The sequence below is a fragment of the Heptranchias perlo genome, chromosome 2, assembly GCF_035084215.1.
Source record: "Heptranchias perlo isolate sHepPer1 chromosome 2, sHepPer1.hap1, whole genome shotgun sequence".
NCBI lineage: Eukaryota > Metazoa > Chordata > Chondrichthyes > Hexanchiformes > Hexanchidae > Heptranchias > Heptranchias perlo.
The window spans coordinates 45,898,680-46,011,532 of record NC_090326.1 but is presented as its reverse complement, the minus strand read 5'-3'; the positions used below and the strand labels follow the sequence as shown (position 1 = coordinate 46,011,532).

Sequence of the window (112,853 nt, the reverse complement as noted above, 5' to 3'; positions counted from 1 at the left end):
TGCTTTATAATTTATTCCGCATTTTGTTATTAATTTATATACTTTGTTTTAATGTTCATTTTGAAATTAAAATGTCATGTGTTTTAATTTGCGTCTTATGTTTTCGTCTGCCCTTAAATTTGCTCTATATGCTTTATACAGTATTTTCATGAAAACTGCATTTTATACTTTTAATCTGTGTTTCAAAATGTTCAATGCATTTTATGCTTCAATATTATCAGCCATGTGACATGTAAGATTTATGGGGTAATATAAGGAACTTGGACATGCGTCACCATAGTAACTGAGTCAAAAGATCCTGCACTCCCGACCTGACACCATGGTGGAGGCAGTGTCACCGCAATGAGCTACAACGGGTCAAGGAGAAGGCACTTCTAAGGCAACTAGGTATGGGCAATAAATACTGGCCTGATAGCATCACCCACATCCTAAAATTTTTTTTTTTTAAAGAGACCCTACATTTAAAAAAAATGTTTTTAAGATGTGGACAATTAAAATGTAGGGTGTCTAAAAGTACATATTTGTAGTTACATTTAGCATATTTCCCTGGCTCTACGCTTGCTTAAAAGCTGTTCATCTCTTAACATCTTCCAGTTCTGATGAAAGATCATCGACCTGAAATGTTAACTCTGTTTCTTTCTCCACAGATGTTGCCTGACCTGCTGAACGTTACCAGCATTTTCTGTATTTATATTATATATTTGTAGTGCTTTTATCCGTGATTTTATTTGCACATAAAGCATAAAGATAATTCCCAGTAAGTCCATAAGCTTAAAGAATAGTGCACTTGAACTACAGGCTTTCCCTTCCTGCTATGGTATTAATCGTTTATCCTATAATTTGTTTCTGTTGCATCAGTGGTCGGGAAATTCTTTGGAGATGCTCCCACGTATAAGCAGGGTTTCGACACAGTAACGGTGAAGAAAAGATAGTCACTAATAAATCTAATAAAGGAATTCAGGAGAAACTTCTTTACCCAGAGAGTGGTAAGATTGTGGAACTCGCTACCATAAGGAGCAGTTGAGGCGATTAGCACAGATGCATTTAAGGGGAAGCTGGATAAGTACATGAGGGAGAAAGGAATAGATGGATATGTTGATAGGGTTAGATGAAGTAAGATGGGAGGAGGCTCATGTGAAGCATAAACACCAGCATAGACCTGTTGGGCCAAATGGCCTGTTTCTGGGCTGTAAAATTCTATGTAACATTGGTAGAGTGGGAGCAGCTCTGAGGAATTTTTCTGGCAATTTTTAAAATTGTGCACAAGTACATAATAGTGCTTTTAATGGCAAAACAGTACTCAAATGGATAAGTGAGCCTATGTAATTGTAGAAGCTGATAATAGAACCATAGAAAAGATACAGCACAGAAGGGGGCCATTCGGCCCATCTGTCCACGCCGGCTCGAATAACAATCGGGTGCCCATTCTAATCCCACCTTCCAGTATCTGGTCTGTCGCCCTGCAGCTTACAGCACTTTAGGTGCAGGCCCAGGTACTTTTTTTTTAAAGAGTTGAGGGTCCCTGCCTCTACCACCAATTCGGGCAGAGAATTCCATACTCCCACCACCCTCTGGGTAAAAAAGTTTTTCCTCATGTCCCCTCTAATCCTTCCGCCAATCAGCTTAAATCTATGTCCTCTAGTTCTTGAACTCTCCGCTGGGGAAACAGATACTTCCTGTCTACTCTATCTAAGCCCCACATAATTTTGTACACTTCAATCAAGTCACCCCTCAGCCTCCTCTGCTCCAAGGAAAACGTCCCCAGCCTATCCAATCTCTCCTCGTAGCTGCAATTTTCAAGCCCTGGCAACATTCTTGTAAATCTTCTCTGCACTCTCTCCAGAGCAATTACGTCTTTCCTGTAATGTGGTGACCAGAACTGCACACAATACTCCAGCTGTGGCCTTACCAGCGTTTTATACAGTTCCATCATTACATCCCTGCTTTTGTATTCTACACCTCGGCTAATAACGGTATTCCGTATGCCTTCTTCACAACCTTATCTACCTGTACTGCCACCTTCAGGGACCAGTGCACACACACTCCAAGGTCTCTCATTTCCTCTACCCCTCTCAATATATTCCCGTTTAGTGCGTATTCCCTTTTACTGTTTGCCCTCCCTAAGTGCATTACCTCACACTTCTCCGGGTTGAACTCCATTTGCCACTTTTCCGCTCACTCCACCAACCCATTGATGTCTTCTTGGAGTCTACAGCTATCCTCTTCACTATCAACTACATGGCCAATTTTTGTGTCGTCTGCAAATTTGCCAATCATGCCCCCACATTCAAGTCCAAATCATTAATATATACCACAAACAGCAAGGGACGCAACACCGAGACCTGTGGCACACCACTGGAAACGGATTTCCATTCGCAAAGACATCCATCGACTTTTACCCTTTGTTTCCTGTTACTGAGCCAATTTTGGATCCAATTCACCACATTTCCCTGTATCCCATGGGCTTTTACCTTTCTGAACAGTCTGCCATGTGGGACCTTGTCAAATGCCTTACTAAAATCCATGTAGACAACATCCACTGCACTACCCTCATCAATCCTCCTTGTCACTTCCTCAAAGAATTCAATCAGATTTGTAAGGCATGACCTTCCCTGAACAAATCCATGCTGACTATCACTGATTAAACCATGCCTTTCCAAGTGACAGTTCATCCTATCTCTCAGTATTGATTCTAATAGTTTGCCCACCACCGAGGTAAGACTGACCGGCCTATAATTGTTCGGCCTTTTCCTCGTACCCTTTTTAAACAATGGTACTACGTTTGCAGTCTTCCAGTCCTCCGGTACCTCCCCTGTATCTAGTGAGGATTGGAAAATGATCCTCAGAGCATCCGCTATTTCCTTCCTGGCTTCCTTCAATAGCCTAGGAAGCAGTCCATCCGGTCCTGGTGACTTATCAACTTTCAAGGATTCCAGTCCCTCTAGTACTTCCTCTCTCGCTATGTTTACCTTATCCAATATTTCACACCTCTCCTCTTTAACTACTACGTCCGGATCATCCCTTTCCTTTGTGAATACGGAGACAAAATATTCATTTAAAACCCTACCCACAAGTTACCCTTATCATCCCTGATAGATCCTACCTTTTCCTTAGCTATCCCCTTGTTCTTAATGTACTGATAAAACATCTTTGGGTTTTCTTTAATCTTACTAGCTAATATTTTTTCATGCCCTCTATTTGCTTTCCTTATTTCCTTTTTTACGTCATCCCTGTACGTTCTATACTCCTCTAGGCTTTCTGCAGTATTTAGCTTTCTGTGACAGTCATAAGCTTTCTTTTTCTGCTTTATCTTGCCCCATATACTTCTAGACAATCAGGGGGCTCTAAATTTGGCAGTGCCACCCTTTTTCTTTGAGGGGACGTGTCTGCATTGTACCCGTAGAATTTCACTTTTTAGTGCCTCCCACTGGCTTAACACTGATTTCTCCTCAAGTAGTTGTATCCAGTCCACTTCTGCCAAATCACCTCTTAGTTCTGTAAAATTTGCCTTCCCCCAATTTAAAACGTTTACTTCTGATTTAACTCTGTCCTTTTCCATAATAATGCTAAAACTAACTGAATTGTGGTCACTATCCCCAATATGGTCACACACTGTCACTTCACCCACTTGCCCATCTTCATTTCCCAGGACTAAATCTAGAATTGCATCCCCTCTTGTTGGGCTTGTTACGTACTGGCTAAAAAAGTTCTCCTGGACACCGATCAAGAATTTTGCGCCCTCTGTGCCCCTCACGCTGTTTGAATCCCAGTTGATGTTAGGGTAGTTGAAGTCCCCTACTATTATTACCCTCTTATTTTTGCACTCAGAAATTTGCCTACACATTTGTTCTTCTATCTCCCTTTCGCTATTCAGGGGTCTATAGTACACTCCTAGTAGTGTGACTGCCCCTTTTTTATTTCTTAGCTCAACCCATATGGCCTCGATTGATGATCCACTTAGCATATCATCCCTTCTCACAACTGTAATTGATTCTTTAACCAATAATGCTACCCCCCTCCTTTTTTACCACCCACTCTATCCTGCCTGAAAACTCCATATCCAGGGATATTGAGCTGCCAATTATCCCCCTCTTTAAGCCAGGTTTCCATTATAGCAATGATATCATGCTGCCATGTGTCTATCTGTGCCCTTAGCTCATCTGCTTTGTTTATAATACTCCTTGCATTGAAGTATATACCCTTTAACCCCATCAAATTCCTGTGTTGAACACTATTTAACCTTTGCTTCTTTTGCCTTTCTGAGTCGCTAACTACGTCACTAACTGCTTTTCTACTTCCTGTTTCCTGGTCTGAATCTGTACCTGCCCTTTGGTTCCCATCCCCCTGCCATACTAGTTTAAACCCTCCCCAACAGAACTAGCAAATGCCCCCGCGAGGATATTGGTCCCAGTTCTGCTTGGGTGCAACCCGTCCAGCTTGTACAAGTCCCACCTTTCCCAGAATCGGTCCCAATGCCTCAGGAATTTAAACCCCTCCCTCTTACACCATCTCTCAAGCCACGCATTCATCTGGTCTATTCTCGTATTTCTGCTCTCGCTAGCATGTGGCACTGGGAGTAATCCTGAGATTACTACCTTAAAGGTCCTGCTTTTTAATTTATTTCCTAACTCCCTATATTCTGTTTGCAGGACCTCATCCCTTTTTTTTAACCAATGTCATTGGTACCGATATGGATCACGACCTCTGGCTGTTCACCCTCCCCCTCCAGAATACCCTGTAGCTGCTCCGTGACATCCTTGACCCTAGCACCAGGGAGGCAACATACTATCCTGGAGTCACGTCTGTGGCCACAGAAACGCCTATCTGTTCCCCTTACGATGGAATCCCCGATCACTATTACTCTCTCATTCTTTTCCCTCCTCTCCTGTGCAGCTGAGTCACTCGTGGTGCCACGGTCTTGGCTCTTGCTGCATTCCCCTGATAACCCATCTCCCCCAACAATATCCAAAGCAGAATATCTGTTTGAGAGGGAGATGGCCCCAGGGGACTCCTGCTCTACCTGCCTAGTCCATTTACTCTGCCTGGCGGTCACCCATTTCCTTTCTGCCTGTGTAATCTTTACCTGCGGTGTGACCACCTCACTGAACGTGCTATCCACAATAATCTCAGCATCGTGGATGCTCCACAGTGAATCGATCCACAGCTCCAGCCCTGAAATGCAGTTAGTGAGTAGCTGCAGCGGGACACACTTCCTGCACACATGGTCGCCAGGGACACCGGTAGTGTCCATGACTTCCCACACAGTGCAGGAGGAGCATATCACGGGTACGAGCTCTGCTGCCATGACTTGCCTTAGATTAAGCTCGTTAGTTACTCCCTTTAAGGAGTTTACTCCTTTAAATTGCTCTTAATTTAGAGAATGTTAACTACACTAGGGACCTTGATTCATTAAAAAATGCTATTTGCTATAATTAAGTTTAGTTTTTTTTAAAAAAATTAGTTTTATGCTATAAGTTACTTAGCCCACAGTCCTAAGAAAGAAGAAAACCGAAGAGATACTCACCACCAACCACCTACCTGCCTTACCTGTGACGTCACACTGTACTTTGGTTTTGTTGTTGCTGTGACCCGCTCTCGGTACACTCCGCTCTGCTGTCTAAACAAATGCACCTCATCCCTTACTGCACTGAATCCCCTCACTCACCAAATTCCCAATTATAGATTGTCGAAACCAGACTCCGTCGATAGCTACTACGACATGCGTTAGAAAACCTTCTGAATTTATGCCAGCTAGAATGCCAATCACCTGAGTCAGCCCCAGCTGACAGTAGGTTACCAGTTCTAACCAGTCACCTAATTAACTAGGTGACCAACTGCCACTTCAGGCTGCTTGTTTATCACTTAATGTGGGACTTATACAGCAGCACCAGTGGTGGCACTGCTCAGGTGATCTGTGTCTGCAGGTGAAAGAGTGGACCTCATGCCATAATGCAGTTAGTTGATTGAGATAATGAGCCCCTTGGCACATCTCCCAAGGCTCACCAGAAGCATCAGGGCCACTTTACCAGGCACCAGCAGCCAGTGCAGTGCTTCTGGCTGCCCATTGTGTGTCATGCACTTTCCCTGCATGGGGGAGAGGCAAAGTGGGTGGGGGATATGGGGATGCAGGCAAGTAGAACACTGAAGGGGCGGGGCGGGGGGGTGGGGTGAAGAGTGGAGGAACACTTTTTTTAAAAAGGAGCCTCCACTTCAGCGTCTATGCCAAAATCGTGGGCCTCATAAGCCTAGCACACATCTTGTGCACTTGCGCTCAGCCCCCCTTTGTGTTTACCCCCTGCATTGAGGCATACTAAGCACCTTGGACACATAAGGCCCACGTCTCTATGCCCAATTTTCCAGGGAACAGGTACCCAATACATTCCACAGCATTGGGAAGCTGTCATATTATTAGCCCCTCCTCTGCTCTATTCATAGAACCTGGAGAATCCAGTGGCTTACAAAACAAACCACCAGTATGCAACATCACCTACACTTGAACAGACACTTTATAGTGTATTTATATCTTAACAGACCATTAATATAGACATTTGGGTAGAAAATACTAGTAATTATGTGGAGGAAGCACAGAGTGAGGTCCAGAGGTATGGTAGGGAAGGGGTATCAGTGGTGGGAGATGATATGGGTTGACAGGTACAAAGACATGAAGTTCAATTGTAGCACTCCCACCACTAGTCCAATTGAGAATAGTTAATGCAGCACAGATCTGGAATTGAACCTGGGACTCTTTAGGTAATGGTAGCTGAGTATCATTCAGGCACATGCATTTACTCACTGGGCCACCCTTTCTCCCCCACCTCCCACTGGTACAATTATTAATGCCCAAGGTGCTGTGATCACCAGTCACACTGCAGTTTCTTTTATTATTCTTATTAGAAAAGTGTCATTTTCTGTGATCTGTTCAAAAGTGCATTTGCTTGTGCACAATTTTGAATTTTTCCATCATGTTGATTAACAGAACTTGTAAATATAATGTTGGAATTATCCAGTATTTTATAAGAAAATTGTTAGGAAGAGATGTTTGGCATGTAATTTGTTTTTTTAAATAAACTTCTATAGAATATGCCATCTGTTCCAGGCCAACATAGAATCTATAGCACAGAACAGACCATTTGGCCCAACTGGTTTTTGCCAGTGTTTATACTCTACAAAACAACTTGCATTTATTGATATAGCACCTTTAACATAGTAAAATGTCCCAAAGCGCTTCACAGGAACGATTATCAAACTAAATTTGACACCGAGCCACAAAAGGAGATATTAGGACAGGTGACTACAAGGTTGGTCAAGGAGGTTTTAAGGACCATCTTAAAGGAGGAGAGAGGGGGAGAGGTAGCAGGGAGATTTAGGGAGGGAATTCCAGAGCTTAAGGCCAAGGCAGTTGAAGGCATAGCTGTTATTGGTGAAGGGATGAAAATCAGGGACGCACCAGAGGCCAGAATTGGAGGAGCGCAGAGATCTCGGAGGGTTGTAGGACTGGAGGAGGTTACAGAGATTGGGGAGGGGCCACGGTGGGATTTGAAAACAAGGATGAGAATTTTAAAATCGAGGCTTTGACGGACCGGGAGCCAATGTAGGTCAGCGAGCACAGAAGATGGGTGAACTGGACTTTTGTATAAGCTCAAGTTTGCAGAGGATGCAACGTGGGAGGCCAGCCAGGAAAGTGTTGGAATAGTCAAGTCTAGAGGTAATAAATGCACGGATGAGGGTTTCAGCAGCATTTGAACTGAGGCAGGGGCAGAGACGCACAATGTTATGAAGGTGGAAGTAGGTGGTCTTGGTGATGTAACGGATATGTAGTCGGAATCTCATTTCAGGGTCAAATAGGAAACAAGGTTGTAAATGGTCTGGTTCAGCCTCAGACAGTAGCCAGGGTGAGGGCTGGAATCGGTGACTGGGGAATGGAGTTTGTGGCAGGGACCAAAGACAATGGGCTCGATATTAGCAGGGCGGCGGGTTCTCAGCGGGGGGTCGACTTGGCGCATGGGTAACGCGCCCGGTGAAATCGGGGTGCTCCGCACGCAATTACAGGATAATTGGAGCCACTTACCTGTGGTTCCGGGTTTCCCGCTGGTAAGCTGCGCGGCGGACAGACTGCGCATGCGCAGTAAGGTCTATCAGCTGGAGGAGCCCTATTTAAAGCGGCAGTCCTCCACTGACTGATGCTGCAGAAATTAGGAAAAATTACAGCATGGAGCTGCCCAGGTGGAGGGCTGCTCCCACGTTTAATGATGCCTCACTCCAGGTATCATTGGATGGGGTGAGGAGGAGGGGGAGGGGGAGGACAGAGATCCTCCCACCCCGGCGGGCGGGATGAAGCGGCCTGCCTCTGCCACCAAGAAGGCCTGGCTCGAGGTGGCAGAGGAGGTCACCAGCACCACCAACATATCGCACACCTGCATACAGTGCAGGAGGCGCTTCAATCACCTAAGTAGGTCAGCCGAAGTGAGTACATTTATTCATTCCCCTCCACTCCGTCTGCCACATCACCGCCCCCACCCCACATCTCCTTCTGCACTGCCAACACTACTCTGTCACATCACCCCTCACACCCACTCAAAGCTCATCCTCATCTTACCTGCACTTACTCACCTCGCCAGTATTCATCCCACTACTACAAGTCAACCCAATCCTCATACAATCTCATGGCTCTATCTCATACTCACCCTCTGATGCATCGCTTTCACGGTCAGCCTCACTCAACCTGCCACTACCTGTGCTGCAGCCACAGGGCATGCATCACATATGTGCAGTAGGAAGCGTAAGGCAAACGTGCTGTAAGCATGAAGGATGTTTGAGGGTTTGTCATGGTGTTTACCTATATTTGATTTCTGATCAACTCACATTACATATTATATTGTCACCACTACTGCCACGTCTTTGCAAATTTTGTCTGGTTTGTGCAATAATGCCCTTTCCTGAGGATCACAATGAAGACCCACAACTGATGCCACCCATTGTGTCACTGCAGAGTGGGTGTAGGTGTATTTGCAGGGCTCTTTTGTGCAGACGACTGAGAGACGTCGGCGATGTCCCCGGTGGTACCCTGGAAGGATGCGGAGGAGAAGTTGTTGAGGGCAGTGGTGACTTTGACAGTGACAGGTAAGAAGATGGTGCTCGGGCCAGCCGGGAGCAGCTTGGCATGAAGGAGGCTGCAGATGTCCACGACTACGTGTCCACGGAAGCTGAGCCTCGGTCTGTAGACCCTGTGGCGAGGGTAGTGCCCGCTGCGAAGCATCTCTGCGGTTGCCCTCCCTCCTGCTGTGCAGGTGGATGTGTCACAGCACTGTGTTGTGGAGCTCCACGTGTCAGAGGTGGACGGCGTGGCCGGTGATGCTGTTCGCCCTCCGAGGAGGCCATGACTGCAGCTATGGCGCCCCCATCCGGAAAATGTACATCTGAGGGGGTCCTCAAGGTAGGTAAATGTGTCTGGACACCGGGGTAAGTGTGCAAGTTGGTGAATTTTATTGTTAGGAGGAGGGTGGTGGAGGCCAAACTTTGTCCAAAGTGACAGAGTGGCCTCCTGCAATGAGTGAGGGTCCCCCCCCCCCCACCTGTCAAATGGACTTTTGCAGCTGCCACAGGCTGCTGGATGCATCACGTCCATTTGAACTGGGAGTGTTTCCCCCAGTAAGGGAAACAGTCTCAGTTAATTGCAAAATCCGATCCCTTCTAAAATATCAGGTCAATCAGGTCTGTAAACAACCTGAAGTACCTGTTCAAGTACTTTAAGTGGTACTTTATGGAGCTGCGCGTGCATGTGAGTGCGTCACTGGGGAACCCGGAAATGGGGCGGGTTGGAGCCGGGCTCCGGACCCGCCCCAGGAATCCCGGATTTTCGCAGTCCCCCCGCCACGAACGCACCTGATTGCGGGTGCGAAAATAGAGCCCAATGGCTTTACATTAGGGGCTAACGTAAAAGGATACCCAAAAGTCTTTTGTAAACATGTAAAAAGTAAAAGGGTAGTCAAAGGGTGAGGCAGATTAGGGACAAAAAAGATCTTCTTGTGGAGGTAGAGGGTATGGCTGAGGTACTAAATGAATACTTTGCTTCAGTCTCCACTGGAGAAGAGGGTGCTGCCATTGTAGCAGTAAATGAGGATGTAGTAGTGATATGGGAAAGGATAAAAATAGATAAAAAGGATGTACTTAAAAGATTGGCAGTGCTCAAAGTAGAAAAGTCACCTGGTCCGGACTGGATGCATCCTAGGTTACTGTGGGAAGTAAAGGTGGAAATTGCTGAGGCTCTGGCCACAATCTTCCAATCCTCCTTAGATATGGGGACGGTGCACGAGGACTGGAAGATTGCAAATGTCACGCCCCTGTTCAAAAAAGGGGAGAGGGATAAACCCAGCAACTACAGGCCAGTCAGCCTAACGTCTGTGATGGGGAAACTTTGAGACACAATAATTGGCACTTGGAAAAGTATGGGCTAATAAATGAAAGTCAGCACAGATTTGTTAAAGGAAAATCTTGTTTGACTAACTTGATTGAGTTTTTTGATGAAGTAACAGAGAGGGTTGATGAGGGTAGCACAGTTGATGTTGTGTACATGGACTTTCAAAAGGCATTTAATAAAGTACCACATAATAGACTGGTTAGCAAAATTAAAGCCCATGGGATTAAAGGGACAATGGTAGCATTGATACAAAATTGGCTTGGGGACAGAAAGCAGAGAGTAGTGATGAACGGTTATTTTTCAGACTGGAGGGAAGTATACAGTGGTGTTCCCCAGGGGTCAGTATTAGGACCACTGCTCTTTTTGATATATATTAATGACTTGGACATAGGTAGAGAGGGTATAATTTCAAAGGTTGCAGATGACACGAAACTTGGAAATATAGTAAACAATGTGGAGTATAGTAACAGACTTCAGAAGGACATAGACTGGTGAAATGGGCAGACACATGGCAGATGAAGTGATGCATTTTGGTAGGAAGAATGAGGAGAGGCAATATAAACTAAATGGTACAATTTTAAAAGGGGTTCAAGAACAAAGAGACCTGGGGGTTCACATACACAAATCTTTGAAGGTGGCAGGAAAAGTTGACAAGGCTGTTTCAAAAAAGCATATGGGATCCTGGGCTTTATTAATAGAGGCATAGAGTACAAAAGCAAGGAAGTTATGCTAAACCTTTATAAAACACTGGTTAGGCCTCAGCTGGAGTATTGTGTTCAATTCTGGGCATCACATTTTAGGCAGGATGTTAAGGCCTTGGAGAGGGTGCAGAAGAGATTCACTGGACTGGTACCAGGGCTGAGGGACTTCAGTTATGTGGAGAGATTGGAGAAGCTGGGGTTGTTCTCCTTAGAACAGAGAAGGTTAAGAGGAGATTTGATAGAGGTGTTCAAAATCATGACCAGTTTTGACAGAGTAAATAAGGAGAAATTGTTTCCAGTGGCAGAAGGGTCGGTAACCAGAGGACACAGATTTAAGGTGATCGGCAAAAGAGCCAGAGGCGACATGAGGAAACATTTTTTTTAACGCAACGAGTTGTAATGATCTGGAATGCACTGCCTGAAAGGGAAACAGATTCAACAGTAACTTTCAAAAGGGAATTGGATAAATACTTGAAGGGAAAACACTTCCAGGGCTATGGGGAAAGAGCAGGGGAATGGGACTTTTTCCAAAGAGACTGACTGAATGGCCTCCTCCTGTGCTGCACCTCCTATAATACTAGATATCGGATAAGCAATGTGACAAATCAGGGGTAGTGTAGGGGTCGAGGGAGGTGATGGTGAGGTGGAGCTGGATGTCGTCAACGTACACAGAACCTGATGTGTTTTCGGATGATGTCGCCAAGGGACAGCATGTAGATGAGAAATAGGAGGGGGCCCAAGGATAGATCCTTGGGGGACTCTGGAGGTAACGGTGCGGGAGCGGGAAGAGAAGCCATTGCAGGTGTTTCTCTGGCTAAGACTGGATAGGAATGGAGCGAGGCGAGGGCGGTCCCCCACAGCTGGACGACGGAGGAGCGGCCTTTGCCTTCTCTCAATCTAATTACCCCTTCCCACTCTGTATGCATCAACACTATGTGCTTCAAACAGTCCGTGTGGCGGGGAATTCCACATTCTCACCACTCTCGCGGAAAGAAATTCCTCTTAAATTCTTTATTTGATCTGTTAGTGGTGATCTTATATCTATGCTTCCTCGTTCTGGACTCACCCATAAGTGGAAACAGTTTCCACATGTCCACCCTATTAAACCCCTTCATAATTCGACAGAACGCTATCGAGTCTCCTCTCAGTCTACCCTTTTCCAGAGAAAAGACCCCAATCCTGCTCAATCTCTATTGTGTAGAAAGAAGAATTGTAGCTGAAAGTATGTTAGAAGGACCTGCAGGACATTTGAGTATTTGAGAATTAGCAGTCTCCTTGTTCCTCTCTCCAACCTGAACCACATCACACTTCACTATATTGAATTTTTATTTGCCATTTATATGCCCACTCTGCAAGCCTGTTTACGTCTTCCTATATTTTGTTTAGGAGTGGGTCTTCACTCTTAGATTTTTAAGCATGTGAGGTCAACTCTCGAGCTCGTATGTCACGGCTATCAGCTGTCCTGTGGATTATGTATATTTGTGTTTGTCCACTCTACCAAGGACTGTATGTGTATGAACTCTGCTGCAGTAGCTGAGGGAATCAGCTACATTAAATCAGAAAAAATAGTTGCGGCTACATATATGCAAAATATGCTTTAGCTTCAATATACATGGTAATTTTTGTGTTTCTAAACTTACACACCATATTAAAAAAATTGCTTTGAAAAACTGCTTATTTGCTTTAATAACTAATACAGTAAGAAATACATAAAGTATAAAAAATGCTGCAATGGAACATTATTTTGTTGCAGCTCTTAATTTTAAACCACCTCAAATCATGTCTTAACAGATTCTGTCATTGAATACATTGAGTGTGCAAGATTGTTTTGGACATCGCAACAAAGGAAAAAAATACAAGGTATGGACAAAGAGAAAAGCTTCGTTAGAAACAGCAGGTTGTAACGTAGGAAATACATAGAGACGTGGCATAGAACACATAATTCTCATGTGGTTCTGTTTGGTCATTAGAAAATATATTCAAGCATACAGGGAAAACAGTATTAAAAATGTTACTTGGAAATTATGTAAATGCTGGGTTAACTTTGTAGACAGAAATTAGTTAATCCAACATTTTCAAAATAATTGAAAAAAGTTGAATCAAAAGCAAAGCAGGTGTGCAGCTTAATGCTGTGTTTGTTGTTGCCAAGTCCACAACTCACTTACCTCAGAACATAGTTCAGTATAATGATCATAACTTAATGTCTTCTACCACCCAGGCACATCTTTGAGCACCTCAAATATTTACTTTCCTCACCCTGAAAAATCTTAGGTGCTGGAGTTTGCAAAAGCATTGACAAAGTATAGTCACCATGCTACATCAGGGTTATTACTGTGAGAAATTTGAAGTGGCCAAAACCACCCACCTGCATGAAGTAATATTTACTGATACTGTGCCCTTTCCAGTATCACTCCCTGCCTTTCTGGTCTACTCATTTACAATTAAGTGTGGGGGGAGAGGCATGAGTAAGCATGAACACCTCTATTGTTCTTTTGATTAATCATACTTGAATATTTCAGTGGACAGAAAGATGACCTGTGTCAAACTGTTTGCTCATTAATGAAAATTACGTCAATGTTGTTATATTTATTATCTGAACAGAAGTATTGAGAACTGTTCTGCACCATTTTTAAAAAAAACAAAATTACTCTTGAAAATTGCGTTTCCCACCATCTAAATGGATTCCAAATTTAAATGGCCTCGTATTCTAGCTTCTCAACCTTGATTCATATGCAATAATCCACCAATGTGCTTTACACATGTAGATAATTTGCAATCTATATCTTTAAGTAAATAAAATGCTGTAACTCATGGTGCTAATTTGCTTTGTGCTTGTATAAGCATTAACTGAACCCTTGCCTCCATCACCAGCTAGTGTTTCACTAATTACTCAGATCAAACAACCACATCTCCCTAACCCACAGGAGCCGTTTCTAGAAAATCTGACACAAATGGATGTTAGTGCTGGGAAATTTTCATTCTGGGTACCCAGTGTCAGCATCAAGCACTGTCAGCTAGATATGGCTCCCTCTACTCGACCCCAATAGTGTTTCTCAGCCCTAACCTCAGAAGATCATCCTGATCAGTGTGACATTTTCCATTTCACACACCCGCCATCCTCTAAGTGACCATATTAACATAGTGCCCATGGGCCCATTCTAAATTCATTTGATGTAGGACCCTTACAGCCAGTAGATAGAAGAGGCTGGGCTGGATATGAATCCCAGTCCCAGAGATGGAAAGCCAAAGTCTAACTCACTGCACTAGTCCGTCCCCTCCACCTGTGTGTTTTGTGCTGGAAGAAAAGATAAGATGATTAAATCCCACCGACAGCACCAAACATTCTCTAACTGTAGTGAATTCTTATGCAAGGCCTTAGTTTATATTATTTCAGAGCAATGTCTTGTTTTGTCACACCCTCAAATTATCTCACTTTATGTAACTCTAGGCTTTGCCACGAACACAATTTGACATACTGAGCAAAACAGTGGCCCGCAGATTAAATAAACTGCGGGTGGATGGGTTTGAGGAAAATAAGGAAAGTCCACTCTCTGCTTCTCCCCACCCCCCAAACAAGAGATTAATGTTCAAAAGTACACAATGTGGTGATTTTCTGAGTTTGTGATACCGGTGGAGAACTTCACCCGCCTGCTTGCACACAGTGGGAAATTTTGGACACACTGCCTACTGTTGTCCATCCATTAAGATTAATGAACAGAAAATAGTGGGCAGCGTGCCCATGATTTCCTAAAACATCACGGCCAATTGGCATCAGAAGCTCCCCGCCAGTCGCATGAACTTGAAAAATTGGCCTTTATATGTTAACAGGTGTCATTTTGCTTAAGGTCTCATTATTCCATCAGGAAATCTACTCCCACTGAAGTGTTTTTTAAAAAAAAAATTCTCCCCTCCTAAAGGCACTGATTCATGTTCCAGACACTATCCATTTTCCAAGACCTCACACAGTGATCATACAGTGTTTCTTAGAAGTGAGTGTTGGCAGGCTATTTGATGGATAAAGGAGGGGATGTGCTTATAATCAAGCCTGATCCTTTATCTCAGCCAACAAATTCAGGCCAAGGGGATCTTTCTTCTAATACATTACCTCAAAACTACAAGAAACCCATCACATTCTTAGAGAAATACAAATAATTTATCACGAAGTACTCACGATGACTAGAAATGATGACAGGTGGAGATGTTAATAAAAAATGTAAAACCTACCATTCAGGATGGTGGTGTAGCAAGCCCCAGCCTGTTTTGCTATAGAGCAGCGGGACACCAGTTTGAGCCCCCCCCCCCCCCTCACACTGAATATCTGCTGTCATTGGGAAATTTTGTATAGGGTGGGAGGTTAAATTGGGAGGCAGTCATCCCTGTGCTGCTCCATCATACGCTGGGTAAGGAGCAGCAAAGGTCGAGGCCTGGAAAGAGCACAGCTGTCTTTGCAGTGTGTGGACTGTACAGGAAAACCAATAAGGAGAAAAAAAAACATAAACCTTATATAGATCTGCTCACCATATCTTGGACTGAGAAAGGTGGTGAGTGTTTACACAGTATTCCTAAATCAGAGTTCTTGCTAACAGAATAAAGGTGCCACAGACCCTCCTGGCATGCAAGTGAGTGTAGCTAAACGTACACCCCATTATCTGTGGTAATGTAACTTCAATTCACATGTAGCTGTTAGCTAATTACAGCTCAATTTTTAAACTCCCATGCCCTTTAGAAAAAGTGCATAGGTGCAACTTGCAAATTCAGTGGGACTAACTTGGAATAAACTGTAGTTATGCAATTATAAAAATATATATTTTTTTAAAAGTTGCATACTTGTGACACTAGCCCTGAATAATTGATTATGCCTCTGTGATGCACCTGGGGACATTTTTCTACATAAAAAGGCACTATATAAATTCAAGTTCTTGTTATTCCATCTTTCTTAAACTGCAAGAGGGCAACCCTCAAATCAATCTACTTCCAGAACATGGGTCCTTTACGTGTAACAAATTACACTTGAGTATTTGATTTCACAAATGTCTCTGCTAAGGCATGAGATAGCGACAATGCACACTGAACGTAAGTATCAGCACTCCATCGCACTGTGCTTTGGTGCTTCAATCTACCACTCACGAAGTTGCCAATCTTAGCTGCAGGGTGATGCTAAGTGGAAGTCACGCTAGCATTGTGGGAGTGAAAGAAAGTGAAAGGGGGGGGGCGCGCGGGGCGGGGTTGTCTGTTCTTGGTAGGTCATCTATGGAGTCTTTGGAGGCATGTGGTTCAATATGTATATCATTCTCCTCAGAGGTTGGGGGAGACTGAACCCTGTCTAGCCTTGCATAACCAACAGTGGTTCATTCTCACCGGATGGGACAAGGCCTTGGTGAGAAACATTCCTCGTCGTAGTGCTCATGGCAGCGGTGCTCGGCATAAAATGTACTAGTTGCCCTACTGCAACACCCACACCTACTGGGTCCGATACAAATACCTCCGATACTCAGACGAGAGAGGAGGTCATTCTACCTACCCAACCAATTGCAGTTACCAGTGACCGTGAACCGGAATTACCAGTTGGTGATGACAAAGGTCACGAGGATGAGCACCTCCTTAAGAATAAAAACCAAAAGGAAAAGCAAGTCATTCGAAGCTTAATAATCTATAATTTAAGCCTCAAAGATTCCAGGGGAACAGAAACTGAAAAGGATGAAAATACCATCCAGAGGGGCCTAAAAATGACATCCAATAATATCTATGGTACAGCCCCAAGGTGATAGTAGCCACCTGAACGATTATCACTATTCCACTACCCAGTCGATGGTCTGTTTTCCCTCCAGTGTACAGAGACTTACCATTCAGTCACTGTATTTAAGAAACAAGTGACTAAGAAAGGTCATATTTCGACATATTACCACTGCACCAAATGTAATTACCACACAATCGCCTGCCACTACAAAACGTAGGGGACAAAGACGCAACGGCAACGATAAGTGCTCACTCTGCAAGAAATAGTTCACAACCCAAAGTGGACCTGATTAGCATGAACGACACCAACACACTGAACTGAGGAATGAAACGAAGTGGAGGCTAACCTTTCTTCAAGAGTAAAACCAGTAAGAAGCCCGTCTGGACAAAGACCATAAGGGATAGGAGCAGGAGTAGGCCATTCGGCCCCTCGAGCCTGCTCTGCCATTCAATGAGATCATGGGTGATCTGATTTTTGCCTCAACTCCACTTTCCTGCCCTTTCCCCATATCCGTTGACTCCTTTGCTGATCAAAAATGTCTAACTCAGCCTTGAATGTATTCAATGACTCAGCCGCCACAGCTTTTTGGGGTAAAGAATTCCAAAGATTCACGACCCTCTGGGAGAAGAAATTCCTCCTCATTTCTGTCTTAAACGGGTGACCCCTTATTCTGAGACTATGCCCCCTAGTTTTAGATTCCTCCATGGGGGTAACATCCTCTCAGCATCTACCCTATCGAGTCCCCTCAGAATCATGTATGTTTCAATAAGATCTCCTCTCATTCTTCTAAACTTCAATGAGTATAGACCCGACCTGTTCAATCTTTCCTCATAAGACAACCCTTCCATACCCGGAATCAACCTACTGAACCTTCTCTGAACTGCCTCCAATGCAAGTATGTCCTTCCTTAAATAAGGGCACCAGAACTGTACGCAGTACTCCAGGTGTGGTCTCATCAGCACCTTGTACAGTTGTAACATGACTTCCCTGCTTTTATACTCCATCCTCCTAGAAATAAAGGCCAATATTCCGTTTGCCTTCCGGATTACCTGCTGCACCTGTATGTTGACTTTTTGTGTTTCGTGTACGAGGACACCCAGATCCCTCTGTACCTTTAGAGTCATAGAGTTATACAGCACGGATAGAGGCCCTTCGGCCCATCGTGTCCGCGCCGGCCATCAGCCCTGTCTACTCTAATCCCATATTCCAGCATTTGGTCCGTAGCCTTGTATGCTATGGCATTTCAAGTGCTCATCCAAATGCTTCTTGAATGTTGTGAGGGTTCCTGCCTCCACAACCCTTTCAGGCAGTGAGTTCCAGACTCCAACCACCCTCTGGGTGAAAAAGTTCTTTCTCAAATCCCCTCTAAACCTCCCGCCTTTTACCTTGAATCTATGTCCCCTTGTTATAGAACCCTCAACGAAGGGAAAAAGCTCCTTAGTATCCATCCTATCTGTGCCCCTCATAATTTTGTACACCTCAATCATGTCCCCCCTCAGCCTCCTCTGCTCCAAGGAAAACAAACCCAATCTTCCCAGTCTCTCTTCATAGCTGAAGCGCTCCAGCCCTGGTAACATCCTGGTGAATCTCCTCTGCACCCTCTCCAAAGCGATCACATCCTTCCTGTAGTGTGGCGACCAGAACTGCACACAGTACTCCAGCTGTGGCCTAACCAGTGTTTTATACAGCTCCATCATAACCTCCTTGCTCTTATATTCTATGCCTCGGCTAATAAAGGCAAGTATCCCATATGCCTTCTTTACCACCTTATCTACCTGTTCCGCCGCCTTCAGGGATCTGTGAACTTGCACACCAAGATCCCCCTGACCCTCTGTCTTGCCTAGGGTCCTCCCATTCATTGTGTATTCCCTTGTCTTGTTAGTCCCTCCAAAGTGCATCACCTCGCACTTTTCCGGGTTAAATTCCATTTGCCACTGTTCCGCCCATCTGACCAACCCATCTATATCGTCCTGCAGACTGAGGCCATCCTCCTCGCTATTTACCACCCTACCAATCTTTGTATCATCAGCGAACTTACTGATCATACCTTTTACATTCATATCCAAGTCATTAATGTAGACCACAAACAGCAAGGGACCCAGCACCGATCCCTGTGGTACCCCACTGGCCACAGGCTTCCAGTCACAAAAACAACCTTCGACCATCACCCTCTGCCTTCTGCCACTAAGCCAGTTTTGTATCCAAAGTGCCAAGGCACCCTGGATTCCATGGGCTCGTACCTTCTTGACCAGTCTCCTGTGGGGGACTTTATCGAAGGCCTTACTGAAATCCATGTATACCACATCCACTGCATTACCCTCATCCACACGCCTAGTCACCCCCTCAAAAAATTCAATCCCTCTGTACCTTTGTAGCATTTGTCCATTCAAATAATATTTTGCTTTTTTATTTTTGCTCCCAAAGTGGATGACTTCACATTTTCCCACATTATATTTCATCTGCCAAATTTTTGCCCATTCCCTTAACCTGTCAAATCCCTTTGCAGACACTTTGTGTCCTCATCGCAACTTGCTTTTCCATCTATCTTTAAATCATCAGCAAATTTGGCCACAAGACACTCTGTTCCTTCATCCAAGTCATTGATAGAGATTGTAAATAGTTGAGGCCCCAGCACTGATCCCTGTGGCACCCCACTAGTTACAGATTGCCATTTTGAAAATGACCCTTTTATCCTGACTCTTTGTTTTGTTAGTTAGCCAATCCACTATCCATACCGGTATATTACCCCCAACACCATTAGCTCTTATCTTGTGCAGTAATTTTTATGTGGCACCTTATCGAATGCCTTTTGGAAATCCAAATAAACTGCATCCATTGGTTCCCCTTTATCCACCCTGCCCATTAATTCCTCAAAGAACTGTAATAAATTTGTCAGACATGATTTCCCCTTCATAAAACCATGTTGACTCTCCTTGATTGTATTACGAGTCTCCAAATGTCCTGCTACTACTTCCTTAATAATGGATTCTAGCATTTTCTCAATAACAGATGTTAGGCAAAGGAAGACATAGCTCTCCTTCTGGGACTGAAGAAAAAGTTCCAGGGTTGTAGAAACATCAACATCTTGATAAGCAGCCAACTGAAAATTAAGACTAGCAAACAAATCTCAGATAAACGGAAACTTTTCTTTCTTGGCATCCTCTTTTAAGAGATGAGAACTATTAGCATCCCCACAAGTGGGGTGGAGGAGATCAGGGAATCTTCTAGCCAAGACCCAGTGACAAAACCAAAGAAACAAAAAGAGAATTTTTGAAGACCCATCAAAGAGCAAGGCAGACAATTGCAATCTGAAGAATCAGTTATTGGAAGCCAAGGCACTGTTACAAGATACAGACAGCAAAGTCTCACGCACAAAATTAGGGGGGCTCCACCTGAAATGAAGTGCCCATTCAAAAGTGGAAATGAAATGCAATTTGTAAGGCTAAATTATTCATGCCAAACAAGAAAGCCAACATGAAATTATTTGTTGGTTATAATGGACACAAAAACTACAGAAGTGTGATGACTTCAATAAGCAAGAAGGTGGTAAATGTGGCACTCGATGGAATGAAGGACAGGAGTGCAGTCTGTCATGATGGCATGAGTCTGAAAGACCTTAAAGAACTGGCAGGGACCCACAATAATCCTTAGATTATTTCCAAGGCTCTGGAGAGGATGGATATGCTGTAAAAGTTCATATACCTCACTGATGATCTTTACTCAAACAACCATAATAGGACACAATACCAGTCCTACCAGATCTAATACAGGTCAACAGAGGTATCACCATTGTTGTTCAACATAACAAATGGACCCACTACTCAGTTCATTAGAAAAGGAAGGCTCAGAAGTCGTTAGGAAGCAGAACAGCTTGTCCACCTAATACACAGCCCTCACATTTGCAGACAATATTGCTTTTCTGAGTGATTGTACGATTTTCAGGTTCATGGGCAATCATTCTACAACGAGACTGGTCTGGAGATCAACATCAAAAAGACAACAGGTTTCCATTTTTCCACAAAAACAAGATCTAACAATATAAGCATCTAAAGAAATGATCCATTAATGGCAATCCAATTGAGCTCAGAGCTCCTGGTGACATTGAGAAATACTTTGGTGCTAGAATAGACCATGGATGAATGAACAGATAAACTTACAGGATGGATCAAAAAACCTCAAATCAACCTCAGTCGAAATCCTAAAGACTTAGATTATATTACCACCTTCTACTGGCAGAGGTATCTCAGAAGAACTTGATAGAATAATTAAGAAACTAGTTAAAGAGATCCTGCATTTTCCCAGTGAAACATCTGACAACCTATTATACGCCAAACACAGAGACAGAGGCCTGAGATTGCCCATTAGAAGTTCAGATTCCATCTGCAATTATTCTGAAGCTTGAAGCCCTTGAGAAATCTGAAGACCCTATAATTAAAGCGTCATTCCAGGACAGAGGTCACAACAACAGAGCGAACGTCAAGAGACTAAGAGATTTAAAAGTGCTCAAAGACTCAATTCAATTAAAGAAAAGCCCACAAAAAGTGGATTCCAAGATAATCTGATCGCAAGCCCAGATATCAACAAGCAACCACAGATTGAAAAAAAGTGGCTACAGAACACAACAAAACAAACCGATATATAAAAACGCTTAATGAAGGAAACTGGAATTTCACAATTGGCTTTCTCTCCAATGCTAATGCTCGTGTTTCTATGCCTGGGCCCAGAAATTGCTCATAAAATAACGGCAATGCTAACCGGGCTCACCGTTATTTCAGGGTAAATGGAAGAGCAAGTTCCGGTGAGTGCGCATGCAGAGTCAAACGGGGAAGTTGCTCTACCATTTGCCATGTTCCTTTGAAAGCTGCGAGGGAAGGACAGCTCGCCGGCTGAATGAATGGACCATCATGAACTTGCTGCACTGCCCAGTTGGAAACGAACTAATCTCTCCATAAAAAATGTACGCTGGGTTTTTTAGGTCTAAATTAACTTTTAACGGCGTGATAAGTCTTAATGACTGCCAAACAACCTCTCTGGCACTGAAAATCAACTTTTAAAAATGTGGAGTCTCATTACTCATTTTTTAAAAAACATTTTCTGTGTCTCCTATCTCTGTCTTTTAATTCGATGTTTCTTACTCTCTCTTTATTTCGCTTTCTCTAACTGATTTTGCATTGAATTAACTGTTGGAGCTTTCACTTCCTGGTTCAGATTGCGTGGCTTGTGAGGGATGCTTCAATCTGATTGGTTTAGGAGAGAGAAATCCTTTCCCCACGCTCAAGAGCTCACCGAAGCCTGGGAAAAGATGCTGCACTTTTTGCAGCTCACCACTGAAGCAAGTTGTCGCCCAAAAGCCCACGAAGAGTTTGTGGGTGAGTTTATAACTAATGAGCAGCAGGCGAAGTTCAGTTGCCGCTCAGCGCAATTTCTGGCCATTGATAATGATAGAACATCTAACAGCTGGACGAATCTAAACAGTGGCATGAAGCAATCTCAATTTATCAATGCTTTACTGTTGAAATGTAAAATATACCCAAACTCGATGCACAGTTTCTCACGGAAGACCAAGTGCAAACAAGTTCTGCAGGAAATGGAACCTGGCTAAGAAAACTATTTCACATATATTTTCGGTAACTGTAACTCGGCCAAAAGCAAGGCACAAGATCCTAGACAGGCTGAAAGACAAAGTAAGTAAATATGAATGGACATCACAGTGAAATCACAGACCGTTCTCTCTGGAAACCTGATATCATATTCCAGGAAGGAGAAGAGGTAGCAGTTTTGATGTGACTGTATGATACAAAGAAAATAACCAGAGAAAGCCTGGAATGAGAAACAGAGATCAAAGGACTGACTGGAAGCAAAAATGTCAGTTTTTTTGGCTTTGTAACTGGCACCAGAGGTAAATGGTTAGAAACAAATAACTGGTTAATGTCTTCCTTAAAGATTGATCACTATAAATCATATGCTAACCAAACTAGCTATCCTACTAACTCTGGAAATCTGACTTTTTTGGACAGTTAAATATGTTAATAGTCATTACAAATTAAATATTACTTTATTATACTACTCTTGTTAATACTGTTGTCATTTAAACTCAGTGTATTTGCTTGAACAAACTTGAATAAACCGACAAAAATGCATCAATTGATGATTCAGGTAACATGGCAAATATATGCTATATAACTTCATGACATCTGGCTCAGCTCTCCCAATGCTAACCCATAGGTGAACTCCAACTCTTGGTTCTTTGAGGACGTTCCTCTCCTTCCCCTACCCTCCACAGACTGAAAATTTCGCTGGACTTGATCTTGTGGACGAACCACATAAAGAACATTCATTTAATGGAACTGTGTTCCACAGTGCATTCAAGTAGCCAAGAGTTGAATGACAGCAGGTCAGACCTGCAGCAAGCTTTCCCTGTAAATTAAAAAGCTCTACCTTGTACGGACTGTATCTTTGCAATATAGTAGCACAACTATTCTGTGTGGGTGAATGTCTTACATTAGTACATACTTTCATCTTACATACACAGCAGCCCAGAAACTCAAAATGGTACAGCACTGGATATCCAATTTCCACTCATACTAAAAAACATCCACACTCTGGGCAAGTGTTGCCAGAGCTTGGCTTGGACAAAAAAAAAATGTACTGCACCAATCATGGGGGTGTGGATACTTCTCGATCAGTCAATTAAGTGGCATCAATGGGGACTGTGGAGAAATCATGGTCTCAAAATCCCTCGTACAAAAAAGGCTACCAATGCAGCTGAAAATGAAAACGTGTTATTCTGATTGTTTAAAGCTGAAATTAGAAACTACCTTGGAAAGCCCAAAAGATCCATGTCCAAACTCTGCTCTTTTTAATCTTTTTCAATATAACTTGTGTTCTAATAAAATATTTAAATATTTAATATATAATTTTAATTTTTTAAAATTTAAATTAGTAGCAAACAAATGTAACTTATACAACAAACAGCAGCTTTTTCCTGAAATTTATCCTTTCCATTTATTGCAAATCCTCAAACCAGGGGAAAATTAGGAAACAAGCCACGAATACTGGAGATCTGTCTCTCCCCCACCCTGCTAGTAGATTCCCATGAGGACACAGATACGATCTGTTGCCAATAATGCGTTCTCATGCATTACTCAAGAACAAAAATACCATCAGAACAAAAAAAAACATGCAAGTATGTCAACTGGAAAATTCACAGTAACGTGCCTCAGCCCAAATTTAAACAATCATCTCCAACTGCACTAGTTTGATTTTTCTAATGTGTACATGGTGGCAATATTCACCATTTTGTGCTGTAGCTTTACATCCACCAGAACACCGTCCAAACCTCATTTTACACAGAACCCTTACAGCTAGGGGAGAGAGAGAGAGCGAGAGCCTGACTTTCATTCCCTCTGTTTGTCAATGTGAATTCAGATCCTAGAGATCAAACCCAGTGCACCACCCAGCCTCCAATTTTGAATGTTTTAATTTTAAGAAAACACAGGTACAAATAGCCAAAACCAGGGACACTATTTCACTACATGTAGCGCCATGGATATTTAAACAGTATTTTCTTTTTTTTGTCCTATTATTCATGTGCTGTTTTTGACCTATTGGTTACATGCTATTAATCTGCTTCTAATGAGTTTATTACTCTGTTATGGTTCCCTCAAATACAAATGCCTCTAATATGCAAGGAAAAGTTTTTGAGAATGCAATTCTCCAATTTTTTGTTCAGAGGAATTTCGGTACCATAATGACAGTTAAAACAAAAAGAAAATCATAGTTTAGGGACAGAAAAAAAATCTCCCCAAAAAGCTGAGCCAGTATGACTTTTTTTTTGGAAGGAGAGGCAGTTTATTTTTAAGCCTGTTTAAAAATTGTGAAAATAAAACAAATTAAAAAGCACATTCCACACAAAGTTTCTTAATTTAAAGGGAATTTTGATTTTAAATGTGCTTAATTTGTTTACGTTTCGACTTCAGATTTTTGGTCTGGAATGCGTTTAGTTTGTTTAAATTATGGAACATGAAAAAGGTGTTTATAAATCTCAGAACTGTGAAAAATACAAATTAAGCACATTCCAGAATTTATCCCAATGCTCAAAAGTCATCTTAGGACCAATATAATTTTTTTGAAAATCAGCTGGCCGCAAGAATTTTCTGGGGAGGTTTGGAGGACAGCAGTCAAACTTTAAAATTCTAATGCCACTCTGAAGTTGGAACAGCAGGAAATGGTTGGAATTAATCAGCAAAACTAATGTCCTGACTAAAATCAGGATAGTTGATAGATATGTACAGAGATTATTTTATGAGTGAAACACATTTGCCTAGAAAACAGTCTATGTGGAAGAGCAGAAAATATAGCACTAAAGATGACTGCAGATCCTTGGAAAAAGTTCTATTTCCATTACCGGGTTATTCATCACCAATGAGCCAGTCAAGTTAATCCCGCACCAGACCATTCTACACAGATTGTTTTCTCTTCTGTGAAATTAATCGTGGGACAAATTCTCTGTTTCAATGCATGAAATCTCGTAAAAAATGCGTATCCTTTAGAACGTTCATGTAAATCTAACTGAAATACAAGTTATTGCAACAATCGTCATCTGCAATATCACATTTTGGTAGCACTCAAGTTCAGTAAAATGGAGCTTTGTAGAAGATCAGCCTTTTCTGATCATTTACAATTAAGAAAAAGTATTTGAAAAATGTTACATATTGCTGCTCATTGAAATCTGAAGTTTTCCTGTTCTGTTCTGGTTTGTCCCTCTCGAATGCTCACAGACAGCCATGTGCAAAAATGTTACTTGGAAACCAGCCATTACTTGGACTTCCTTTGCTTTCCAGGTGCTAAAGTATGGGAGTTCCAAAGCTTCAGTGTCAATCAGATCAGACTTGTAATAGCCACTCATTGGAGGGCCTAGTATTTAGGCTGGTAGATGAAGCCAGGTGTTCCATTGTCAATGTGTTTTAGGTGGCAAGTGTGGCAAAGCAAGTGTCCATCCAGTGGATAGCAACGATGATCCTCTTCATCATTCAGCTCCATGCCACAGTCCTAGAAATGGTTGGAAAACAAGTATTAATATGACATTAGACTGGAAGAAAAATTACGATGGAGCAGGTCGAAAACCAATGTGGCATTTTGTGGTGAGGTTGCTAAAGAGAGACAACTAAAATATTCAAATGTATTGGATCAAGCTGAAAATATGATTCCCTGGTGGAATAATTTATGGGGTGCTCACATGCATTATGCCCCTAATTCTGCAGAGGAAATGCCCTTGACCTCAACTAGGCTGCCAGAGTGCCATTGATGCCACATGTTAACAAAAGCTTTGATAAAGTGCTTTCTCGCTCCATTACTACTCAGTCAAAGCCAATTTTTAATCAAAAATTAAATATTTATGAATCAAATGCCAGTTCACATTGTTATCACATGAATTACTGCTGAGGTGGCAGTTAGTTGAATATTGTCAGTAATGGTGGCACATCAGCCCACCCAGATGTTTATGTTGCAGATGCCCTAACTATAATCTTCCAAAGTTCTCTCAATTCAGGAACCATTCCTTTGGATTGGAAAATTGCACCTGTCACTCCGCTATTTAAGAAAGGTGAGAGGGGGAAACTAGGGAATTATAGACCAGTTAGCCTAACATCTGTTGTCGGGAAATTACTAGAGTCTATAATTAAGGATAGAGTGACTGAACAACTTGAAAATTTTCAGCTGATCAGAGAGCCAACATGGATTTGTAAAGGGTAGATCACGCCTGATAAACCTGACTGAATTTTTTGAAGAGGTGACTAAAGTAGTGGACAGGGGAATGTCAATAGATGTTGTTTATATGGACTTCCAGAAGGCATTCGATAAAGTCCCTCTTAAGAGACTGTTAGCTAAAGTTGAAGCTCATGGAATTTAGGGCAAATTATTGACCTGGTTAGAAAATTGGCTGAGCAACAGGAGACAGAGAGTAGGGATAATGGGCAGATACTCAAACTGGCAGCATGTGACTCGTAGTGTCCCACAGGGATCTGTGTTGGGGCCTCATCTATTCACTGTATTTATTAACGACTTAGATGACGGGTTAGAGAGCCACATATCCAAGTTTTCCAGTGACACAAAGATAGGCAGCATTGTAAGCAGTGTAGATGGAAGCATAAAATTACAGAGATATTAATAGATTAAATGAATGGACAAAACTGTAGCCAAGTGTGAGGTCATCCACCTTGGACCTAAAAAGGATAAATCAGAGTACTTTCTGAATGGTGAAAAGCTCAAAACAGTGGAGGTCCAAAGAGACTTAAGGGTCTATATACATAGATCATTAAAATGTCATGGACAGGTACAGAAAATAATCAAAAAGGCTAATGGAATGCTGGCCTTTATACCTAGAGAACTAAAATACAAGGGGGTAGAAGTTATGCTACAGCTATACAAAGCCCTGGTTAGACCACACCTGGAGTACTGTGTTCAGTTCTGGGCACCGCATCTTAGGAAGGATATATTGGCCTTGAAGGGAATGCAGTGTAGATTTACTAGAATGATACCTGGACTCCAAGGGTTAAATTACAAGGAGAGATTACACAAACTAGGGTTGTATTCCCTGGCACGTAGGATATTAAGGGATGATTTGATCAAAGTTTTTAAAGATACAACGTGGAACTGATAGGGTAGATGGAGAGAAACTATTTCTGCTGGTTGGGGAGTCTAGGATTAGGGGACATAGTCTAAAAATGAGAGCCAGGACTTTCAGGAGTGAAGTTAGGAAACACTTCACACACAAAGGGTGATAGAAGTTTGGAACTCTTCGGCAAACGGCAGTTGATGCGAGCTCAAATGTTCATTTTGAATCTGAGATTGATAGATTTTTGTTATCCAAAGGTATTAAGGGATATGGGGCTAAGGCGGGTATATGGAGTTAGGTCACAGATCAGCCATGATCTCATTGAATGGTGGAACAGGCTCAAGGGACTAAATGGCCTACTCCTGTTCCTATAAAGCAGTACTTGGAGAGAAATGTTACTAGCAACTCTACTTGCTGTTTTCTTCAGTTTCCCCCCGCCCGCCCTCCTTTCTCAAAAAGGTGCCGATTCATGCTCAGTGTGGTCTCTATCTGATGCGATTAATTTGATAAGAGAGCTTGGACTGGGGCAAAGATAGATCTTCAGATCGAATTATAAAGAATCCTGTTCTGATGGAGCTGGTTTGCGGTGGGTGGATTTAAATCTCTTGATTTGCATGGTCATACAGCTCTCAAAGAAGTTGTAAAAAGATTGTGCGTGTGTGTTATGGGAAAGGTATTACCACTGCATTTGAATAAGTTCATTTAAAACTGCTCTTTATAGTTCAGGATTTATTAAAACTGGATATATGGTAGGTTGGTCCCCCTGACTTCATTTTCCTGCCAATTTAAATTAGTAACACCTACCTCACATTGATAGCATTCCACGTGGTAGTCCTTATCCATGGAAACAACACGAATTGTTTCATCAGAGCCCTATGGATATATAAAGATTAATGTTACATACATAATTAATTTTGTTACTTCCACTCCTTTTCCCTTCTTTAAGCTTCTCATATTGCACAACATTCCTGGCCAACAAGGATGCATTCAAGATCTGCTTCTGGGCTTCCATCAGTAGCGATCAGCAGGTGAGAGTGTCCAATGTCCTTTCTTTGATCAGTCACTCACTGAGCAGATTGTGAAGCAAACACTCTGATTTTTATGGTTGGGTAAATTCAGAAGGTTAGCACCATCGGCACTGTATTTTCTCTTGTTTTCCTCACCATATGCAAGATGAACAGGAAATAACAGATATATTTTCCTTTACTAGAGTCCCACCATCAACAACCACTCCTGCAGCTTGAAAAGGAACAACCTGTGGTCTTTTCTGTGGCTGCTATCAATGACCCATTTATGTGAAATTGTTGAGTAGCGACCATTTTTCCACTTTCCAGTTTGTTGACGGGTTTGGCGTTTCAACAACTACATCACACCAGAACTGTAGCTGGCACTGACCAACTGGGTTTTATTGGGTTTAAAGCTAATTTTGGAATTTAGCTTTTAGGGGTTAATTATCAAGTTTAACTCTAAAATCAGACATTTTCCCTATTAAACTATGATGTTCAAAATTTTAAAAGCCTGGATGCACCCCATGGCTCAACGGTCTGCTTTTACCTGTTGACAATGAGCTGAACTGCTGATGTCATAAGCCAAATTACAGTAACGTTCCTTATGTAACACCCTTATTTAAAAAGGGTAGTAGGCAGAAGGCTGGAAATTATAGACCAGTTAGCTTAACATCTGTGGTGGGTAAAATTTTGGAGTCTATTATTAAGGAGACAGTAGCAGAACATTTGGATAAACATAATTTAATAGGACAAAGTCAGCATGGCTTTACTAAGGGGAAGTCATGTCTGACAAATTTGCTTGAGTTCTTTGAGGATATAACGTACAGGGTGGATAAAGGGGAACCAGTGGACGTAGTGTATTTGGACTTCCAGAAGGCATTCGACAAGGTGCCACATAAAAGATTATTGCTCAAGATAAAGACTCACTGGATTGGGGGTAATATTCTGGCATGGGTGGAGGATTGGTTGTCTAACAGGAAGCAGAGAGTTGGGATAAATGGTACATTCTTGGACTGGCAACCTGTAGCCAGTGGTGTTCCGCAGGGGTCGGTGCTGGGTCCCCAACTCTTTACAATCTATATTAACGATTTGGAGGAGGGGACCGAGTGTAACATATCAAAGTTTGCAGATGATACAAAGATGGGAGGGAAAGTAGAGAGTGAGGAGGACATAAAAAACCTACAAGGGGATATAGACAGGCTGGGTGAGTGGGCGGAGATTTGGCAGATGCAATACAATATTGGAAAATGTGAGGTTATGCACTATGGCAGGAAAAATCGGAGAGCAAGTTATTATCTTAATGGCGAGCAACTGGAAAGTACTGCAGTACAAAGGGATCTGGGGGTCCTAGTGCAAGAAAATCAAAAAGTTAGTTTGCAGGTGCAGCAGGTGATCAAGAAGGCCAACGGAATGTTGGCTTTTATTGCTAGGGGGATAGAATATAAAAACAGGGAGGTATTGCTGCAGTTATATAAGGTATTGGTGAGACCGCACCTGGAATACTGCATACAGTTTTGTTCTCCATACTTAAGAAAAGACATACTTGCTCTTGAGGCAGTACAAAGAAGGTTCACTCGGTTAATCCCGGGGATGAGGGGGTGGACATATGAGGAGAGGTTGAGTAGATTGGGACTCTACTCATTGGAGTTCAGAAGAATGAGAGGCGATCTTATTGAAACATATAAGATTGTGAAGGGGCTTGATCGGGTGGATGCGGTAAGGATGTTCCCAAGGATGGGTGAAACTAGAACTAGGGGGCATAATCTTAGAATAAGGGGCTGCTCTTTCAAAACTGAGATGAGGAGAAACTTCTTCACTCAGAGGGTAGTAGGTCTGTGGAATTTGCTGCCCCAGGAAGCTGTGGAAGCTACATCATTAAATAAATTTAAAACAGAAATAGACAGTTTCCTAGAAGTAAAGGGAATTAGGGGTTACGGGGAGCGGGCAGGAAATTGGTCATGAATTTAGATTTGAGGTTAGGATCAGATCAGCCATGATCTTATTGAATGGCGGAGCAGGCTCGAGGGGCCGATTGGCCTACTCCTGCTCCTATTTTTTATGTTCTTATGTTACCTTGTCAAAAAGCAATGTCAGTCAGTACAATAGTTAATCTGACAAGAAAGCAAGCAATGACATTTGGCCAGCAAGATGCCAGTTCAGGGTTTTATTTACTCTTTCAGCCTTCTCCCATCCTGATTTTGCTGGGGAATAATTCTGTGTGCTGCAGCCCTCCAGTATAAATTAAAATCATATTCCTGTGAATATCTGATGTCCCTTATTAAACTTACTTCTGTATCCTAACACTTCAAGCCTTAGATCTGGCTCCCACCCCCACCCCCCCCACCACCCAATGGCTCAAGAGATAAATGCACCTTGGAGCAGTGCTCATCCATACAGGTCAGGAGGTTTGATCCTCGTTCTCTGGTGTGTCAGCAGGTGATTTGACCATGGAGCACATCATAGCTGAACCCTATCCTGTCCTCATCCAACATCCAAAGACCCACCCTTTCCAGCAGAGTTGACTGGATAGTAATCAGGAGCTGCAGCCCTGACTTTTTTTTCTCCCCTCTTTAGCGCAGGGATACTCGTGGCAATTGAAGCAATTATTCCCCACCGAGATCAGCTAACTCGACAGAGAACGAGGATCAAACCTCCTGACCTGTATGGATGAGCACTGCTCCAAGGTGCATTTATCTCTTGAGCCATTGGGTGGTGGGGGGGGGGTGGGGGTGGGAGCCAGATCTAAGGCTTGAAGTGTTAGGATACAGAAGTAAGTTTAATAAGGGACATCAGATATTCACAGGAATATGATTTTAATTTATACTGGATTCACACACACGTAATGAAGTACAATAATTCCATTACGGGTTTTCTACACATTTCTGTGAAAGCCCAGATCTGTGCTTGAATCTATAAACACCACCACTCCGATAAGGGACCCAGCAGTTAGAACAGAAAATGGATGCTGTTAACTTAGGGGTTTGCCTTAAACTGAAGTTTACAAAAAGGCTGTCTGGGAGTGCAATGTGTTGATATATTGACATGCTGCATTAGGAGTGGTGGAATATGGCAAGTTCGTATTCTTGGCTGAGCTATCAAGAGAAGATGTAGAACTAGTTGCAGGTAATTGCCCAGCATGGGGGAGGGGAGGGAAGAAGAAGAAAAAAAAAATCAGTAGTTGAGTCACCTGAGGCATGGGAGAAAGCACAGGAAATACCCCCCCACCCCAACCAGCGGCCTGGTATAAAGGAGAGTGGATAGAGAGCGAGGGTATCTCTCCACCCCCCACCCCCCCCAGCAGCCAGGTAAACAAGCGAGTGAGCGAGCGAGGGAATCCCCCCCCCGTGGCCCGGTATAAAGGAGAGTGGAGAGAAAGAGAGAGCGTGGGAAACACCCCCAGCGGCCCGGTATAAAGGAGAGTGGAGAGAGAGCGTGGGAAACCCCCCCAGCGGCCCGGTATAAAGGAGAGCGGAGAGAAAGCGTGGGAAACCCCCCCAGCGGCCCGGTATAAAGGAGAGCGGAGAGAAAGCGTGGGAAACCCCCCCAGCGGCCCGGTATAAAGGAGAGCGGAGAGAGGGAAAAAAAATCAAGGAGTGATATCACAGGACAGTAGGTTGGTGATTGATGAGTATTACCTCTACCACCCAGAAGGACAAGGGCAGCAGGTACATGGGAACAACACGACCTGCACGTTCCCCTCCAAGTCACACACCATCCCGACTTGGAAATATATCGCCGTTCCTTCATCGTTGCTGGGTCAAAATCCTGGAACTCCCTTCCTAACAGCATTGTGGGAGAATCTTCACCATACGGACTGCAACGGTTCAAGAAGGCGGCTCACCACCACCTTCTCAAGGGCAATTAGCCTCGCCAGCGACGCCCACATCCCATCAATAAATTTTTTAAAAAATTAGCGATATAGGTAGAATTCGGAATGAGGTTCTACTGAGACAGTTTGAGGAGCTAGGGTCTAAATTAATAAGCAAAACCTCAAAAGGTAATAATCTCTGGATTACTACCTGAGCCACGCGCAAATTGGCATAGGGACACACAGATCAGAGAGTTAAATGCATGGCTCAAAGAGTAGTTTGGGAGACAAGGGATTTCTATTCATGGGGCACTGGCACCAGTACTGGGGAAAGAGGGAGCTGTTCCGTTGGGACAAGCTCCACTTAAACCGGGCTGGGACCAGTGTCCTGGCGAATTGTATAACTAGGGCGGTAGACAGGGCTTTAAACTAAAAACGGGAGGGGGGGGGTTCGGAGAAGGCAAAGGGTTCAGGTAAAGGTCAATTTATATATCTAAAGAGAAAAGTCAAGGCCATAGAGCAGTATAGCGAGTTGGATAAATATAAGCAGTGTGTTTCAGGAAGGTACAGAGTTCAACGGTGATAGCTCATCAGTGAATAAGGTCAAATCAGGAAAAAGTAGTAAAAAGTCAAAATAAAAAGGCGCTTTATCTGAATGCACGAAGCATTCATAACAAGATAGACAAATTAATTGCACAAAGAGAGATTAATGGGTTTGATCTAATAGCCATTACTGAGACGTGGTTGCAAGGTGACCAAGGTTGTGAACTAAATATTCCAGGGTACTTGACTTTTTGAAAAGACAGACAAAATGGAAAAGGAGTGGGGGGGGTAGCCCTGATAATAGGATGACAAAGACAGTAATGAGAAAGGACCTTGGCTCTGAAGATCAGGAAGCAGAATCAGTATGGGTGGAGATAAGAAATATCAAGGGGCAGAACACCAGTTTATAGGCCCCCTAACAGTAGTTATACTGTTGGATGGAATATTAATCAAGAAATAAGAGGAGTTTGTAACAAAGGTAATGCAATATCGTGGGGGACTTTAATCTTCATATAGATTTGACAAATCAAGTTGGCAAAAGGTAGTTTGGAGGACGAGTTCATGGAATGCATTTGAAACAGTTTCCTAGAACAATGTATCATGGAACCAACCATGGTAACAGGCTATTTTAGATGTTGTCTCGTGTAATGAGACAGGGTTAATTAGTAATCTCATAGCAAGGGATCCTCTGGGGATAATATGACAGAATTTCATCTCGAGTTCGAGAGTGACGTACTTAAGTCCGAAACTAGAGTCTTAAACTTAAACAAAGCCAATTTCATAGGTATGAGGGGCGAGTTGGCTAAGGTAGATTGGGAAAATAGATTTAAAAAGATATGACAGTAGATAAGCAATGGCGAAAATTTAAAGAAATATTTCATAATTCTCAACAAATATATATTTCATTGAGGAATAAAAAAATTCATGTGAAAAGTGATCCACCCGTGGCTAACTAAAGAAGTTAAGGATAGTACTAGATTAAAAGAAGAGGCTTATAAACGATGCCAAGAAGGTCAGTAAGCCTGAGGATTGGGAGAATTTTAGAAACCAGCAAATGATGACCAAAAAATTGATAAAAGAGGAAGAAAATAGAATGATAGTAAACTAGCAAGAAATATAAAAAAAGATTGTTAAAGCTTCTACAAGTATGTAAAAAGGAAAAGAGTAGCAAAAGTAAACGTGGGTCCCTTAGAGGCTGTGACAGGAGAAATTATAATAGGGAATAAGGAAATAGCAGAGATGTTAAACAAATATTTTGTATCTGTCTTTACAGTAGAAAACAAAAAACATACCAGGAATGGTGGGGAACTTAAAAGTAATTAATATTAGTAAAGAAAAAGTACTGGAGAAATTAATGGGACTAAAAGCCGACAAATCCTTGGGAGCTGATGGCCTACATCCGAGGGTTCTAAAAGAGGTGGCTGCAGAGATAGTGGATACATTGGTTGTGATCTTCCAAAACTCCCTAGATTCTAGAATGGTCCCAGTGGATTGGAAGGTAGCAAATGTAACCCCGCTATTCAAGAAAGGAGGGAGAGAGAAAACAGGGAACTACAGACCAGTTAGCCTGATATCAGTATTCAGGAAAATGCTGGAATCCATTCTTAAGGATGTGGTAATGGGGCACTTAGAAAATCAGAATATGATTAGGCAGAGTCAATATGGTTTTATGGAAGGGAAATAGTGTTTGACAAATTTATTAGAATTTTTTGAGGATGTAACCAGCAGGGTAGATAAAAGGGGAACCAGTGGATGTAGTATATTTGGATTTTCAAAAGGCATTCGATAAGGTGCGACAGAAAAGGTTGTTACGCAAGATAAGGACTCATGGGGTTGAGGGTAATATATTAGCATGGATAGAGCATTAGAGGTTAGCGGATAGAAAACAAAGAGTAGGAATAAAAGGTCATTTTTAGGTTGGCAGGCTGTAACTAGTGGGGTGCCACAAGGATCGGTGCTTGGGCCTCAGCTATTTACAATCTATATCAATGATTTAGATGAAGGGACTGAGTGTAATGTATCCAAGTTTGCTGACGATACAAGGTGGGAAAGTAAGCTGTGAGGAGGACACAGAGTCTGCAAAGGGATATAGACAGGTTAAGTGAGTGAGCAAGAAGGTGGCAGATAGAGTATAATGTGGGGAAATGTGAGGTTATTACCTTTGGTAGGAAGAATAGAAAAAGAATATTTTTTTAAATGGTGAGAAACTATTAAATGTTGGTGTTCAGAGGGATTTGGGTGTCCCTGTGCACAAAACACAGAAAGTTAACATGCAGGTACAGCAAATAGTTAGGAAGGCAAATGATTTGTTGGCCTTTATTGGAAGGGGGTTGGAGTACAAGAGAAGGCAAGTCTTGCTGCAATTGTACAGGGCTTTGGCGAGACCTCACCTGGAGTACTGTGTACAGTTTTGGCCTCCTTACCCAAGGAAGGATGTACTTGCCTTAGTGGCGGTGCAATGAAGGTTCACTAGATTGATTCGAGATGAGAATGTTGTCCTATGAGGAGAGATTGAGTAGAATGGGCCTATACTCTCTGGAGTTTAGTAGAATGAGAGGTGATCTCATTGAAACATAAGATTCTGAGAGGGCTTCAAAGGATAGATGCTGGTTGTTTCCCTTGGCTGGAGAGTCTAGAAACTAGGGGGCATAGTCTCAGGAGAAGGGGTCAGTCATTTAGGACCGAGATGAGGAGAAATTTCTTCACTCAGGAGGGTTGTGAATCTTTGGAATTCTCTACCCCAGAGGGCTGTGGATGCTCAGTCGTTGAGTACATTCAAGGCTGAGATCGATAGATTTTTGGGCTCTAGGGGAATCAAGGGATATGGGGATCGGGCGGGAAAGTGGAGCTGAGGTCAAAGATCAGCCATGATCTTACTGAATGGCGGAGCAGGCTCAAGGGGTCATATGGCCTACTCCTGCTCCTAATTCTTATGTTCTTAGGCCACTCTCACACTGCTGACCTGATAGTGGAATAGAGCAGCCAATTTATAAAGGAGCCTTATGGCAGGGGGGCGGGGGGGGGAAGAAAATCAGTAAAATGGGTATAAACTTGCTCACATTTTTCACCTGTCCCGAGTTAGATATAATCTTACCAAAACCAAAAAACCTTTTCAATGCAATACTGACCTCTGCTGGCAGGATGGCTTGGCCACATGCTGCACACTTTGGAGCTAACACTCTAAAAAAAGAGGAAGAAAGAGCAGATATATCATACACCACACAAACAAAGGGTTTTAGCTGTATATCCTAGCAGTGGATGGATCACATAGCCCATGTTACACCAGAGTTGTTTTTTAAAAAAAATATATATATCTTGCCTGTTTTCTCTCCTCCTCCTGAATCCGAGACACAGATTTTCAAACATGAGTCATTGGATAGTGGTCAGGAATGGAAACCATGGTTAATTTGGCTGAGAGCAACTGTGATGCCTCACTGCCACTTTGGCTGAGATCAGCTAACTCGGCACTGACGTTAGGAATTCTTAAACCGGTCATCTTCAAAGTAGGGCATACATTCAATTTACCAGATTATTAATAAATACTTCCTGTAATATGCATCAATCTGGGTAAGATTCACCATTTAATTTTGTTGTATAGTACTTTCCCTTAATAAACAGAGAATATGTCGTGGCCAGCAATACAGTACAATAAATAACCCAAAAGGGGATGATCAGATTACACACACACCTCACAAAGTCACAAGTGGGTTACGGTTAGCCTCATATTTAGCATATTATTCCGCTAGCCACTACACCATCTATTTATAACACATGTTGCAAATTCTCTGTTAAACAAGAAGAGAAATCTTATAGTGCAGCCCAAGAAACATGTTGAAGCTGGTTGTTGGTGTCACTTTGTCTTAGTGATATTAAGATATTCACAAGTATATGATTTTAATTCACACTGGACCCACACACATGTAATGAATTAGAATAACTCCATTACTGGTTTTCCACGCACCTCAATATGTAGAACCTCTGCGAAAGCCCAGATCTGGGCTTGAAACTATAAACACTGTCACTTTGATTAATAAGCTCACCATTGGGATTGACGCATTGGAAAAATCTAGCCTTAGTATTGTTGGAAAGTTATGGCATTAAAAAGTCATAAAAATACTCTCCAGTCTCAATGGTTTTCTAATCAGACCCAGATGCTGGCACCAAAGTTGCCAGCCTTGTGCTTTACTACAGAATCTTGACCCCTTCCCAGCTCTTGCGGAATTTAAACAAAGTCCTCCTTCTATGGTGTTTTCCCATCATCACTTTTAATTCAACAATCACCAGCATTTAAACTAGCAAAAGGGGGCAACCTTGTTGGCACTGGCACGATGGGCCAAATGGCCTCTTTCTGTGCTGTATCATTCTATGAACTCATTAGAGTCTCCCTCCTCCTCCCCCACCAAAACAATAAAAGCACTGATCACTAGAAAATTGCAAAAGTCATTCAACGCAGTCACAAACATTACATTAAGTTGAGAATCTTTCAACTGGAAATTTATGGAGAGTGTCTCTTTCTTTCACAGAGCAGACTATAGGGTAATCTTTACAAATTTGTGCACCTGGTGCGAAGCTTCGTCACCACGGAGCTCGAATCATGAATTTGGGTGCGGAGGTCAAAGGGCCACGCCGTATTTTCTATCCATTATGGACAGAACATCCTGCAGGGCCCACTGCCTCCATGCCCTAGTTTCTGATATACTTTCCTGGCATGCAAAGGTCTGTGCTGGGAGCTGAATTATCTAATCCCAATATCTAAATTCTTGCATTGAGCACACGCTTTCTCCGTCACATTTTGTGTCACAATTTGGTCACGTCTGGTGTCATGTGTCTTTATTCCAATCCTTTTACAGCCATTTTTCATATGCTGAGTTCACATTGGCCTATTCTGGCCAAATCCCTCCTTATTCATCCCAGCTAAGCCACCCAACTAAGTTGAGACCAATGTGTACCTGCAGCTGAACAGGTCAAACAAAGCAAGATTTCATAACGTTTTAATTTCATCTAAACTTAACTTTCACTTCATTTTCCATTGCTCCCACCAAGGAAGAAAAAAAATCAGATTTTATTTAATTTATTCTTTCATTTGCAATTTCAACTAGCCAGTGCCATTGCTGACTTTTCTCTTTTTTAAAAAAAATCGACACAGTCTTCCCCTCTTTTCATCTAAATTAATGTAGGATCAGCTGGGAGATACTGTACTGCTCGGCCTGCGACACGGCCAGGTTTGACTTCCCATGGATATTGAACTACTTATTTATCTTAAATGGGGCCAGAGGTTAACAGCAGATGGATGCAATCTAATGGACCATACCTAGTAGCAAGCATCTGACTGCGTATGACAGATATCAGGTTGACAACACAAGTGAGAACCAGGCTGAATCCAGAAATTTCAGAGGGGAAATGAAAAAGGAAATAAGAGGGGCAAAGAGAGAGTATGAGAATAGACTGGTGGCCAACATAAAAGAGAATCCAAAAGTCTTCTATAGGCATGTAAACAGTAAATGTGAGAGGAGGGGTGGGGCCGATTAGGGACCAAAAAGGAGATCTACTCACGGAGGCAGAGGGGATGGCCGAGGTGCTAAATGAGTACTTTGCATCTGTCTTTACCAAGGAAGATGTAATTGAGCGACTGGATGGGCTAAAAATTGATTTTAAAAAAGGAGGTACTGTAAAGACTAGCTGTACTTAAAGTAAATAAGTCACCTGGTCCGGATGGGATGCATCCTAGGTTGCTGAGGGAACTAAGGGTAGAAATTGCAGAGGTACTGGCCATAATCTTCCAAACATCCTTAGATACATGGGTGGTGCCAGAGGACTGGAGAATTGCAAATATTGCACCATTGTTCAAAAAAGGGTGTAAGGATAAACCCAGCAACTATAGGCCAGTCAGTTTAACCTCGGTGGTGGGGAAACTTTTAGAAATGGTAATCCGGGACATAATTAACACAGTCACTTGGACAAGTATGGATTGATTAGGGAATGTCAGCACGGATTTGTTAAAGGGAAATCGTGTTTAACTAACTTGATTGAGTTTTTTGATGAGGTAACAGAGGGTAGATGAGGTGCATATGGACTTTCAAAAGGCATTTGATAAAGTGCCGCATAATAGTTTTGTCATCAAGATTAAAGCCCATGGAATAAAAGGGGCAGTAGCAGCATGGATACAGAATTGACTAAGTAACAGGAAGCAGAGAGTAGTCGTGAACGGTTGTTTTTCGGACTGGAAGGAGATGTACAGTGGTGATCCCCAGGGGTCGATGCTGGGACCACTGCTTTCCTTGATATATATTAATGACTTGGACTTGGACATACAGGGCACAATTTCCAAATCTGCAAATGACACAAAACTTGGAAGTGTAGTGAACGGTGAGGATAGTGATAGACTTCAAGAGGATATAGACAGGCTGGTGGCATTTGCAGACAAGTGGCAGATGAAATTTAACACAGGAAAATGCGAGGTGATACATTTCGGTAGGAAGAACGAGGAGAGGCAATATAAACTAAAGGGCACAATTCTAAGAGGGGTACAGGAACAGGGCGATCTGAGGGTATATGTACACAAATCGTTGAAGGTGGCAGGGCAGGTTGAGTAAGCGGTTAAAAAAGCATACGGGATCCCGGACTTTATAAATAGAGGCATAGAATACAAAAGCAAGAAAATCATGATGAACCTTTATAAAACACTGGTTCGGCCACAACTGGAGTATTGTGTCCAGTTCTGGACACACACTTTAGGAAAGAAGTGAAGGCCTTGGAGAGGGTGCAGAAAAGATTTACTAAAATGATTCCAAGGCTGAGGGACTTTAGATACATGGATAGACTGGAGAAGCTGGGGTTATTCTCCTTGAAACAGAGAAGTTGAGAGGAGATTTGATAGAAGTATTGAAAATCATGAAGGGTCCAGACAGAGTTAGAGAGAAACTGTTCCCATTGGCAGAACGGTCAAGAACCAGAGGACATAGATTTAAGATGATTGGCAAAAGAACCAAAGGTGATATATTACACAGCGAGTGGTTAGGATCTGGAATGCACTTCCCGAGGGGGTGGTTGAGGCAGATTCAATCATGGCCTTCAAAGGGGAACTGGATAAGTACTTGAAAGGAAAAAAATCTGCAGGGCTATGGGGATAGGGCGGGGGAGTGGGACTAGCTGGATGGCTCTTGCATAGAGCCGGCACAGATTCGATGGGTCGAATGGCCTCCTTCCATGCTGTAACCTTTCTATGATTCTACGACTGCTAGGTGGGTGGTGTTTTATTAAATTTGTTCCGGGGATGTGGGCGAGGCTACATTTATTGCTCATCTGTAGTTGCCTTGAGAAGTTGGTGGTGTTCCTTCTCCTTGACCGCGACACTCCTTGTCCTGATGGTGCTCCCATGGTGATGTTATGTAGAGAATTCCAGCATATTGATCCAGTGGTAATGAAGAAACAGCTATCTATGTCAGGGTGGTGTGAGACTTGGAGGTGATGGTGTTACCAAGACATTGCTGCATTTGTCCTTCTCTGTGATAGAGGTTCCAGGGGAGGGAGGTGCTGTTGAAGTGTTGGGCTTCAGCTGAATTACCCCACCAGAGGATTGATCTTTTGCCTGCTTATTACATTAGAAGAGAGCCTGTGGCTCAAGGCAGTCCTGTGGCTTCCTTCACATGGGACTAACTGACTATCCAGGAGCTTCCTAACTTTCTGTTAAAATCCCCCGAAACACACAAGGATTTACTCAGCTGCACCCTTAACTCCAAAACCAAGCCTTTGACTTTCAATCTCAACTCAAAAGCTGCATAAATTTTGTAACAAAACTCTGAACATATGCTGCATGTTTACTTACCACATTTCATTCAAGCCTGTCCTATTTCTTTCAATGAAGACATCAAGTTTTTATTAACTTGTTCCCCACTTCATTTCATTCCTTTTTCTCCCCATCTCTCCGCTGAAGTTAGATAAACTAAGGGAGGACAAAATGCTGATATCTGGCAGCATACATCCGAGTATCCAGAGGGAAATGGGGGAAGAAATAAAAATAATGGAAATTATATTTCAGGGTTCCATTGAGAGTGGATGTGTGCCAAAGGACTGAGAGTGGTCAACGTAATACCCATCTTCAAACAGCAGCTAAAAAAGGGAGACAATGCTAACCTGGGTAATTACAGGCCAGTTAGTTTATCGTCTGTGGTGGGGAAAATATTGGAATTTTTAACTAAAGAGGAAATTATTAAATATCTAGATGAAGAGAAAATAATTAGAATAAAAGCAAAATGCTGCAGATGCTGGCAATCTGAAATAAAAACAGAAAATGCTGGAAATACTCAGTAGGTCAGGCAACATCTGTGGGGAAAGAAACAGTTAACGTTTCAGGTTAATGACCTTTCGTTAGAACTGGAAGAAGTAAAGGTTTAACAGTTTTTAAGCAAATACAGAGCCAGGGAAAGGAAAGAACAAAAGGGAAGGTCTGTGATAGGGTGGAGGGCAGGAGTGGTTAAATAACAAAATGGGATGATGGTGCAAGGCAAGGAGGGTGGTAATGGGACAAGTAAAGAAACAAAAGATGGATCTAAAGGAGCTGTAAATGGCAACAGCAGAACCATTACCAGCATCTACTGTCCGAATAAATGGGAACAGTGGTTATGATCTGAAATTATTGAAATCAGTGTTGAGTCCGAACGTTTGTAAAGTGCCTAATCGAAAGAGGTGCTGTTCCTCGAGCTTCATTGGAAAAGTGTAGGAGGCCAAGGACAGAGGGGTCAGAGTGGAAGTGGGACAGAGAATTATTGTATTACTATTTGTCAGTTTTTTTCAGATTGTGGGAATTTAAGTGAACTTCGTTTGTCATGTCTCCTGATACAGCCTATGGCCTTTATCAGTGTTGTAATTTCTATGTAATTCTGTGCTGCCTGTTGCCCTATTCCCATCACTGAATTACTTTCCCAAATATATGAACATAAGGCTATAGATGGCTTTAAGGGATTCCCTTAAATTCAATCTGTTATGGGAAAGGTAGCTAGAAATCATTCGCGACCCCAGGGGTTAGGGGTCAATGATAATATACTCAATGTTAGATAACATAAAGTGTATGCTCCAACTCAATGTGAGAAACACCATGGGAGATCTGCCAGTCTAAACAAGGATTGATTTACTGTACAAAAATTAACAGCGCTGCTTTCCATTAGTATCTGCAGAGTTGCCAAGATGCCAGCTGATTTCCAACCGTGCTCCGCTGAAAGTGATTAGTTTGATGCTGAAACATGAATAATCCAACTGAGAAGTTGTGGTGAGGGGGAGGGTGAGGGTGAGATTTCCTCTTCACTATTTCTAGTAAACTGCACAGGCATTCTGTAAACCCACGTTTACTAGTTCAGTAGATAGTAGAGATAATTTCCTCCCATGATGGCACAGCCACAGCAGTGACTAACAAATAAACCAGGCAGGAAGCAACTTGGAAACAAATCAACAAAATAAAGTCTCTCAGTTTAGGAGCTGGGAACAAGAGTGCTAAAATCAGCAGTTCTCTGTTTAAGTCAACAGCAGTCGAGAGGTATCTTGGCCAGTTCTTGCATACCTCCCAGTGGCTTATTATGGAACAGATCTGGTAGTGGTCCGACGCAAGGCAGCCTACCTGTACGATTTTCGGACAAGATGTTAAACCGAGGCCACGTCTGCCCGTTCAGGTGGACGTAATAGACTCCAAGGCATCAAAGAAGAGCAGGGGAGTTTTCCCTGGTATTCTTCAATCAACATCGCTAAAACGGGTTATCTGGTTATTTATCTCATCACTATTTGTGGGACCTGGCTGTGTGCAAATTGGCTGCCGTGTTTCCCTACATTAAAATAATAACTATACCTCAAAAAATACTTAATTGGCAGTAAATCTGATGCAGACAAGCCTGACATGTTTATGCAGCATGTCCTGTTGGATGATCAAGGCACTGAGCACTCAATGGTCTCCTAGGAGGAGATGCAAGGAACAAAAATATTTTTAAAAAAACAAGAATGGAAGGACTTTCAATAAATCATAATATGGAGAAAAAGACAGATGTGCTACAAAAATGTGTTAAATAGTTACTATTATAAAATAATACAAGGCTTTCGAGGCCTTATTCATAATTTCTTCTAAAAAATCCAGCTATTGTTTGCTTTGTATTTAATTCATTTGGAAATGGAAAAATAATTAAGTAATTTATTTGACGATGCTATTTTATGGTGTTTCAGAGGCTGGGCATTAAAACTTGACTTGCCCTGGCCTCCCAGTACCCCCCTGCCCATCCATTGGGAGCTACATCATACCTATCAGCCACTGAGAAACAGGCAGTCATAAGAGCACCGTATTCACAGCTGCTTTTATTTACTAAAAAGTGGCAGAATTAGACTTTTGAGGGAATGCTTTGATTTTTTTTTGAATATAAATGACACTAATGTTACAAAGCAGACATCTTGCAAGGCGATCTGACAACCTGCCATCCTGGTACGTTTGCTTGACTGAAATGGAGTAAAGGGAAGAATTTCTGTAAATGGCATTATCTAAAACCAAACTGAGCACAACAAAGAAGTAATAAACTGGGACTCATCCAGAGGGTAAATACTTAGCATTCCCCGTACTGACCCTGGCATTGAAGATCCCCTTTAATGGTCTGTATAATGGAAATTCTTCAACACTTTTAACATAAACTGACAACTATGATGCACAGCAGGCACCCGGATCACTTTTCTCCATGAAAAATGTTGGCAAGGACACCAGAGTTAATATCTCAAAGGGAGACAATTTGATAAAGAACAGTATCAAATGCCTTAATTGGTTAGATGTTTGAAAGGGTCCAGATGAGGACAGAAGAATGCCATTCATGATCTGGTTAAAAGTTTCTATGCAAAGCATGTCACTTATGTGTTAGTATAGGTTTAGGTCGCGTGATGCAGCAAGATTTGAGCAGCTCAATGCAGTATTTTTTTAAATCTTTATTCCTGCACTGCACCACCTGTTCAAAAATTGGAGAAGACTGGCACGGTATAGAAAAAAAAATAGGTGTGGGTTGATATAATTTACAGGTCTCCGCACACAAATCTGGCACAAAGGAACTGGCAGTTATGGTTGAATGCTGGGAGGCTGTTCTATGCATTTCGCACATGAACATCCCTCCCCACCAGTGTACAATGCTTTGCTATTCAGTCTTCATGACTTTCACCTGGTCTAAGTAGCATACGACAGCCCACCTGCCAGTCACTCCCATTATGTGAAAGTCTCGACTGCCCTTATTCTCAAGCATTCCTTGTATAAAATCACCCACAAGTTTTTGAAAATGATTTCAGCTTAATTGTAAAGTTAAAATGTATATAAAAACAGGTTCTCCGTTGATGGCTGGCAACCTGTTCACAGACTCCTTTTCTGAGGCAGAATGCTGACAGATGTTGTATTTTCCCCCCTCACCCCCCCAAGTCTCTACGCGAAAAAGGCTTATCAAGCTACTACTGCCCATGTTTTTGCCCATCTTCAACCCCCACCCTTCAGAAACCATACTAATCTTTCAAGTGAGAACAGGATCGTGCAGTGTGCAAACATAACTGGGGACTCGAGTTAAACATTAGGAAGTTTACAGCAAGATGGGAAGGTTACAGCACGGAAGGAGGCCATTCAGCCCACCGAGTCCGCTTCAGATGGAATTTTTTTCACCCGAAATAGAGTTGCATGGCAGGTTACCACAGTAGCCCATTGGAACCGACAGTATAAATGGTGTCAAGAGACAACAAGATGCACATCTGGAGATAAAAGGGATTGAAGAATATGGTGAAAGAAATATGATCGAAAAAGAAAAATTATACCGCATGTTTGGCAAAATGTCTTTTTTCTGTTCCTAAAAAGTTCTATCTATGCAGTGGTCAGGAACGAAGAGCAGCATTTGAGTGACTCTGAAAGATCCCTCCCTCCACCGTGGATGATCCAGCAATGTTGAAACTCACCCGTGTATGGAAAGTCCAAATGTGTAGCATAAGGCTCAGACATGTGTCTTCCAGTAGAGAGACCTACATGGTAGCATTGTAACTACCTGACCATCCCTCCCTGTACTTATTTGTAATCAGTGTAATGACAGAAGGAAACAGAGACTATGCTCATGTTGGCTGGATGAGAGGAGGTTACTTATCACAGTAGTCTAGCACTGAAAGATTGGTGCTCTTACTTGTGGTAGTCTCTGATGCAGTAGATCTTATTCTCCGTATCTACAGTGAATGGAACCCCATCCAGGCACTCATTGCAGATGACGCATCGGAAACATCCAGGGTGGTACGACTTGCCCAAGGCCTGCAGGATCTAACAGACAACATACGAGTGATGAGAAACAGACTGCAGTTTCTCAGCAGGAAAAAAAAAATGGAATTACTGCATTTTCCTTCTAGCACATGAAGCAGTCCTTTAAAATGACTGTTTCAAATGTGTTACATGTCACAATATTGTGCACCATCTGGTTTTCTGTACTTCGAGGAATCTTCTTCCATTAGGGAACCTACAATGGATCAGGCTCTGGCACAGTTCACGTCAAAATTCCATTTACAAAGAGGTCGTACTGTCTCCTTTTCTTCCTCTTTGGGAGTCTCCCTATTCTGAGAAACAGAGTAGTCAGGCACCCCGTTCCCAAGTGTTACAAGTTTCAGGTCTTGCCCGAGAGATTCTCTTAGGTATAGCAGTATTAGTCCTGCCGTAAGGGGTCTGAGCATGTTGCATTTAAGGGTGTGCTCATTCTGGCCAATATTTGACGATATAATAGCATTTCTCAGGGGTGCAATAGTATCCCCATGATCCAAAATGGATATTTGTGTCTTTAGCACATGCACCGCTTCATTCTCTCCAAAAGCAGACCAAGCAAATACTTGGTGAGGCAAGGCAAAAGAGGAATTATTAAGCTGCTTCATTTCACAATGAATGGACATACAGAGCAACAGTTATGATCAGATTCACTTAGTCCTTGTATAATAATACAAAATAATGAACGTACTATGCTTCCCCACGTTAGTGGGTTGCCTTGCATGACAAACAAAATAACTTTCAACTACTTCACTGCAGTCGAAACTTCAGGCTTTAATGGACCAGACGGTATTTGCAGCATTGTGTTTTGAGACCTGACTCCCAGTGTCTTTTTAAAAAAAAAAATCTCTTCCTTTCTGGCAGTGAACAGAGATTTCTGCTGTATCCTAACTCGCACCAAGTACCATTCACCCATCACCCCTGTGCTCGCTGACCTACATTGGCTCCCAGTCCGGGAATGCCTAGATTTTAAAATTCTCATCCTCGTTTTCAAATCCCTCCATGGTCTCTCCCCTCCCTATCTCTGTAACCTCCTCCAGCCCTACAACCCTCCGAGATCTCTGCCCTCCTCCAATTCTTGCCTCTTGCGCATTCCCGATTTTAATCGCTCCGCCGTTGGTGGCCGTGCCTTCAGCTGCCCAGGCCCCAGGCTCTGGTGTTCCCTCCCTAAACCACTAAGATGCTCCTTTAAACCTAACTCATTGACCAAGCTTTTGGTTACCTACCCTAAAATCGCCTTACGTGGCTCGGTATCAAATTTTGTTTGAAAATCGCTCCTGTGAAGCACCTTAGGATGTTTTACTATATTAAAGACGTTATATAAATGCAAGTTGTTGTTGTTCCCAACACAATGAGTGTAAGATGTTAACGAAGCCAAGACAGGCTAATGAATTGCTTATTATTTCCAGTCTATGGGAAACATCAAAGCTAACTCATTAGCATTTTAATGAGCCATCATCTCTGCCTTTTTAAAGCTTGTGTGAATATTGTATGCTTTAAAATGCATTTAAAAGTAATTCTTTTTCCAAAACCTCTGTGGAAGAATGGTCAAAACCTGTGTAAAAGGACACAGGTGGGTCTTCACTTGGCCCCTGCCAGTTCTTGAACCAGCCTCTAGGAAGTGAATAACAATGGGTCAAGATAATTGGAAACTATTCAGTGCCTCCCTGTAATGGATCTTACAACACCAGGTTATAGGAAGGATATACTTCCCTGACGAAGGAGAAGGCCGCCGAAAGCTTGTGATTTTTAAATAAAACAGTTGGACTATAACCTGGTGTTGTAAGATCCATTACATTTGTCAACCCCAGTCCATCACCGGCATCTCCACATCATCCCTGTAATGGCTCAGATCAGGATCTCTTTTGTTTGTGGAATTGTAGCTGTAAAGCTGACATGCTAATGCACTGCTGATGTATCCAACTCATATGATCTGAGCCCAGAAAACTCACATCAGAATCACACCTGACTCTCCACTTCTTAAATAATTTTAAAGCACCTCGCAAAATTCCTGTGTTAACCGTACCTGTGTACTAAATTTGTAGGTTTCAAGGTGAGTAAACACTGAAGAGGCTAAAGGCAGATATCGAATATCTGATCAGCTTCAAGAGAAATTCCACCTTAAAACAAACAAGCTGTAGCCTGGGGGAAGGGAAGGTAACCACAGTATTGAGACCGCAAGTTTCAAAAGCAAAGTCACAAAGTGCTCACCCCTGGAATGTAAAATCTCAATTACCAGGGGTATCATTCCCAGCAGAGAATGGAGTTATTCAGCCTTACTCACCATGTCCATTATCAAGTGCCCACAAGCAAAACACTTATCAGCAGATTGCTGGAAGCCAGAGTACTGTTGAGTAAGAGAGATAAAAATAAATTGCCGTTATTGACCTGTGCAATGACATCCTACACAGTGAGAACAAGATACGTCATTAGACTGTTTAAAAGTTTTAATCTCAAACCCGATTTTTTTTTAAAAAACAAAAAGGTATTAGGACTGATTTTAACTTGAAACAGGCAGACGTCCGGCCACCGGGAGAAGGGACGGGTGGTGGGTGGAACAAGACGGTTGCCCGCCAGTTCTTGCCGGTGTGAGGCCCGTGCCATTTTGAGCACCCGGACTTCTTTTACATGCCACTGGTAAACTACAGCCACCCCACTGCAACTCACCGGTTGTGACAGGCTGGCAATGGCCGGAGTTCACTTTGTGGCCCCATCTGAAGAAACATTGGATATTTCCTGTGCCGTTTTCTGAGTGTCCTTCTTTAAGAGCCAATGGTTAGGCTGCTCGCTGCCTGGTACAAATGAACGGAGCATGCGTGGCACACGCTCTGCACACTTGTACCTCAAAATTGCAATCGAGGTCCCATGCATGTTGTAGGACCCCAATTTTCACCTTACAAGTGGTCTTCTACCTGCCGACCACCACTGCAAATGTAACCCCGTTATTCAAGAAGGGAGGGAGAGAGAAAACATGGAACTACAGGCCAGTTAGCCTGACATCAGTCATCGGGGAAATGCTGGAATCCATTATTAAGGAAGTGGTAACAGGGCACTTAGAAAATCATAACATGATTAGACAGAGTCAACAAGGTTTTATGAAAGGGAAATCGTGTTTGACAAATTTATTAGAGTTTTTTTGAGGATATAACTAGCAGTGTAGATAAAGGGAACCAGTGGATGTCGTATATTTGGATTTTCAAAAGGCATTCGATAAGGCGCCACACAAGAGGTTGTCACTCAAGATAAGGGCTCATGGGGTTGGGGATAATATATTAGTATGGATAGAGGATTGGTGTAAAAGGACAGAGAACAGAGAGTAGGGACAAATGGGTCATTTTCAAGCTGGCAGGCTATAACTAGTGGGGTACTGAAAAGATCGGTGCTTGGGCCTCAGCTATTTACAACCTATATTAATGACTTAGATGAAGGGACCGAGTGTAATGTATCCAAGTTTGCTGACGATACAAAGCTAGGTGGGAAAGTAAGCTGTGAGGAGGACAAAGTCTCCAAAGGGATACAGACAGGTTAAGTGAGTGGGCAAGAAGGTGGCAGATGGAGTGTAATGTGGGGAAATGTGAGGTTATTAACTTTGATAGGAAGAATAGAGAAACAGAATATTTTTTAAATGGTGAGAAACTATTAAATATTGGTGTTCAGAGCGACTTGGGTGTCTTCGTACAAGAAACACAAAAAGTTAGTATGTAGTTACAGCAAGCTATTAGGAAGGCAAATGGCATGTTAGCCTTTATTGAAAGGGGGTTGGAGTACAAGAGTAAGGAAGTCTTACTACAGTTGTACAGGGCATTGGTGAGACCACACCTGGAGTACTGCGTACAGTTTTGGTCTCCTTATCTAAGGAAGGATATACTTCCCTTAGAGGCAGTGCAATGAAGGTTCACAAGATTAATTCCTGGACTGAGAGGGTTGTCCTATGAAGAGAGGTTGAACAGAATGGGCCTATACTCTCGAGTTTAGAAGAATGAGAGGTGGTCTCATTGAAACATATAAGATTATGAGGGGGATTGACAGGGTAGATGCTGAGAGGTTGTTTCCCCTGGCTAGAGAGTGTAGAACTAGGGGGCATAATCGCAGGATAGGGGGGTCGGCCATTCAAGACTGAGATGAGGAGGAATTTCTTCACTCAGGAGGGTTGTGAATCTTTGGAATTCTCTATCCCAGAGGGCTGTGGATGCTCAGTTGTTGAATATATTCAAGGCTGAGACAGATAGACTTTTGGACTATAAGGGAATCAAGGGATATGGGAATCGGGCGGGAAAATGGAGTTGAAGTCAAAGATCAGCTATGACCTGATTGAATGGTGGTGCAGGCTCGAGGGGCCGTATAGCCTCCTCCTGCTCCTATTTCTTATGTTCTCAATAGCATCGATGACATGACTGGGTAGACTCAACGTGCCAGTCCTCACTGAATATACAGAGTGGAAGGGACTTGTTGAGCACAAGTTAGTACCAAGCTACCACATGGAAATAAGACTCACCAGAAAATCCTCTTCACAGTATACTCTTCCATTGACAAAGTAGAAAGCTTTCCCTCGCAATCTTCTACCTATGGAGAACAGTGAAATAAAAGGGATCAGTGATAAAAAGAAAAAGAAAACACAAATGCTGGGTATCTGAAATAAAAACAAAGGGCTAGGAATGCACAGTAGATTGATCAGCATCTGAAAGAGAAAGATAGGTTTACATTCTGGGGGAAAAGGCACTTCATCGGAAAAGGCACTTCATCAGAAAAGGCAGAGTCAGGCTTGAGATGGATGGGACAGGCTTACTCAGAAGAGTTTTTACAGTAAGGTTTCGATTTCATCCAGTTTTAGGAGAGTGGCCACTCGTCCGTTTATATACCACTATGGTCTGCTGGAGGCTCCTGTGGATGGAAATCAACATGTCAAGATGCTCACAACTAGAGGAGCCAATGATTTAAACCTATAATAGGCCAAGACCATCAGAATACACGTCCTTTTAAAAAAAAACTGTGCTCTGTGCTGTTCGTCTCATTCTTGTTTTTGCAATAAAAATGTTCATTGAAGTGTAGCGCATGTACTGATTGATTGTGGGTGTTCCAGTTTAAGTTTCCGTCTGATGCACAATTTGGAATGCTGCTTGACACAAAGGAAGTCCTTACTACAAATATTTCTCTTTTGGCACCAGGTCTCTTGCTCCCAAGCTTCTGATGGTTTCAGCTTTGCAGTTGTTTTCAACACTGAGCTGGCTCCAAACGTTTATTGAGGCAGGATGGAGATACCAGGCTCAGTGGAAGGTCGTAAGAACCAGGACAATCTGGGTCTCTCCTACCGCCAGTACACTGGAGATGGTCCTCTATATTAGTGAGCACGGCATTCAGGGGGAGACCCACATGTTTGTGATCAGTTGCAGTCGAGTAAAGTAAAAAAAACACATTCAGGGAAACTTAGTCCCCGCATAGAAATGATCAAAAAAAGAGAATAAGTAGTAGATTAGAGTTCAAATGCACACATTCATAAATAACTTGTGAGCAGGGAAATAAGTACACTATTGTAGAAAATATTCCATTTATTTCTCTGTTTGCAAGCTAATTCAAATGAAATGCAGCCAATATGAAAAAGCAGAGGGAGAGACAGCAGGAAGGAGGGAAGCAGAGTCTCTGGGACTTGCTCTTCTATATTCAATGCAAAGTAGCCCTAAAGTACACACTTAGTTTTATGTTTGTACACGGAATATTGGCAGCATGTACATTCAGGGAAATGCTTCATAGGGGAGCACTTGGACTCCTAGGCTGCATCGGTATTTACTCTACCCATGTTTCTTTAGGTGGGGAAAGGGAAATCAAGGTAAAAGTAAGCAATGAAAGGACAGAACAGGAGATAAAGAAATGTAAATATATGCTGGCTTCATAAAGGATTACCAACAATAACAACTAGCATTTATAATAGTGCCTTTAATGTAATAAAACATCCCAAGGCATTCAAAAAGGGAGAGATTGAATCTCAAGCTGTGACATTCAGAAAAGAACAAAGGCACAGTTGAAAACATGACATTGTGAGGAGACATTTAAAAAGGTGGGAGAAGGAGCAAGGGCAAGCAATTTAAGGTCAGAGAGCAGGGCCAACGTGACTGAGGGTTCGACCACTGATGATGGAGTTGGGGGGTGGGAGGCACTGCACAAGTGGCCAGAGTCAGAGAACCAAAGGGCATGGTTGTGTTGTAGGGCTGGAGAGAGGAGTGAAGTCATGGAGGGATTTGTAAATGAGAACAAGGATTTTGAATTTGATGTGCTGGCGGCCAGGGAGGTTGGCAACATCAGGGATGATAGGCAAGTGGAACAGGCTGCAATAGTGGAATTTTGGACAAGTTTTTTTTTTATTATTCATTCTCAGCATGTGGGTGTCGCTGGTACGGCCAGCATTGTTTGCCCATCCCTAGTTGTCCTCGGGAAGGTGATAGTAAGCCTTTTTCTTGAACCGCTGCAGTCCACATGGTGAAGATACTCCCACAATTGTATGGGACAGGCTGGATGGGCCAGAGAGTCCACCACTGTCCGTACGTTCATTCGTATATACATAAACCAACTTGATTTATTAAAATCCAAAATATTTTATATTCTGAGAATATTAAATCAATACCAATTTTAAAACAGCACTTAGTAATGTGCAACGGGTTTCTTATGTTAAACTTTTATTGTGACAAGTGATGCCATTAAGATCTTTCATGAAAACTAGTAGAATGGAAATGTGGGTGCTCAGTCTCCAACAGCAGTGTGTGGGTCACTCAATTTCCAGTAATACTTGTAAAATGTTACTTTTATTGGATGCTAAATATGATGTAGCTTTCCTAAAAAGATGAGTTTTCATTTTCTATATATTATGCTAAAATCACTAACAGATCTATATAGATATATTAATAAAAATCTTATGCCTTCACACACTTTCTATCTGTACAATTTGACTTCCTGATATGTTTTTGTCACACTTTTTGTGTCAACTTTTTCCATTATAAATTCTTATGTCCACATTTATGATGTGTTTTGTTATGTAAATTCATTACTGTGGTTGTGCAATCTGGCCATCGGGTTCCCATAAATCGCTCAAAATGATTTCTAAAAATGTTTTCATTTCAGAACCCTCAGTAACCAGAATCTCTAATGTCCAAAGTAATGGTTTAAGCAAAATTTAAAAATTATATAATTCTCAATCACATGATTAAATGTATCCAATCAAATTATCTTGTGTGTCTTTCAATATCTTTATTCAGGTTTTTACTCGAAGGCCTTAGCATCTCCCAAAAGCCTGGGTTTGGACTTGATATTTTTCCCCGGGTGCTGTGATTTCCCAGGATGCACCAGTACCAGTCAGCTGTACTGATTTGGAGGGGGGGAGGGGAGGGGGGAGAAAGAACAGAAGAAGGTAAGAGAAAGAAAAAAAGAAAGCTGACTTTCTTCGGTTCATATTAGCGCAACTAAAAAACACCAGTTGAACATTGAAGCTAACTGATTATACCCTCAAGATTCTGAAAATGCTCGCTGTGAATGATGGAAACAGGATACATTCCACATAACTCTCAGCTGAGGCTGTCCTTTGATACACAAAGTCAGGCTCCCAATTGGCCAACAGTGTCATTACTATTTTTAAACCAAAAAAGAACAGCTAATCTTAGTTGTAGCCAACGACAGCAACTTCTTTCACATCCTTTGTGCCAACATTCCAAATTTGTTGGGGGGGATTTGATGTTTCAAAAAAATGCAGCTGCCTGCACACACTACATGGATGGGTGGAATGTAAAATGACAGTCTCCAGCATGTTAAAGAACATGTTTCAGCCAGTAAAATGAAGAATGTATCAATTTATGATTAATATTATCATGATTATTTTTCTCACATTTTGTCCCTGACCATTCGGCTTATCTCCCTCTATGGTTGAAAAAGTCAATTCATTGTATTCTTGTGCTGAACTGAAACAGTTTCCTTTCCTATGGCAGTGGCCCAAATTTCTGTCGGCCGAACAGTGCACGCCCAGCATGAGTCAGCTAGGAGTGCAGCAGAGGGGGTGGAAAAACAGGCAGGACCTGGATATACTGATCCTGGCCCAGGCTGAGAGTTTCCACCTGGCCTGTTTGGGGGGTGTGGGACTCCCTCCAATTTTCTCCTCCTTGCTGTGCAAAATTGCCTGGCAAGCACTATGCACCTTGCCCCCAACTACAAAAGTGAGATCAGATACTCAGAGCAAAGCACTGAATCACGGAGAATAATCTTGCCTCCAAGCCATAGCAGGTTGGAAGGTAGATAGGCTCTAGCCACCTGAAACACTTAAAACCCTAGTCATTTGATTACATTTTGATATTGAAGGATGGTTGGAGGAGGATGCAGACATATTATCAGAGTGTTCAAAAGATTATAGCACATTACAGCATTATTGTGATTGCTTTACCACCATCCAGTCCTTGGGCTATTCACAGCCTGGAGTAGAGGGGACTGTCTTGGTTTATAATTGACAAGATTTTAATTCAGTGATCAGCCAAGCACAACAAGAAAGAGCTAAAGAAGTAGTCAAGCCATTAATTAATACAACAATCCTTGATGCTCCTATCCATCATAGTCACTACCAAGCTTTTCCATGCTGGCACTCTATTGCAGGTGATACGCAGAGCCATAGATATCCTGAGGAACATTACAACAGCAATGGAAGTCCTAATTCCTCCATCCAAGCTATTTAACTAAGTCAATGGGTTGCTGTTTAAGTACAGTTATGCAAATAGATACTCAGACTAAAACTAACATTGGATTTCCTTCAGTACCATATCCTTCAGAGCACCAAACCAAAGTCTTCTGCTACTGCACAAAGACGTTGTGTTAAATTTGAGTGGGGAACTTTTATAAATAGAATTCTGCTGCTCTTTAGGGTAATTGAATGTGTTGAGTGTTTCAGGAAAGTTAGCTGTGCAAACTCAAAATTCTCCAGACCAGCTCATGCAATCCTCAGCAGCCAATTATTCCATTCAATATTGTCCCACCAACAAAATCAGCATCCCTATGCCAAATAATAATGACATTCCGCCAACACCTGATCTGCCTCCTGCACCCCACCAACCACCAATGCTGTTATCTCCAGTGAAGTCAAATCCATCCCATGATTAAAAATCACACCCAGCCCTCCCCCATAAAATCACAATTATGTGGTCTTATGAAATCAAATAAGATAAGTTTGATTAAGATAAGTCGCGCCAGACAAGTGCCAGGCAATGATCATCTCCAACAAGAGAGAGTCTAACCACCTCCCCTTGACATTCAACGGCATTACCATCGCTGAATCCCCCACAATCAACATACTGGGGATCACCATTGACCAGAAACTTAACTGCACCAGCCACATAAATACTGTGGCTACAAGAGCAGGTCAGAGGCTGGGTATTCTGTGGCGAGTGACTCACCTCCTGACTCCCCAAAGCTTTTCCACCATCTACAAGGCACAAGTCAAGAGTGTGATGGAATACTCTCCACTTGCCTGGATGAGTGCAGCTCCAACAACACTCAAGAAGCTCGACACCATCCAGGACAAAGCAGCCCACTTGATTGGCACTCCATCCACCACCCTAAACATTCACTCCCTTCACCACTGGTGCACAGTGGCTGCAGTGTGTACCATCCACAGGATGCACTGCAGCAACTCGCCAAGGCTTCTTCGACAGCACCTCCCAAACCCGCGACCTCTACCACCTAGAAGGTCAAGGGCAGCAGGCACATTGGAACAACACCACCTGCACGTTCCCCTCCAAGTCACACACCATCCCGACTTGGAAATATATCGCCGTTCCTTCATCGCCGCTGGGTCAAAATCCTGGAACTCCCTTCCTAACAGCACTGTGGGAGAACCTTCACCACACGGACTGCAGGGGTTCAAGAAGGCGGCTCACCACCACCTTCTCAAGGGCAATTAGGGATGGGCAATAAATGCTGGCCTCGCCAGTGACGCCCACATCCCATGAACGAATAAAAAAAAGTTGCATCTACCACCAAAAGCTAATATTCACCAACACAATGCTGAAACCAGAGCAATACACCTAAATGTAAGAAATAAGCAAGATCGATACAGGTCAATCTTAGCTCATCCTTCCTGAAAGATCCTACATTCTCTTTCCCCCCACCCCATTATCTAATTGTACCTTAAATATGGGTTTTTGCCTCCCCTACTTTACCTGGAAACCAAATCTTTTGTTGATCACTATTTGTGTGAGGAAGAACTGATTATCAGTCTGAAATTTGACTTTTACTAGTTTAAACCTGTACTTTTTTTAAAATCGTTGTCACAGTTTAGTTTGAAGTAATGTTCTAGGTCTACCTTTTCGATACCATTTACTATCCTGTATGTCCCTTCAGATCACTTCGGACGCATTTCCTTCGAAGGCTGAAAAGTCCAAGTTTTGCCAGTATTTTCTATAGCCCTCTGATGTTAGGGACCAGCCTTGTGGTCCTTTTCTAAACTGTCTACAGAGATTAAATGGCTCCTTTCTGTCTTATGACCAGAACTGACACAGCTGATCAAGGTATGCCTGACCACAGCACTATACAATTAAGCACGACTTGCTCTGTGTTGTACTTTACTGTTCTGGGTATAGTTCAACATCCTATTTGCTTTGTCGATTGATGTTCTGCACTGGATGGACATGTCGAGGATTGAGTCGAAGATCCCCGGATCGTTCTATTTCTTCCTAAGCTATTTCAAGACAATTCATGGAGTACAGTGAAACCTGTACAAACTCACACTCCCAAAAAACAGACACTTGTTGACAGTTGTCCCAAATAACTTACATTGTAACAGATACAAACTGCACCTTGAAACCATAGAGACTCGCAAATTACCTTCAATGCACCAAGTCCGTTTACAACTTGAAACATGAGACACGCTGATAAGTACAAGGCAGCAGCGGAAAGAAAATGGCTTTTGTGGAATGGAAATCTCTTTACCCAGCATCCATTGAGTGGTTTCTCTGCCACTATCTCTGGGATTGAATACTTGCACGGATCTATCCCAGGCATAGAGCGGTTTCTCTGCTACTGATGCTGGGTAAGGAGCTCCCCATTCCACAAAAGCCGGGAACTGTACCGGGCAACATCACATCAGGTACTGATTAGCTGCTAACACAACTTTCCCACCCCACCTCCCCAGCAAACATTAGCAGCTGCAGCACACGGAGGGAGGGTGTCCCAGACAGGGGTCTGAAGGACATTAAACACTCCTAATTTGTCTGGGATCTCCTAGGCTCTCCGGCCCTACAGCAGCCAACTCGCCCTGTGCCGGCTGCCAAAGTAGCAGATCCCAGGATCACGACATCCCTCCCTCAATGGAAAAGGACCCCAGGATGGCAATGAATTGGGAAACCCAGTGAACAGAAAATGAACTGAAATCACATCCTGCTGGCAGGGCTCCAGAATTAGGAACGATCCCTGGTGTTGGCGAAAAAAAAGGAACGTTGCAGGAGATACAGCCAATCCCGGAATATTTGGTTCATCCGGTTTACAGTACGTACAATGACCATTTTGAAATTAAGGACACATGTGGTGTCCCTAATTTACTGGTTTCAATGTACTTATATTAACCATTTCCTTCCTATGTGCACTACTTTACAATTGTTTGTATTTAATTTCAACTACCATTATGCTGCCAACTTACCTTTTTGTCCAACTCACTTTGCAGTTCCTGTGCTGCCTTCTTAGTCAACTTTCTCTATTATAGTATCTGTAAACTTGACTAGTTTGCATCAAGTTTCTCAATCCAAGTCATTGATTTAAAATTGGAAACAACAGGAGTCATAAAACTGATCCCTGGGACACCCCACTCAGCAACCCCCCCCCCCCCCATCCTGACCCATCTCCTCAAAGAAGTAGGCACCCCTTCCTACTTTTCAGCCAATTGCTTATCAATTCCCGTGTGTATCTTAATCCCCACTGGTTTAAGCTTAACTAGAAACATTTTATGTGCGGCCTTATCAAATACCTTTTCAGATCACAAGAAAAAAAAAGTTCAGAAGACACTAATGTACGATTGTTCAGCACTGCATTCAAATTCCAGGCAAGCGTTGGTGGCTGGACAAACTCTTTAATTTTACAGGCATAGAATCTTCCATTACAGAAGGAGACCATTCAGCCCACCTTGCCTGTGCCGGCTCTTGGAAAGAGGTATCCAATTAGCTCCTCTCCCCTGCTCCTTCCCATAGCCCTGAAAAATTTATCTTTTCAAGTATTTATCCAATTCCCCTTACTACTGAATCTGCTTCCACCACTCTTTCAGGCAGTGCATTCCAGATCGTAACAACTTACTGCGTTAAAAAAAAACTCATCTCTCTCCCTCCCCCCCCCCCCCCCCCCCCCGTTATTTTGATAATTATCTTAAATCTGTGTCCTCTGTTTATCGACCCTCCTGCCAGTACAAACAGTTTCTCCCTATCTACTCTATCAAAAGCCTTCAAGAATTTGGTAGTCATTGGGTGTTCAACTTCAATTCAATTTCCCACCGTAGCTATGTGATGTGCTGTGATAGCTGCCATTTGAACTGTGAGCAGGTTGGCAGACCCTGATTTATTAGCGTCTGGAAGTGACGTTCAGAATGTCAAACCCTAAAAGGGTTTAATCATGATTTTGGCCCAAATGAACAAATATTTCACACTCATTGTTTGGCCTCTATCCTAAAAGCCTTTGACAAGGTGCAAATAAAATCTCTACCATTTAAAACCTTTAAAGGCCTCTTCAAAACCTATATTTTGAATGTACCCTCAGTCACCTTTGCCAATTTTTTTTACTACCGCTCAGCATCTGGTCTCTATGTGAAATGGTTATACACTAAAAGGCACTGTATAAATGCAAAAAGTTGAAAAGAGAAAACCTCTTTTTTTGAGTCAGTCTGATCCCCTAAAGCTAAACAACAACGTTCATTTATACAGCGCTTTTAACGTAGTAAAACGTCCCAAGGTGCTTCACAGGAGCGTTATCAAACAAAATTTGACACCGAGCCAGATAAGGAGATATTAGGTCAGGTGACCAAAAGGTTAATCAAAGAGGTAGGTTTTAAGCAGCTTCTTAAAAAAGGAGAGAGAGGTAGAGAGGCATGACCAAGAACAGCAACTACAACTAGTATTTGTACAGCACCCTTACATATGGAAATGCCTCAAAATTCCTATCAAGGCAGAAAGAGAAAGGAGGGAGTTAAATAGGCAATGCAGTTTTGGGGGGAAAGTTCCAAAGAGTAGGGGTGTAATGACTGAAAGATTATCCTCCAATGGTTCAGTGGAGGGAATAGGGGACAAGCAACAATCCAAAATCAGAATCTATTTTAGGAAGAAGGGAATAAACTAGGTAACTATATCCTGTCAACTTAAATGGGTAGTGGGTAAGCTTCTAGGCCATAACACAGCATAAAATGTATATTCTCTTAGAAAGACATGGATCAATTAAGGACACCCAGCATAGATTTGTAAAAGGTAATTGTGTCTGACAAATTTAATAGAGTTCTTTGAGGAAACAGATGAATGTACTGATAAAGGAAATGCAGAGGCTGTTGCATAGATGGATTTTCAAAAGATGTTTGTCACATAGAAAGCTTGTTCATAAAATTAAGTCACACGATATTAAAGAGAATGTGGCAACATGGATAAGAAATTGGCTAAAGGTTTGAAACGGAAGGTAGTGGTTCATGTTTTTTCGGACTAGAGGGATGTGAACAGCAGTGTCCTCCAGAGACTAGTGTTTGGACCGTTGCAAATTATCTGCACTCGGCTAAGAGAAGAATATAAAAATTTGCAGACTATGTAAAAATAGGGAGCATGGTTAACAAGTGACTTCTGGAAGACACCAGATAGGTTAGTAGATTGGCCAGAGACATTGGATAAAATTTAATGCGTTATACACTTAAGGAGCGCAGCAATCATTCCAGCCCAAAGCAGCGGAGGACTGGGTTACAAATGTCAAGAATTCTCTCACATAACCCATATTTATCCAACTATAAATGTTTGATTGTCATCTCCCTAACTTACAATCTAGCAACCTATGAGTATGATCAAGCCTTCATCTCCAAGTATCCCCCACATGCTGCACTTCTGATTATGTGCACATGGTGAGCAAAGTTCACATACTTTCCCACTGGATATTGGGGGGGCGGGGAGGGGGGGGGGGGGGGTGGAAGAGAATAGGGCTTTGAATCACCGTGGACCATTTTTATGCTGCCCCTAGCGGCGGCGGACCTGATCGGGAGCAGAGGAGAGAGACCGAGAGCGGGGATAAAAGAGCGGCGGACCGAGGCCCGAGAACAGAGTGGCGGCAGACCTGATCGGGAGCAGAGGAGAGACCCCGAGAGCGGGGATAAAAGAGCGGCGGCCCCAGGCCCGAGAACAGAGTGGCGGCAGACCTGATCGGGAGCAGAGGAGAGAGACCGAGAGCGGGGATAAAAGAGCGGCGGACCGAGGCCCGAGACCAGAGCGGTGGTGGACCTGATCGGGAGCAGAGGAGAGAGACCGAGAGCGGGGATAAAAGAGCGGCGGCCCCAGGCCCGAGACCAGAGCGGCGGCGGACCTGAGCGGGAGCAGAGGAGAGAGACCGAGAGCGGGGATAAAAGAGCGGCGGCCCCAGCCCCGAGACCAGAGCGGCGGCGGACCTGATCGGGAGCAGAGGAGAGAGACCGAGAGCGGGGATAAAAGAGCGGCGGCCCCAGCCCCGAGACCAGAGCGGCGGCGGACCTGATCGGATCAAAAACAACAACAGAAAACCAAGGAGTGACGTCACAGGACAGCAGGTAAGTGATTGGTTGGTGAGTATTACTGTTTTTTTTCTTCTCTAAATTAGGGCATTGGTTTAAACTAAGAGCTGGGAAACTAAGCAGCTTTTATAGCAGGTCGTTTTTTTTTAGTGAACCTAGGTCCCTGGTATAGTTAACATTTTCAAATTTCAACGTAATTTAAAAGGGGTAACTAAGCTAAGGCAAATCATGGCAGCAGACCTCGCCCCCGTGATATGCCCCTCCTGCAAGATGTGGGAAGTCATGGACACTACCAGTGTCCCTGCCGACCATGTGTGCAGGAAGTGTGTCCACCTGCAGCTACTGACCGATCGTATCTCGGAGCTGGAGCTGCGGGTGGACTCACTGTGGAGCATCCGCGATGCAGAGAAACTCGTGGACAGCACGTTTAACGAGTTGGTCACACCGCAGGTAAAGGGTATACAGGCAGGAAGTGAATGGGTGACCACCAGGAAGAGTAAGAGGTGCAGGCAGGTAGTGCAGGGGTCCCCTGTGGCCATCCCCCTCTCAAACAGGTATACCGTTTTGGATACTGTTGTGGGAGATGGCTCACCAGGGGAAGGTGGCAGCGGCCAGGTTCATGGCACCGTGGCTGGCTCTGCTGCACAGGAGGGCAGGAAAAAGAGTGGCAGAGCTATAGTGATAGGGGACTCGATTGTAAGGGGAACAGACAGGCGTTTCTGCGGACGCAACCGAGACTCCAGGATGGTATGTTGCCTCCCTGGTGCAAGGGTCAGGGATGTCTCGGAGCGGCTGCAGGACATTCTGGAGGGGGAGGGTGAACAGCCAGTTGTCGTGGTGCATATAGGTACCAACGATATAGGTAAAAAACGGGATGAGGTCCTACAAGCTGAATTTAGGGAGTTAGGAGTTAAACTAAAAAGTAGGACCTCAAAGGTAGTAATCTCAGGATTGCTACCAGTGCCACGGGCTAGTCAGAGTAGGAATGACAGGATAGCTAGGATGAATACGTGGCTTGAGAGATGGTGCAAGAGGGAGGGATTCAAATTCGTGGGACATTGGAACCGGTTCTGGGGGAGGTGGGACCAGTACAAATTGGACGGTCTGCATCTGGGCAGGACTGGAACCAATGTCCTAGGGGGAGTGTTTGCTAGTGCTGTTGGGGAGGGTTTAAACTAAAGTGGCAGGGGGATGGGAATCGATGCAGGAAGTCAGTGGGAAGTAAAGTGGTGACAGAAACAAAAGGCAGCAAGGGAGAGTGTACAAAACATGACCGGACAAATGGTCTGAGAAAGCACGGCAAAGACCAAGGGAAGTCTAGATTAAACTGCATTTATTTCAATGCAAGAAGTCTGATGGGCAAGGCAGATGAACTCAGGGCATGGATGGGTACATGGGACTGGGATGTTATAGCTATTACTGAAACATGGCTAAGGGAGGGGCAGGACTGGCAGCTAAATATTCCAGGGTACAGATGCTATAGGAAAGATAGAGCAGGAGGTAAGAGAGGAGGGGGAGTTGCGTTCTTGATTAGGGAGAACATCACGGCAGTAGTGAGAGAGGATATATCCGAGGGTTCGCCCACGGAGTCGATATGGGTAGAACTGAAAAATAAGAAGGGAGAGATCACGTTGATAGGATTGTACTACAGACCCCCAAATAGTCAACGGGAAATTGAGGAACAAATATGTAAGGAGATTACAGACAGCTGCAAGAAAAAAAGGGTGGTAATAGTAGGGGACTTTAACTTTCCCAACATTGACTGGGACAGCCATAGCATGAGGGGCTTGGATGGAGAGAAATTTGTTGAGTGTATTCAGGAGGAATTTCTCATTCAGTATGTGGATGGCCCGACTAGAGAGGGGGCAAAACTTGACCTCCTCTTGGGAAATAAGGAAGGGCAGGTGACAGAAGTGTTAGTGAGGGATCACTTTGGGACCAGTGATCATAATTCCATTAGTTTTAAGATAGCTATGGAGAATGATAGGTCTGGCCCAAAAGTTAAAATTCTAAATTGGGGAAAGGCCAATTTTGATGGTATTGGACAGGAACTTTCAGAAGTTGATTGGGAGAGTCTGTTAGCAGGCAAAGGGACGACTGGTAAGTGGGAGTCCTTCAAGAATGTGTTAACCAGGGTTCAGGGTAAGCACATTCCTTATAAAGTGAAGGGCAAGGCTGGTAGAAGTAGGGAACCTTGGATGACTCGGGAGATTGAGGCCCAAGTCAGAAAGAAGAAGGAGGCATATGACATGCATAGGCAGCTGGGATCAAGTGGATCCCTTGAAGAGTATAGAGATTGCCGGAGTAGAGTTAAGAGAGAAATCAGGAGGGCAAAAAGGGGACATGAGATTGCTTTGGCAGATAAGGCAAAGGTGAATCCAAAGAGCTTCTACAAATACATAAAGGGCAAAAGAGTAACTAGGGAGAAAGTAGGGCCTCTGAAGGATCAACAAGGTCATCTATGTGCGGAACCACAAGAGATGGGTGAGATCCTAAATGAATATTTCGCATCGGTATTTACGGTTGAGAAAGGCATGGATGTTAGGGAACTTGGGGAAATAAATAGTGATGTCTTGAGGAGTGTACATATTACAGAGAGGGAGGTGCTGGAAGTCTTAACGCGCATCAAGGTAGATAAATCTCCGGGACCTGATGAAATGTATCCCAGGACGTTATGGGAGGTTAGGGAGGAAATTGCGGGTCCCCTAGCAGAGATATTTGAATCATCCACCGCTACAGGTGAGGTGCCTGAAGATTGGAGGGTAGCAAATGTTGTGCCTTTGTTTAAGAAGGGCGGCAGGGAAAAGCCTGGGAACTACAGACCGGTGAGCCTGACATCTGTAGTGGGTAAGTTGTGAGAGGGTATTCTGAGAGACAGGATCTGCAGGCATTTGGAGAGGCAGGGACTAATTAGGAACAGTCAGCATGGTTTTGTGAGAGGAAAATCATGTCTCATGAATTGTGATTGAGTTTTTTGAAGGGGTAACCAAGAAGATAGATGAGGGCTGTGCAGTAGACGTGGTCTACATGGACTTTAGCAAAGCCTTTGACAAGGTACCGCATGGTAGGTTGTTACATAAGGTTAAATCTCACGGGATCCAAGGTGAGGTAGCCAATTGGATACAACATTGGCTTGATGACAGAAGACAGAGGGTGGTTGTAGAGGGTTGTTTTTCAAATTGGAGGCCTGTGACCAGCGGTGTGCCTCAGGGATCGGTGCTGGGTCCGCTGTTATTTGTTATTTATATTAATGATTTGGATGAGAATTTAGGAGGCATGGTTAGTAAGTTTGCAGATGACACCAAGATTGGTGGCATCGTGGACAGTGAAGAAGGTTATCTAGGATTGCAACGGGATCTTGATAAATTGGGCCAGTGGGCCGATGAATGGCAGATGGAGTTTAATTTAGATAAATGTGAGGTGATGCATTTTGGGAGATCGAATCGGGCCAGGACCTACTCCGTTAATGGTAGGGCGTTGGGGAGAGTTATAGAACAAAGAGATCTAGGAGTACAGGTTCATAGCTCCTTGAAAGTGGAGTCACAGGTGGAGAGGGTGGTGAAGAAGGCATTCAGCTTGCTTGGTTTCATTGGTCAGAACATTGAATACAGGAGTTGGGATGTCTTGTTGAAGTTGTACAAGACATTAGTTAGGCCACACTTGGAATACTGTGTACAGTTCTGGTCACCCTATTATAGAAAGGATATTATTAAACTAGAAAGAGTGCAGAAAGGATTTACTAGGATGCTGCCGGGACTTGATGGTTTGACTTATAGGGAGAGGTTAGATAGACTGGGACTTTTTTTCCCTGGAGAGTAGGAGGTTGAGGGGTGATCTTATAGAAGTCTATAAAATAATGAGGGGCATAGATAAGGTAGATAGTCAAAATCTTTTCCCAAAGGTAGGGGAGTCTATAACGAGGGGACATAGATTTAAGGTGAGAGGGGAGAGATACAAAAGGGTCCAGAGGGGCAATTTTTTCACTCAAAGGGTGGTGAGTGTCTGGAACGAGCTGCCAGAGGCAGTAGTAGAGGCGGGTACAATTTTGTCTTTTAAAAAGCATTTGGACAGTTACATGGGTAAGATGGGTATAGAGGGATATGGGCCAAGTGCAGGCAATTGGGACTAGCTTAGTGGTATAAACTGGGCGACATGGACATGTTGGGCCGAAGGGCCTGTTTCCATGTTGTAAACTTCTATGATTCTAGTGACCTGTTTCACAGAAAGGTACTGGCGGAGACCTGGGAGTAAGTCATCCAACCAGTCCTCCCAGCAATGTGTGGAGACACCTAAAAGAGGAGAAAAAAAACAAAATAAACTAAAACATAGTCACCATGGCAAAAAAACATAAAGGAAAATAAATGCAGCAAAAAGAAAACATAAATTACCATGGCAATGACCAAACAAAAACCCTGATGCTCAACATGGATGAACACCAGTCATCATACACTGAGAACTTTCATATGCTGCTATGTAAATCCTCATTTAAGCATCACACTATGGAGGAACTCAACTTGTTCTATCAATATGCATTACATACCACCACAGGAATCAAATTTAGAAGAAAGGAGAGGACGTTGTGATGCATAATTAATACAAGATCAATTGCCAAACAAATATCACCCTGCCCATGCCTGGGCAGACAATCAGAATACAGAGTTGCTGAAGTGTTACTTACTGCAGGCGCTACAAGTGAAGCAGGCATCGTGGTACAGATTTCCCATGGCTTGGCATGCCTGGTGTGCTCCATATACTGCTTTGGTGCATTTCACACATGTTCCTAGAAGAAAATTAACATTAAACGCTTGAGTTAGTTGCTGGAGGAATTTCAAAACCATGAATGTACAACAGTCATAAAACCGCCCATTACATAAAGGACTACATTAAAAAAAATGTCCCACTTCAAGGGGGATTGCTGGCAGCAGTGGAGAACTTTCGACACAGTATCACATGGAAATGACCAAATATTTTTGCACAATGATATTTCAAAACAAATTATATCAGGTTGTGTGTTTCACAAGCAACGGAAAAAAGTTTGCTAGATACTTCGGAAATGACAGAAGTTCGTTCAAACTCCCCTATGGTACATACACAGCATTATACTCATTTTACTGAGTATTAGAACCACAAAACAATGATACGCCTGACCTGAGTGCTTCTGACATTGATATGCAAAATAGGAAGTGTTCTGTTCCCCAGTCCCAATGTCCCTCACCAAGAGCACAAAATTCACACAAAAAAGGTCAAGAATATAAATCAATATCCTCCAGAATAAGGATCTGTACCTCTAATCATCCAGTACTGCACTGGAGAATCAAACTGGATAAAACACTATACAGTGCCAGGGTGAAGTAGTGGTAGTGGAGGGCGTAATTTGAGGTGATGTATTAAGAGTATCACACATGAAATGTATTGGCACAACAATGAAGCGTTTTGCTACTAATACATCAATGGAGAAAAAGGATGTTGACCTGTGCACTTTAGGATCAAGCACTCACTGATTCTGCTTGCCACTGGTATTGGCAGGGCTTGAAACGGTGCTCTCACTGGACACAAAATATCATGTTCTCTCAGAAGTGCGGCACAGGACTCAAACAAATATTTCTCTTCTTGCCAGGTAGATTACTTAAAGTTAACTGAGAGAAGTACTTTGATTTGAAGGTGCTGCTCTCTGTAAAAACTGTTCAATAACCAGAGCTTGAAAACACCAATTACACAACACAATGACACAGAGAAAGAATTACAATTTCAAGTAAAGTGAAGAACAAAAAGTTACGTTCAACAAGTAATGTTGTTATTTAGAAGATATGCCATCACCAGTTTTCTAATGCTGCCCACAATGTTTTGCAACACAGATATATGTTTGATTTTTTTCTGAATTATGCCCTTTCACCACCCTCAGACGATAACACACCATTTCATCTTTTTAAAAAAAACAATGTCACCTCAAGAAGATCATCAACTTGCAGAGCTAAGCTGCTGATTCGCTGTGCACATTTCTAAACACAACGTAGTCCTTGAATGAAGAGCAAGTAGGTCTGATATAATGTGGTACAATGATTCCCGATCCCATCACAGCTACAAAGAATTTCAGTCAAGTGTAATAGGAGGTGGGTGACATTTTCACACTATGATCACTTGGACTATGAAAAACGATACAACTATAAATTCTCAAAAGCAAATACAACAGATGCTGGAAATCTGAAATAAAAACAGAAAATGCTGGAAATACTCAGCAAGTCAGGCAGCATCTGTGGAGAAAGAAACAGAGTTAACGTTTCAGGTCGAAGACCCTTCGTCAGAACTGGAAGAAGTAGTTGAAGATTAAACCGTTTTTCAGCAAGTACAGAACCAGGCAAAGAGGGGTGATGGGGAGGGAGGATAGGGTGGAGGGCAGGGGTGATTAAATGACAAAAGGCATGATGGTGCAAGACAAGGAGGATAGGTAATGGGACAAGTAAAGAAACAAAAGATGTGTTTGGAGGAGCTGTAAATACTTAAGAAAAGACATACTTGCTCTCGAGGCAGTACAAAGAAGGTTCACTCGGTTAATCCCGGGGATGAGGGGGTGGACATATGAGGAGAGGTTGAGTAGATTGGGACTCTACTCATTGGAGTTCAGAAGAATGAGAGGCGATCTTATTGAAACATATAAGATTGTGAAGGGGCTTGATCGGGTGGATGCGGTAAGGATATTCCCAAGGATGGGTGAAACTAGAACTAAGGGGCATAATCTTAGAATAAGGGGCTGCTCTTTCAAAACTGAGATGAGGAGAAACTTCTTCACTCAAAGGGTAGTAGGTCTGTGGAATTTGCTGCCCCAGGAAGCTGTGGAAGCTACATCATTAAATAAATTTAAAACAGAAATAGACATTTTCCTAGAAGTAAAGGGAATTAGGGGTTACGGGGAGCGGGCAGGAAATTGGTCATGAATTTAGATTTGAGATTAGGATCAGATCAGCCATGATCTTATTGAATGGCGGAGCAGGCTCGAGGGGCCGATTGGCCTACTCCTGCTCCTATTTCTTATGTTCTTATGTAAATGGCCACATCAGAACCATTACCAGCACCAGCTGTCTGAGAAAACGGGAGCAGTGATTATGATCTGAAATTACCGAAATCAATGTTGAATCCACAGGGTTGTAAAGTGCCTAATCGAAAGATGAGGTGCTGTTCCTTGAGCTTCCACTGAGCTTCACTGGAACAGTGCAAGAGGCTGAGGACGGGGAGGTCAGAGTGGGAGCGTGACAGGGAATTAAAATGGCAAGCGACCGGCAGGTCAGGGTCATGCTTGTGGACTGAGTGGAGGTGCTCAGCAAAGCGATCACCCAATCTGCATTTGGTCTCCCCAGTGTGGAGGAGACCATGTTGTGTGTAGCAGATACAGTATACTAAATTGAAAGAGGCATTAGTAAATCGCTGTTTCATCTGAAAGGAGTGTTTGGGGCCCTGGACGGTGGGAAGGGAGGTGGTGAAAGAGCAAAGTGTTGCATCTCCTGCACTCACACGGGTGCCGTGGGGAGGAGAGCAGGTGCTGGAAGAGTGGACCAGGGTGTTAGAATGGTCCCTTCAGAATGCTGAAAGGGGAGGGGAAGATGTGCTTGGTGGTCGCATCGCACTGAAGGTGGAGGAAAATGATACGTTGAATGTGGAGGCTGGTGGGGTGGAAGGTGAGGGCAGTGGGGACCCTATCATGGTTCTGGGAGTGAGGGGAAGGGGCAAGCAGAAGTGCGGGAAATAGGACGGACACGGTCAAGGGTCCTGTCAACTACAGTGGAGAGGATTCCTCAGCTGAGGAAAAAGGAAGACATATCGGAAGCACTGGTGTGGAAGGTGGCATCATCAGAACAGATGCGACGGAGACGGAGAAACTGGGAGAAGGGAATTATAAATTCTGACCTTCCAAAATTGTGCTGTGTCTGGAGAAAGCACTTAGCTATTTGACTTGATGGCAGGAGTCATTTGAGGTAACTACACTTTCAAACAGCTCAATCACACCCTCAGCTCCACCTTTGATACCCTTGACCCCAGTAAAACCCTAACTCTCTCCCACCCCGGTCACTCCCCCAGTACGGCCCTCATCTTCGTCCCCTTAAGTCCAAGGGGCGCAGACTTGACTGTATATGGTGCACAACTGGTTTAGCCATTCATTGCCAGATCTGTCTGGACCACATTATGCACTGTCTCCTTAAAATCTATCGGGCCCTGCTCTCTTCTGCCAAAGCTGTTCACTGCTCCAGGATCATCGTGGAATGCAAAGATAACCCTGGGCTTGTTTTCTCCACTACCAACCATCTCCTTAAACCCCTCTCCCTTGCCCCTCCACCAAGTGCAAGGTGCTTATGACAAAGGAGTCCACCAAATTGAGACCATCCATTCGGCTGCCTCTGCCCCATCTCTCCCTTCCTCTTGCCCACCAAGACAAGCTTCCCCTAAGATTCCCCACAGCTCCAGCCCTGAACTCACATCTTTCTCCAGTTTCTCTCAGATTGCCCCTCATGCCCTCTCTGAGCTCATCTTTTCATGAGTCCCACCTCCTGCTCTCACTACCCTATTCTCACTAAACTGTTGACAACCACGTTCCCTTCCTGGACCCCGTGCTAGCTGATATTGTACATGGTTCCCTCGCCTCAGGTACTGTCCCCATCCCTTCCAAATCTGGCGGCATCACATCCTCCTCAAAAAACCCACCCTTGACCCCCTCTGTCCTTGCTAACTACTGCCCCATCTCCAACCTCCCTTTCCAAAGTCCTTGAACATGTTGTCGCCTCCTAAATCGGTGCCCATCTTTCCCGCAGCTCCACAAGTGAACCCCTCCAATCAGGTTTCCGCTCCTGCCGCACTGAAACAGCCCTTATCAAAGTCACAAATGACATCCACTATGACTGTGACCATGGTGCACTTCTCCTCTTCACCCTTTGAACACAGGAACAGGAATAGGCATTTTAGCCCCTCGAGCCAGTTCCATCTTTCAATGAGACCATGGCTGATCTGTGACCTAACTCCATATACCCACCTTAGCCCCATAATCCCTTAATACCTTTGGTTAACAAAAATCTATCAATCTCAGATTTAAAGATTAGCAATTGAGATAGCTTCTACCACCCTTTGCACGTAGAAGTGTTTCCTAACTTCACTCCTGAAAGTCCTGGCTCTAATTTTTAGGCTATGTCCCCTAGTCCTAAACTCCCCAACCAGCGGAAATAGTTTCTCTCTATCTACCCTATCAGTTCCCCTTAGCATTGTGAAAACTTTGATCAAATCACCCCTTAATCTTCTAAATTCCAGGGAATGCAACCCTAGTTTGTGTAATCTCTCCTCGTAATTTAACCCTTGGAGTCCAGGTATCATTCTAGTAAATCTGCACTGCACTCCATCCAAGGCCAATATATTCTTCCTAAGGTGCGGTGCCTAGAACTGAACACAGTATTCCAGGTGTGGTCTAACCAGGGCTTTGTATAGCTGTAGAATAACTGGATAAGTGGATGACCTCTCACTTGCCTACATTGAAATCCGTTTGCCACAGTTTTGCCCATTCACTTAATCTATTAATGCCTCTCTGTAATTTTATGCTTCCATCTACACTGCTTACAATGCTGCCTATCTTTGTGTTATCGGCAAACTTGGATATGTAGCTCTCTATCCCGTTGTATAAGTTGTTAATAAATACAATGAATAGGTGAGGCCCCAACAGAGATCCCTGTGGGACACCACTAGTCACATCCTGCCAATTTGAGTACCTGCCCATTATCCCAAAACTCTCTCTCAGCCAATTTCTGAACCAGGTCAATAATTTGCCCTAAATTCCTTGAGCTTCAACTTTAGCTAACGGTAACTTTTGAGGGACTTTATCGAATGCCTTCTGGAAGTCCATAGAAACAACATCCATAGACATTCCCCTGTCCACTGCTTTAATTACCTCTTCAAAAAAAATTCAATCAGGTTTGTCAGGCATGACCTACCCTTTACTAACCAGTGCTGGCTCTCTGATCAGCTGAAAATTTTCAAGGTGTTCAGTCACCCTATCCTTAATTTATAGACTCTAGTAATTTCCCAACAACAGATGTTAGGCTAAACTGATCTATAATTTCCTGGTTTCCCTCTTTCTTAAATAGCAGCGTGACATGCAATTTTCCAATCTAAAAGGAACGGTTCCTGAATCAAGAGAACTTTGGAAGATTATAATTAGGGCTTCTGCAATGTTCTCACCTACTTCCTTTAAAATCCTGGGATGCAAACCATCTGGCCCTGGGGATTTGTCACACTTTAGTGCCATTATTTTCTTCATTACTGTTAATTTGATTATGTTAATTATGGTGAGTTCCCGTCCCTGATTCAAAATTAGTTTTCTTGGGGTGTCTGGCATGCTATCCTCTCCCTCTACTGTTAATACTGATGCAAAGTAATTATTTAACATGTCTGCCTTTTCTTTATTTTCATTAACAATATCATCAGTTTTTAAGGGGCCCACGTTGCTCTTGACCACCCTCTTTTTCCTAATATAATTGTAAAAATGTTTTGTGTTGATTTTGATATCCTTTGCAAGTTTCTTTTCATACTCCCTTTTTGTAGTTCTTACTATCTGTTTTGTCACCCTTTGCTGTTCTTTGTATTTCTCCCAGTCGCCAGGATCTGCGCTATTTTTTGCATTTTTGTATGCTTTTTCTTTTAGTTTTATGTTGTCCCTTACCTCTTTTGTCGTCCATAGCTGTTTTTTTTGGCAAGTGACTTAGTTAACAACACCATCTTCCTCCATTGTCCAGCTGAGTGGGACTGCCCTTGCCTGGTTCCATTCTTACTTATCCAGTTGTAGCCAGAGAACCTCCTGCAATGGCTTCTCTTCCCACCCCACACCGTTACCTCTGGAGTCCCCCAAGGATCTATCCTTGGCCCTATCCTATTTCGCATTTACATACTGCCCCTCGGTGACATCATCCGAAGACATGGCATTAGGTTCCACATGTACGCAGATGACACCCAGTTCTACCTCTCGACCCATCCACCAACATCTCAATTTAAAAAGATTCTCATCCTCATGTACAAATCCCTCCATGGCCTCGTTCCTCCCCATCTCTGCAACCTTCTCCAGCCCTACAACCTTCAGAGAACTCTGTGTTCCTCCAACTCTGGCCTCTTGTGCACCCCCACTTCCTTCTCCCCACTTCTGGTGGCCATGCCTTCAGCTGTCTAGGCCCAAAGCTCTGGATTTCCCTTCCTAAACTTCTCCGCCGCTCCACCTCCCTCTCCTCCTTAAAACCTCTCTCTTTGACCAAGCTTTTAGTCACCCTTTCTAAACATCAGTCTCAACAGCCCTGTCCCCAGTTTCATATCAATGCTTAACAGATGATACCAAAAAGTGATAAATAAGCATGGGGGAGGGCAAGATTTACTCTGTTGGCCACTTGTAATGAAATGTTAACACATCCTTTATACACACATTTACGATTTCACTACAAACAGCAAAAATCTTTCTACCTGGTGACAACACTTCATGTGCTGATAGAAACAGTGCCGAGATATAATTTAAACCTCAGCATTATCAGGAATATCTTCATTTCACTAGTCAACCTAAAGCAAATGCACAGAACCTGCAATGGATTCAGTTGCATCAGTTTTGTTGCAGAGGCTGCCAAGATTCTGCACAGATCAGGATTCCTATTTGCAGCTACTGAATATACCCTTCCATAAAAAATATTTATATGCAGTAGATGTTTTAATTTTAAATCAACATATCTCTCATTATCAAAGAGTTATGGAATCCCATAACTGCTGCCATATAGAGAAATATAGACAAATGTCTTCCACTAACAAAACCTGATAGGTTTAGCAAGTACTTTCAATAATTTATTGTGCAGAGCAGTATAAGAGGGTTATTAGGGCCCCATTCCTATCTATGCAGTGGGTGAGCAGCAGAGAAGCCATGAACTCAGTCACCAATGAGCACTGGGTTTAAATGACACTGTCAAGAGGTTCAACTAATCCAAATGAGCAATTTACTGACAAATCTGAAAGTAAGTTAATTAATTTCCTGATCTTTCCAAATATGAGCTCAGAGTGTCAAACCCGTACTCCATTATGTCTCGCACAGAGGGAGAGAACGAGGCAGAGTTTGATTTTCAAGTATTCCTATTTAAGTATCAATGGAATCCAGAACATTCTGTATTTTAAATGATAAACTGGGAGTGGACACATTGGGTACCGCAGGGATCGGTGCTTGGGCCCCACTATTCACAGTCCATATCAATGATTTGGATGAGGGGATCAAATGTAATATTTCCAAGTTTGCTGATGACACAAAACTCGGTGGGAATGTGAGTTGTGAGGAGGATGCAAAGAAGCTTCAATGGGATATAGACAGGCTAAGTGAGTGGGCAAGAACATGGCAGATGGAATATAATGTGGAAAAATGTGAAGTTATCCACTTTGGTAGGAAAAACAGAAATGCTGGTTATTTTTTATATGGTGAGAGATTGGGAAATGTTGATGTTCAAAGGGACCTGGGTGTCCTTGTACATGAGTCACTGAAAGCTAACATGCAGGTGCTTCAAGCAATTAGGAAGGCAAATGGTATGTTGGCCTTTATTACAAGTGGATTTGAGTACAGGAGTAAAGATGTCTTATTGCAATTATATAGGGCCTGGTGAGACCGCACCTGGAGTATTGTGTACAATTTTGGTCTCCTTCCCTAAGAAAGGATATACTTGCCATAGAGGGAGTGCAATGAAGGTTCACCAGACTGATTCCTGGGATGGCGGGATTGTCGTATGAGGAGAGATTGAGTAGACTAAGCCTGTATTCTCTAGTGTTTAGAAGAATGAGAGGTGATCTCATTAAAACATACAAAATTCTTACAGGGCTCGACAGGGTAGATGCAGGGAGGATGTTTCCCCTGGGTGAGCAGTCTAGAACCAGGGGTCACAATCTCAGAATAAGGGGTAGGCCATTTAGAACTGAGATGAGAAATTTCTTCACTCAGAGGGTGGTGAATCTTTCAGCCTCCACAGCACCCTGGGGTAGAGAATCCCAGTCATTGAGTACATTCAAAACAGAGATCGATAGATTTCTGGATATTAAAGGCACCAAGGGATATGGGGATGGTGCAGGAAAACGGCGATGAGGTAGAAGATCAGCCCTGACCTTGTTGAATGGTGGAGCAGGCTCAAGGGGCCAGATGGCCTACTCCTGCTCCTATTTCTTATGTTCTTATGGGCTGAGGAGGTCAAGTAGTCTTGAAATACATTGACTTCTTAATATGACTGTCATAGCAGTTAGTTAATCACAGGGTTTGTTAAGTATCTGCTGTTGAGTGTCTCAGGGCAGTGGAATGGAATAATGTAATTCTAATGTGTCCTCAATGTGGGTCCACAGAAGAGAAATGGTTTGCCAAACACTTCTTAATGACAAAAGTGCATCCAAACTGACCTTTTAGGCACACATTTGACCCATATGTGACCTGGTGCTAACCAATTTACATTGGTTTGGTTCATGGTCCTAACAGTCAAAATATGATACAAATTCTGAAGTACACAACAATGCCTGGCAAAATTTTGGTCTTCAAAGCCATTTTTCTCTCCCTGCTCTCAAAGAAAATGTGTCAGTCCATGCATTATTCTAGTAAATTTAGATCTTGTATCCTCCCGGATTGGAATGGACTGCAATCTTCTGAAGATTTAATTTCCTCTGGTACTGCAATGGTTAATGCATGTGTAAAATTCTTTTGTGCACCATTTTAAATCCATCGTAAACAGATTTAAAATAAAACACACTGGTAACAGTGCGGAATGAAATTTTACATGAATGTGTTAAGCAGTTCACCAGCAGAGGAAATTAGACTCCCATGCTTAAATCTATCCAGAGAAGCAGAATGTGCTGTGCTTTAGTGCATTACCTAATATGTACATAGAAAAGGCTTTGTTCTTAATCCCAGAAACCCATCTGCCATGTTTATTCATCTCTTCAAAATGCCACCGAACCCTAAGAGGAAAGCCATAGTGCAGGTGACAAATAATAATAAGTAAAAAGAAAGATTTCAAACCGATAAAATTATTTAATTAGGGTGAATTCAACAGACATCATCCATGCCATCACACACATACTCCATCCATTTAGAACTTAGTTGTAAGAGCGTATTTGCTGTGAGTTTAAAATGAATTCATCGCAAAACAGCCAGTCATGTCTATATAGTGGAGAATTATTTACACTAGTTTTAGTTTTGAGTAAACATTCCTCCTAGTGCCAATTTAAAGTTTATAGCGCCTAATCCAGGATCTTACTTTTAAAGGAATACTCCCAAATTACAATTCTACGGTGGCCTTATCCTCAAATATTTGCCTAAGAAATACAGTTCTCTATAGTTCATTTAACCATACTTATTTCTATATGGCAATTTTTTTTTTTAAAAGAAGTTTGTACAAGGCTATTGACTTCCTGATCAGGCCTACCTCCTTCCTGAGTTTCTCAGGCTAAGTTCAGAAAATCTTAGCCCGAGCACCTGCCTCACTATTCTCTGAAAAGAATTTACGACAACACTTTGCAAATTACCTGGATAAACAGTAAAATGAAAGAACTAAAAAAAAGATGCAGGGGGTCCAAGATGAAAATAGAGAATGCTGAAAATAAACAGTAGGTCCGTCAGTCGTAAAGAAAAAAAAACAGGCCAAAGCCCCAGAGGCAGATCCCTCCACCCACCAGAACTGGGTCTGACAAAGGGTTTATTCCTGAAATGACAACCTGCTTCCCATTCCCCAGACACCAACAGGTCCACCCACAATACCAACATCATCCTGCTGTACACCAATTTCAAGTTATAGGGAAGATCTGCAGTCACTAAAGCCGATGTTCGGACCAGAGTGCCCAGGAAAAAGATTTACTACAACTTGAATTTCTATAGCTCCTTTAATTAAGAAAAACATCCCAAAACTTCAGAGTCATAATCAGACAAAAAAAGGAGAAAGTAGAGGAGGTGACCAAAAGTTTGGTCAAAGTGTTAGGTTTTAAGTAGGCCTTAAAGGAAGAGGCATGGAGATGGAATTCCAGAGGGTAGCGCCTTGACCGCTGAACGTACAGCCACCAGTGATGGAGTGAAGGGAGGGAGGCATTTATCTACTTTGCTGTTTCTAAGACTCTGCTGTTAACAAATGGCTGCCATGTTTGCCTACATAACTGTGATTAAATGTCAAAAGTAATTTATTGGCTGTGAAGCGCTTTGGAACATCCTGACGACGCGAAAGACACGATATAAATGCAGGTTCCTTCTTTATTCATCTCCTGTTGCTACTATAAATGAGGTTTCACTGTGCATGTTGCCAGTTTAATGAGAGGAAATTTAAGTGCATTCAAGCCCTGCTTCCAATACAATCTGCATGGAGTACAAACAATACAATATTCATAAAATTATTACAAGAGTCAGGTCTGAGCGGCAGCAACCCTCATTGCAGAGGTGTGTGACATTCAAACTGTGGGGGCGAAAAAAAGGCACTGCATCTGCCCTATGAACTGGATAAACTAAAAACCTAACAGGTAGTTTCCAGAGTCTCTCTCCAAATAATGGCAGGACTTCAGTGATAGTTACCTTCGTACGGCATTTATCTGAAAGCACTGCCGCTAACACCAGTCCCAACTTCGACCACAACTCTGAGGTAATCGAGTGATGTTACTGCTGCCTACAGAGGTGCTAAACCACAAACAGGTGGTTTTGTGCAAGCACCTCTAAAGATCTCCACAGCAACAGTGAATACACCGTCTATAGAATCAATGGCACCTGCCATTGATTCTGATCACAGGTGTGTGACCATAGTGCAGTACTCTGGTCACCAATTCATTCAGCGATGTGGTTTTCCCCAATCACTGGGCCATATGAAATTTTCCCACATGACATTTTCCCACAGGGAGTTTGGAAGGCAGAGGAAACAAAGATTAGAAAATAAACAACAAAGGAGTTTGGCAGTGCTTAAAAGGTATATACCTCAATGCAAAGAGTATAGTGAATAAGGCAGGTGAGCTGAGGGCACAGATGGACATGTGGCTGTATGATACCTTAGCTAATACAGGAGCATGGCTTAAAGAGGGGCAGGAATGGCAGCTCAACGTTCCTGGTTACAGGGTTTTCAAACAAGATAGAGAAGGGGATAAAAAAGAGGGGGGGGTGGCAATTTTGGCTAAAGAAACAATTACAGCTGTGAGGAGGGACGATATGTTAGAAGGATCATCAAATGAGGCCATATGGGTTGAGCTAAGGAACAAAAAAGAGACAGTCACACTACTGGGAGTGCACTATGGACTCCCCACCCCCACCCCAAACAGTCAGAGGGAGATAGAAGAGCAAATATGTTGGCAAATTTCTGAGAAGTGCAAAAACAGTAGGGCAGTAATAGTAGAGGATTTCAACTACCCTAATATTAACTGGGACACAGTGAAGGCATAAAATTCTTAAATTGCATTCAGGAGAACTTTTTTAGCCAGTACGTATTAGGAATGAGGCTGGGCAGGTAGAAGGAGTATCAGTGGGGGAGCATTTTGGTGCTAATGATCATAATTCAGTTAGTTTTAGCATAGTTATGGAAAAGGACGAAGATAGAACAGGAGTTAAAGTTCTCAATTAGGGAAAGGCCAATTTTACTGAGCTAAGGAGTGATTTAGCAAAAGTGGACTGGAAACAGCTACTTGAAGGTAAATCAATGTCAGAGCGGTGGGAGGCATTCAAGGGGGAGATTCAAGGGGTGCAGAGTAAACATGTTACCACAAAGAAAAAGGGTGGGGCTGCCAAATATAGAGACCCCCTGGATGTCAAGGAGCATACAGGGTAAGATAAGGCAGAAAAGGAAAGCTTACGTCAGACACCAAGAACTCAATACTACCGAAAGCCGAGAGGAGTATAGAAAGTGCAGGGGTGAAATTAAAAAGGAAATTAGGAAAGCAAAGAGAGAGCGTGAAAAAATATTGGCAAGTAAAATCAAGGAAAACCCAAAGATGTTTTATAAATACATTAAGAGCAAAAGGATAACTAAGGAAAGAGCAGGTCCTATTAGAGACCAAAAAGGTAACCTATGTGTGGAGGCGGAAGATGTTGGTATGGTTCTTAATGAATATTTTGCATCGGTCTTCACAAAAGAGATTGTAGTTAAGGAGGAGTGTGAAATATTGGATGGGATAAACTTAGTGAGAGAGGAAGTATTAAGGGGATTAGCATCTTTGAAAGTAGATAAATCACCAGGCCTGGATGAAATGTATCCCAGGCTATTAAAAGAAGCAAGGGAGGACATAGCAGAGGCTCTGATCATCATTTTCCAATCCTCACTGGGTACAGGCATGGTGCCAGAGGATTGGAGGACTGCTAACATTGTACCATTGTTTAAAAAGGGAGCGAGGGATAGACCAAGTAATTACAGGCCAGTCAGTCAAACCTCAAATTATGGGCAAATTATTGGAATCAATTCTGAGGGACAAGATAAACCGTCACTTAGAAAGGCATGGATTAATCAGGGACAGTCAGCACGGAGCTGTTAAAGGAAGGATGTGTCTGACAACTTGATTGAATTTTTTGAGGAGGTAACAAGGAGGTTCGATGAGGGTAGTGCATTTGATGTTGTCTACATGGATTTTGCCAAGGTCCCACATGGCAGACTGGTCAAAAAAGTACAAGCCCATGGGTTCCAAGAGTGGCAAGTTGGATCCAAAAGTGGCTCAGTGGCAGGAAGCAAAGGGTAATGGTCGACGTGTGTTTTTGTGACTGGAAGGCTGTTTCCAGTGGGGTTCTGCAGGGCTCAGTATTAGGTCCTTTGCTTTTTGTGATATATATTAATGATTTGGACTTAAATGTAGGGGACATGATCAAGAAGTTTGCAGATGATACAAAATTTGGCAGTGTGGTTGATAGTGAGGAGGAAAGCTGTAGACTGCAGGAAGATATCAATGGACTGGTCAGGTGGGCAGAAAAGTGGCAGATGGAATTCAATCCGGAGAAGTACAAGGTAACACATTTGGGGAGGGCAAACAAGGCAAGGGAGTACATAATAAATGGGAGGATACTGAGAGGTGTAGAGGAAGTGAGGGACCTTGGAGTGCATGTCCACAGATCCCTGAAGGTAGCAGGACAGGTAGATAAGGTGGTTAAGGCAGGGAGGTTACGCTAGAACTGTATAAAACATTGGTTAGGCCACAGCTTGAGTACTGTGTACAGTTCTGGTCACCCCATTACAGGAAGGATGTAATTGCACTAGAGAGGGTACAGAGGAGATTTATGAGGATGTTGCCACGACTGGAGAGTTTTATCTATGAGGAAAGATTGGATAGGCTGGGGTTGTTCCCTTTGGAACAAAGGAGGCTGAGGGATGATTTAATTGAGGTGTACAAAATTATGAGGGGCCTAGATAGAGTGGATAGGAAGGACCTATTTCCCTTAGCGGAGAGGTTAATAACCAGGGGGCATAGATTTAAAGTAATTGATAGAAGGATCAGAGGGGAGCTGAGGAAAAATGTTTTCACCCAGAGGGTGGTGGGGGTCTGGAACTCACTGCCCGAGAGGATGGTAGAGACAGAAACCCTCAACTCATTTAAAAAGCACTTGGATGTGCACCTGAAATGCCCTGACCTACAAGGCTACGGACCAAGTGCTGGAAAGGGGGATTAGGCTGGGTGGCTCATTTTCGGCCAGCGCAGACCATGATGGGCCGAATGGCCTCCTTCTGTGCCGTAAATTTTCTATGATTCTATGACAGGGTATGGCTGGCAGCAGAAACAAAACTACAACAATACTTTTATTTGCCTTTTGCTGCGAAGTTTGTCCCACAATGCAAATCATGCACCAAAGTATTATAGCACCACTTCCTAATTGAAGACTGTGGGGCTGTGATTCCTCGATCCTGCTCTGCAGCCGTAACTACAGCGGAGTAGGATCTCTTGGTGACCCCCTCAGTGACCCGTGCCTTACTGGCAGCCCACATGTCTGACCCCGACAGACTACCTGCAGTCAGGATGGGGTCTCCTTATCTAAATAAATCAGGCAAGTGCAGCAGTATAGGTGCATCTCTGGCACCTGGAAAGAGGGTGGGGAGGGGCGAGGGCGGTGGGAAGATGCAGTGTTTGGATGCCATGTGGATGAGCAGCCGGTGGGCCCGGCTTCAAATGGCAATGACTTGTTAATCAGCCACCTTTACAAGAGGACCGATTTGTCTTCAGGGGATTTCCAGGCCACAAGCTCTGGCCTGGTAAAACCTTATGAGCCCCACTTCCACCACTCCTTAGACCTGGATGTCCCCTCCCCCAGCAGGGATTCCCTCAAGGCCTGTGTGTTATATAAACATAACATTTTGAGTAACTGTGATGGTGGCAGTATTTGATCATGAGTGCAAAGCATCTTGTAAAATACTTTTACCTTGTTTATAAATAGATGAAAGAGCAATGATGTGATCAGTGGTTTAATTCTGTCTTCTATTGTGAATTTTTACATTTAGCTTTACTTGCACTGCAACAGATATAATGCTAGCTACTCCACATCCATGGCCAAGGCAGCATAAAAATTCCCCATTAAGGCAATAACACCTCTTCAGCTACACCAAGAAAGAAATATTAGCTTGGTTAGGAACTTGTATCATCTCTTTGAAAGACTTCAAGAAATTCCTTCAAGCTCCTGCAGTAAAATTTCTACTGCACGTTATGTCTGGGTTGCAGTCAACTGTAACCTGAACCTCACAATCCGACTGAATACAAAACTAATGGCTAAAAATCAACTGAAAGATTTCTCTTTGCTTTTACTTCCACTGCTAAAGCAGCTTGAGGCCTACTCCACTTAACAACTTCAGACATGGGCAGCTGTAAAAAAAAACCAAAGGACTAACTTGTACCGATGCCCTAGCCAAAATTCTTTCCAAGTTAACTCATGTCTAACTAGTATTTACAATACTGTACTAATTCTATTTAAAATACAGTACTCCTTGTTTAGGTGCAGTCTAATAGTGGGTGTGTACCATATGTAATATACCAGTACCACCATTCATTTCCCAAAAATATTTATTCCAATTTCTGAAGTATGGGCAGAGATTGTGTCCAAGGACAGTTTATTTCAGCATGGTATTAATGCTGGTAACTGCTGAATTGCACTATGTTACCCTGTTCATGTAGTGCCCCATTATTCCTTAAAGTGTGTTTTTTTCCAAACTCTAAAATGGAAAGGTTACATCGAGTTACAACAAAACTACAGCACCGAAACAGGCCGTTCTGCCCAACTGGTCTATGCCGGCCTTTATGCTCCATATGAGCCTCCTCCCTCCCTATTTCATCTAACCTTTTCAGCAAACCCTTCTATTCCTTTCTCCCTCATGTGCTTATCCAGCTTCCCCTTAAATGCATCGAAGCTATTTACCTCAACTACTCCTTGTGGTAGCGTGTTCCATAGTCTTACCACTCTTTGGGTAAAGAAGTTTCTTCTGAATTTCCTATTGGATTTATTAGCGACTATTTTATATTTATGACCTCTAGTTCTGGACTCCCCCACAAGTGGAAGCATTTTCTCTACATCTACCCTATCAACCCTTTCATTATTTTAAAGGCCTCTATCAGGTCATCCCTCAGCCTTTTCTTTTCTAGAGAAAAGTGCCCCAGTCTGTTCAGCCTTTCCTGATAAGGATATCCTCTCAGTTCTGGTATCATCCTTGTGAATCTTTTTTGCACCCTCTCCAATGCCTCTGTATCCTTTCTATAATATGGAAACCAGAACTGTGCATAATACTCCAAGTGTGGTCTAACCAAGGTACTATACAAGTTTAACATAACTTCTCTGCTTTCCAATTCCATCCCTCAAGAAATGAACCAGTGCTGAATTTGCCTTTTTTATGGCCTTAATAATCTGCGTCGCTACTTTTAGTGATTTGTGTATCTGTATCCCTAGATCCCTTTGAACCTCTATCCTATTTAGACTCATTCTTTAACCTCGGAGGATTGGGCTCAAATATGGCTCAGACGGAGAACAACTTGCAATTATATTAGCACCTTTAATGTAGTAAAACGTTCATAAGAACATAAGAAATAGGAGCAGGAGTAGGCCAATCGGCCCCTCGAGCCTGCTCCACCATTCAATAAGATCATGGCTGATCTGATCCTAACCTCAAATCTAAATTCATGTCCAATTTCCTGCCCGCTCCCCTAATTCCCTTTACTTCTAGGAAACTGTCTATTTCTGTTTTAAATTTATTTAATGATGTAGCTTCCACAGCTTCCTGGGGCAGCAAATTCCACAGACCTACCACCCTCTGAGTGAAGAAGTTTCTCCTCATCTCAGTTTTGAAAGAGCAGCCCCTTATTCTAAGATTATGCCCCCTAGTTCTAGTTTCACCCATCCTTGGGAACATCCTTACCGCATCCACCCGATCAAGCCCCTTCACAATCTTATATGTTTCAATAAGATCGCCTCTCATTCTTCTGAACTCCAATGAGTAGAGTCCCAATCTACTCAACCTCTCCTCATATGTCCACCCCCTCATCCCCGGGATTAACCGAGTGAAACTTCTTTGTACTGCCTCAAGAGCAAGTATGTCTTTTCTTAAGTGTGGACACCAAAACTGTATGCAGTATTCCAGGTGTGGTCTCACCAATACCTTATATAACTGCAGCAATACCTCCCTGTTTTTATATTCTATCCCCCTAGCAATAAAAGCCAACATTCCGTTGGCCTCCTTGATCACCTGCTGCACCTGCATACCAACTTTTTGATTTTCTTGCACTAGGACCCCCAGATCCCTTTGTACTGCAGTACTTTCCAGTTTCTCGCCATTAAGATAATAACTTGCTCTCTGAGGCGTTTCATCGGGGCATAAATCAGACAAAAATTGGACTGATCCAAAGAAATAGATATGAGGTTGGGTGACTAAAAGCTTGGTCAAAGAAGTAACTTTTAAGGAGCATCTTAAAAAGGGAGAGAGAGATGAAGAGGCGGAAAGATTTAGGGAGGGAATTTCAGAGCTTAGGGCCTAGATGCTGAAGGCACGAATGCCAATGGTGGGGCGAAGGAAGTGGGGGAGAGTTGCAAGAGGCCAGAGTTGGATGAATGCAGAGTTGTAGAACAGGAAGAGGTTACAAAGATAGGGAGGGATTTGAACATGAGGATGAGAATTTTAAAAGCGAGACGTTGGTGAACCAGGAGCCAATTTAGGTCAGCGAGCACAGATGTGATGGATGAACGGGACTTGTGCGAGATAGGATATGAGCAGCAGAGTTTTGGATGAGCTCAAGTTTATGGAGGGTGAAAGATGGGAGGCCGACCAGGAGAACATTGGAATAGACAAGTCTGGAGGGAACAAAAGCATGGAAGAGGGTTTCGGCAGCAGATAAACTGAGGCAGGGTAGAGATGGGCGATGTTATGGAGGTGGAAGTAGGCGGCCTCTGTGATGGAGATGAATAGGATATCCTATTCATCTCCCAGGGTCAAAAGGATGCCAAGGTTGCAAACAGTCTGGTTCAGCCTCGGACAGTGGCCAGGGAGGGGGATGGAATCTGTGTCTAGGCAGCAGAGTTAGTGGCGGAGGCCAAAGACGATGGCTTTGGTCTTACCAATGTTTAATAGGAGGAAATTGCTGCTCATCCAGGACCAGATGTTGGACAAGCAGTGTGACAACACAGAAGTAGTGAAGGGGTTGAGCGAGGTGGTAGTGAGGTAGAGCTAGGTGTAGTCAGCATACATGTGGAACCTGATGTTGTGTCTTTGGATGATGTCATCGAGGGGTAGCATGTGGATAAGAAATAGGAAGGGGCCAAGGATAGACCCATGGGGGACTCCAGAGGCAACGGTGCAGGAGAACTCCTTGCTTTCTCTTCTCGATGGTTGTTAAGGCTCCTAAGTGAAATGAGCTTGGGATGTCACTCAACCTTGTCCTGAAGGACACAAAACCACAGGGGCATGGAGATGGGAAATGGAAAGATCAGTGGAATGCAGGGGCTGCTCTTGAGGATTTGTCTGCTCGCTCCATAGATTCTGACTGATCTGCTGCATGTTTCCAGCATTTTCTGTTTTTGTTTCTGCCCTTTTTGAGGTTGGGTTAAAAGCAAGAGAATTTACCCTCCTCCATGCATTACAAGTAAAGGTTAAATACATCCCATCGTTGCGACAAATTACAGGAAGTTTCACTTTGCATTTAATCAGTGCTACATCTCAGTTGGAGGTAATCAATGCTGACAATAGACAAAACAAAATCCAGTATCAAGCCAAAATAAGGAATTCTAAAGAGGCAATATTCTCATTTGTTGATGTTGAAGCAAGCAATAATAGTTATGTGCTGCTGTGCATAGTTTTTAAGCCCAGACTGCCATTCTCACCATTGTAAATGCTAATTGAAGGCAAACCTCGATCATTCCTCTGCAGGTCTCGCTGAGCTACACAGTAACTGCAGGTAGGATGAAAGGCAATCTCCTCCCAGGCCCCTGACAATGCCAATCCAAGTTGGATGCTTGGTGATGTGCAAGAGTACCTGAAGTTTTCCTCCCTCCTTCCCTGCAGGAAGGCAACACAGCTGTCAACCATTATTTAACTGAGTAAACAGCAGTACCAGTTGGTATGAAGCAAAATGAAATCCCATGAACAACAAGGGTTCACCCATGCTCTTGTTACCTCTAGACTTAACTATTCCAATGCTCTCCTGGCGGCCTTCCATCTGCCACCCTCCATAAACTTGAGCTCATCTAAAACTCTGCTGCCCGTATGCTAGCTCGTATCAAGTTCCCTTCACCCATCACCCCTGTGCTCGCTGACGTACATTGGCTCCCGGATCAGGAACGCCTCGATTTTAAAATTCTCATCCTTGTTTTCAAATCCCTCCCTGGCCTCATCCCTCCCTATCTCTGTAACCTACTCCAGCCCTACAACTCTTGAGATCTCTGCGCCCCTCCAATTCTTGCCTCTTGCATATCCCCGATTTTAATGACTCCACCATTGGTGGCCGTGCATTCAACTGCCTAGGCCCTAAGCTCTAGGATTTCTTCCCTAAAGTCTTCGCCTCGCTACTTCTCTCTCCTCCTTTAAGACACTCCTTAAAACCTACCTCTTTGACCAAGCTTTTGTCACCTGTCCTAATATCTCCTTATGTGGCTCGGTGTCAAATTTTGTTTGATAACACTCCTGTGAAGCGCTTTGGGACGTTTTACTACGTTAAAAAGGTGCTATATAAATGCAAGTTGTTGTCAATACAGGAAACTCGCCAGGTGGGGAACTGTAGCCAGGTGCCACCATCTATGATGCTACACACAGGAAATGTCGCCAGGCTGCTGTCAGCTACAATTTTAATAAATGTGTTGCCTGTATCTGCAAAGCAACAAAATAAGCCATGCCTATTTAAATTGGACCAATAAAGGTGGCAGTAGATTCCCCAATGCCACCAAACAATAATCAGCATTAACAAGTGCCTCCTCAATCTGAGGAGGGCACCACTAATAAAACGGTCTTGCACAAGTTCCAATCAAACTGTAAGCATTAAGTAAAACTAAATCAGGACCTCACTGGCGTGACAGATTATACGGTTTACATCCTGCGACACCCACCGGTCGCGAAAGACAGAAGAGCTATCCGCATGGAGGAGGAGGATCCTATTAGAATATCTGTGCCCCTCGACGACATCATCCGGAAACACGTTAGGTTCCACGTTTGACGTCCAGCTCTACCTCACCACCACCTCCCTCGACCCCACCACTGCCTTTGATTTGTCACACTGCTAGTCTGACATCCAGTACTGGATGAGCAGAAATTTCCTCCAACTAAATATCAGGAAGACTGAAGCCATTGTCTTCAGTCCGCGGCACAAACTTAGTTTCCTAGCCATCGACTCCATCCCTCTTCCCGGCCACTGTCTGAGGCTGAACCAGACCGTTCGCAACTTTGGCGTCCTAACTGACCGAGATGAGCGACCAACCACATATCTGTTCCATCACCAAGACTGCCTCCGTACTGACCTCCGTATCATCGCCCGTCTCCACCCCTGCCTCAGCTCATCTGCTGCTAAAACCCTCAACCATGCTTTTGTAACCTCCAGAGTCATCTATTCCAATATTCTCCTGGCTGGCCTCCCATCTTTCACCCTCCATAAACTTGAGCTCAGCCAAAACTCTGCTGCCCGTATCCTAACTCGAACCAAGTCCTGTTCACCAATCACCCCTGTGCTCGCTGACCTACATTGGCTCCCGGTCCGGCAACACCTCGATTTTAAAATTTTTATTCTTGTTTTCAAATCCCTCCATAGCCTCTCCCCTCCCTATCTCTATAACCTTCTCCAACCCCACAACCCTCCGAGATCTCTGCGCTCCTCCCATTCTTACCTCTTGCCCATCCCCAATTTTAATTGTTCCACCATTGGCGGCCGTGCCTTCAGCTGCCTAGGCCCTAAACTCTGGAATTCCCTCCCTAACCCTCGCTACCTCTCGCCTCCTTTTAAAGGTGCTCCTTAAAACCTACCTCTTTGACCAAGCTTTTGTCACCTGTCCTAATATCTCCTTATGTGGCTCGGTGTCAAATTTTGTTTGATGACACTCCTATGAAGTGCCTTGGGTCATTTTACAACAAGTTGCATTTATATAGTGCTTTAACTTAGTAAAACGTCAAATCTTGAACCGCTAATACTTTAGCCTTGTGTTATGTAGCGCAAAATACCCTTAAGACACAATCCAAGTTCGGATGGACAAGAGATAAATAGATATAAAAAAAATAACCTGGACTTGGGTATAGAGGGTATAATTTCAAAGTTTGCAGATGACACAAAACTCGGAAATGTAGTAAAAAACGTGGGGGACATAAGACAGACTGGTGAAATAGGCAGGCACATGGCAGATGCAATTTAATGCAGAGAAGTCTGATGTGATACATTTTGGTAGGAAGAATGAGGAGAGGCAATATAAACTAAATGGTACAATTTTAAAGGGGGTGCAGGAACAGAGAAACCTGGGGATGCACAAACACAAATCTTTGAAGGTGGCAGGACAAGTTGAGACAGCTGTTAAAAAAGCATATGGGATCCTGGGCTTTATCATCATAGTAGGGACAGAGGAGGCCATTCATCCCATCATGCCTGTGCTGGGTCTTTGAAACTTTTTCCCTTCAATTATTTATCCAATTCCCTTTTGAAAGTTACAATTGAATCTACTTCCACCAACCTTTCAGGCAGTTAACAATGAGAACCCTTGTTGTGTATATTGGGTACTGTAATCTTGCATGTGCCACCCAAATGCATTTTTCCTATCTTCCGGAAGGCAGACTGATAAACACCAATGAGATGAGGCCATATGTAAGTCTATAAACTGATTTATTTTACACGTAATATTAATTAATAGAATACAGTTTTCAGTGAAATTCAATTTAATTCCTATTGTATTCACTGAACTGATTGGCTGCCTCTCCTACAAGTTTCTAAATCCAAACTTCTGCAGACTGACCTTGTTCCCACTCAACAGCAAGCCCAAGACTTGGCCTCTGATCCTCCCCCTGTTCTCCGTGTTGGGCACTGGCTAGTTGAACTGCCAATAAAATTTGCTACTGCCCTCGTGGGTGTGGGTTGATTGGGAGCTACCTCCCGCTGGGTTCAAATGAACAAAGCCATTCCAACGTTGTACGTGTGGGCATCACTGGAATGTATTAACAAACCCCAGTGTCCCAAAGTGATACGGTGCGCGAGAAACACAATTCTGCCAACCACTGCATCTAGCCAGACAGCTTGTTTACTGTGTGGATTTAACCACTTGTGCACTGAATTAACTTAAAATAGCAACATTTTAATATAAATTAACCTGAAATTCACCTAGTTGAATAATCAAAAATCTCAAGGTGTGACAGATGGGTTCATTCACACATTGTTAATTTATGCAGCACTAATTGATAATGATTTTTAGATCTGTTTTGTGAACTGAACTGAATTCCCATATCCAGCTCTATACTTCTTGTACATTAGCTACAAGTCTAAAAACCACATTACATAAGGAACCCTCATTACAAGGGCCATTTGTTGCTGTTTCTAATTAAGGAATAACCACTGAGACACTGGATTTTTTTTTAAAACAGCCAGCAAGCAAAACGTTAAGAAGAGTTCTTGGCCTGAGCAGGCGAAATCCAGTGCCAAGATAGCTCATTGGAATGAGACACTGTTAAGAATGGGAGCTCCATGGTAAGGGTCAGCTATACAATAATGTATGCAAGTATTTTCTGAAAAAATGAAATCCTACAAAAATAAACCATCAGGCAACACAGTTGTTTTGCTTGAGAAAAGTATCACATGGTATGTTGGAGATCCAAGGCACGGAGCCACGGAAAGGTGAAAAGTAGCCTTGTGCTGGCATTTCCCCATTCATCCCCCTCTGACAATTTAGTGTTATGTCAATAACAATGAAAAGTGCTAAAGGTTTGTATTAAAACTAAAATTATAATTAGATTTGTGGCAAGTTTCTCACATATTAAAGGTTTAGTTTAGGAGTTTGTTAGAATGAACCTTGTAGTAACTCGAGTTTGTTACGAGGATATTAGAATAACCAGGTTTGTTACAATATTTACTACAGTATCACATTGGAGCAACCCCAGGCAGTATCGCACGCAGTACTGAATGTTCAGGTGTATAACCCTTGTGACTGTTCATTGTGTTAACAGTGGGAGACAGGAACAATTTCTGTGCTACCCACTTAACCCCTTTTCTTTTACATCTCATTTTAATGTGGAGTAGGTTAACCATCTTCCAATGCAGATGACAAATGCTGGCTGCTCTTTTTCTTCCTTTTATAGTCCACAATAGTAAGTGACAACAAAATGGATTCCAGAGCAATCAACAAACTCTAGGGAAGCAACAGTTCAATCTTCTAATAATTTAACTAGAGAGTCTGCCAGAGATCCTTCTGGAATAGTCGATTCAAATACTCCATTCCTGAAGCCAAATACTATCTGTCAATTGTGCAGACAATAGGATATATTTCAATGCCACTTCAGAAAATGTTTTTTTTAAGGACACCACAGTGTTTGTGCCAAAAGAGGGAACATAAACAAATACTAAAATGTAACACCGCTATTCAAGAAAGAAGGGAGAGAGAAAACAAGGGACTACAGGCGGTTAGGCTGACATCAGTCATTGGGAAAATGCTGGAATCCATTATTAAGTGGTAACAGGGCACTTAGAAAATCATAATATGATTAGGTAGAGACAACATGGTTTTATGAAAGGGAAATCATGTTTTTTTTTAATTCGTTCATGGGATGTGGGCATCACTGGCGAAGCCAGCATTTATTGCCCATCCCTAATTGCCTTTGAGAAGGTGGTGGTGAGCCGACTTCTTGAACTGCTGCAGTCCATGTGGTGAAGGTTCTCCCACAGTGCTGTTAGGAAGGGAGTTCCAGGATTTTGACCCAGCGACAATAAAGGAACGGCGATATATTTCCAAGTCGGGGTGGTGTGTGACTTGGAGGGGAACGTGCAGGTGGTATTGTTCCCATGTGCCTGCTGCTCTTGTCCTTCTAGGTGGTAGAGGTCGCGGGTTTGGGAGGTGCTGGCGAAGAAGCCTTGGCGAGTTGCTGCAGTGCATCCTGTGGATGGTACACACTGCAGCCACCGTGCGCCGCTGGTGAAGAGAGTGAATGTTTAGGGTGGTGGATGGGGTGCCAATCAAGCGGGCTGCTTTGTCCTGGATGGTGTTGAGCTTCTTGAGTGTTATTGGAGCTGCACTCATCCAGGCAAGTGGAGAGTATTCCATCACACTCCTGACTTGTGCCTTGTAGATGGTGGAAAGGCTTTGGGGATTCAGGAGGTGAGTTACTCGCCGCAGAATACCCAGCCTCTGACCTGCTCTTGTAGCCACAGTATTTATATGGCTGGTCCAGTTAGATTTCTGGTCAATGGTGACCCCCAGGATGTTGATGGTGGGAGATTCGGCAATGGTAATGCTGTTGAATGTCAAGGGGAGGTGGTTAGACTCTCTCTTGTTGGAGATAGTCATTGCCTGGCACTTGTCTGGCACGAATGTTACTTGCCACTTATCAGCCCAAGCCTGGATGTTGTCCAGGTCTTGCTGTATGCGGGCACGGACTGCTTCATTATCTGAGGGATTGCGAATGGAATGGAACACTGTGCAATCATCAGCGAACATCCCCATTTCTGACCTTATGATGGAGGGAAGGTCATTGATGAAGCAGCTGAAGATGGTTGGGCCTAGGACACTGCCCTGAGGAACTCCTGCAACAATGTCCTGGGGCTAAGATGATTGGCCTCCAACAACCACTACCATCTTCCTTTGTGCTAGGTATGACTCCAGCCACTGGAGAGTTTTCCCCGATTCCCATAGACTTCAATTTTACTAGGGCTCCTTGGTGCCAAACTCGGTCAAATGCTGCCTTGATGTCAAGGGCAGTCACTCTCACCTCACCTCTGGAATTCAGCTCTTTTGTCCATGTTTGGACCAAGGCTGTAATGAGGTCTGGAGCCGAGTTTTTAAGGATGTAACTAGCAGGGTAGATAAAGGGGAACCAGTGGATGTAGTATATTTGGATTTTCAAAAGACATTTGATAAGGTGCCACATAAAAGGTTGTTACATAAAATCAGGGCTCATGGGGTTGGGGGTAATATATTAGCATGGATTGAGGATTGGTTAACTGACAAAAAAAAAGTACAAATAAATGGGTCGTTCTCAGGTTGGCAGGTTGTAATTGGTGGGGTGCTGCAAGGATTGGTGCTTGGGCCTCAGCTATTTACAATCTATATTAATGATTTAGATGAAGGGACCGAGGGTAGTGTTTCCAAGTTTGCTGACAATACAAAGCTATGTGCAAGTAAGCTGTGAGGAGGACACAAAGAGTCTGCAAAGAGATATTGACAGGTTAAGTGAGTGGGCAAGAAAGTGCAGATGGAGTATAATGTGGGGAAATGTGTGGTTATTCACTTTGGTAGGAAGAATAGAAAAACAGAATATTTTTTAAATGGTGAGAAACTATTAAAATGTTGGTGTTGAGAGAGATTTGGGTGTCCTTGTACACGAAACACAGAGTTAACATGCAGGTACAGCAAGCAATAAGGAAGGCAAATGGTACCTTGGCCTTTATTGCAAGGGGATTGGAGTACAAGAGTAAGGAGGTCTTGCTACAATTGTACAGGGCTTTGGTGAGACCATATCTAGAGCACGGTGTACAGCTTTGGTCTCCTTACCTAAGGAAGGATATACTTGCCTTAGAGGCGGTGCAACGAAGGCTGACTAGATTGATTCTTGAAATGAGAGGGTTGTCCTATGAGGAGCGATTGAATAGAATGGGCCTATATTCTCTGGAGTTTAGGAGAATGAGAGGTGATCTCATTGAAACATGTAAGATTCTGAGAGGGCTTGACAGGGTATACGCTGAGAGGCTGTTTCAAATGGTTGGAGAGTCTACAACTAGGTGGCGTAGACTAAGGATAAGGGGTCGGCTATTTAAGACTGAGATGAGGAGAAATTTCTTCATTCAGAGGGTCGTGAACATTTGGAATTCTCTACCCCAAAGGGCAGTGGATGCTCAGTCGTTGAGTATATTGAAGGCTGAGAGAGATAGATTTTTGGACTCTAGGGGAATCAAGGGCTATGGGGATTGGGCAGGAAAGTGGAGTTGAGGTCGAAGATGAGCCATTATCTTATTGAATGGCGGAGCAGGCTCGAGGGGCCATATGGCCTACTCCTATTTCTTGTGTACTGAATCAAAATGACTTCTTCAACAATCAGCAATTCATCAAATACGATATTGAACAAAACACAACTTTGTGTGAAGGGGGACATTGATTTGTTTCCCCCCCACCATGGTAAAATATTGTGGTACTGCTATGAGAATGGTGTTGACGTTTTAAATACAAAATTCAATACTCCCGCATGTCCTATGTAAACAGGACAAACATTTAGTATCACATTTAACCACAGAGGGGACAGCAAACTTAAGAAAGCCATTCAAACCCCTAGAGGAATGGAAAAGCCACACATGTGCTTTGCTAACAGGAGTGCGTGGGCAATTTGTTCCATGTTGTGACCACTAAAATCTTCCCCATGGATAAGTAAACTTGGTGTTGTCCATATGTACAAGTGGGCATTTATCTGGAATGTGGCACAAACTCTTAATGATCTGGATGTATCCTGCAGCAGTGTGTAGCTTCAAGAGTTCATTCATTAGGCACTGTTTTCAGATTCGGGAATTTTTAGGATAGATTCATCTCCAAATCAGCCTTTGCAGTAGCAAATACATGAATGCCGCCAAAGAACAGCTCTCAGATAGAGTGTCCACAGTGAAAGGTTTGTCGCTAGAAATTTGCTTTTCCAATTTTCTCAAGGCACAGACTTATGCTGGGATACAATTCCACAAGCACCTGCAGCTCTGAGGTATCTTGTCCAAGTGGCCACTTCCCAAGTGTGAGCCTCGACAATGAGTGCCACAAGGCTATTCAGTTGTTGGAAGCACCACATCCAAGCCAACCTTGTTCTCACTTAACATCAACACATGCACTTTCTAGCAGGAGCTACCGGATATATAGAAAATAAGAGCAGGACTAGGCCATTCGGCCCTTCGAGCCTGCTCCACCATTCAATATGATCATGGCTGATCCTCTATCTCAATACCATATTCCCGCTCTCTCCCCATATCCCTTGATGCCTTTTGTGTCTAGAAATCTATCCTTCTTAAATATATTCAGTGACCTGGCCTCCACAGCCTTCTGTGGCAGAGAATTCCACAGGTTCACCACCCTCTCAGTGAAGAAATTTCTCCTCATCTCAGTCCTAAATGTCCTACCCCGTATCCTGAGACTGTGACCCCTCATTCTGGACCCCCCAGCCAGGGTAAACATCCTCCCTGCATCCAGTCTGTCTAGCCCTGTCAGAATTTTATATGTTTCAATGAGATCCCCTCTCATTCTTCTAAACTCGAGTGAATACAGGCTGAGTCGACCCAATCTCTCCTCATACGACAGTCCTGTCATCCCAGGAATCAATCTGGTGAACCTTCGCTGCATTCCGTCTATGGCAAGTATATCCTTTCTTGGGTAAGGAGACCAAAACTGCACACAATACTCCAGGTGTGGTCTCACCAAGGCCCTGTATAACTGCAATAAGACAGCCTTGCTCCTGCACTCAAATCCTCTTGCGATGAAGGCCGACATACCATTTGCTTTCCTAACTGCTTACTGCATCTGCATGTTTGCTTTCAGTGACTGGTGTACAAAGACACCAGGTCCCTTTGTACATCAACATTTCCCAATCTATCACCATTTAAACAATACACTGCCTTTCTGTTTTTCCTTCCGAAGTGGATAACTTCACATTTATCTACATTATACTGCATCTGCCATGTATTTGCCCACTCACTCAACTTGTCTAATTCGCCTTGAAGCCTCTGTACATCCTCCTCACAACTCATGATCGCACCTAGTTTTGTGTCGTCAGCAAATTTGGAAATATTACATTTGGTTCCCTCATCCAAATCATTGATATATATTGTGAATAGCTGGGGCCCAAGCACTGATCCCTGCGGTACCCCACTAGTCACTGCCTGCCACCCCGAAAAAGAACCATTTATTCCTACTCTCTCTTTCCTGTCTGTTAACCAATTTTCAATCCATGCCAGTATATTACCCCCAATCCCATGTGCTTTAATTTTGCACACTAACCTCTTAAAGGCCTTCTGAAAATCCAAATAAACCACAAAAATACTGGTTCTCCCTTATCTATTCTACCAGTTATATCCTCAAAAAACTCCAGTGGGTTTGTCAAACATGATTTCCCTTTCATAAATCCATGTTGACTTTGTTTAATCCTGTTGATATTTTCTAAGTGTCCTGTTATCACATCCTTTATAATAGACTCTAGCATTTTCCCTACTACTGAAGTTAGGCTAACCAGTCTGTAGTTTCCTGTTTTCCCTCTCCCTCCTTTTTTAAAATAGTGGGGTTACATTTGCCACCCTCCAATCTGCAGGAACTGTTCCATAACCTATAGAATTTTGGAAGATGAAAATTAATGCATCCATTATTTCCATGGCTACCTCTTTTAGTACTCTGGGATGCAGATTATCAGGCCCTGGGGATTTATCGGCTTTCAGTCCCATTAATTTCTCGAGCACTATTTTTTTTACGAATACTAATTTCCTTTAATTCCTCCTTCTCACTAGTCCCTTGGTTCCCTAGCATTTCTGGAAAGTTATCTGTGTCCTCTTCCGTGAAGACAGAACCAAAGTATTTGTTTAATTGTTCTGCCATTTCCTTGTTCCCCATTATAAATTCTCCCGTTTCTGACTGCAAGGGACCTACATTTGTCTTTACTAATCTTTTTCTTTTTACATACTTGTAGAAGCTTTTACAGTCTGCTTTTATGTTCCTTGCAAGTTTACTCTTAATCAATCTCTTGGTCCTTTTTTGCTGAATTCCAATCTGCTCCCAATCCTCAGGCTTGCTACTTTTTCTGGCAACTTTATATGACTCCTCTTTGGATCGAATACTATCCTTAATTTCTTTTGTTAGCCTTGGTTGGGCCGCTTTTCCTTTTGTGTTTTTGTCCCAGAAAGAAATGTGTAACTGTTGCAATTCATGCATTCGTTCCTTAAATGTTAGCCATTGCCTATCCACCGTCATGCCTTTTAATGAAGCTTCCCAATTTATCATGGCCAACTCACTCCTCATACCTTCGTAGTTTCCTTTGTTTAGATTTAGGACCCTAGTTTCAGATTGGACTACTTCACTTTCCATCTTAATGAAGAATTCTATCATGTTTTGGTCACTCTTCCCTAAAGGACACCGCACAAGATTATTAATGAACCCTTTCTCATTGCACAATATCCAATCTAGGATAGCCTGTTCCCTGGTTGGCTCCTCAACATACTGGTCTAAAAAACCATCTCATACACATTCCAGGAATTCATCCTCCACAGTATTATTGCTAATTTGGTTTGGCCAGTCTATATGTAGATTAAAGTCACCAATGATTACTGTAGTACCCTTGTTACATGCATCTATAATTTCCTGTTTGATGCCATCCCTTACATTACCACTACTGTTTGGAGGCCTATAGACAACTCCCACCATTGTTTTCTGCCCTTTGGTGCTTCTTAACTCCACCCAGACTGATTCTACATCTTGGTTTTCCGAGCCAATATCCTTTCTCACTATTGCTGTGATTTCATTCTTTACTAACTACGCCACCCCACCTCCTTTTCCTTTTTTCCATTACATACTTGTAGAAGCTTTAACAGTCCACTTTTATGTTCCTTGCAAGTTTACTCTCATAATCTATTTTTCCCCTCTTAATCAATCTCAATGAACTGCAAAATGGCAGAGCTAGACATATTCAAACTATATTGTGTTCTGGTCAGATCACACATTGACGACTGTGTCCAGTTTTGGTCACTGAGACACAATGGAGACATTCAAACCCAGGATTCAGTACAGAGGAGAGTCATGAGGCTCAACCGAGGGCTGACTTATGAGGAATGAATGGAAAAATTGGGGTTTTCAGCCTTGAAGATAGCAACTCAGATGATCTTATATTAGATATACAAGATAGTAAATGGTGTGGAAAAGGTACATCTGGAAAATTACTTCAAACTAAACCAGAACAGTAGAACAAGGGGACACAGGTTCAAATTAGTAAAAAGCAAATTTAGGACTGATATCAGGAAATTTGTCTTCACACAAAGTGATTAACAAATGGAATAGACCTCAGGATAAAAGAGTAGCGGAGCTGGAAAACTTTGGAATCATTTAAAAAGAAACAACTGGATACTGTAATAGGGCACTCTAGGGTAGTCTGGAAGGATGACCTAAAAGGCTGTCCTCATCTTTATCTCATGATCTTGACTGGAGTCAAAACCCTGGCTGATTTTTCCCTTCTCAACCCGGAGGCACTGCTGCCAATTGTAGCATCTTGGCTGAGATCTGCATAGACCAGGGATCAAAGTTGGGATCTTCCTAGGTCAGCACTCCCAGCTGGTACACTTCTCAATCAGCCAGCTGTCTAAACTGTAGCTCATTGGTCATTTGTTGCCCCAGAACATAAGATTCAATTCTATTTGCACTTATACTTGTTAATTGCTGATATGTCGTATCTGAATCTTTCCAGTTAGAAAGGACTATTCTTAGCACTGTTGCCTCATTGGTGGATAAATCCTAAATCAGAACACCAAGATCTGTTAATTTATATGTATCTCGAGCTGCAGAGATTAACGGCAATATGAATTTCAACTATATGTGATTTATAATGCTCCATGTTATGCACTTGTGGCCCACAAAGACAATGGGCCAGAATTTGCTGGAGCGGGGCACGTCGTGGCTTGCCCTGCGAGTTGGATTTCTTTCCTCATCATCAGCTTAAAATATCTTTATACGCTGCAAATTGCTGGAAGTGCAAATTGAGGTCAACGGGGCATCTCGGGCCATGGTAAAGAACGGGACCAATAGTCTATCTCCTTAAATCAATGAAATTTAAGGAGAGAGAAAGAAATAGAGTGAATGACAGAGAAGAAAATAGGGTGAATTAAAGTCAAATTAGATACAGAAAGAAAAATATAGGGAAAGAAAAATAGAGGGAAAGAAAAATTGGATTAAGAGAGAGAAAAAGAGACAGTACAAAAATTTTAAATTTTAAATTTTAAAAACCTCTAGGAACAATTTACTACCTACAGGAATAAGACTCCAGTTTCAATTGTTCCCTTTTTAGGCCTCCGAGGTTGAGTGGCATTGCAGGAACATAAATCTTGTCATTAAAAAAGGACCTTACAACATGAAATACCAGTCTTAAATTTCTGCGGCAAATTTAATTCATATTTAGGGCAAAAATCCAACAATTTCTTGAAACTTACAGGGAGGTTATTGGTGAGATCGCGTTTTCGCGAGGCTAACAGCGCAGCAGCACACATCGTCCAGCAACTTGTGGCAATTCGCAACTCATGGCGTATCTCTTCCTCACCACAAATTGATGCGTTTTTTAAGCACTAATAACGGCGTGCGCCGTGAACTCGCCCTTATTTTGTCAGCAAATTCTGGGCCATTATACTTGTGCATCACTTTACTAAACCATGGGGGGAGCTCTGCCAGCAGTTTTTACTACAATAAAGGTAAAGGTCAAAGATATACTGTTTTATTGTCAACTGATCTTGTAACAGGAGACACCTGGACATGTTGTGACTCTCAATACTCTTGTTTATGTTTTGAAAATGTTGGTCAGATGCAACAAAAGCAAATTTTTTGTGCAGGATTACTCACTGAGATGATCAAAGGGGCAGGACTTTTAATTCGAAATGTCACTGGAAGGAGAACTTTACAACAGAGGAAGAAAAGGTGAGTTCTATTCAACTGTTTATCTGTCTGGCAGCTTTAGCTAAAACATCGAGGAGGATGTGGGTAGGAAACTAAAATAGTAGATGGTTATGACCCAATTTGGAGAATGGAGAAGTTGCAGAATCTGGCATTGCAATGGAAAGAAAATAATATAGTACAATTAACAGAGTATGGTTCTTATAATGCACAGGATTGTACACGTGTGCTGCCCGTAACATTGTTTACACTGGGGAGCCCCAAATTCAGCTGGTGCAGGAGCCAGCTGATTTTAACCTCGGCAGCTCCTGTACAACTGCTGATTTTAATGAGCCCGTCTTATTAAGTGTACTCTTGAGCCAGTAAGTGGAGCCACTGACTTTAAAAATTGGGAGCCAAGGGGAGCCCAGCAGCACATTTAAACAGGTACAACACGGACTTCAGTGGAGCTATCAACTTTAAAATCAGCAGCAGGACCTTACGAAACGCACTGAGGGTGTGGTACGTGGGTTGTTAACAATGGCCCCACTTAGAGTTTCATCCATTTAAATACTAAGACAATAAGTAGTGATATTTATGTCAGAGTTTTGTCCATTAAATGCGATTGTCCTTCAGGATGCACTCATACTACATGTTTAGTGCCACTGCAAAGGGATTTCGGCTTCACACCAATACTAACCTGGTGGAGTGTAGTTTGAGTGGCTTCATCTGACAAATGTAAACAATTTTACAACACCAAGTTATAGTCCAGCAATTTTATTTTAAATTCACAAGCTTTCGGAGGCTTCCTCCTTCGTCAGGTGACGAAGGAGGAAGCCTCCGAAAGCTTGTGAATTTAAAATAAAATTGCAGGACTATAACTTGGTGTTGTAAAATTGTTTACAATTGTCAACCCCAGTCCATCACCGGCATCTCCACATCATCTGACAAAAGCAAAGGAGTTAAATGACCTCCTCCAGGGAGTCTCACTCCAGTGTCTGACTGGGCTTTGACTCCAGATTCAGGTTGCATTTACAATAAAACTACATTATCAACGTGAAGCAAAACTATTCCCCACAGATGCTACAGTTAAACTGTGACTGTACCTTTGCAGTCGCATGTCTTACAAGAGTGCCAACTACACTGGCAAGATCGTTGAGGGTCCCCAGATGCATAACTGTTGCTCCCTATATTAATTCATCTCTATCGCAGTCTTGGGCCAAGCAACTATTTTAAGTCAATTCTGATCATGCCACATAACCATTCATTATACAGTTTTGTAAAAAAATTAGAAAAAAGATATCTAGATTGTTTTTATCGACAATCTTTGTGGATCATCGAGGAGCACCCCTAGCTGCATCATCATTCATTCTGATGACCAAATCTCTTCAACATAGAAGGGATGAGATCACACTTTGATAACAGCAAGCTCGGCTGGTAAATGAACAGCGGCTCCACGCTTTGTTATTCCTTGTAATTGAGTTTTGTTTAAACTTTAGTAAATGTAATGTCAATGTCACATTACACTGGGAGACGCGAGACTAGGGCGGTGATACAGCCAGTTTCTGTTGATCCGGAAGGGATTCCAATTCTGCTATGTAACCAACGGCAATGAACATCTGAAACTAACTGTAGCCTCGCTAACCAACTTCACCCCACCCTCCCCGAGACCACCCCAAGTTCATTATAATTACGACACTGGACCCCGAGAGCTGATCAATTGCCACTAACACCCTGAAAACCAGCGGAATGGGTGGGATTCACACACAAAGCCACCCCCAGACACCTTGGACTATTAACGTTTACACGGCAACAACAATCTTACCAAAATACTCCGCCTTCGGGTGCGCGTCCATCTCTTGCTCCAGGCGCTTAGTAAGAGCTTCTAATTTTAATTCGGCCGTCGATGGTCCCGGATCCTGCTGTATATGGAGAGTCTGGCAGGGCAGGCGGACCCTGGAGGCGGACTCCTGGGGGCTGCAAGCCAGTCCTTGCAGACTGCAATCCGGATCGTGGGCAGAGGACGATCGGGAGAGGTGGGTCTGTCCCGGGGTGTGGGGACTCGGGCTGGGCTGGGTTCCTGGGTGGGTGGCAGGATGGGCAGAGGCACGGGGGTCTGTCGCGGCCGGGGGCTGGTTGCTAGCGACGCCGCCGGGTCTGGGCTCAGCGCCGGTGGCTTGGCACACGTAGCTCTCCATTTCAGGGACGGTGGGGTTCAATTCAGACCGACTGGACGGCAGATGATCGTTGCCGGCGGAGAGGGACGAAGACCGAGGGATCTGCTGGTGTTGCGGTCTCTGCTGCTCGGAACCACCGTAAGGCTTGAGGAGGGCTCGGAGCCCAGTGGGGTCACAGCCACCAGAGGTGGACAGGGGGCTGCCCGGCGGGGTGTCGTGGTTGGCGGCAGTCCTCGTTGGGCTGGAAGGTAGCTGCTGTTCGTACTGCAACAGGCTCGACCGAGGGCTGGCCAAGCCGGACTTGGGACTGGAGCCCGCTTTCAGGCTGCTCGGGTGGTGCTGATCACCGTTGCCTTTAGCGGGACTGTAAGGGACTTGGTCGTAAGAGATCAGACTCGATCTTGGGCTGGCCAGGCTGGACCTGGGGCTGGACATCTTTTCGTAGTTCCAGCTCGTCCTCGGGCTGGGCTGAGAATAATCTGGCTGCGCAGGCATGGTGGATCGAGTGGGACTCAAGGGGGGTTCGTGGTGGTCCAGACCAGAATTTCTAGCCCCAACACTCTCGTTTTCATAACTTTCATAGCTCGACCTGGGGGTCGAGTCTTGCGAGTATCGGTTGCATGAAGTGGATCTCTGGAGATCTGAAGGAGCTTGGTGGCCAGGTGGATTTGCTGCTCCTGCTCCAGACACTGGGGGCTTGGCTGCAGCTTCCCCACTAAACCGGTTATTAACTCGGGCTCTGTCCGTGCAGGGCAGGTTCTCAGGGTCACTCGGCTGTTGGTTGTAACCCCCATTCATTCTCCCAAGAGTTCCTGGCTGATTCCCCACCGTCATCATCTCCTCCTGTTGTCTCTGCAAATGGATTTTGCTCATTTTGGAGGCAAACACTCGTCTGGTCTCCTCGAACTCGGGTTTGCAAGCCTCCTTCTTCACGCGGAACAGTCCGTCTTTGGACGCCTCGTACATATTCAAATCTTCGATAAATTTGCTGGCCTCCAGCCCCAGATCTTCGTATTTATCCATTGTGCTGTTGCTGATAACCCGAAATTAAAACGATCCCTGCTTGTCCTGCACTTGCTTCCAACGCAAAGCTCACAAGTTTCCAGCCCTCGGCCCGTGAAAGGAGAGATTGGAAAGTGGTGTCAGAGCGCACACAATCTCAGTGCGGTGAGAATCCCATTCAGAGTTCACCGCCCACTCGCAACACTGGAGTGCGGCCGAAGCTTGTCCGGTAGAATTCCGGTGAAAACAATCAATCCCATTCCAGAATCAGAATTTCGGGATTATTAATTTGTTACTCGGAATTCCCTATAGATCCACTGCTCCCTCCCAGTGCGGAATTCCCTATAGATCCACTGCTCACTCCCAGTGCGGAATTCCCTATAGATCCACTGCTCCCTCCCAGTGCGGAATTCCCTATAGATCCACTGCTCCCTCCCAGTGCGGAATTCCCTATAGATCCACTGCTCACTCCCAGTGCGGAATTCCCTATAGATCCACTGCTCACTCCCAGTGCGGAATTCCCTATAGATCCACTGCTCCCTCCCAGTGCGGAATTCCCTATAGATCCACTGCTCCCTCCCAGTGCGGAATTCCCTATAGATTCAGAGCTTCCTCCCGGTGCGGAATTCCCTATAGATCCAGAGCTCCCTCCCAGTGCGGAATTCCCTATAGATCCACTGCTCACTCCCAGTGCGGAATTCCCTATAGATTCAGAACTCCCTCCCGGTGCGGAATTCCCTATAGATCCACTGCTCACTCCCGGTGCGGAATTCCCTATAGATCCAGAGCTCCCTCCCAGTGCGGAATTCCCTGCAGATCCACTTCTCCCTCCCGGTGCGGAATTCCCTATAGATCCAGAGCTCCTTCTCGGTGCGGAATTCCCTGTAGATCCACTGCTCCCTCCCGGTGGGGCTGCTCCTGTCGCTCGACTGATGGCGCCGCTCTACACCGTCCTCTTTTTGTTAAATGCTCCCCGGAGTCACCATCCGATGGGTCACAATGGCGGCGCAATGCGGAAGTTTTCCCGACAACTTATTTCCAACCCCCGGAAAAAAAAGTTTGTAAAAGTTTTTTTTTAAACAAAGAAAAAGTTTCCCTAAAAGTAACGCGTCAAACTGTACAAGTTCCAATTTAGAGTTATAAACCAAATCAGGAATCTCACTGCCCACTGGCAGCCACTCACTGACTGACGCCGATCTTTTTTTTGTTCGGTGACTATGTATGAGGGACTATCCAAATAGTTAAGAATGTAGCGGATGAGCACGCAGGCTGAGAGGTGTTCCGCTGGAAAAAAAAACGTAGATCAATGCGCTGATTCCGAACCACATTGCAGTCACACGTCTTAAAGGTGCAGGGTCACTTTGCCAGAGGCGGTGTACTTTTTTTTAAAAAAAACCTCATTCATGTGATCAGAAACAATCACAGAAGGTATATTTTTAATTCATCCGATATTAATGCTGGAGATGGGCAATGGTACCTCGACCCCCCCCCCTCCTACATTTTAGCATACAATGCTAGCTAATGCCAATTTCAGAAATCCCTTACTTTACTTGAGTAATTTCTTCTCCTATAACGTCCATCTTTACGGCTAATTTGGGTGGGGTTGCCAATTTAGTGCTAAGGGCAATGGTTAAGGTGGGTTGGAACTCTATGGTATAATGTCTGGCTCTTAAACTAGCTAACTCTCGTAAACAATTTTACAACACCAAGTTATAGTCCAGCAATTTTATTTTAAATTCACAAGCTTTCGGAGGCTTCCTCCTTCGTCAGGTGAACGATGTGAAAATCACCTGACGAAGGAGGAAGCCTCCGAAAGCTTGTGAATTTAAAATAAAATTGCTGGACTATAACTTGGTGTTGTAAAATTGTTTACAATTGTCAACCCCAGTCCATCACCGGCATCTCCACATCATAGCTAACTCTCAATCTTCTCCTTAATTGGCTCCTTCCTGAGTCTCCACGGTGATGCTGTTTTTGAAATTGACTACCGTCCTATGGGAGCGAGTTGGGAGGACTTATTACAGAGGCCATGTTATCTCTGTCGAAAAGACCAAGAGGAAATTGGCTTTTTCTATTTTTTTTAAAAGAACGTTTTTTTTAGAAATTGTGAGAGCAAGCATGTGACAAATGAAGGAGTACTCTGAATAAAAATGAATCACCCTAGACTTTCTCCTTTAGCCCCACATAAATGCAAAGCCATGAGAATGGTATTTTCCACATTCTTGCATGTCAGTTTCCTATGACACTCCACCCCCAGTTCATTCAAACCTCAAGTTCCCTCTCCGGAGGTTTGTCAAGTCCAAAATACCCCCTCCACATTGATGCCAGACCAAAGGGCCCCCTACATGCTGAAAACCCCAATGCTATCAAACTCCAGGCCTCCACTCCAGTTCTGCCAAACTGCAGGACATTCCCCAGTGCTACCAAAGTCCAAGACAGCCTCTCCCCAATTATGATAAATGCAAGATGCCTTGTACCACCAGGTGGTACATTTTATTCTGTATCCTCAGCTTTAAAATAGATAAGGAATAAAATTTAAATAAACAGGTAAAGGTGTATATATATATATATATATATAGATTAGATAGAAAAGGGCACTCATATGGTTTTAATAGAATAATGGATAGAGTTGTGGTAGTCAATCCCCAATATGCCAGTAAAAATCCCAGATTACGATGTATTGAAATAGGCTAACCGAATAATTCAAATTCTAAGGCAGTGGCCCTGATGTTATGGCCTGAATAGCATAAGCAGCCATCGTAACTCACTGTGAACAATGCATGGGGTATCTGCTAGATATTTATAAAAACCCTTGTATCTTCACCTGTCCATTGTACTCCAGAAGTCAAACTTTATTACAGATGCAAAACAATCTTCAAAAAAACAAACCAGTCATTGACCTAGGGCCTGAAATTAATTATAGATTGGAAAATGTTTGTTAAACTCTAATTGACCTCACCCTACATTTACTTAACAGCAATTAGACTTTGTGACCTAAAAGGGACATAGCTATGTCTTAGCAACTGACCATCTAATAGTGGAAAGGAGGTGCAGGAAGAAGTATGTAAGCAAACACATGAAATGAGTAAAGGACATAGAATAATAATCATGGGAGATTTTAACTACCCCCAAACAAACTGGCAAGAAGAGGTGGGTACAGAGAATGGAGTTTTTACAATGTGTGCAGGATTCCTTTCTTACCCAGTATGTAAAAAGCCCAACAGGAGAGAAAACACTGCTGGATCTAGTAATGGGAAATGAATCAGAACAGATAAGAGAAGTAAGCATGGGAGAACATCTTGGCAATAGCAATCACAACATAATAAGGTTTAAGATAAAGATTGAGAAGGTCATAAGTAAGACAAAGACAAAGTAATAAATTGGAAAAAAGATGACTTCATGGGGATGAGAATGAAATGAGGAAAAATAAACTGGAAACATTTACTGACAAACAAAGAAATAGAACAGCAGTGGGAAACATTAAAATGGTGATCAATAGAGTCAAGGAGAAATATATCCCACTAAAAAGCAAGAACAAACTAGCCAGTAATGACACACCATGGATGAACAAAGAAATAAGGGCAAAATTGAAACTAAAGAAAAAGGGCATACACTAAGCACATAGACAATGAAAGAGAGGATGACAAAAGGGAATATGGAAAGTTTAGGAAAAAAGTTTTTAAAAAGCAATTAAGAAGACAAAGAGAAACTATGAAAATAAATTATCGAGGAATATAAAAAGAAATAGTAAAGTATTCTACAAACAAATAAATAACAAAAGAAAAATCAGGATAGGGATAGGGCCACTAAGGGATACACATGATAAACTCACAGGTAATGACAGCGAAATGGCAGAAATATTAAATAATTACTTCGCCTCAGTATTTTTGAGGGAAACTATCATGTTGGGCATGACATTAGAAGAAGAGATCAAAAAAGATATAAAGATATTTAAGATAGAAAGGGGGGGGGGATAATTGATAAACTAATCAAACTTAGAGAGGATAAAACCCCTGGTCCGGATGGATTGTATCAGCGCATATTAAAAGAAGTTAGGGAAGAGATAGCAGAGGCACTATTTTTTTAATATATTCATTAGAAAAGGGAATAGTCCCAAAGGGTCAGTGGACAGCTGATGTGATTTATATATTTAGTTTAACGTTAGTGGCAGGAAAGATAATGGAATCTTTACTCAAAGATGTACTAGAAACCAAAAATATAATAAAGAATAGTCAGCACGGATTTCAAAATGGAAGGTCATGCATGACCAACTTTATCGAATTCTTTGAAGAAGCAACAGAAAAGGTAGATAATCTAGTAGATGTAATATATTTCGATTTTCAAAAGGCCTTCGATAGGTACTGCATTGTAGACTCATGACTAAGGTCAGAGCATGTGGAGTCAGGGGACAAGTAGCTGAATGGATAACAAGCTGGCTACAAAACAGAAAACAGAGAGTAGGGGTTAAGATAATTACTCAGACTGGAATAGGTGGGAAGTGGTGTTCCACAAGGATCAGTGCATGGACCACTTGTTGATCATTTACACAAACAATTTGCACTCAGGAATCGGAAGTACAATTTCAAAATTTGCGGACGACACCAAATTGGGGGTATAGTTAATACTGAGGAAGACTGCGACAAAATACAGGAAGACATTAATAAACTTGCAGAATGGGCATGTAATTGGCAAGTGAATTTCAATGTGGATAAGTGTAAGGTGGTACATTTTGGTAGGAAGAATAAGGAGGCCACACACTGCTTGGAGAATAAGTGTTTAAATGCGGTAGAGTAGCAGAGGGATCTGGGGGTACGGATACACAAATCACTAAAAGTAGCGACACAGGTTAATAAGGTCATTAAAAAAGCAAACAAAGCACTGAGGTTCATTTCTAGAGGGATAGAATTGAAAAGCAGAGAAGTTATGTTAAACTTGTATAGAATCTTGGTTCGACCACACTTGGAGTACTGTGAACAATTCTGGTCTCTATATTATAAAAAGGATATAGAGGCACTAGAGTAGGTGCAAAAGAGATTTACTAGGATGATACCAGAACTGAGAGGTTATACCTATCAGGAATGATTGAACAGGCTGGGGCTCTTTTCTCTAGAAAAGAGAAGGCTGAGTGGTGACCTGATAGAGGTCTTTACGATTATGAAAGGGTTTGATAGGGTAGATGTAGAGAAGATGTTTCCACTTGCAGGGGAGACCAGAACTAGAGGCCATAAATATAAGATAGTCACTAATAAATCCAATAGGGAATTAAGGAGAAACTTCTGTATCCATAGAGTGGTTAGAATATGGAACTCGCTACCACAAGGAGTAGTTGAGGTGACTAGCATAGAAGCATTTGAGGGGAAGCTAGATAAACACATCAAGGAGAAAGGAATAGAAGGAGATATTGATAGGGTTTGATGAAGAAGGGTGGGAGGAGGCTCGTGTGGAGCATAAACACCAGCATGGACCAGTTGGGTCGAATGGCCTGTTTCTGTGCTGTACATTCTGTGTATTTCTATGTAAGATTACTACCTTTTGCATTACATGGCATTAAGGTCCTGGTCTTATAAAACCAGGTATCATTCAATTCACCATGAGCAATGCCACAGCAGATCTGCGAGCATGGCATATTTTGCTCCATTTACTAAATGCTAGTGTAACAGTCACTATGAATATAATGTGGGTTTTCTATTCCACAGTAGCAAACGGGAGATGAATGCACACTTGATTAGCTGTAGTTTACCACTATGAATGTGCGAAATCAAAAACAAGCTGACTTAAAAGGAACCCATCAGTTCAGGAATGAGTTTCTGCTGAGAGTAAATGCAAGAACAAAGCATGCAAATCAACACTGATACACAATGTTTCCGAGAGTAATTAAACAATTCATTAAAAGAAAGGAGGAATTGATGAGCTCAAATAATCAAAAAGTGATGGCGTGGAATGCAGATAGCACCTCAATGACAAATAGGGAGCCACATTCAAGAGTGAATTCAGGAGTACACAAGGATGGAGATACAGCATCAAAAAAAAAACTTACTGCTGCTGAAAGGGAAGTGCTTGTAGCTCATGAATGGAAGGGAGCACATCCACTGGTGATTTAGTTTTTGAATATAGCAAATTCTGCATGTCATTCACTGTATTTTTTTTTGCTAGTATGATATATATTAGCCTCCCAATCCCGTGACCTCTACCACCTAGAAGGATAAGGGCAGCAGGCACATGGGAACAACACCACCTGCACCTTCCCCTCCAAGTCACACACCATCCCGACTTGGAAATATATCGCCGTTCCTTCATCGTTGCTGGGTCAAAATCCTGGAACTCCCTACCTAACAGCACTGTGGGAGAACCTTCACCACATGGACTGCAGCGGTTCAAGAAGGTGGCTCACCACCACCTTCTCAAGGGCAATTAGGGATGGACAATAAATGCTGGCCTTGCCAGCGATGCCCACATCCCATGAACAAATTTTTAAAAATGAATATCTATGCCACATTACAATACAAGTAATGTCCATTGTCCACTTTTGTCTGCAATCCAGAAAGTTAGGACTGAATTTTCATGACCAGTTAGTGGACCTCACATCCCCAACAATTGGCATCATTCTTTCTTATCCAATTATCTGGTTAAATGATAGTGGAACCTAGGAATTATAACATAGGCACCTCATCTGCCACCACATACATTCTCCACTCTTTTTTGGAAGGCAGACTGAAAAGCACTCCAGTGTGATGAGGTTGATTGTAAACCCAAAAACTAAGGGAATGAACAGAATACAGTTTTCACAGTGAGATTCAATCAATTCCCTACCCCTCCTTTTACCATAAAAAAGAAACCATGTGACTCCACCACTATTGTGGCTAAACTCAATAATATATTAGTTGTTCCATAGCTAACTGGCATTTGACTTTTTCTATTACAGGCTGTATGTAGAGACAAAGACTGATCCCTGACCCCTCCCTACCTCTGGGATTGGTCTGCCAAGCCACCAATCTAAGTGATCACCTTGAATGAAAAGCCCCCACCTTGGTGTGGAAGCATGCATCACTGGTATTCCTATTTAGTTAGGTCCTGTTTGCCAGGCATATTGAATGAAAACCCATTCTGTCATAATGCATGAAATACCTAGGAAGAAGCATTAACAAACTACATTTTCTCAAAACTAATATAATATGTAAAAGTAAATAGTCTATGAAGGCCTGTCTGGTATTCCACCTAATCAACATTCTAAAATGCTTGTGTATCTCTGGGAGATAGGCCTTTGTACACAGAATCTGACCTTATCTGAATAATAAAACAAATGAATACAAAATCCCTTCTAGGCCAAATAGGTTAAAGTACCAAAATGTTATAATCTTATCAGTAAAGCTTGCTGGAAAGATGGCAATTTCACAATCTTTATCTCCACTAAAATACACTTTAAATATTTAGATAGGCAACAAATCATAGAATTTTAAACCATCCGCTTGACAAGCTACATGATTATATGAATGATTATATAGTTGAGGAAAGATGAGTGAGGAGGTACTGGGAGCAAGATTGGGTTGTGGGGGGAGGGTGCACTTGCAGTTTCCCTAATTGATCTTCTTTGTCTGGAAATGCAAGATCTATTCGTAGAGGTTTTATAAAACAGCTATGTTAAACAATAGGGTTCAGTAGTCTTTCTTTAGTAAAGCTTTCATTTCATTCCATTCCTCGATCAGGGCTTTGCTACTTCCCTACATGAATTATTCTTGGAAGCCAATCTCAGAGTAACAGTGAACATAGTGATGGAAAAATACACTGAAAGCAGACATGGTGGTGGGTGACATTGGGGGTGATTTTAGGAGGCAAATGCGGGTGTGTTGGGTGCTGTCGGAGGCAGGGGGTTCCAAAAATCGTGCAAATCCCGTTTGGGTTCATAAGCCGGCTCCAACCCGCAGGCTTCCGAGTTTCCTAGGGACCCACCTGTGTGCGTGCGGGCGACCCGAAAACGGAGGTCCCACCTGCAATTAAAGCTGGCGGGATGACAGTTAAAGAGCCAAGTGTACCTCCTTGAGGCACTTTACCTGTAACAGATGAAATGATTAGAAAGATTTTTAACCTACCTGGGCGGCTTGCCCACCGCTTCTGATTCAAGGGCCGGATCAGGGAGAAAGAAACTGAATAAATTAAATAAAAAAACATGCAAGAAGTGAAAACACTAAATGCACTTACCTTTGAAACCTGCTCCGATGTCTCCCGCTCCGATGTCCCCCTCTTCACCCTCCCGATATCCCCCTGATCCCCCCCCTTCACCCTCCCGATATCCCCCCTTCACCCTCCCCCCCCCGATCCCCCCCTCTCTCCACCGATCCTCCCCTCTCTCCACCCCCCCTCTCTCTCCTCCCCCCCCCTCTCTCTCCACCCCGATCCCCCCTCTCTCTCCACCCGATCCCCCCTCTCTCTCCCCCCCGATCCCCCCTCTCTTCCCCTCCCCCCCTCCACCTGATCCCCCCTCTCTTCCCCTCCCTCCCTCCCCCCCCGATCTTCCCCTCCCTTCCTCCCTCCCCCCGATCTCCCCCTCCCTTCCTCCCTCCCCCCGATCTTCCCCTCCCTTCCTCCCTCCCCCCGATCTCCCCCTCCCTTCCTCCCTCCCCCCCTCCCCCCGATCTCCCCCTCCCTTCCTCCCTCCCCCCCTCCCCCCGATCTCCCCCTCCCTTCCTCCCTCCCCCCGATCTCCCCCTCCCTTCCTCCCTCCCCCCGATCTCCCCCTCCCTTCCTCCCTCCCCCCGATCTCCCCCCGATCTCCACCTCCCTTCCTCCCTCCCCCCGATCTTCCCCTCCCTTCCGATCTTCCCCTCCCTCTCTCCCCCCCGATCTTCCCCTCCCTCTCCCTCCCCCCCCGATCTTCCCCTCCCTCTCTCCCCCCCCGATCTTCCCCTCCCTCTCTCCCCCCCCGATCTTCCCCTCCCTCTCTCCCCCCCCGATCTTCCCCCCCCTCCCTCCCTCCCCCCCCGATCTTCCCCTCCCTCCCCCCCGATCTTCCCCTCCCTCCCCCCCGATCTTCCCCTCCCTCTCCCTCTCCCTCCCTCCCCCCCGATCTTCCCCTCCCTCTCCCTCCCTCCCCCCCCAATCTTCCCCTCCCTCTCCCTCCCTCCCCCCCCAATCTTCCCCTCCCTCTCCCTCCCTCCCCCCCCAATCTTCCCCTCCCTCCCCCCCGATCATCCCCTCCGATCTTCCCCTCCCTCTCCCTCCCTCCCCCCGATCTTCCCCTCCCTCCCCCCCGATCTTTCCCTCCCTCTCCCTCCCTCCCTCTCCCTCCCTCCCCCCCGATCTGCCCCTCCCTCCCTCGCTCCCGATCTGCCCCCCTCCCGATCTTCCCCTCCCTCCCTCCCCCCCTCCCGATCTTCCCCTCCCTCCCACCGTCCCGATCTTCCCCTCCCTCCCTCCGTCCGTCCCGATCTTCCCCTCCCTCCCTCCGTCCGTCCCGATCTTCCCCTCCCTCCCTCCGTCCGTCCCGATCTTCCCCTCCCTCCCTCCCTCCGTCCCGATCTTCCCCTCCCTCCCTCCCTCCGTCCCGATCTTCCCCTCCCTCCCTCCCTCCGTCCCGATCTTCCCCTCCCTCCCTCCCTCCGTCCCGATCTTCCCCTCCCTCCCTCCCTCCCGATCTTCCCCTCCCTCCCTCCCTCCCGATCTTCCCCTCTCTCCCTCCGTCCCGATCTTCCCCTCCCTCCCTCCCGATCTTCCCCTCTCTCCCTCCCCCCCTCCCGATCTTCCCCTCTCTCCCTCCCCCCCTCCCTCCCCCCCTCCCGATCTTCCCCTCCCTCCCACCGTCCCGATCTTCCCCTCCCTCCCTCCGTCCGTCCCGATCTTCCCCTCCCTCCCACCGTCCCGATCTTCCCCTCCCTCCCACCGTCCGTCCCGATCTTCCCCTCCCTCCCTCCGTCCGTCCCGATCTTCCCCTCCCTCCCTCCCTCCCGATCTTCCCCTCCCTCCCTCCCTCCCGATCTTCCCCTCTCTCCCTCCGTCCCGATCTTCCCCTCCCTCCCTCCCTCCCGATCTTCCCCTCTCTCCCTCCGTCCCGATCTTCCCCTCCCTCCCTCCCGATCTTCCCCTCTCTCCCTCCCCCCTCCCGATCTTCCCCTCTCTCCCTCCCCCCCTCCCGATCTTCCCCTCCCTCCCTCCCCCCCTCCCGATCTTCCCCTCCCTCCCACCGTCCCGATCTTCCCCTCCCTCCCTCCGTCCGTCCCGATCTTCCCCTCCCTCCCACCGTCCCGATCTTCCCCTCCCTCCCACCGTCCGTCCCGATCTTCCCCTCCCTCCCTCCGTCCGTCCCGATCTTCCCCTCCCTCCCTCCCTCCGTCCCGATCTTCCCCTCCCTCCCTCCCTCCGTCCCGATCTTCCCCTCCCTCCGTCCCTCCGTCCGTCCCTATCTTCCCCTCCCTCCCTCCCTATCTCCCCTCCCTCCCTCCCGATCTTCCCCTCTCTCCCTCCCTCCCGATCTTCCCCTCTCTCCCTCCCCCACCCTCCGATCTTCCCCTCTCTCCCTCCCCCACCCTCCGATCTTCCCCTCTCTCCCTCCCCCACCCTCCGATCTTCCCCTCTCTCCCTCCCCCACCCTCCGATCTTCCCCTCTCTCCCTCCCCCACCCTCCGATCTTCCCCTCTCTCCCTCCCCCACCCTCCGATCTTCCCCTCTCTCCCTCCCCCACCCTCCGATCTTCCCCTCTTTCCCTCCCTCCCCCACCCTCCGATCTTCCCCTCTTTCCCTCCCTCCCCCACCCTCCGATCTTCCCCTCTCTCCCTCCCTCACCCTCCGATCTTCCCCTCTCTCCCTCCCCCACCCTCCGATCTTCCCCTCTCTCCCTCCCCCACCCTCCGATCTTCCCCTCTCTCCCTCCCCCACCCTCCGATCTTCCCCTCTCTCCCTCCCTCCCCCACCCTCCGATCTTCCCCTCTCTCCCTCCCTCCCCCACCCTCCGATCTTCCCCTCTCTCCCTCCCTCCCCCACCCTCCGATCTTCCCCTCTCTCCCTCCCTCCCCCACCCTCCGATCTTCCCCTCTCTCCCTCCCTCCCCCACCCTCCGATCTTCCCCTCTCTCCCTCCCTCCCCCACCCTCCGATCTTCCCCTCTCTCCCTCCCCCACCCTCCGATCTTCCCCTCTCTCCCTCCCCCACCCTCCGATCTTCCCCTCTCTCCCTCCCCCACCCTCCGATCTTCCCCTCTCTCCCTCCCCCACCCTCCGATCTTCCCCTCTCTGGCTGCAGATAACAGAAAAAAACTGCTCAACACAGAAATGGCTGCAGCAAGCTCTGAGAGGACATAAAATTTTTCTGAAGTTCACTGACCTCATCAGAGTTGTCAGGATTCATACCTCCAGCCTCACTCCTCACATTCCCCTCCTCCACTTCCCTTCACGCATCTACAATCACTGCATCAGACTTCACTACACCTCCTTCTCATCCCACTCACACACTCACCGCTATTGCAACCCTCACTTCCCCACATCTCACACTCTGCATACCAGATATTCCACCATGATGGACACATTCTCTGAACACCTCATGGGCCCGATTTTAGCAGGCCTGGGGGTTCCCAGCGGGTGGTCCTCCGGGAGCGTGGAAAACGCGGACGGTTAATTGAGTGCGCCCCCCGCGCGATCGCGGGATAATTGATTGAATTAAGCCGTGGTTCCGGGTTCGCCGCAGCCCAGCTGTGCGCCGGCCGCCTGCGCATGCGCATTGACGCCAGCGCGATGGTGGAGCCCCACTTAAAGGGGCAGTCCCACAGAGCCCCCCCCCTGCATCTAGCATCAGGAAGCAGACCATGGCGCAACCCAGGGGTAAGGCTGCGCCCCGCTTTTCCGACCACGCGCTGCAGCTCTTCGTGGATGGTGTGCGGAGGAGGAGGGACACGCTCTTCCCCAGGGACGGACGGAAGTGCCCTGGCTCCGTAACCAGGAGGGCATGGGCAGAGGTGGCGGCGGAGGTGAGCAGCAGCTCTAACACCAGCAGGACTTGGGAGCAGTGCCGCAAGCGATTCAATGACCTCACTAGGTCCGGCAAGGTGAGTACACTAACGCACCCCCCCCAGAACCCGTCTCGACCATCATGCCAAACACCCCACAACCCCTTCTGCACAGCCACCACAGCGCTCCCACAGCAATCCTCACAGCCACTCACTCACCATCCTCACCGTGCCTGCACTGACCCACCCTCCCCGTCCCCACTGGAACACTACCACACGCCCCAACCCCATGCAATGGGACGGGCATGTGGCACAGGCATCCTCCCATCCATCCTCCCCACGCGCAACCCACCCACACCGATGCTCCAGGCGTCTCACTATGCAATCTGCACGTACTCACGCATCTGTGTTTTGCCTTCACAGAAGAAGAGATGCAAGAACGCACGAGAAAGGGACCGCACCGGAGGGGGCCCGCCGCATGTGCTCGAGCTCACGGATGCCGAGGTGGAGGCGCTCGAACTGAGCGGAACACAACTTTGCCTGTCGGTGGGCGATGGCGAGTCTGGCGCTACAGCATCGGCCGGTAAGGGACAGCCGACACTCAACACTCATGATCGCGAATGACCTTAGCATCACCTGCCATCTGGCGCACCGCGACCTCTGTGCACATGCCTCATAGTGCCCTCTGTTCCCTTGCAGGGCCGTCTGCGAGCGCTGTGGTTGAGGAGGGCGATTCCTCAGAGGACATGGCGGTCTCTGAGGGTGCATCGTCACATATGAGCCAACCATCCACCAGCGCAGAGACACGCACCTCGGTGGGTCCCCCTCGCCAACTAGTTGGGGTAGCACTTGGTGATTCACCGCGCACGTGTGAGCATGAGCAGACCCTGGTGGCAGGGGCAGCCGCGGAGGGTCCGCGTCGGTGGGAGCACTCATCTCCAGGCTCTGCTCAGCCGGTCACAGATGCTGAACCCAGGGGGCCACCAGTCAAAAGGAGAGTCGTCGAGGGGCACCAGCTAATTGCTGAGGTACTGGGAGAGGTGCCACGCGCATTGTCCACAATAGCGCAGGCGATGGAGGAGTCCAACTCCTGCATGCGGGCATTGGTGGCGCAGGCACAGGAGGGTACCGGCGACACAGTGTCGCGGGTAGGTGCGGGACTGTCTGCGGTGGAGGACAGGCTGGCCTCCCTCGAGCGTCACGCACAGCTCCACTTCGAGTCCTTGCAGGCCCTGACAACGGCTGTACGGATTCAGGGTGAGCAACATTCCGCCGCCATAAACAGGCTGATGGATACCCTAGGGGTGGCCTTGCAAGGCCTCACACATGCCATCCAAACTGTCGTCCAGCAGGGTGGAAGGGGTGATGTGGGCCGAGGCCACGAGAGGGATGATGGTGACCGGGGACATGGAAGCGGGGACACTTCTCAAGGTGCCCCCACGTCTCACCCGTTGCCCCCCTCTCAACCAGTACCCGCAATGGTGCCTCCTCTCCAGGTGGCCGAGTCTGCCCCTGCCCCGGTGCAGGAGGAGCAGTCTGTGGAGGTGCCCTCACGGGCACCGAAACCCAGGGGCCGTCCGCCCAGAGCATCTGCTGTGGGTGCAGGAGTACTGGCAACACTCTTCAGTGGAGGGGACTGGTACGGCCCCTCGCATGTGCAGGTGAGGAGATGCGA

The 112,853-nt window shown here is 44.1% G+C and overlaps 1 protein-coding gene across 1 annotated transcript; it reads right to left on the bottom strand.

The window, feature by feature from the left end:
• Nucleotides 1-23,834: 23,834 nt before the first annotated feature.
• Nucleotides 23,835-100,448, bottom strand: limd1a (LIM domains containing 1a). The gene is made up of 8 exons (XM_068001832.1): nt 97,897-100,448; nt 64,521-64,622; nt 49,607-49,674; nt 47,396-47,458; nt 44,990-45,120; nt 35,957-36,008; nt 28,275-28,343; nt 23,835-25,906 (listed from the first exon to the last, which is right to left on the bottom strand). Exons 1-8 carry the CDS (start codon nt 99,269-99,271, stop codon nt 25,772-25,774), a joined length of 1,995 nt encoding a protein of 664 aa, XP_067857933.1. The 5' UTR covers nt 99,272-100,448; the 3' UTR covers nt 23,835-25,771.
• Between the last annotated feature and the right edge of the window lie 12,405 nt (nt 100,449-112,853).

Excerpts from the sequence above, each read along its gene's own strand:
- limd1a (XM_068001832.1), bottom strand. The coding sequence starts at position 99,271 with ATGGATAAATACGAAGATCTGGGGCTGGAGGCCAGCAAATTTATCGAA. Across the intron at positions 64,623-97,896 it reads CCCGAAGGCGGAGTATTTTG|GAACATGTGTGAAATGCACC; the intron begins GTAAGATTGTTG and ends ATTTTCTTCTAG. Across the intron at positions 25,907-28,274 it reads TGGAATGCTATCAATGTGAG|GACTGTGGCATGGAGCTGAA; the intron begins GTAGGTGTTACT and ends AACCATTTCTAG.